Source organism: Urtica dioica, chromosome 8 (assembly GCF_054948205.1).
Source record: "Urtica dioica subsp. dioica isolate 48M chromosome 8, U.dioica_male_clone48M_v1_H2, whole genome shotgun sequence".
Classification (NCBI taxonomy): domain Eukaryota; kingdom Viridiplantae; phylum Streptophyta; class Magnoliopsida; order Rosales; family Urticaceae; genus Urtica; species Urtica dioica.
Window position 1 is genome coordinate 26,255,666 of NC_142763.1, and position 141,679 is coordinate 26,397,344.

Below are 141,679 nucleotides of genomic sequence, written 5' to 3' on the forward strand. Positions count from 1 at the left end.
GGAGTCAAACGAGGGTGTAAGATTTCAACAATTTCTTGATCAACATAGAAGTATCAAAGATAAAGATGCTCACGTAGCCTTGTGTAATGCGTTAATTAATCATTTATGGGAGTTGTATACTAATGGTGCCGAGTAGCGAATATAAACATTTATTGTGTGTTTTATTTTTTCATGTGCGTATTTTTTTCTCTAATTATTTTAAGTATTTAATTTTACCTATGAAATACAATTTTTATGTAATCTTTATTCTATAATGTTATCCAAAAAAATGTTTATTTTTTAGGGTGATTTTTTTAATATTAATTCTGTAGTATTAACATAATATTTAATATAAATATAAATTAATTTGATATTGTTGATATAGAAAAATAATATAATATTTAATAAGATTATTATTGACTTAACAAATTAATAGAGTTAATATGAAATTGATATGAAGTAATATTGGAAAGTATTAAAAGAGAATAATTTTTTGGTGTGAGATTTGATGTTGTGAGTAGAGTGAAAATATTGTAACTGCACCAAATTTAGTGTAAAAGTTAAAGCGATTTGATGTAGTGGGCTGGAGATAATCTTATGAGTTAACACTGAGCTCATTATATATACGACCCTTAACGCTTTAGATTTTCTACCTACAAATAATTTATTATATCTACCTCAATCACTTTTTTTTTTCTTTTTGAGACTTTGTTTTTCCTTTCAATAATAGTATTTAATTTTAAAGAACGTACACGGATATTTTACCCGACTTCTAAAAAGTATTTTATTGATGTCTATTAAATGTATATGCATATTTAATTACAAACAACTACAGGTGATGAACAAAATTCAAAGTTAATAAAAATTGGATACATAGATTTCAAAAGGTTTGAAAGTGATAAATTTATATAAACTTGTTTATTGAAGACAGAATCAAGTACTAATCAAAATGTTGAATACTAATGACATAAATTCGTTAATTTTGTAACAGTGTCCTACTCCAGCAGCAGATACATATCACATCTCCAAACCGTGAGCTAAGGTGATTTTCTAGACATCTGAATGCAAAATATATAGTTACTTAACTTTGTCATAGATGAAAAATGAAATAGGCACTAAGCTATAGTAAATACGCCAATATAACAGCCGAAGAAAGTATTAGCATGTGATGTGATTGTTACCACCTTGAAAATTTATTTTTTTGTTTGTACCAGACAATGAATATGTATGTATATATAATTATATTATATACCTATATCAATGTGTCTGCAACGTAAATCATATATAATTTCATAAATCAAAATAAACTCTTGAATTGAAAACCTTATAATCTCTAGTCACTATTTTTCTCCATCTATAACCTTATTAATAAAATTAGCTTTGAAAATTTTACCCCCAAAACAAGACCAGCTTAAACGGTGATAAATAACATATATAGTACAAATGGACAAAATAATGCGCGGACAGGAAAGCTTTAAGAGTGACTCGGAATTATATGTACGACTCACTGAAGTAAAGAAAAAAGTAAGAAAATAAAAGTAACATAGATTAGAGAAGAATACACATTCGAAAGGCTGTTCTCAGGACTCACTGTGTTTTGCCTTAATCTACTGCCCAAAATTCTAAACAGTAAATCTAGAGCTCGCTGATGATCCAATCCGACCTTGATCTGGCGTTCCATCTATATACCCTTTTCCAAGTGCATCTTCAAATGCCATTTGCTTAATGGTAGTCTGTTGAGTTTTGGGTGTTATTTAACAAATGCTACAGAAAAAGAGGATAAACTGCTTCGTGGAACTGGAATGTTTTATTGAAACGCCTCAAGCGAAGAATATAATTTTTTTTTTTTTTTTTTTTTGCTCAAGGAGAATCTAATGTTCTAATCTTTAGCTAATGAATTTATAATTAAATAACCAGAATTGATACAACAGTTTTATTTTGAACATATAACCGGTATGGCAAAGAAAACAATTACTTTTTTTCTTTCTGAAAAAGCAAGAAACAATTGAAGTGGTATTGCAAACCTTAATAAGTTGCACGCTGAAGAGAGAGGCCATGAATGACATTAAAGCACTGCTGTGGCTTTCACCTCAGAATCTGTCTTTCCCTGTTGAGAATTCACAGAACAATTTATAAAAAATTTATAATTTACTCAGATACTGCTGTTCTGAGCTCGACATAAAAATGCAAGCTTGTGTAAAAAAGTAACAATATTGAATTTAAAATGGGAAGAAAAAAAAGAGGAACTACAGATGGAGCATGTCACAAGGAGTTACCGAACCGAAATACATCAACATTATATTTTTCTTCAGAGATAGATCGAAAGACTTTCTTTAACATACGAGATTTTAGTTCATCAATTTTGCAATGCATGACCGGGAATGTATCACAAAACGAGAACAAACTATGTTGTCAATGGAAAACCTCAGAAGGAGTTTGCCGAATTTTCTTGGTAGGAGTCCTCATCGTGACAAACTCTTCGGAAGCTGTTGGGTGAATACCAATTGTAGCATCGAAGTCTGCCTTTGTCAGACCAGCTTTCACAGCAACTGCGAATCCCTGGAGTTCACGAAATTATGTTATTATCTGATGCGACTCGTATGCGATATCCAAAAAAGATAAATTAACAACAAAAAAGGCAGAGAAACGTCAACCTGGACGATTTCGGGTGAATCATCGCCACACATGTGCAGACCTATAACTTTGTTCGTCTTTGCACACACTATAAGTTTCATGAAGACCCGGTCTGGGAGCCCCGACAGGGTGGCCTTCAATGGCCGGAAGTTTGACGTGAAAATGTCTACGTCGCCATATTGTTGTACAGCCTTAAAAAAAAATTATAATTTTCAATCCAAAGGAAGCTTTAAACTTTTACCCGTTGGCATGTCAACTAATTCCTACCTGTTCTTCAGTTAGACCAACTTGTCCAATTGGTGGCTGTGAGAACACAGCACATGGGATGGCCCTGGATACAAGCAACAAATAATTAGATGCAGAGCTCAAAATAATAAATAAATATTTTTTTTTTTTTTTTTTTTAAAAAAAAAAAAAAGGATGAACAGTAATTTTTAAATGAAGACCACGCACTTAAGATCTTAGGGACGGGGGTATCTGTAATTGAAAGATTTCGCGAGGAAAGGAAACTAAAACATTGCCAATTTGAGTAAAGAATCAGTTCTCTGATATTCACGATAGGCAGTATGGCAAATAATATATATAAAGCCTAGAAGAACCAATCTGTTCCATGATATGTGGGATGCTAATCCCTCTAAACTGGACAACAATAACAAAATCAAGAGATAATAATATCGATTTGTGTTTCTTATCTACAGAAATCACATGAGCACTTATTGCTTGTCACAAAATATCAAACCAATTACAGCGAGACAATTCAAAGATGTGAAGATCGATATATATACCTGTAATCTGGTTTTGTGGGTTCATTAAGAAATATTGTCTTCGCCAACGCGCTTCCCTCCATCAATGCAACTGGGGTGAGATTTACTCTGTCCGTAACGTCTCCTACAGCCCAAATGGAAGGAACGGATGTACGGGAGTATTCATCAACCTGAGAGAACAACATGGTAAAAACGGGTGAACATGTCTATTATGCAAAAAATTCTAGCTTTCAAATATAAAAAATCCGAAACAAAATTATCAAGAAAAAAAGAACTCCCCTTTAAATATAACAAGAGCTATACCTCAATTGCTCCACTCTTGCTCATCGCCACCCCAACGGTCTCTAACCCCAAATTCTGCAGTGGAACAGAAATTCAAATGACATGCACATATTACATAATTTTCACAACAGAACAAAGGCATATATCATGAGGCACTACACACCTTTGTATTGGGCTTACGTCCAGTTGCAAACATAACGTGCGACAAACCATCAACTGTTCCTTTGTTGGTTTTCAGAGATAAGGAACCATCACTGGCTTTAGTGATAGCTTGGGGAGTCTCCTCCGTGTGGAACTCGATTCCTCGAACAGACATTTGCTCTCCGACAAAATCTCTAATCTGCAGAACCGAAGTAACGAATTGGAAATTGGTGATAAATTCCCGACGTATAAGGAATAACAGAATATCATGGACTCGACCTCTTCGTCGAAGCCTCTTAAGACTTTCTGTTGCCGTATAAACACGTGAACCTCACTTCCCAAGCCATTAAAGATGCCAGCAAACTCAACGGCAATGTAGCCACCACCAACAATGGCTATCTTCTTAGGCTTTGTGGATAAATCAAGCGCAGCATCAGAATCTATTGCATATTCGCTGCCCGGAATGTCGAGGATAGATGGTCGACCTCCAACTGCAATTAGTATATTTCTTGCTGAATATACCTTCCCGTCTACATCTATCGTGTGTGGGTCTAATATCTTGTTATCAAAACGAAAAAACGGTATGAGAAACGAGTGGCAGAAAGAACATAGCTTTATATAATATTTTCAAATATAACAACCCAATGCATTGTTAAAGTCCTACCTTTCCACGACCTTCAATCAAAGTCACACCGGCATTGCTCAAGATGTTCTTGTAAATACCAGTGAGGCGTTGCAACTCGGCGTTCTTGTTAGCCATCAAAGTGCTCCAATTGTGCGTTGGTTCACTCTCATACGTCCATCCAAAGCCATGGCTATCTTCAAATTCGTGAGAGTATTTTGAAGCGTAAACAAGTAATTTCTTAGGTACACATCCACGCAGCACACACCTAAATTTCAGGAAAAATGTAAATTAAACACCAATAAATTTTAGAGCATGAATCCAATCATATCTGTACACATATAAATCTTTGACATTTTTTAAACCAATATCAAGCTTTCTACACCGTAAATATTACTAACTTAATCCGGCCTAAAAGTTTCCTCCAGAGGTTTCCAAGAAAACAAGATTCCCGATAATTTATTCTATAAAGAGAAACACAGAAAACCTAATGCTTAATGTACAGGAAAGCCCTTCTATTTCACCGGCATTCAAAATTGGTTTAAACCAGTCGCCATATACAGCTCACCTAAATGCATAAGACTCCTAAACATGTATACGCCTCACGAGATTACACATTTCATAGTATAAACAGTTAAAATAGCTCAAGTTCCAAACAAATAGACATATTAAGAAGATAACTACAATCCTACCTAGCTTGAGTAAACCAAATGAAATACAACAAGTTTTTTTTTTTCTTTTTTTTAGAAAAAGACTTGGTTTTTTTTTTTTTTTTTTTTTTTTTTAATTAAATGCGATTACTAAGAAAGGTGAATAAGAAAACTCCTAAATAACTTCCAGCTGAATGCAAGAAGTTAATCATCACATTTCAATTGCATACAGTATAAGGAAATCTCACTCGCTTAACTGCAGAGAAAGAACCGAAAACCTGCAGAGAAAGAACCGAAACAAACGACGAAGTGAAAAAAATGAGAGTAAATAAGGGCTTACGTTCCACCGACGCCGCCAGTGGAGTCGGAGGAGATTGTGGAGAAGGGAAGCTCGCAGACGGCAGAGGTGGCGCCAAAATTGGCGGCGAAACGGGACGCCCTGACTCCGCCGCTGCCGGCGCCAATGGTGAACAGATCAAAGTCGTACTTCTTTCCAGCGTCGGCGCCGTCGGACTCGCCGGAAGCGACGATGGACGCGGCGCGGCGGTGTTGGAGATGGAAAGAAGCAGAGCCGCGGCGGGGAGTGACGGTGGTTAGGTTGAGCGGAAGAGAGAGAGGGAGGTTCTTGGAGAAGAGTAGGTTTTTGGAGGAAGATAAGGTCGTTGAAAGTTTCGGAGCTGTTAGACAGCTCGCCATCGCCATTTTCTTTTCCACGCTCCTTCTTGATCTTTCAGGGATGGCTTTGTTTGTCTGTTTCTGTAGTTTCAAACGCAATGATTTTTAGTTGTTATGGTTAAGACTCGGGGATTCAAATGATGCTGGAAAAGCAGACGATTTTTAGATTTTCGGTGGATATTGACAAGAGAGCGATGGATTTTTAGAACCTATCAGTGGTAGGGGATTTGTAGTATCCGTGTTGCGAGAGAGCCTTGAAGAAATGAGGATTTCTTTGCTATAGTTTATTTATTTATTTTATTTTAGGAAAAATAATATATACATATATATATATATATATATATATATCTTGTGTTTTAGTGAAATATCGAATTTAACTTTTAATTTTTTTTACGGATGTCAAGTTCATACTCTATGTTTAACTAAAATAACAAATTTATATTCTCAAATGGATAATAGTATCACAAATCTCTCTTTCATTAATGTTAACTCTTATAAAAGAAAAACCGAATCAAATCCAAATCAGTACTCTAACTTCTAAATTCTCAATTTTGAAATAAAAATAATCTTAAATTGAAATTAAATAGTAAAATCATATCTCCTAAGAGATAACTTCATTCCGTGTTTGAATTGCAACTCTGAATCTTGGATTCTCTGTTCGAATTTGTGATTTTGATGACTATCAATTATCAATTTTTACTCATTTACTTATTTATGTGTTCTTCACGATTAAGAGACTGTTGTTTATTTTTTAGTTTTTTAATATATTACATATATGACGCGAATGAATAAAGATAATTAGTGTTTACATATAAATATTATAATCAACGTCAATGAAAAGTCAATAAAAATTCAATAAAAATAATACTCGTGGCACTGTTGTCTATTTCATGATAAAATTTTGTCGTTTTTGTTAAACAAAATGTATGAAATCAGCATTTTTTAAAACCAAAGGTTAAACTCGACATTTCACTAAAACACAAAAAATATATGTATCATTTTCCTTTTATTTTATATGCAAAGGTAGCCGGAACCTATGGTTAAATTCATATGCCACTTCTCGGTGTACCTTCGATTTTACGCGTAACATGCATCGTCAATGTTATCTCGTAATATTTAACTAATTATTGGTATATTTTGTTGTGTGATCATATAACATTGTTGCGGGGTAAAAAAAATGGAAAATTATATAAATAGTCATTTGAAATTAATTAATTAGCAATAAAGCAAAGTAGCTAAAATTATATTGTCAATTCTTTTTACACTAATAATATATTTTTTTTATGATTACTATAATCAATTTATTACTTTTAATATAATTAATTTTAAGTTCAATTTTTTTAAAAATCTGATTATTGCACATTTTGGTTATTTCACTAATTTTAGACAAACTTTTACTATTTTGCAAATCGAATAGTTTAAATTAGCTATTTATCTAAATCATCAAAGAAAAGGTGAGTTAGTCCAACAGGCAATAACCCAATAACTAATCTTTATTTTAAAAAATGGTTTAAATTTAGTTTATTTATAAAAATAGTCTACTTGAATTTAATATTAGATCGAAAATCTTAATACATCCTTGTACTCAAACACAGCCCATCGACCTAATCGATCTCACAAAATTGCTCTGAACCTTAACTTGCTCTCACACCACATGATGCGACCACGCTCCAATCGCTCATCACCATCCCGCTCGTTCGACGACTCTGATGTCCACAAGTCGTAGGATCACCGCCGCGCGTGAAACGTCTCCGATGCAAAACTTATTTGACGCCACCTTTCCTACTCATTTATTCTCCGACACGGCTTTTGATCCATCGCGACGAGAGGTCCAACTCTTCGCCGATACGCCCTCCGTCCCGTTCATCGCTGTTGCCGCTCCATTATGATTCAAACAACTCATCTTATTTTATTAAAAAATTCAAGCAAAAGTTCACGTAAATACACCACTGTCGTCTACGTTGAGTTCATTGTCGTCCACTTCTTCTTTGTCTTCTTATCCTTCTTTTCATCGACCGGTTCTTGGCTCTCGGCATCATATGAGGCCGGTTCGACTGGCCTGGTAGCGTGATAATGGAAAGCAATGCCAGAGACATTTCCAATCCGTTTGCGATCATGTAAGATACCGACTTTTATTTATGTAAATAATAAATAAAAAGTCAACAAAAGGATTTTGAAAGTACTTGAGCGTTGAAAATTTTAGTCCTTGAGAGTTACGGGAATAATATTAAGGAATTTCTCGAAGGAACGAGAAAACAATCGAGAATGGAAAATTAAGAATATTAAGGTTGATAAGGTTTTAAAATATTTTCACGAATTTAAGAAGGATGGTGAACGTGAAAATAAATTCTAACGATCTTAATTAATTTCTACGTTAAAGGAATTCGATAGAAAATTATTGGACTAATTTTCTCGTTATATTTTCCATCTCTCAAGAAAAGAATAAAATTAAAAAGGAATTGTGTGCAACAAGGAAGGACTAAATTGTTATGTTTTCGGACCAATTTGAAATAAAAAGGGGGAAAAGAAGGTCAAATGAGAATTTTTGAAATTTCTTCACTTGTTCCTATCTTCTCCACGTCATTGGTGTCTAGAAACCTCTTCTTAAGTGATGTATATCACTTGGCCGAGAGAATCAGCAGCAACCAGGGAAAAAAAAAAAGAAAAAAAGAAAGGCCGAAAGTAAAAAAAGAAAAGAAGGAGAAAAAGAAGGAGAAGAAGAGAACCGAGAGAGGGAGAGAAAGAGAGGTCGAGCGAGAGAGCGAGAGAGTGAGTGAAGGAGGAGAGTTTGAGGAGGAAGAAGAAGCTTGGCCGACAGCAAGCCACCGAGACCAAATCTCACGCGCGCGCTCGGACCGAGAGGAAGTGAGCCACCGCGAGCACGCCAAGGACGCCGGACCGAGAAAGACGCCGGGAAAAGAGGGAGTGAGCGCTGAGGAGACCCAATTTCATGAAGTAAGGTGAGAATTCGTTCTTGCCCTGTTTTGATTTTGAAGTTAGGGTTGGAATTTGGGGCTTTTCAATTATGAACGTGTTTGATACTCCTTGAATTGGTTTGGTGCTCGAATTGGTGTTTTATTATCCTAAGAACCTTGATTTTGGATTAAATTCTGGGTTTTGGGTGTGTTAGTTGGCCGTGTGGTTGGCTGGAGATTTTGTGATGGTATGTTGAAGTTATTGTTTGATGATTCGAGACTGTTAGTGTTGTGTTGGCTGGAATTGTTAAGCGTTTTGTTGTTGTGTTTTGGATCGAAATGATGTGAAGTTGTTTGTGATGACGATTAGAATCTGAGAAGTGTGTTTATTAGGAATTATGGTTATAGTGTGATATATGTTTTTTTTTTCAGATTTGTTATAGAATTATTAAGTCGTTTTTGTTGCGAGTTTCTCGTCGAGAGTTAGGCTCGGTTTAGGTAGGCTGAACAGCGCTCGGGGCAGCGGCTCAGGACGGCGAGGAGGCTGTCCGAAGATTGGCGGAGGTGCTGCGCGAGCGACAACGAAACGGGGCTGGTCAGCGTGGTTCATCGGCTCGGTTGGAGCGAGCTGTTGGGCCAGGGACGGCAGCGACGCTGTGGCGGCTCTCGGGGGGCTGTTTACGGGAGTCTCTGCCTAATGTTAACGAGTCGAAATTTCCCGAGTTCCGACTCGAGTCTAAGACGTTATTAAGTAGTTTATTTTTCGAGTTAGTTACGAAGTTTTGATTAAGTTGTGCGAGTGCTCGAGTTAGTACGTTATTATTATTATGTTTTATAGTCAAACCCGTTTGATATATGTTGTTAAGAAAAAATAAATTAGTATGTTATCATTATTAAACTCGTTGATTATTCAAATAATTATTTAGTATTCTTATTTACTTAAGTATTAAAAATCGAGTTCGACTATAAGCTCGACTCTTTTAATTTGGAAAAAAAAAGAATATCAACGAGATATGTTTTATTTGCGCACGAAAATAGAAATAAAAGAACAGTTCGACTGCGAACCGAAGGTTCGGTTATTTCATAAACATTTTATTAAATCGAATCCAAGATTATTTATATATGGTTAGATATTTAAAATAAACGACTTGGTTTATTTTAAATGGAAGGTTTTTACGTTATGTACTTCATTTCTCAAATGGTTATAACTTGTCAATAAAAAGAGACAAGTCAAAATTATTTTCTAGAACATATTTGAAAAGTATCGTTTTGAGTTATTTTCATATAACTTCTGTATGCTATAGATAGTTCGTAATAATTTCTTATTACGTTCTTTTCTTCTAGTTTCGACTTCGGGAACCTATTCTAAGCAGTGGGTCTTGCCCAGTCAAAAGAATAGGTGGTCGAATAGTATGTGACGTTTCTTAGCTTAAGTCAGAGAAGTTATATCAAGATCTTATTATCTTTAGGCATCGATTCTTTTCTGCATCTCTGTTATGTTCTCATGTGTTCTTGATTGCTCGTGTTTGAGACGCTCTGAGTAGCGTGACTAGGAGGACGTTTGAATACGTTCCTTTTGAACTTTCTTTCCAGTAGAAGTATGTACGTTAGTATGCCGAGGGATGAGATACTGAGTACGCTCCATGTTCGATCTTTCTCTTCTATAGATAAGTCCAGATTGCTACAAGGATAGCAGCGAGTGTAAGGATATTACGTGGACGAAGCTACGAGAAGTAAAGAAAGGACTCTTTCTGTTGGAAGAGAAGGATTCGGGATTCGAAAGAATCGTATCCAGGTAAGTAGAAACATTTCAACTGTATCACAAAAACAATGTGTTGTGTGTGTTCCTTATATGCTTGCATTTACATGATATGTTGTGTGATGTTTGCATTTATTGCATTTGCATTCATATGCATCTCATCTAAAAATGGAAAAGAGTTTTACAAGAAACGAGGTTTTTCGAAAGAAGGATGTGCGTTGTGGATCGTCCATGAATGGTCAGCTAACTCCTAGGATCGGGGAGCTAGCCACAACTTCGCGAGATAGGATCGGTCTCACGAAGGATCGAGTCATTTGAATAGTTCTGGGAACCTTATGACTTCGAAGAGCTGACCGTATGTAGTACTGGGTACCTTATGGTCACGTCGGACCATTTGAATAGTGCTGGGCACCTTATGGTTGCGACCTCCGGGCTGTATGTCATAGTGCTGGGCACCTTACAGCTGCGGCGTTAGTCATGCATGTATGCGAGAGGACCTGAGTGAACTGTTTACAACACACACCTTGCGCGCAATTAAGAAGAGATTTAAGAAGAAGAAAAGATGAGAAAAACTTGCTTGAGTTTTTAAAGTGAATCATATCATATGCATTGTTTCTGCTTACTGGGCGTTAGCTCATTCGTTTTTGTGATACAGGTGAGGGATGTGATTAAAAGATGTTTATACGGTAGCGGGTTGACTGGCGAGTGCTTCCACGTAGACGAGACTTCGTATATGGGCTATTTTGACCTGATGGGCCTAATAAGAAATTGTTTTGAATGATGTTTTGTGAAAATGATTATGTTTTGTGAAGTCTGTCTAAGACCTAGAGGTCAAGTAGATTGTTTCTTTCACTATGTCGTTTATGCATGTAGACTTTAAGTCAATACGATGGTGTTGTGTGTAGATACGAAAGGTTTGTCACGACGTCGTGTCGTTTATGTTTAAAAAAAAAAATTTCCACGTGTTTTCATTTAAATAAACGACTCGTCGGGGCGTGACAAAAGTTTGGTATCAGAGCCCAGGTCAAAATAAATCGATTCTGTAGACTGTCCATATACGAGTACCGTCGAAGGGAGACGCGCCGTCAACCATGTAAGTTGTTTATGAATCTTGTTTATAGTTTCTTACTCTTATATTAGGTTGATAGCTTGAGTAAGTCTTTAACTCGGGTAATGATAGAAAATCTTCTCGTCTTTCTGTTTAAGATTTCGAGTTAAGATTAGTACCCTTAAGTAAGTCTCGACTGAAGAACTATGATGAAAGATGGGGGAACATAGTCCTGGTAAAGGAGTAGAGACCTTCCCAGCTAATTGAGATCGTGTTAAGCGACTCACTGAAATTGTGGAAAGTTATCTGGAGTGGGACTTGAGACGCGAGGTTGGTGCTCGAGAACCTCTTTGACACCTGATGGCTTAGAGAAAGGTTGCAGAAGTTGAATCCTCCAATATTTGAAAGAGATATGTCGACCTGCTAGTGATAGAAAATCGACTTCAAAGTTTGGAAGGCATGTTCGGCCATGCAGGCGATTTTCTTTCACGTGGTATGATTTTCAAGATTGGTTACTACTTTAAGTTCCCATGAATGGCGGCTAGATTCAAGTACGTGGATTTAGTTTACCTGGTTACCAGTACGGGTAACTAGATTGTTTGACACTTAGTACGGAGGGTCAAACACTTGTTTAGGAGAGTCCGGTCTTCGGCTAGTTCCTAGTTACGAGGAGAGACTCAGTCCGACTGGTGCTAGTACGGGTAGCCAGTCCGTCTGATTCTCAGTACGGAGAGTCAGATTGAAGAAGTCTGATTGGTTACCAGTACGGGTAGCCAATCCATTTAACTCTCAGTATGAGGGGGTTAAATGTTATGACTTGGGGACCTACCTCTTGACAAGTGAGCTAGATGGGACTTACGGTCGTACCACGCACACGAACAAGTAAGAAGGGTGTCAAGGAGATAAGGAAGGAATCATGGATCAAAGATTTTATAAGCATTAATACATGCTTATAGCGTCTCAGTCACATTAGCAGAGTTATATGGGAATTTGGTCGTGCTGAACATGCATGACTACGATGTGATCATAGGAATGGATTGGTTGTCTGAACACTATGCCTTCATAGATTGTAGAAAGAAGATAGTGACGTCTAGTCCACCTAACCAGGAGGAGTTTTCGTTTATCAGGGACACTAATAAATTGAGGATGTCTCTCGTCTCAGCAATGAAGGCGCGTAGGCTGTTGGATGGGGAATGTGTTGGGTTCCTAGCTAGTGTGGTAGACTCCAAAGCTAAACCACAGGTTGATCCAGCGGATGTTCCTGTTGTTAGAGATTTCTTGGGTGTTTTTCCTGAGGAGTTGCCTGGATCACCTCCGGACAGAGAAATCGAGTTCGTTATTGACTTGATTCCCAGAATTGCTTCTATATCCAAAACTCCGTACCGGGTGGCTCCAGTAGAGTTAACGGAACTCAAGGTTCAGTTACAAGAGCTGCTTTACAAAGACTTTATTCGTCCTAGTCTTCCTCCGTGGGGAGCTCCAGTCTTGTTCGTTAAGATGAAAGATGGAATGATGCGGCTATGCATTGACTATAGGGAACTCAATAAGGTTTCACACAAAGCTTTGTGTTCCAGAGGACGACGATTTGAAGAATGATGTGGTGAAATTTATCGAACAATACCTAACTTGTCATCGAATAAAGACGAAACATCAACGACCTGCCGGAACCTTGCAACCACTAAAGATTCCTCAGTGGAAGTGGGAGGAAATCACTATTGGTTTTGTAGTTGGACTTCCGAAGACCAGGGAAGGACACGATGCTATATGGGTTATTGTCGATCGACTCACGAAATCAGCGCATTTTCTTCCTGTTCGGACAACGTACACGATGGATAAGTACGATGAGTTGTACATCAAGGAGATAGTAAGGCTTCATGGTGTGCCATGATCCATTATATCGGACTGAGATTCCCGATTTACCTAGATGTTTTGGAAGAGTCTTCATAGAGCTTTGGAAACAAAGTTGTCTTTTAGTACAGCTTTTCACCCACAGACGGACGTGCAATCAGAAAGGACTATCCAGACCCTAAAAGATATGCTAAGAGCGTGATGGACTTCCAGAAGTCGTGGAATACGTACCTACCTCTGGTAGAATTTGCGTATAATAACAGTTACCATCAACGATCAGCATGGCACCATATGAGGCTTTGTACGGAAGGAAGTGCAAATCTCCAGTCCATTGGGATGAAGTTGGAGAACAAAGGTTTCTTGGACCTGAGCTTGTGCAGAAGATCAGGGAGGCTGTTGAAAGGATTCGAAGTAGAATGTTAACAGCTCAAATTCGTCAAAAGAGTTATGCAGGCAAACGGCGATGGAAACTTGAGTTCAATGTGGGAGATAAGGTTTTTATCAAAGTCTCACCCACGAAAGGTATCATGAGGTTTGGGAAAAAGGGAAAGTTGAGCCAAAGATTCATAGGTCCTTTTGAGATTCTGGAAAGGGTTGGAGAAGTAGCATACATGTTAGCACTTCCTCCGAATCTGTCAGGTGTTCATAACGTGTTTCACGTTTCCATGCTAAAGAAGTATGTGTCAGACGCTTCTCACGTGCTGGAGGAGGAACCTGTTGATCTACAAGTGGATTTGAGTTATGAGGAACTCCCAGTTAAAATCCTCGATAAGAAGGAGAAGGCACTAAGGAATAAGACAATTCAGCTTGTGAAAGTGCTTTGGAGAAATCATTCAAGTGAGGAAGCTAAATGGGAACAAGAAGATGTGATGAAGCTCAAGTATCCCTACCTATTTGAGGAAAGAAATTTCGAGGACGAAATTTTTATAAGGATGAGAGGATGTAAGATACCGACTTTTATTTATGTAAATAATAAATAAAAAGTCAACAAAAGGATTTTGAAAGTACTTGAGCGTTGAAAATTTTAGTCCTTGAGAGTTACGGGAATAATATTAAGGAATTTCTCGAAGGAACGAGAAAACAATCGAGAATGGAAAATTAAGAATATTAAGGTTGATAAGGTTTTAAAATATTTTCACGAATTTAAGAAGGATGGTGAACGTGAAAATAAATTCTAACGATCTTAATTAATTTCTACGTTAAAGGAATTCGATAGAAAATTATTGGACTAATTTTCTCGTTATATTTTCCATCTCTCAAGAAAAGAATAAAATTAAAAAGGAATTGTGTGCAACAAGGAAGGACTAAATTGTTATGTTTTCGGACCAATTTGAAATAAAAAGGGGGAAAAGAAGGTCAAATGAGAATTTTTGAAATTTCTTCACTTGTTCCTATCTTCTCCACGTCATTGGTGTCTAGAAACCTCTTCTTAAGTGATGTATATCACTTGGCCGAGAGAATCAGCAGCAACCAGGGAAAAAAAAAAGAAAAAAAGAAAGGCCGAAAGTAAAAAAAGAAAAGAAGGAGAAAAAGAAGGAGAAGAAGAGAACCGAGAGAGGGAGAGAAAGAGAGGTCGAGCGAGAGAGCGAGAGAGTGAGTGAAGGAGGAGAGTTTGAGGAGGAAGAAGAAGCTTGGCCGACAGCAAGCCACCGAGACCAAATCTCACGCGCGCGCTCGGACCGAGAGGAAGTGAGCCACCGCGAGCACGCCAAGGACGCCGGACCGAGAAAGACGCCGGGAAAAGAGGGAGTGAGCGCTGAGGAGACCCAATTTCATGAAGTAAGGTGAGAATTCGTTCTTGCCCTGTTTTGATTTTGAAGTTAGGGTTGGAATTTGGGGCTTTTCAATTATGAACGTGTTTGATACTCCTTGAATTGGTTTGGTGCTCGAATTGGTGTTTTATTATCCTAAGAACCTTGATTTTGGATTAAATTCTGGGTTTTGGGTGTGTTAGTTGGCCGTGTGGTTGGCTGGAGATTTTGTGATGGTATGTTGAAGTTATTGTTTGATGATTCGAGACTGTTAGTGTTGTGTTGGCTGGAATTGTTAAGCGTTTTGTTGTTGTGTTTTGGATCGAAATGATGTGAAGTTGTTTGTGATGACGATTAGAATCTGAGAAGTGTGTTTATTAGGAATTATGGTTATAGTGTGATATATGTTTTTTTTTTTCAGATTTGTTATAGAATTATTAAGTCGTTTTTGTTGCGAGTTTCTCGTCGAGAGTTAGGCTCGGTTTAGGTAGGCTGAACAGCGCTCGGGGCAGCGGCTCAGGACGGCGAGGAGGCTGTCCGAAGATTGGCGGAGGTGCTGCGCGAGCGACAACGAAACGGGGCTGGTCAGCGTGGTTCATCGGCTCGGTTGGAGCGAGCTGTTGGGCCAGGGACGGCAGCGACGCTGTGGCGGCTCTCGGGGGGCTGTTTACGGGAGTCTCTGCCTAATGTTAACGAGTCGAAATTTCCCGAGTTCCGACTCGAGTCTAAGACGTTATTAAGTAGTTTATTTTTCGAGTTAGTTACGAAGTTTTGATTAAGTTGTGCGAGTGCTCGAGTTAGTACGTTATTATTATTATGTTTTATAGTCAAACCCGTTTGATATATGTTGTTAAGAAAAAATAAATTAGTATGTTATCATTATTAAACTCGTTGATTATTCAAATAATTATTTAGTATTCTTATTTACTTAAGTATTAAAAATCGAGTTCGACTATAAGCTCGACTCTTTTAATTTGGAAAAAAAAAGAATATCAACGAGATATGTTTTATTTGCGCACGAAAATAGAAATAAAAGAACAGTTCGACTGCGAACCGAAGGTTCGGTTATTTCATAAACATTTTATTAAATCGAATCCAAGATTATTTATATATGGTTAGATATTTAAAATAAACGACTTGGTTTATTTTAAATGGAAGGTTTTTACGTTATGTACTTCATTTCTCAAATGGTTATAACTTGTCAATAAAAAGAGACAAGTCAAAATTATTTTCTAGAACATATTTGAAAAGTATCGTTTTGAGTTATTTTCATATAACTTCTGTATGCTATAGATAGTTCGTAATAATTTCTTATTACGTTCTTTTCTTCTAGTTTCGACTTCGGGAACCTATTCTAAGCAGTGGGTCTTGCCCAGTCAAAAGAATAGGTGGTCGAATAGTATGTGACGTTTCTTAGCTTAAGTCAGAGAAGTTATATCAAGATCTTATTATCTTTAGGCATCGATTCTTTTCTGCATCTCTGTTATGTTCTCATGTGTTCTTGATTGCTCGTGTTTGAGACGCTCTGAGTAGCGTGACTAGGAGGACGTTTGAATACGTTCCTTTTGAACTTTCTTTCCAGTAGAAGTATGTACGTTAGTATGCCGAGGGATGAGATACTGAGTACGCTCCATGTTCGATCTTTCTCTTCTATAGATAAGTCCAGATTGCTACAAGGATAGCAGCGAGTGTAAGGATATTACGTGGACGAAGCTACGAGAAGTAAAGAAAGGACTCTTTCTGTTGGAAGAGAAGGATTCGGGATTCGAAAGAATCGTATCCAGGTAAGTAGAAACATTTCAACTGTATCACAAAAACAATGTGTTGTGTGTGTTCCTTATATGCTTGCATTTACATGATATGTTGTGTGATGTTTGCATTTATTGCATTTGCATTCATATGCATCTCATCTAAAAATGGAAAAGAGTTTTACAAGAAACGAGGTTTTTCGAAAGAAGGATGTGCGTTGTGGATCGTCCATGAATGGTCAGCTAACTCCTAGGATCGGGGAGCTAGCCACAACTTCGCGAGATAGGATCGGTCTCACGAAGGATCGAGTCATTTGAATAGTTCTGGGAACCTTATGACTTCGAAGAGCTGACCGTATGTAGTACTGGGTACCTTATGGTCACGTCGGACCATTTGAATAGTGCTGGGCACCTTATGGTTGCGACCTCCGGGCTGTATGTCATAGTGCTGGGCACCTTACAGCTGCGGCGTTAGTCATGCATGTATGCGAGAGGACCTGAGTGAACTGTTTACAACACACACCTTGCGCGCAATTAAGAAGAGATTTAAGAAGAAGAAAAGATGAGAAAAACTTGCTTGAGTTTTTAAAGTGAATCATATCATATGCATTGTTTCTGCTTACTGGGCGTTAGCTCATTCGTTTTTGTGATACAGGTGAGGGATGTGATTAAAAGATGTTTATACGGTAGCGGGTTGACTGGCGAGTGCTTCCACGTAGACGAGACTTCGTATATGGGCTATTTTGACCTGATGGGCCTAATAAGAAATTGTTTTGAATGATGTTTTGTGAAAATGATTATGTTTTGTGAAGTCTGTCTAAGACCTAGAGGTCAAGTAGATTGTTTCTTTCACTATGTCGTTTATGCATGTAGACTTTAAGTCAATACGATGGTGTTGTGTGTAGATACGAAAGGTTTGTCACGACGTCGTGTCGTTTATGTTTAAAAAAAAAAATTTCCACGTGTTTTCATTTAAATAAACGACTCGTCGGGGCGTGACAGATCAAGAATTAGTTTTGTGGTATTCAGTTCAAGTACGAACCCAATTTTGCTCAGGTCAATGAATTTCTCGTGGAATCCTTGCGATTTACCACCACCACCAAATATGTAGTAAATTAATTAACTGGAAGACTAAATTAAATTAACTTTTATCTAACGCCAACTCTCTTTTTTGCACTCTCACGCAATCACAACCACCACCAATAAATTAAATTAACTAAATAGAAAATTAAAATCAATTTCGAAGTAAATTAATCATCTTTTATAACCATGGTTGTTATTAAAAATAGTTTTTCAATATGTTATTAAAGTCAATAAATATGGTCTTTTCATGACATTTATTGTCACAAATGTGGAATAGAGTGTTCTCTGATTAAGAAAAAAGTTAATGTTATGTCACCATTTTTCATAAGTGAAAACGACATTGTTAACAACAAAAAATGGAGAAATGATAAAGTGCATCAACTCATGACCATCGGCCCAATTATGAGGCATAATGATAAAAGTCCGACAACCCACTTTGCGGTCTTTGAAATCCCGACAAGCCACTATGTTAGCCTGTTTGGCATACCATTAATGGATCATTATTATTTAAATTAACAGATTAAATGATTTTATGTGTTTTTGAGCAAAAAATCATTTAAATGGCAACTGTTCATTCTTTTACTTATATTAAATGGGTGAATTAAACTCGTTAAAAATGTCCACATTTAAAATATCTTAGTTATTATGTATTAATCTTTCACGAATATATTATTTGATTATGTATGCAATCATATTAGAAGAAGAAAAAATGTATCAAAATTAAGTGAGCTTCAAGTTAAGTTATATTGATATAATTATAACTAATTTTTTATTTATTTTATTGAAAAAATATAATAAATTATCATAACAATAAAAAAAAATTATAATAAAGTAATAATTATTTTTTTAATATAATATTTGATCATTTAACACCGCTTAGTATATTAAAAATGTAATAAAACATTGTAAATGTTAATTTATAAATCAGATATAATAGTTAAATCAAACTACTGAATTGCAATTTCATATTAGCTAACGTTTGACACAATTTAAACAATATGATTAATATGTATTTCGTGATTTTTTTAATAATATAATAAAATAAAATATATCATCTAAATGATTTTGTAAGTTTTTAATTACAATAATTTTAATTTATAATTCCCACTGATAATAGGATAGTGTAGCTAAATAGCCAAAATACTTTTTACTCAATCTTTTTGAAAGATTTGGCAAAATAATCTTTAACCAAAATTAACTATATAAAATGTACGAATATACTATTTCACATGTTGACTTATGTAAACATAAAAAAATTATGATAACCGTTATTAGTATATTTTTTTTTCTTTTTATTTGATATTGAATTTAATTTATAATGCCATGTTTAGTTTTTTTTTATTACTTTTAATTTGCACTTAAAACATGTATGCAGGAAAAAAATCAAATTGAATAATTGATTATGAATTATACTTGTACAAATTTGAGTAAAATAAAAGCAATTAAGAAAAAATGGATATTTTACAATTTGTAAATTTTAAACGGCTTATTACGAGTAATTTTTCTCAATAACATGAGTTTTAATTTTTACACCACTTACATCTTATGTTGTTTAGATGGTGATAATCGAACGCTAATTTATCAGTTTTCCGTTTGAATGGCTTTTTTTACATAACTTGTTGAACGATATTTTAAATGCACAATTCAAATGGTCAGTTTGAATGTCCAATTTATAATGAAACAGTTTGGATGAAATGATTAGTTCAAATGGTGTGCCAAACAGGTCATGTAGCTTTTGAGAGCCCCACAAACTACCCTACGATTTTCGAGAGTTCGGTGAAACACTCCGCCTTCTTCGAGCGCCCAACAAGCCACTATGCGGCTCATTTTATGTGGATTTCACATTGCCACACGGCCCACGGCAAAAAAAACTTAATTGGTAATTACACACCACTTTCAAAGTAAATTTCGTAAGTTCAATCCCCCACTAGCAGCAAAGCTGCCTTCAAAAAGCAGTATCTCTATTTTAGTTTTTTTGTAAAAAATAAACGAGAAAGATGTTATTTGTGATATAACGTGGTTAGAGGAGATATGTGTCATTTATATTAAGCTAATAGGAGAACTCTGATATTTATGAAAACTGATAAGATAAATCGCGCATTTCGATTAAACACATGCGATACTGTTGATATTTTTCCTATATTATTTCATTTTGAAAATTGAAAATTATATTTAGTAGCGTGTTTTTGTCTTTTTTTTTTATTTACAAAAACGATGTGTGAACGTTTCATATTACTAAATTAACGGATTTTAAATAGGGTCCACTAGGTATATAGCCAACTTAAACGTTTGCTTTTGCAATATAGTCAACGTTTCATAAATCTTAGATAAATATCCATTGTATTTTATTTACGTTTATTTACAAGCGTATGTGTACAAAAATACCCATAAATATCCCAAAAAATTGAACTTATATATGGGTATTTTTGTAAAAATACACTTGTAAATAAAATGCAGTGGCTATTTACCTAAGATTTACGAAACGTTGACTATTTTGCTAAACCCAAACGTTTAAGTTGACTATTTTGCTAATTTTGTGTTTTAAATATTTATGGTCGTTTTTGCCCTTATTTTGTTTATTTCCCAATTACTCTTGCATTTGGCTCTAACCATGATTTCTTGTCTAATAAGCTTGACGTATACAGTATACTAAATCGGGTAAGGTATCATTGCAGTCAAGGATTTAAATGCCGTTTTCGTTGCCATTTCGAACCTCTTGATTTACGGAAAACCGTCATCCCGACGAAAAATCGAAGGAGAAATTCGTATTACATCGTACTCCATCGTATTGTAGAGCCTCGTATCCATTAGAAACTTGGACGAGAGAGATAGAGAGGAGAAAAAAGGGGGGAAATGTGTTTAGAGTATTTTTGTTTATTTTTTTAGATAAAAATTTATTTTTAAATATTTTAAAATTAATGGATCTCTCTCTTTAATTAGTCCACTCCACTTTGTCTTCATATTTTTTATTTTATTTATTTATTTTGCAGTTTCAGCAAGCACTAGGCAGCACGCAAGAATATCACGTATTCACGTCCGAAGAGCCATTTCCTTTTCCCCTCTGATAAGAAAAACTCTCATCTTTATAACAATTACTTCGTCTTCAAATCCCTCGGTCCGTGTGATCATTAATGGCGTCTCCAGCGGAGGAGAAAAAGACCGATGACGAACAGCAGAATTGGGCGGAGCTTCCGCCGGATATCACGGCGTCGATCCTCTCCCGGCTGACGATGGTAGACATCCTGGAGAGTGCTCAGTTCGTGTGCAAGTCGTGGCGCGAGGTCTCGAAGAATCCTCTGCTGTGGAAGAGGATCGAAGTGTGTAGAAATTTTTCCGGCATCAATGCGAACAAGATGTATCGCAACGCCATCGATCGGAGCTGTGGCCAAATAGTGGATGTCAACTTGGAACACTTCGGAGACAACGAGCTTCTCAAGTATATCTGTGACAGGTATTATGGGGAAAAAAAATGTCCAACTTTGAGTCTTCGTGATGCAGTTAAGTGAATAAATTATGTTATAAAAAAAAACCTTCTGCTGCTAGAATAATTAGTAGATAAGTTATGAGTTAGTATAAAAGGGAAATTGTTATGACAAAAAAAAAAAAGATTAAGGAAGAAATTCTGATTGGGAAAGCACGGATCTCTCAATAGTCCGATATCACCTACTGTACTGCGTTCCTTTATATTTCAGAATCAAAATGTTACCTATTTAGTATATAGAGAAATTAGGGGTTTTCAATTATGGAATTAGGGTTTTATATTCTGCAATTAGGTTTACTTACGTAATTAGGATTATGATTTTGGGTCCGGCCCATTAGGTTGTAAACCTAGGTCTATTTAAGAGACTTTAAGTCAATGAAAAATGCAGCCAACAATCAATCACAAAAAATTTAGTGAGAGGGGAGACTAAACTCGGTGAAAGATTGGCAAAGCTCTCATTTCGAGATCAAATGCCGGGTTGTAACACAAAATGCAGACTTTAAAAAAAATGGATGATGTGCAGTTAAGTGAGTGGATTGTATAGATCTATGTTGATAATTGATTTTGACGTATACATCAATCACATCGGTATTGGTTTGAAACAAGTATACATCAATCACGCATCTGACTCATTGTTGTAAACAGATCAAACAAGATCAAACGCCTTCGGATCCACTGGTGTGATGGAATTAACAACGAGAGCTTGATCGAAAACGTTGCAAAACTTCCGTCGTTAGAGAAGCTTGAGTTGGGTCTCTGGTCGTTGCCAACGGAGCTTATCGAAGCCGTGGGGCTTCACTGCCCGAGCCTGGAATCGCTCACCTTGATATCCCTGAATACCTTCGCGGGATTATTCCGCGGAGAGACCGAGCGCCGCACCAACGAAGACATGATTGCTATCGGGAAATGCATTCCCGGGCTGCGAAGCCTCAAGGTGGTAGGGAATTCCATGACTATCGAGGGCTTGGAAGCGATCCTCGATGGCTGTACTGTGCTCGAGTCGCTTGACCTACACAATTGTGCGAACATCCGTGTAAAAGGAGAAGTGTGGGAAAGGTGTACAAAGCGGGTTAAGAAATTATGCCGTTTAACCATGATGGAAAAGCACCTTTTCACTGCTCTTACGAACGAGTATTTGTGCGGCCCCTACGGAGGAGACTCCGACGATGATTACTACTACTAACGGTATGCCTCAGATCTTCTGGTGAATTTCTTATATGAGTTTTTCTCTCGAGTATATGTTGGCATTTCTGTGTATTTCTTGTGGGTTTTGGGACCATGGTCGATACCAGGTTTTGCTTGTTAATTTGTTTTGCTCTTTTTAATTTATAACCTATTTCAAGTTTTACCATCTAGTTGTTTTCTTTCTCGGCTGAATCAGTATTCTACACCGCATTTGAATGCTCTCGACTCGGAATTGGAAATTGAACGGGGTGTAATAGTATGTACTGTTGTATCTCAAATTAACTTTTGTCTGCCTTTGTTTTTGTACAAAATTTTAGTTATAATCTACCCTGCTATAGGGCAAAGTAGTACAATTAAGTTATTTACTCATCTTAGTATTAGAGAGGAGAATTATATACGCCCCTAGTAGAAGAACTACGTTTATTTTCTCCAAAAAAAAAAAAATGCCGTTAGATAAGAGTACCAAGCATTATATACTTGGAACGAGTAAGATCATGCCGGGTCTGAAAAGCCTACATCTCAATGATCTCACATCCCCAAATCAAAATCTGCCAAATGGATATAGTATTAAACCCACATGTAGGATGAAAAAAAGAAAAAAAAAAATCTGTGTTTGGAAATAACGAGCGTTCGTATCAAATAAATTACCACGCACCCTTAGGCTCCGTTTGGAACCCAAAAAATATGAAGGAAATGAAAACAAAATCCCTTCTTTTACCTGCATGAGAGAACCAAATCCCCTTCTATCTTCACATTGAAGACGAACATGAATTTGGTGTGCTGCTTTATTATTTGTAAAGACTCATGACTGTTCATACCAATTATATTCGCTGTTCCTGTTATTTACGAACTCGATACCTATGGATCTTCATTCAGATAACGAGGGCAAATAAAACATGAAACACAAACACATGAAGAAAACAAAGTAGCTTTTACTAAAACACGATCAACACGAATCTCGACCTGGCTTGCAATAACAATGACGACTTTTTATACATTAGCTCGATAAACGTAAGATGCGAAAGGGAAGATCGATACAGTTTCCGATTCGGGTGGTTGCTTCAAAGAGACAACCCCGATTCCTCGTCCTCCTCGAGCGACGAAGTGTAGGTGAAGTAGAGAGCCCAAATTAGACCAAACACGCCGAACAAAATCCATCCAAGCAAGTTGTTGCTTAGCCCGAAAGGAAGCCCAGTCCCTTCGGTGCTCAATCTTTCGTCCACCAAAGCCATCGCCGGCGGGCTCGACATCGTCGCCGCCATCGCAGCTGCCATTAACGACGCGCTCATCCCGACCTTCGACTTCTCTTCCTCGCTGCTCTTTACCTCCATCGAGCACCTCACTTTCCCGCTCTTCGCCATCGGCGAAAACGCTGTTAAAAGGGATTAATTAATCTCTTGGATAGACGATCATGAGTGGTTTTTGATCAGTTCTTACCGAGAATTGGAGAGGATTGGACGGTCATTGACGGCTTGTGGAGAAGAGCCGATCGGATGACTGAGGAGGTCGGAGCGCTCGCGGTGAAGCTTGCCATTTTCGTTTCTCTACGATTGGAGTGAAAATGGTTTCTTTCTTTAGATAATTGAAAGACTGGTTTCGTTGTGTGTGAATGAAATGCACTTGATGTAATAATAAGTGAATTAAATTTTATTTCTCATATATGTCTGGGACCACTTTAGGAAAGTAATATAATTGGTTGGAAATCTTTTCAGGTTGCAACACCCAAGCTGGATAGGGGATCAACCAGCCCCTCATTTGATATCCATATCTGTCGTAACCCAATTAGAAATTTCCACGTGTCACATCATCCAATTGCTTATTTGTGTTGCTCTCAGCTGCTCTCGTAGCCATTCTTTTCTGTTCGATATTTTTGTAATCAAATGCCAGTAGAGAAACCTTACTTGGTCGTAAATTACGTAATTACCAATGAAGTTGGGCATCTGAAACAAAATGCTCCGCAAGTACAACTAATTAGTCTCAATTTATTGCTGTTTCACTGAGCTCTTTTTAAGTACAACGACCATAAGGGAAAACAATGAGTTTGGACTTTACATGAAGAATCAGTGTAGGAAAAAAAAATTGTGTGAACAAATTCTCTCTCAGTTTCCTAAGCAAGAAGAATAAGATATATTTCTGGTTTAAGGGGGGGTTTTACATACTATGATTTACTCGTGAATGTTGCACTGTTGCAAATAAGGGTGAACGTAATTGACGTATTTGCCCCAGTAACCCTTGTACTTCCCGATTGCTAGCTCAAGCCACGGCTTCATGATGCCGTCGTAGTGAATCACCGCGGCTCTCTCGATTTCACCGCGAGCTACGTTGGAGTCGTATCCGAGGCCGAGAACATGCCATCGCCGGTCCAAAGCCTTGGTTTGGTTGTAAAAAGTAGCCCAACCCAAAGGCAAACTTCCGTTCTTCCACAACGCTCTCTCAGAGCCCTGAAAAAATGAGTGCACTCGGTAAATGACATGTCACACTGGAAGATTAGATTAAAAACTTGCTCGGGAATATTTCGTACCAATCGTAAATATTTTATGTAGAGAGGAGTCAATTTGTTTCGTCTCCATTCTTTTAGATCAAATAGATTCATTCCAAAGGCCCAAGTGCACGCATTTGCATCAAACCTCTCTGCCACAAACGGATCCGAGAAGTTGATTAGTGTGTCGATCCGCCGAAACGAAGCTTCGCCTTTGTGGCACGTTTCCACGGCTCCAACAACTTTGCCCTTCAAGTCAATGTTCCACAGTTGACTTAGATCCCTTTGGACCACCACATCGTGGTCGAGGAGCAAAATCTTTTTGAGCTTTGGGTAAAGATCTGGCAAGTAGAAACGAAGGTGGTTGAGTGGGAAAGAGAATCTCGAGTCACTGGCATCTTGCTGAAGGGTCGTCTTGTACTTGGTCAAAAGCCAATCGAAACTATCGATACTCTGGACCTGGATTGTGGCTTGGCCTGGGGGGTTATTCAAGAACCACATCGAGATCGCCGGGAAGTTGAGGGAATCAGTCACCACGTGGAAAACAATTCTCTCGGGGTTCTGCAATATCATTCAAAGAACAATTATACGGCTTTCGTTCATCTATACCTCAAATCCAGAATTAGCAGTTTATATAGTAGCATATAACAAAATAGAAAAATATTATCTTTGCCCAAATGAATGCAGAATGGAAGATTTTGGCAGTAAAGAAGTAATTACCAATGCCGTCGAAACGGCAGAGTTCACAACCACGGAACATGCCAAAATATTGTCGGAAAAGACAGCGTAATGTAGGAGCTTTGGATCGTACAAGTCATGTAGCTTTTGCTCTTTGGGAAGCTGCCTCTCACTGGGCTCCAGGGAAAAGTAGTCTGCAGTGAGGCGCATAGAAAGGCAGTGCAGCCCTTTTGGAGTGGTCCTTGCGACCAGATGGACAAGATACGAGGTTTGCTTCTTCTGCATTCGAACTTGCTCTTCAGCACTGTGAGTCATCGCATGGAGCTTTGTAGCCATTAGAGTGCAATCAGGGTACACTTGGCCGGCTTTAGTCAACGAGGACTCCATATGCTTCATTTTCTGCGAAGCACTGTAGATTTCCCAGGTTTAAGATTGTGAGTGAACTATAGGGAAAATGACAAACGTATCCGTTCGGCTCAGTCAAAAATCACAGTTACTCCTTGCCATTTTCACTATTTAACACATATAAGCATAAGTTTGTTTTGTTGGTTAGATATAAATTAGGTGTTCTTTGTTTGCTGACTTTGGCAAAAGACTGGTCTAACTGTTGGATGTTTGACGTCGCTGATTCACATTCCAAGTAAATTCTTTTTCAGGGACAAAAATATTTCACTGGCCGATTATTTCAAATTTTTAGCACTGAAAAAATACAATAACTAAACCACGATATTTTGTGAAATCACATCAAACCGTGGATAGTTCAAACCATTAATTTTATTCAAAACATTTTTGGTTTGATGATGATTTTCTAGTCTTTTTGCATGTGAGAATGTGCATCCGGATAATATATTTGAATCAACAAAAAATAAAATGCAACTTAGCATAGGGGAAATGTTAAAAAAAAAAAAAAAAAAAATACTAAAAAAAAATATCATAGGGGAAATGTCTGTTATCCCTAGTCTATATAGATGCTACGTATAACAAACTATAGTAGATCTCCATACCCAAACTTGTTAGTGTTACCGAACTTGTTTACTGACCTATGAATTACTTTTCTATTCTTTTAATCATCACTTAAAATTTGATTTTATTTTACTATTTTGTGGATCATCCCCACAAAGCCAAGTATAGAAAAGAAGAAAAAATAGTTTTACCTTCTAGACAAATCCGAATCTTTCGTACGATCACCAACTGCTCGTTCAACCTCTTTAATACGCAGTCTCAACTCTCTAACCAAGTGTGAGTTACTACCTGGTGGTGCAAAATTTAAATATGCTCTAGCTCGTACCAGTTGATCTTTCATCTCCTTAATCTTCTCATCCGTGGCTCTTTGCACGTTTCTCTCTTGCTGAATTATATTAAGATGTCCGACATCTTTTGCCTCACTTTTTTCTTGTTTGTTTACTTCACGAGGCAGGGAACACTCTTCATGTTCATCTCTATGTATTTGAACAAATTGGTCCTACAAATGCAACCGTACAATATCCATTAGAAGGATGTGTAGAATAAAAAAATATGGCCTTTGTTTGTACAACCGTTTCGCACCATCAACATTCACTAGACATCATTATAGAAAAGAGAAGGACCAAGCTGTCAAACTAGCCAACTACGCAACTAAAGAGAAGAGTGTTTTGACATCATGTAACTGATTGAGTTGCAGCTTAAGAAAGAAAGAATAAAGACTAGTTAAGGACATAAAAGACTCTACTCAAGAACTACAAAGAAACTAACTGTTTCTAGCTTTAGCAGTAGAGACGTGGAGCTTTTAGTGCCTGTAAAGTTCAATTACTGCACTCTTATGAGTTGCAATGGTACTAGACCGTGGAATTAGAATAACACTGGTCAATATAATAGACTAAGATCATTATGATAATACTAAAAAATATTTGCCTTCACAAGACAAAACACACTCGTATATCTACTTAAACCTAGAACATTGCCCTTTAATTTTTCTCAACCCGAGAAAGGTCTGGCAACAAACATCAACAGTCAATAAACTAATGATACTTGATGGTAGTGGCCTCTATCTTTTAAAGGAAACGTCTTAAACCCAGAGACCTTGATCTAATTCATGTTTTTTTTTTTCCTTCAGAAAACCAAGAATGGAAAGAAACATACACCATGAATTTATTTTGTGATAAATTTAATTGTGGATCAGATAGAAATTTCCTATGAAGATGAATTCAGACATCGCAGGAATTCGATACACTATCTTTTCAGAAATACAGAGCTCTTACTGAGCAGTTGCACTACAATATAATAAACAATTTAGCCATATGAAACCGTCTTTGCATTAATTTAATAAAAATCATTCTCGCGCATATGGAACTATCTTCTGCAAACCTTTTCTCCTGATATGTATGATTCCGCTCTCTGCTGAAATTGCCCATCTGCTGATGTGCTCTCGCCGGTTTCTGATATTTGAAATGAAATAGATACAAAGTCAACTAAATTGATAAACTGGTAAACTAAACAAAAAAAAATAACGAAGACGAACTGCGATAGTGCCCACCATTTCTACTAGTTCCCAAAACACTTGTCCTGTCCCCATCAATTCCTGAACTTTCCGAATCATGAATATCATTGGTTGAAGAACTATGACCAGCAGAAAAACTTGAATCCTTGTCTTTATAAACAACCAGGCGTGGTTCTTTCAAAGTTTCACCAGTTTCCTGAGCGACAAGATCAGATATAGTTTTAGGAGTGAAAACCGCAAAAGAAGCACAAAATTATCCAACCAGCAACAATCTTTTCATACCTGATGAATGGCATTAAGTCTCAAATCATCTCTTCTGTATTTCTGCACCCCCAAAAAAAAACACCTTCAATCTTAATACTCATCAATCAATGGCACTGGAATTTTTTTTTAAAAAAAAAAAAAAAAAAAAAAAAAAAGGAAGGAAAAAAACGAAAAATGAAAATATTCACTTTCACTCTATTTAGTAGCAGAGCCTCTACCGAAAGGGAGAGATAGAGAGAATAATAGAACGATTTACAAAAGGTATATTCAACAATTTTACACCAAGAGGAACCAAACATAGACCTGATTATGGATATAAGATTCTCAATCATTCATTTTTCTGGATAATAGAGAAATCAAGAAACAGAAACTCATGAGAGAAAGATTCATACGATTGCCGATAAATCTTCCAGAAACTCTTTCCGACCTGACACAGAAGTGACAAAAAAAAAAAAAACCAAAAATCAGTACATACATATATTTATACAACGATGTGTAATACGTATTTCTCCGCATACATATCGAAACATCAAAAAAAATTATCGTACCAACGGAGCTGAGACTCTTGAGCCTGTTCGAGAACAAAACTAACGGAGCTAAAACAGAGATCGAGAGCAGAGAGAGGATCAAAATCCTGTTCCACCGCCTAAACTGCTTCATCAATGATAGCTTTTCGATGTCAGCTCTGCGGCGAGAATAGAATTCGCTCTCGATAGACACATATCATGGATTTCTTCAGATCACACGGAGAAACTCGATGCTTCGAATCCAAGAAACCATGGGGACTAAGAAACACACCGACGGTGAAATTAAAAGGCTAGGGTTAACGTACTACGCGATTTCAGGGAGAAAGATATAGATTATAGATCGATTCATCGTCCATGTTCTGTGTTTTGGAAGGAAGGTTAGTTTGTCTCTACATAAAATGAATAAAATGATTTCAATTATTCAATGAGTATAATTTATTTGTTTTCAATCGAGAATGAATTTTAATTAAATATATATAGTTTTGGTTTTGGGATTGACCTTGAGATTTAGGACTCTGTACTTATATAAGGACACCGTGCGTGGGTTGTTGTGGGATGGACGGTGGATGATCAATCATCACATGATACATTGATAATCACAAGGTGGGAGGGTCTCTATATCAAGGACCGATCATATGTTAAATGTTATATTACTTTCAGAGCAAAAAAAAAAAAAAAAAAAAAAAAATTGTTAAACGTTATGCTTTCCCTTAATTTTTCACGATCTAGCCTCTCTCTCCCTTATTGTCTTTATTTTCTTTTCTGCATTTTCATCAAAAAGAAAAAAATTAAATAAATAATCCTTGATGTTTTGTCTGAATCTGAAGTTGGCATCCAATGTATTTAAATATTCAAGGTTTGAGTTATTCAACTTTATTTATTCATAAATCTAATTATTAAAAACTATTTAACATATTCACAAAGATAAATATGTGATTTATCAACGCTAATAGCAAACTAAATGTTTTAATAAACATCTATGATCTATCCAACCGGAAAAACTTCACCCTGACTATTCTCAATTATTTTTAAAACATATTTATCGATCATGAGAACATCGAGAATGAACTTTCTCCGAAACTCGGGTTAAGAATTTCTCTATATAGTCTAAAGATGGGAATGAAATATCGTCTTTTTTTGAAAAATTTCATCGAAAATTTATTTTTTAATGCTCATTAATTGACAAAATGTATTTTTTCGTAACATCATCATTTTATGTTAGCACTTTACATTTCTTTGTAATCTATGACCATCAACATAACATCTGTCGTCATCCGACCTTTCAAATATTGGTCTTATTATTTTAGTAATTGGTAATTACCAGTAAACATAAACAATTTCTCACTTGAACACAAGTACATGTGTCATTAATATAGTGGCTCTTGGATTTGGGCTTTATTAAGTCATAATATATTGACATTAGGCATGTCACTCTTATAGAGATTGATGATAGATTTCCTTAACTTAGAAAAATTTAACACGACGCAAGCGTATGTATCATCAAGTAGTATCGTGTATGAGCACGGATTATCGATCCTACGAAGACTTGTATTAAGCTTCGATGCAAACGCTTTAGTTTTTCCTTTTGAATTATAAACCAAGTAAATATGGGGGGTTTTGTTTTGATATATAAAAGTAATAACAAGCAAAAGACTAAAAACGATTTAGAAACTTATGAAACAAGCAAGGGACATGACTTCATTAGCTCAATGATTTTGTTGGTAAGAATAAGTAGGGTTAGTAAGAGGAAAACTTAGTCTAAATTCCCCTAAGGTATCCACTAATCTCTCTCGAGTTTTTAGGGATCTAATTGTTTGACGAACTTACACATCTTTGCTTGGGTCCTATTAAAACAAACAATTCCATTACATCCAATATTTCAACCAACTGGTAGTCTTTTTATATATCTAGGTAGATTGTGATGGGACGGGTAGAGCTCGCTCGTTTATTACCTCTCGATTTCAAAAGTCGCCTAGAGATTCACTAATTAGTTAGCTACGCTAATTATAGATAACACACACCCATAATATCCCATAGTTTTTTTTACCCACATGAAGCTCAACTTTATCCTACGGCGATAAACCAACCAACATCAAATTGCTAACTACATCATGCCCCTCTAAAGATTTAGCTACTACAAATCTAATCAAGCAAAACATATGAGCAATAAGTAAAAGAAATAGAACAAGATAATAAGAAGACATGACAATCAATAACAAAGATCAAATCAACTCCATTCAATATCCAAATATCAAAGAAACTTTAAACCCAAGATTCAACTCACAAGAAACCAAGCACAAACATAAAACAAGAGGAATAAAGGAAATGGAGTTCAAGACAATAAAATAAAGCAAAAGAGAAAGGAAAAGAAATAACAAATGGAGTGTTGATAATGAGGATGAAGGAGATGTCAACTTCATTCTTCTTCTTATTCTTCACTCCAAGAACTCAAACTTTCTCTCTCTAAAATAGGTCTAAGCTCTAAACTATGGAGTATTGTGTAATGTATGGATAATGACCGCATTAAGAGTATATGGTACTAAAGTACGTTTTTTTGGAGCTGAGATTAGCTCTAATAAAAGCTCTTTGAAAAATTTGATTTCGTGCTCGTCCATGACGTGTGTGCACCCGTACGTGTCGCGTGTACCGTGTTCATGTCACATCTTCGTAGACACGTCCATCGCGTGAGGTTCAGAGATGAAATGTGACAAGCACACAAAGCGTTCCTGGTCATACATGTCGCGTCTATGTTTGTCTTCCGGGCGCATCGCGCGCAATGACCTGTGCGACGCATGGACTTTAGTTGACTTTCTTCAACTTTGACTTTTGACTTTCGGGGCTATAACTTGCACTACGTAGCTCTGAATCAGCTCGTTTTCGCGCCATAATCTTCTCTCGCTCTCTAATACTTGAAAAGGCACTAAAAACTACCAAATACTATTAAATAGCCTAAGAACAAGCGTTGATTATCGTCTAAAAGATTACGAAAAATGTGAATGAAACGCATTTATTAGAGATCCTCACCGTTGGTCAACTTCGCGGCACAGGCAAGATCCTTGATGGTTTTCGATCCACAACCCGGTGGGATCCTCGGTGCGAGATGAGTCATCGGAGGGACAGGACCCTCGGTTGGCCATGAGTACTCGGTGCGAACCATGAGCCTTCACCACCAAGTGAGGTGATGCGGTCCAAGACCCTTATGCGGGCTAGGCTGGCGGAATTTGAGTTTTTAGTGCACACTAAGTATTTCGAGAAGGCAATATTGCCAAATGGGGCATATAATTTCTCTTCTCCCCCTTTATTTTTTTTAATGCTTTTAACATATGTGTCATATTTGTCATGCCCATTGAAACGAAAACTTATAATCCACGAATATATGTCTCCTATTTTTGTAGTTATATTGTTGGGTATGTATTGTGCGACTTCGCTAGATCCGGTCTAGTTAGCTTAATTTTTCAGCAGGTCTCGAGTCTGATCATGATTCAGACAGTATTCCTCTTAACTCTTTGAGGAAGAATAGACCCCAAGTCCAGAAGACTTCGGCGAAGGAGAAAAAGAAAGTGTTCGGAGTGGGGTGAAAGTGGCGATTGACAAAGATAAGGGAAACGAGTTTTCTCGTGGGAAGGAGTATTTGATATGTCCAGTATTGAAGTTTCGAATTCTATCAATGATGCTGAGCTGGAGTAGATTTCGGAGGAGCTTGGCCCAAACGACCTCAACGAGGGATTTCGTCACCATCGCCCCCTGATATGAAGTCGTATCGCCATCGAAATGACCAAACGCTCATATATTGCCACACCATTGATGAGCTTAATATTGAGCGTAAGAGAACTCGTCGGGAAAAATCCATCACGTCTCCCTAGTTCACATTTTCTCTTTCTCTGATGAAGAACACAGAGATCAACTTCCGACGAGACAAAAACGACGAATTTGGAGATTCTACCACCTTTCGAAAGTGCGCTTGAGGAAAGAATCGTGATGAAGGGTGATTTGGTCCTAAATTAAGTCAATTCGCTGTTTGTGTAATGTTTTGAAATTTACGCTATTTCCGTTATGCTAGAAAACCGCTAGCTTTGTAATTTCCCCTATTAAATTTGACACGTCAAGAAAGCATATGCGTGCGACAAGTGAAAATTAAATTTGACATTACTTGAATGCTACGCTTACGACAGACTTTCTCCTCCGTCAAATATACCAAGTGAGTGTCCGTCGGACCGAAATTACGAAACTGCCCTTAGCCCACGTCACTGGCTTTGTCTTTATGTACAAAACAATTAATATCAGTTTCAAAACCCATTCCCCACCAAAAAAAATTAAAACCGACACACATCACATTCTCACTATCTGCCACCACACGACTCTGTAACAACACTCACACTCTTACACAACTCTATCTCTAAATTCTCTCGCCCATAAAATATCTCTCTCTCTCTCTCTCTCTCTAAACCCCAAATTCTCTGAAATGGCGCGAGAGAGTAGTGTCGGCTTGGTCTCGGTTCCGGCGAAGAAGAAGATGGCGGTTTCTTCGAGCTGGATCTTAATGGACCAGACCGGAAAAGGAACGGTTTTGGATGTTGACAAGCACGCTATTATGCGCCGTGTGAACATTCACGCCAGAGACCTTCGGATTCTCGATCCACTCCTCTCTTATCCTTCTGCAATCTTAGGGAGGGAAAAAGTCATTGTTCTTAATTTGGAGGTCTGTTTTGCAATTATCATTCTCCTCATATACATATACATTGTAACATTGGCATAATTTTTTTTTTTTTTTTTTTTTTATCCAGCATATCAAAGCAATTATCACTGCCGATGAGGTGAGCTCTTTACCAAGCTTTTACTTCAAAAATAATAATAATAATAATAAGTGAAGATTGAGTTTTTGAGTAGGTTTTGCTTAGAGACCCGTTGGATGAGAATGTGTTGCCAACTGTGGAGGAGCTTCAAAGGAGATTGCCTTTACCATCTGCCAGTTTGAAAGGTCAAGCCGATGAAGATGAGAATCCCGCCGAAACTGACGATGGAAATGGTAACGGTCTATGCTTGATCATTAAAAAAAAAATTATATGTTTGAATTTGAAATCGAAGTCTTTCGTGGTGCAGATTTCCCATTTGAATTTCGGGCGTTGGAAGTTGCCTTGGAGGCAATTTGTAGCTTTCTAGACGCCCGGACGAGCGAATTGGAAACCGCAGCTTATCCAGCTTTGGACGAGCTGACCTCCAAGGTGATCATAGAGATTTTTATTTACTAAATTTCATTTTTAATACTTTGCTAATACTACAAACTCGTTAACTGAGCAATCCCTTCAAGAAATTCTGATGATGAACATTGAAATGCAGATTAGCAGCCGTAATTTGGATCGAGTGCGTAAGCTAAAAAGTGCAATGACAAGGTTGACAAATCGGGTTCATAAGGTATTTTAAACGAATTGGTGTATCTCTAGTGACGCAGCTAGAAATCCAGTTAAGAGGGGCTAATATAATGTTTTTTCAAATACTCTATATTTACGAGGCAATAATTTTTTTATTCTACAATTTTCATAAAGGTATAGTTTTAGATGATATTAACTTTCAAACATAGGTTTTTTTTTTTTGTCTTGTTAAATTAATGGTCTTATTATCACCAATTGAGTTTCAATTATATTTAGGAAAAATGGTATGAACTAACCAATCCCAAACTATTGCTTTTGCGAAATAGTCATAGTTTCATTTGTTTGGTAAAATAGCCATCTCTCAAAAACTTTAACCAGATGATTGAATTGGCTTCGTCCTCATCGACGGAATCGGCTTCACTCTCGCCGCCGGGGGAATCGACTTCGTCCTCATCGGCGGAATCGGCTTCGTCCTCCTCGACCACCACTCCCTCCGCGATCTCGCCGCTCTCGCGCCGCCTCCGGTGACGACGTTGCTCGGAGAATCGTCTTCGAAGAAGGCGCCCTAAGACCGTCGAGTCTTCTCCCGCAGCGATCCGGTTTTACCGCCGCCGTCGGAGCGATCGGGAACATCGCGAGCGTCGAGGACGCAAGAATCGCGTCGCCGAAGAAGGAGATGTTTCAGTTCTGCTTCAGATCTTCGATTTCCAGATTGTCATTAAATTTAATCCTGCCTCGATTAATTTTAATCCAGCCGTCATAAACCTTACATTATGTCTTTATAGTTCGTTGAGATTAAATTTAATCCAACTTAGATCAATCTTACTTTGGCTAGTTTGCTTATAGTTGACAAACTATGGCTATTTTGCAAAAGCTTAAGTTCTATTTGGCTATATAATCGCTTGACCCTTATATTTATTTACAATATATTTCAGAAGTCGGTTAAGTCTTTCTTTCGCAGGTAAGAGAAGAGCTGGAACAACTTTTGGATGACGACGATGACATGGCGGATCTTTACTTGTCGAGGAAGTTAGCCATGGCATCTTCCCCTGCAAGCAGCTACACCGGTCCCGATTGGTTCAACAGCACTCCCACCGTGGCCTCCAAGGTATCAAGAACGACTAACCGGACAAGCACTTCGATTGGCCGGGACGAGAATGACGTCGAAGAACTTGAAATGCTTATAGAGGTAAAAACTTCTCTGCATTCACAAATTAATTATAAAAAAAAAACACTCAATTATTGCATTTTTTTTAAATGATTGCAGGCTTACTTTATGCAAATTGACGGAACGCTGAATAAATTGAATACGGTATGTACACATGAGCTTTTTATTCACAGATATCTTATATATATATTTATTTGTTTATTTGACTTTTCTTGTTACAGCTCCGTGAATACATTGACGACACAGAGGATTACATAAACATTCAGGTAAAATACGAGGTCGTGAATATCGGACTTGGTCGGTCTCTGTATGATAGCTTTGTTTGACACATTTTTACGTGGCGTTACAGCTCGATAACCACCGAAACCAGCTGATTCAGGTAGTGCTCTTAAAACATTTGAATGATCGGCGATTAATAATTGCAGTAATGATTTTTTTGATGTTGTTGTGGCAGCTAGAGCTTTTGCTATGTTCAGGGACGGTGTGTTTGTCTGTGTATTCATTGGTTGCTGCAATATTTGGTATGAACATTCCTTATACGTGGAAGGAAGGTCACGCTCACGTCTTTAAATGGGTGGGTAATTAAAACATTAAAATACTCTCCATTAGTACGACTAATTCGAAGACTTTTTTTCATCATCTATTTATCTACAAAGAAGGCATTATCCCACTTATGATAACAAAATGTTATGGAAAAACTATATTTAATGACATTTAGTGACATTTATCTACAAAGAAGGCATTGTTTTTAACGAGAACTATGTTCATAAAAGTGGAATAAAACCTTTTTCATGAAAATCGAAAGAAAATATATGGAATAATCCCAGGATAATTATAAATTTTATATGAACCTTGAAAATTACCATGAGTGCTGTAAAATTTGAAATAATATTTTTTTTTTGCACTATTAACTAATATTATATCAAAAAATAAACATTACACGAAATAGAACTTTGAGAAGCAGCTAGCATGTACACATTCAATCTGCATCATACAATTTTTGTACTTGAATTTTTCAGTTCTGAACTCCTGGTAATATATATATATATATATATATATATATATATATATATATATATATATATATATATTGGTTTATTTGATAGGTGGTCGTCCTCACTGGAATCCTTTGCGCCACAATTCTGATGTCAATAATTTCGTACGCTCGGCATAAAGGTCTTGTAGGATCTTGAATTAGTCTCCTGTACAAGGAAGGATAAATGTACAAAATGATCCACCATACTTTTATACATTTGAAATCTCGTGAACAGTATTTTTTAGACAAAAAAAATTATTGAAACGGGTCCGCAAGTTATCTTTTCAACTGTGTTTTTTTTCATGAAGGGCATGTGTAGGTTTTTTGGGTTTAAATGTGAAAAATTTTAGTGTCTTTGTAAATTAAAGTACGCTTGGTAATAGTTATTTTAAATAATAAGAAATCGAAGTGGTACCGATTTCAGAAACCTAGTGCGGAATATAAAAAGAAATCGCATATATGTTCGCGAATGTAAATGACGAACAATCGTATATATGCGGTTAAACGACAATTATTTTTGCACACGACATCACCGTTGGCTAAATGGTCGTTTGTTCGAAAACGACACACCTATTATAACCGACACGTTGAAGGACGCAACCATTGGAGAGGCAACTGGCATGCCATATGTTAGTAATGAGAATCGTAGGTTTTATGTTAATTTAAAAGCTTGAGTTGTTTGTTTCTTAGCTTAGAAGTTATCTTTTTTATTTTTTTCTTGGGGAAATGGTGACAATAATACTCAATGGTTGGTCAAAATACTACTTATATACTAAAAAAAAAAATTGGCAAAAATACCATGTTACGTTATAGTGGGTCCGTTACTACTCGGACCTTTGAGTTCAAACAGAAATTTTAACGGCAAAGTATTTACGCGTAACTAAATTTGAGACTTTGAGTATTTTCGCCAAAAAAAAAGAATGAGTATATAAGTAGTGGTTTGTCTAAACATTGAATATTTTTACCACCATTTACCATTTCCCCTTCGTCAGACAAAACGACTGTGTTTTGTTTTATTTTCTTTTCCTTAGCATATCAACAAGACGATTGCGTTTCGTTTATGTTGTTGTTTATTTCGGCAACACTGCATATATTAATCCGAGTATTCATTTTGAATATTTAATAAGGAAATAATCAGAAAGAATAATTATTTTTCTTCTTCGTCTTCGCTCATCTTCTTCACCTAGATTCTTGAAGCTCAACCGTGAAAGTTAGCTATAAATTGCTTATAGTAATTTATTTCATTCACATAAATTTTTAATTAGTAACATAGATATAAGGAGTACAATAGTTATTTTACACTTGATTTTAATCAGTGGTATTTACAACGGTAGACTGATTACATATGAGCATTGTTAATCGCGTTTTTGGATTAGCATTCAGAACCGTCCATGGATCGATCTAGGTTCGGACCCTATGACCACACGTAGGTTAGGTGTGGTGAAGTTCTTCTATTCTCGTCGTCATTGCCTTGCCTGAAAGTGGTTTCCGGCTCCTCGTCACTTCGCCAATAGTCGGCATTCGTGTTCTTCACGTTCTTCGTGTTCTTCAACCTGAGAATCAAGAAACATGAACTAGGGGGCGCGAAGGGTTTTCCCCCAACGCGCGCTCCGACGCTCAACATTAGCAGAGGTGGGGGGGTCTCATCTCGTCTCTAGAGGGTAGAGAGAGGAAATATTTCTCTAGTGAGAGAGAGGCGTAGTTTTTCAAGTTAAGAGAGAACTTTTCAAGTTCAGAGAGAATTTATGAGTCGAGAATGACTTCTCTGAGTTTTGAATGACTTACCTTGAGAAAGAGAGAGATGGGGTATTTATAGGATTTTGGCGCTTGTCGCTTGTTGCTTGTTGCTTGGCGCTTGTCGCTTGGCGCTTGTCGCTTGGCGCTTGTCGCTTGTCGCTTGGCGCTTGGCGCTTGTCGCTTTGTGTATGAGCTTGATATGTCAATTTTTGCTATCCGGGTGTTATTTATACCATGTGAAAAAAACGACATAACATTAACCCCCCAGTTTCTTGAGCGACTTGTCGAGCGAGAAATTTAATTTGAATTCCCCGAGAGCTTCGTCGTTGATGTCTTTAGACTGTTTGGTTTTCCATTTGTGATTTAGATACGTATCTTGTAGCGGTACGCCTCGTGGGGCGCGACTTTGCAAAATTTAAGTCCCGTTGGACGTGACCTCGTAAGGCTAACCCAGTGGGGTTGATCCCATAGGATTAAGTCTCATGGGACGTGGCCTCGTAAGGCTAACCCCGTGGGGTTGATCCCGTAGGATTGTGTCCCGTGGGACGTGGCCTCGTAAGGCTAAATCTCGTAGGATTGGGTCCCGTGGGACATGGCCTCGTAAGGCTGACCCCGTGGGGCTGCGTTTCTTAAGACATGGCCTCGTAAGGCTGATCCCGTAGGATTGAGTCTTGTGGGACGTGGCCTCGTAAGGCTAACCCCGTGGGGCTGCGTCTCTTAAGACGTGGCCTCGTAAGGCTGATCGCGTAGGATTGAGTCCTGTGGGACGTGGCCTCGTAAGGCTGACCCCGTGGGGCTGCGTCTCGCAAGACGTGGTCTCGTAAGGTTGATCCCGTAGGAATGAGTCTCGTGGGACGTGGCCTCGTAAGGCTGATCCCGTAGGATTGAGTCCCGTGGGACGTGGCCTCGTAAGGCTAATTATTTCTTAATTCTTTTATTCCTCTGGATGCATAAGTTTGAAAATTATTCAAAAGCAGCAATGTGAGCGGAAAAATATTTTTTCATTGCAAAAAGAGTTTTCGCGGATGCGGATTACAAAAGTCGGACCCTCTTAGGGGTTTAGAAAAATAAAGACAAAGAAAAATTAAAACATTCCCTCGTGGGAGTCGCGAATTCAAATCTCAAAATAGGCGATCTAGGCCTTAGGATCCGGTATATGGCACGGATCTCTAATCTGATGGGTGGCTCTTCAGTTGATGATGTTGAGGAGAGTCGCCGCTCGGTTGTTACGGTCATGTGCTTCTCTGTTGGTAGTCGCGGTTTGTTGGCTTGCGGAGGCTCTGGCGTTGTTGATCATGTCGAGGACGAACTCTTTCAGTTCTCCTTGCTGGATGAGGGCCTCGATTTGCCTTTTCAGATGGAAGCACTCGGAGGGTAAGTGCCCGTGATCCTTGTGGAACTCGCAATACTTTGACCTATCTCTTTTTCCCGGTTCCATCCTCAAAGGTTCGGGGGCTCTGAACTTCTCGCGAGCTAGTACTAAGATTCTTTCAGGCCTCGTGTTCAGCGGAGTGAAATTGGTCTGTTCTTGAAATATGTGCACTAGGCCACGCCTTGGGTCAGTCGGGGAACGACCGTTGGCATAAGCTTTTGCCTTCTTCCTTCGTTGGTCCTCAGATTCGTCCTCATCCCTTCAACGGCTTACGTGGTCATTGACTCTCCGACCGTGAACGAACTCCTCAAGAGTGATGTACTTTCCAGCTCGGGTGGTAAGTTCAGTCATTGTCCTCGGCTCCTTCTTAATCATGGAGTCGAGGAAGCCTCCAAGTTGGAGTCCATCTAAGATCGCCGAAATAGCGTCGTTGTCTTCAAACGTATCGATCTTGTTTGATTCCTCAGTAAATCGCGACAAGTATTCGCGCAGAGGCTCGTTCCTTCTCTGCGTGACGGTGCGGAGATGGTTTTTCCCAAGCTTTCATTCTCTAGAGCCGCTGAAACGAGCAAGAAAGCTTTGTTGTAGCTCTTCAAAGGATTGGATGGTCTCAGGCCTCAACTTGAGAAACCATTGATATGCGGGGCCACTTAGGGTGAGGCAGAACGCATGACACATGATTGCCGGCGAGTGTCTTCTCACCTTCATCCACATCTGGTAATGCTGGATGTGAGGAAGGGGATCAGTCTTCCCGTCATAGGTTGACGTGGACGGGAGGCGAAAGTCATGTGCAAAGTCATCTGCCAGGATTTCAGTAGTGAAAGGTGAGGCGACGTCCTCCATCATTCCGCGGATGTCGGGTGTCAAGGTTTGAGCAGCTCGTAGACCTCGCACTTCATCCCTCAACTCTTGGAAGAGAGTCATCATGTCCGTGTGTCCTCTCTCATTTGACGCTTGGTCGATAGGTGCAATGTGTGGTGGAGTCGGGTTGACCGGGATTGCACCCGTTTCCGCTCGAAGATTTATTGGTTCGAGATGAGGGGGATTCTGTGGAATTTCCCACCGAGCATTGAGTTGTTGTCTTATGTCCTCGTCATGGTGGGGCGCGGGCCTCGGGTCGTGGATGCGCCTTGGTGGTGTGAATCTCCGAGCGTCGCCGCTATCTCCCACGTCTTCTCCGTGGCTTATGCGATCGAAAACGGATGGACTCGAGTGTCTTGTTCTTGCCTCAGAGAATGAGTGAAAGCTTCGCGATGCGGCTTGGTGGTTTCGTGGACTTGGCTCAATCACCATTCGGTGAGCCTCACGCACCTCATGATGTTGGTGACGTTCACGATTAGCTCTCGCCTCCGTGAGGACAATGCGCCTGATGTCACGAATACTCGGGTCGGGGGCGTCGTCGCTAACCTCTTGGCGGGGCTCGAGGTCTTCGTCTTCAGGGTTAGGGTCGTTGTTTGGACCTTGCTCCGAATCTTGTATCTCGGGTCCCAATGGGATATACTCCGGCGCGTCTCGTTCGTCTTGATCATTGAAGATGTCTCCAACGACAGTGCCGCGGCCTCCGATCCTTCCAACAATACCGGCAAGTTGGAAGAGACTTGTCTCAATTCGCTCTATTCGTGCGTCTCGGTCGTCAGGAACAGGCACGAGGTGAGCCTCGTCTCGATGGTTGTTGTTCTCTTGAGCTTGGCGGGCTCGAGCCCGAGTGTTGAGTGCAACGCTTCCCGTCGGGGGGGGGGGGGGGGGGGGGGCGCCGCCCTCGGAGATGGCCAAGTGGTTAGCCATTTGTTGTCGGTGAATTTTGTGGTTTCCGCGGAGGAAGTGAATTTGCCGGTGGAGAACTCGTGGTTGTTTTCGAGTACCCCTCCTTCTAGCGCCAAAATGTCAATCGCGTTTTTGGATTAGCATTCAGAACCGTCCGTAGATCGATCCAGGGTCGGACCCTATGACCGCACGTAGGTTAGGTGTGGTGAAGTTCTTCTATTCTCGTCGTCCTTGCCTTGCCTGAAAGTGGTTTCCGGCTCCTCGTCACTTCGCCAATAATCGGCCTTCGTGTTCTTCACGTTCTTCGTGTTCTTCAACCTGAGAATCAAGAAACATGAACTAGGGGGCGCGGAGGGTTTTCCCCCGACGCGCGCTCCGACGCTCAACATTAGCAGAGGTGGTGGGTCTCATCTCGTCTCTAGAGGGTAGAGAGAGGAAATATTTCTCTAGTGAGAGAGAGACGTAGTTTTTCAAGTTAAGAGAGAACTTTTCAAGTTCAGAGAGAATTTATGAGTCGAGAGTGACTTCTCTGAGTTTTGAATGACTTACCTTGAGAAAGAGAGAGATGGGGTATTTATAGGATTTTGGCGCTTGTCGCTTGTTGCTTGACGCTTGTCGCTTGGCGCTTGTTGCTTATCGTTTGGCGCTTGTCGCTTTGTGTATGAGCTTGATATGTCAATTTTTGCTATCCGGGTGTTATTTATACCATGTGAAAATAACGACATAACAAGCATTGAATCAAACATCATGTATGAATCGTGTTTGTGCGCAGAACAAGAGATTCTCAATATACATCTTTCAATAAAGTGTTTATACTATTATAAAGTACCAAAATTTGACGTGATAAAATACTTTAGATATTTCACTATAAGTTTAATACTGCATATATCATTAGATCTCGCGTGTAACTCTTTGAACGAGAAAATAATTTTAACATAAATCAAATCAATATTTTTTGAAGCATATATTGGCTAGGCAAAATTATTAAAGTCATCGGACGCAAAAGTTGGACCCCTCTCTTTTTAACATGCACAAAATATTTGAAACCATGTTGTCATTGTGAAACTATGTATGGCTGCAAATGCTACACTTTGGACTTAACGATGAGACAAAATAATAAATTTTATTCATTCGTCTTTATTGTTTGTTCTTCGTATCTCCTATACGATTTGTGCATGAGAAAGAGAGAGGAATTCCTTTATGAAAAGAGATTTGGCCAAATGATACTAAAAATTTCACATATTCCTTTATTTTTCAAGTTTTTATAAAGAAAATTTAGATAAAAGGAAAGGAGCCAAAGAGAGATAAAATAGGTCCTCATCTTCGCTAATAGTTTCATTGAAATGCAAAATCACATGTTTCAGTAATTTTTTTAATCTTTACCTTAAAATAATATGTTTTTTTTTTATAAATGCCCTCTTCCAAAATTTCTCATCATGTACGCCCCTCCTGAAATGAAATCTTGGCTTTGTAATCTCTTGCATGCATGCTTACATTGATTGTCTACTCACTCATAAGTTAATAGTTGAGCTCTGACTTAGACACAATAGTATAATACGTGGAGTAAATGTAAAATCGTCACCCCAATTGTATATTCTAATATTTAGCAGCAGCATCAACAAAGATTAAACCCTACAAATAACTAAACAAATATGTTGTTTCACGTCTTATGCGGCATTTTGTATTTTGACAAGACCTTAGAAACCTCCTATTTTGTCTTCCATAAAATATTTGTACACAGGTCTCTGAGAGATTTTGTACCATCTGTGAACCTATTTAATGTCTACTGAAGTCAGTTGATCAAATGTTCATTTTCCTTCTTTAGGGAGAGGTGATGGAAGGACAAAAGAGAAACTAGCTCAAGGATCTTTAATCTACCACCGGAGATATCAAACTTGTTGTACGTTTACATTCCTATTTGATATCAATAGACAAGTAAACCCATTTTGTTTCCGTGATTTTCATGTCGTGTCCCTATGAATAATTGATTTATCGTTGGCTTGTTTACTCATATGTTTGTCGTTATGTGCTTGTGCGTGAATGTCTTGGTCTCTATGGCTTGTTGCAATGTGATTATATGGTTGATCATTAACTTTTGTTGTGTTGCAGGCATAGGCTGACTTGCTAACAAAGTGTTGCAAGTGTCGCACGTCCCGACTATTTATTGAGCGAAATTAGTCGGCCCGTGACAATTGTTCAATAAATTGTGGTACATGCTATATGTGCATCGTTTTCAAAACTTTAGGAACATCATCTTTTTTGTAATATGAAATTTTAAGTCATATGACTTTAGGTTTTGAATTCTTTTGGAGATTCGAATGTATTTGGGTTTTCAACCTCATGCAATTCGAGAAAAAATGTTTTTTTATTCTAACATATACTCGCTAAACTTTTTATTATCGAACTAACTTTTGTTTAGTCATTCACGAAAAATTCTCTTTCTCACGTCGATCATCGTGTGTACAGTTCATCATCATGTTCGAGATGGCATATATTTTTTGTTAAAACCATAACTACAAAGGATTTTTGGATGTTCGTTTATCGGTGAAGGGTGTTCGAGAGGATCATGTGAAAGTTAGAGGATCTCTGATGTTGACAGACAAAAATAGTACAACAATTGTCTCACAAAGAGTACTTGGTTTCTAGCACGCAATCCCAAGAACTCCAAGTTTCTAGGAAAGATTATCTCTAAATACAGACGAATCTAATAAAAGAGTAAATGAGGGTGATGAACGATAAGTGAAACTTCTGGCTTATGCTTGTACATGCAAAATAGTGAATTTTTCGGTCTTTGTAGCGTCCTTACCTATTTATAGTCGTTGGGGTCGAGTATGTGGGGTGATCAGTCCCACATCCCCGACAGTTATTGGATAACCATTCCCATAATGTGCGTAGTGGGTGGTTATATCATCGAGTGGTCGGAATAATTTCGTCGATGTGTGCGTTTTAATTAAATTTTTTATTATTTATTTACACATATTTTTGTGTTTGACTAGTCTTTGACCTATCAGCTTCTCTTCTCTTCTCTCTGAATAGGGTTCGTTCTTGCTTTATGAAAAGATCGTTCTTTAACTTATAGAGTCATCGGACCAATTTGACTCGAACTCGGTGTTAAATTCTTAACGATCTTAGAGCATTTGAGCTCTTACTTGGAATATGCAAATTATATGAGTAAGATCTGATATAAATAGAAAGATTGGAAAAAATATCCACTTTAGAAACAAATATCCACTTTGTATGGAGTTGTAGGTCTAAAATATTATATCATTATTGATTATTGGTGAATTATTTTTTAGCATCGATCAGACCGCTTTTAGAGGTAGGTGTAACTCATTGGTGTGTCATATATTATCTTTGTTTTACTTCATTGATAATTTATTGTGTGTTTTGTGATATAATAATTGGGATTAATTAACATATTATTCTGCATCTCTTGAGCAACTATCATCGTAAGTGTTAGTAATTTCAGATGACCCATGAAGGGGTTGATTTGAGAATTAAAGAAGGATAAATTACATTATTCCCCCCTCAACTATGACACTAATAACGATTCACCCCCTGATATATGAAATCTTACATGACAAACCCTGAAATCCTACATTGTAACGAACACACCCTTCTGTCAAGTTTTATTAACGACTGTCAAGTGTTTAAAGGGTAAATCGGTAATTGTACAATTAAAAAAATTATTACTTTTATTTATAAATCCCCAAAAAGCTTCATCGAATTCTATGGCTTCGGATGATGGAAGATCCGAAAGAGAGGGACGAGAATATAAGGAAGCACATCTACGCCGTGAAGGATCGGTGCGCAAAGACGAAGGAGATGTGGAGTTTGCCTCTCCGTCCGTACGATTTCTGGACTCTCGAGCGACACAACGCTCAGCTCCGATGGGACGCTCAGATCAACCAAGTCGAGGGACGCTCTGAGTATTTATTGGCACAGGCTGACGTGGACGGCGATGGAGCTCTGAATTACGGAGAATTCGTTGCGGTGTCAGTTCATTTGAGAAGAATGGCTAACGATGAGCATCTTCACAAAGCAGCGAGGAAGTCGTCGTTGCCATTATGCACGATGTTGACACAGATAAGGTTAGTGTAATTCCATATATATCTAGACAAAGATTAGACCTTTGATGTGATAAACATTTAGTTTTGTTTTGACACAAATGCTTTGTTTATATAATTGCATTTACTTGGCCTTCAGACATTTGGATTTTTGCTAAATATCTGTATGAGCAATTTTTTTTTTCTTCCCTTTTCTAGGATGGTCGCATAAGTTATGAAGAATTTGCTGCGATGATGAAAGCCGGTACGGATTGGAGAAAAGCATCGAGACAGTATTCACGGGAAAGATTTAACAGCTTGAGCTTGAAGTTGCAGAGGGATGGCTCGCATAAGTTATGAAGAATTTGCTGCGATGATGAAAGCCGGTACGGATTGGAGAAAAGCATCGAGACAGTATTCCCTTTTTTTTTAATAGTGGCGATGATTGGTATGTTATTGGGATTTAAGTGAGGTTTGTATGATAATTTCTCTTAAAAAATAAAATAATTAAGGGTAGTAAAGTAAATTCATAGTCCATCACAATTTCTGTCAAATACTTCTGTTAAATATTTGACAGAAGGTTGAGTTTCGTTACAATGTAGGATTTCAGGGTCTGTCATGTAAGATTTCATATATCAGGGGGTGAATCGTTATTAGTGTCATAGTTGAGGGGGGAATAATGTAATTTATCCATTAAAGAAAAGATAGAGTGATGGGTAAAAAAAAATTAGAGGTTGAAGTAATGTTGTATGTATGCTTAAAAAAAAAAAAAAAAAGTAATGTTTGAATATCAATTTTTTTGTACAATTGGCAACGCGTAGCCATACCAAGAGCTATACACGTGTCGTAGAGATATTTATATAGAATAATAGTAAAAGAAACATTTAAAAAAATAAATAAAAAAAGGTTTATACACGTAGATGACTCGCCATAATAAATCAATGTTCCCAAAGGTGCAACTATAAAACGACTTTGCAAATTAGTATTAACTATTAGGGTAATTGGCGGCAAAAATCCTTAAACTTATACGCTGGATGCAGTTTGGTCCTCGATCTTTTTTTTCGTCGGGTAAAATCCCTAACGTTACATAAGTGTTTCGCCGTTACTCCTCTGTTTACGTGGACGGCTAAGATGAAACATAGTTTCAGAATACACATTTTATGTATTTTTGTCACATAATAAAACAACAAATAAAATTCAAAATTTTAGAAAAAGGCTCGATAATCATTCAAACTTCAAACAAGAGCAAAAAAGTTTCAGAGTCCACAATCCTCCATTGACATCGATGATGGCCGAAGAGCATCAGCGTGACGACGGCGAAGATTTTGAACTCGAAGAGGAGGAGTACGCAGACCAGGACGAGCAAGAAGAGGATTTGACGAACACAAACCGTCCCCAACAATGGTGGTCGTCGGTGAATGAGGCGTGCAACGATGTCGATCATGAAAATGAAGATTCTGAAGGGTTTAGGTCTGAGAGTGAACTTGAAAGCCTCCACAGCGATGACGAAGGAGAGACGAGGATTAAGAAGAGGGAGTTTAACCCACACTCAAACATGGCTGATTTCAAATTCAGGTTAGGTATGCAATTTCCCTCAATTGTACATCTGAGACGTACGCTAAGAGAAGAGTTCATAAAGTTGGACAGGGAATTCGTTTATTACCACAACGATAGTACTAGGTTAAGGGCAAAATGTAAAGGAAAGGGGTGCAAATGGGTAATGTACGCAAAGGTTCTTAACTCGGATAATAGGACAATGAGAATCAATACGTTGATTGATAAGCACGATTGTGGGATAGTATTTGATAATAAGCTGGTCACCAGTACATGGCTTGCCAATCATTTTCTGGATTATTTTCGACTGAACCCTAATCTAGATTATCAGAGCTTCAAGGAATTGAGCGCTGCAGCAAAGTTCACAAATGTGACGAAGTCCATGTTCTACAGAGCCAAGAAGAATGCAAGACGAGTCTTAGAGGGATCTGTGAAAGACCAATACGCTGTTTTGGAAGATTATTGCAAGGTATTGAAGGCTACAAATCCCGGGACCACTGCTCTTCTAAAAACAAATATGGTTAATGGCAAAAGAGTGTTTGAACGGGTCTATATATGCATGACGGCTTGTAAGGAAGGGTTCAATAGGGGATGTAGACCACTGATTGGTTTCGACGGTTGTTTTCTTAAAGGGTATTGCAAGGGAATGCTACTAGCTGCTGTTGGTATTGATCCAAACAATTCACAGTTTCCTATAGCCTATGCAGTAGTTGAGAAAGAGAATACACAAACTTGGACTTGGTTTATGACACTCTTGAGTGAAGATCTTGACATTCATAACCCGAGTGTATTTACACTCATCAGTGATAGGCAAAAAGGATTGGAGAAAGCTGCTACAGACGTGTTCCCAGGAGCTGAAATGCGATTCTGTGTTCGACATCTACATGCAAATTTCAAGAAGGATCACGGTGGATTGCTATTGAAACAAATGTTGTGGGGATGTGGTAGAGCCTCTACAGTTTCCGAGTTCAATAAGAAAATGAGTGAACTTAAACAAGAAGATGTGAAGGCGTATGAGTGGCTGGCGGCGAAAGATCCAAGAGAGTGGATAAAATCTCATTTCAGAGACAATGTCAAGTGTGACATGTTACTTAACAACCTTTGTGAAAGTTTCAACTCATCCATACTACCTGCAAGAGACAAGCCTATTGTCACTCTTTTGGAGAAGATAAGGTTTTTGCTTATGGTTAGATTTGAGGCAAAGAGGCAAGCTGTACAGAAGTGGGTTCAGCCGGTTGGCAAACAAATTTTGAAACTGACAGAGAAGTATAAGAATGTTGCAAGGTTCTGTCAATCAACACTGGCAGGGAATGCAAAGTTTCAGGTTACTTTTATGGGCTCTGAAACGTTTGTGGTAGATTTAAGGGCAAAGACTTGCACTTGCAGGATATTTCACCTATCTGGCATACCATGCCCACACGCATTATCATGTATTTGGTCGTCAGGATTAGATGTCCATGACTTCACTGATGCCTGGTATAAGCGTGAGGCTTATGTGGCTGCGTATAGTGGGGTCATAGAACCAATGACCAGCCCTGATAAATGGCCTGAGCCTGGACTGAACCCTATTCTTCCACCCTCTGAACTAGCACTACCTGGTAGGCCCAAGAAGAAGAGAAACAGGAGTAACGATGAACCAGCTCCAGGTTAGTTGTAGTTATAGTTATATTTATATTTTAGTTCAGTTATGTTGTATTTAAAGTTTATTTCAATTATGGTATGTTTTCTGTTTCTGTAGGTTTTGGTCCTTATGCAGATTATGCTACAAAGCATTCGAGGAAGGGTCAAGTGAACCACTGCAGTAGGTGTGGCCAAGCTGGACATTCACGAGTCAAATGTACCAATCCTCAGTCTGAGAAGGTATGTGTTACTAATATAAATTGAGAAGACGTATGAGATTGACATGTGACTCATATAAAATGTTTGATTGTAGGTGATTGTTAAGAAGAAGAGAGGCAGACCAATTAAAGAAAATCCAGCACCAGAGACTGTTAAGAGAAAGGAGAGAAGGAAGAAACAACAAGCAAAAAACAAGGCTTCTTCATCGCAGCCAAATGTTACATCCGAGACAGTTTTATTTAGGCCATAGTACCAGAATTTAAGTTGCCTTTTGTGCAAGAATATATAGGCCAAATGTATTTTGTGACCACATTACATTTTTTGTTTTACATTTAGGCCATAGTACCTGTATTGAAGTTCCTATTGTCACTGAATTTAAGTTTCTTTTTATTTTAAAGATCAGTATTTTATAGGCCTGTGAAGGATTGTAGTAATTGTTTAAATTCTGTGAGTTTTTCAGGATTGTAATCTGTGCATTTGTGGTAATTATGGTAATTATAATTATAGACCTGCATTTGTGGTCATTATAATCTGTGCAGGATTGTTATCTATGCAGTAGAGTTTTTCATATTCTTCACCCTAGCTCTTGTGGTTTGTTTACATTGTACTCGTGGTAAATTTAGCAAAACCAAACTGCATACAGAGAAGTTCCATACCAGAATCTGTTAATAGAAAATAAACATTGTCATTAATACAAGTCAATACACAAACCAGACATCATAACCAGTCACTACCATTACCAAAACAAGCCGATACTAGTCAATACCATTACCAAAACATTACACGCAGCCAGACATTACCAAAAAAAGCCAATACTAGTCAATACCATTACCAAAACATTACAACCACCCAAACCAGAAAATTACAACTAACACAAACAAAGCCACCATCAGAAACACATTTGCAAATAACACTCTTTTCAGCCAAACCATTCGAACTCGAAGTGAGACTATCTCGCACTCCAGCTTGTTCTTCTTCTTGATTAATCCGGGAATGATTTGCTTGGCTCTAGCGCTAATTTCAGGGTCTTTCCAAAGGAAAAAAGTACACACATCCTCATCCTGAGAATATAAATGAAAATAAATAAAATTAAACCCAACTATAAAACCGAGCACTTAAAACCGAGCACCTCATCCTGAGAACTTATAACACGAACAAATGGATTGATATTTTTCTTACCTTTCCCTTCGCGCATCTATAAAACCGCCTCCCGGGATTCGACGGTGTCCATGACGTCCACTCCACGGCCGGCAGACCACAGTAGCACGAATATCGCCGCATGTTCACCTCGTCCATGTGTTCGACTTCGTGATGTGAAGATGAGCTCGAATTCGTCCCAAATCGAGCTTTGCGAAAACTAGGTTTCATTTTGGGGCTTTTTTTTTCTTCAATCGAATTCCTGCAAATAATAAGAATTCCCATATTTAAATGTATAAAATACATACTGCATTTGATTCTTTTAATTGTGTTGCACACGATTTTGACACGTGGCAAACCGTTAAATGAAACTCCCAAAAGGAGTAACGGCGAAACACTTATGTAACGTTAGGGATTTTACCCTACGAAAAAAAAGATCGAGGACCAAACTGCATCCAGAGGATAAGTTTAAGGATTTTTGCCGCCAATAACCCTAACTATTAAGTAATGAAAAGCGCGCATTTCGTCCCCAAAAACAAGGTTCAGAAAATCACTTCTTTCGTTCTCTCTCTCTCCCTCTCTTCACGCCTTCAATTCCGATACGCAAATTAGGGCAAAGAAAAATCTCCTCTTCCGATTACTCTCTGCAATTCCGTAGCGTATCACACTGTACCGATGTCTTCGACGAGCTTCTCTGCTTCACGCACCGGGACCGCCTTTGCCACGCGCCGCCCTTGGCGCGAGCTCTTTGAGCCTCTCTCCTCGTTTTCCCGGCCAGAAAACGTCGGAGAATCCACCGTGAGGATCAGACGTAACCTAGGTTATTTCCGCGTCTATTACGCCTTGGCAGTACTTCTGATCCTGTTCCTCAGTCTCCTATGGCACCCGATCTCCATGATCGTCTTCCTCGCCGTCTTCGTCGCCTGGTTCTTCCTCTTCTTCTTCCGCGAAGAACCGCTCGTTCTCCTCCGATTCACGATCGACGATCGAGTGGTCCTTCTGGTCCTCGCCGCCGTCACGGTCGTTTCGCTGATTCTCACCGATGTTTGGCTAAACGTGCTCGTCTCGGTCCTGATAGGAGCCGCGATTGTCGTCTTACACGCCGCATTCAGAGGAACAGAGGATTTGTACTCCGACGAGCTGGAATCCGCTGAAGGAGGTTTGCTTTCTGTTGTCGGAAGTCCAATGCGTGGTCGATATTCCAGCGGTTAGTCCTGCTTACGAGTTGAATAATCAGTTGAAATCTTGAACGACTTATATTTCGGATTGGTAGTTTCTACTGTGCTTCTTCTTGCGGTCCAAGAAGCGGTTGAGAGTTGTTTGAAATTCACGAATTTGGGATGTATAGGATTTTGTTCAATCTTTGGTTCAATTTTACGCTTTGTTTTTTACTACTTTTTTTGGAAATGTCTGTAATAAAGAAAAAGACCATCTTTTATTGCCATCGTTTGAAGTTGAGCCCGTCAAACTTCCCCGGTCTCTCGGCCGGCATCACCGTGGGAGGCCCTCGAGCCACACCCATGTTTGGAGCATCTAGGCCCAAACCCGCCATCGGTTGAACGAGACCCGCGGGTCCGTTCCCGGCCGTAGCCGCCATCGAGCCTTGTCCCAAAGCCACAGGGATTTGGCCAACGTTGATCACGTTCGTCGGGGAGTTCACCAAGGAGGGATTGTCATTGACGTTCCCTCCAACATTCACATTCATCGAGTCGTTCACGTTAGACATATTTCTACAAAAGAAATTCAAAAATTAGTAATCTTCAAAACAAATCCGGGAACAAAAATAATGGAAAAAATAAAATATTTTTCCTTCCTTGCAACCTGTCTTAGAAGATAAAAAGCTTCAAGATTGTCAGCAATATTGTATTAATATTGACGAAAAAATAAGACAATTTGCATGGAAGAAAAATACACGTAAAATAATTACAAATAAACCGGCTAAACCTTAGAACCGGAAAACACAAACGGGAAAAATAGTCGAGGACGTTGGACGGTTTCCTTGAAGCTTTTTATCGCCCACCTCAGGTGCAGGATCGCTTGGACGATAGCCTCCCTGGATATAACGACAGTAAGACACACGAAGGCACCACTTAGTGTTAGAAATTGAGTAAAATTAAATAGGTGTTTTAATGAGCTCAATTTAATTTGTTCACTAAAGGACAAAATAGTGTGTTGTTGATTGAGAAAGTGAGTTTGTGAATGAGGAAGTGACGAGCTCGACTGGGGCGAGGTCGTCAGCTCGACTGGGGCGAGGTCGATTGAACGAAATGACAAAGTCATTTCAGTTCGACTGAGGGCGAGGTCGACTGGTCGACCTCCTGGCGAGCTCGACCTCCAGATGAGCTCGGCCTCCTGGCGAGCTCGACCTCCAGGTGAGCTCGACCGCCTTTTCGCGGAAATTCTCGCCAACGGTCGAGCCTCCTCATTTAGCAGTTATTTGTGGTTACCGTTCGAACTAACGGTCACGTCTCTTCAAAACGAACTATCGTTTGGCCAACGATCGTGTCGTTTGAGACTATAACCGTAGTTCGACCGAAACGGTGCGTCTGTTCGTAGTTCGACCGAAACGGTGCGTCTGTTCGCAGTTCGACCGAAACAGTGCGTCTGTTCGCAGTTCGACCGAAACAGTGCGTCTGTTCGCGAAGACCGTTAGTTCGACCGAAACAGTGCGTCTGTTCGTCGAACCTCTTCGCGAACAGGTACGATTGATTATATAATCCGATTTCGGATTCAGTAATCTACACACGTTTTCGAACCAACTTTCTCAATTCCCGAAACACTAATCCAGAAACACAGTTCTTGCTTATTTTCGGATTTTCACTCTGTCTTGATGCAGTCCGAACTAGGCTTGTCTTATCCTGCGGTATTCTTGTACAATAAACCTTAAGACACTTTGGGGTACTCGAAATACTATAAGGAAAGCGTTCCTATGCGTGATTCAAGCCTCGAAGTCTTCAATTTCGAAGAATTATCCAACACTTAGTGTATCAACGGCGAACTCAAACCTGTGTCAGAAACTGTCACCAAGACAAAAGGAATTTTTCGGGGAAGAGAGAAACTCGGGAACAGTGGGAGTATTGGATTCGGTGTGTATTCTGAATGAGAGCTGAAGCCTCTTTATATAGGCAAAGGCTACGTCGGTTTGAAGTTCAAAAATGTCCAGCCTTAAAGGCATTTAACGCAGGCTATTACAACCATTTAACACACCGTTTTTGTATTCAAACTCATGCAAACCGTGCAACGTATCCAGCCTTAATGGCATTAACCCGACCGAGTAAAGGTGGCACATTTAACCTCTCATAACTAAAGGTTTAATTTGGAAGAGAACTTTGCAATAAAAAGAAAGCCCGAGACCGAGACAAAACCCGAAACCCGAGCCGGCCCGGCCCGGCCCGGCTCGGCTCGGCGGCGCGCGTGTGTGTGCGCGCGCGCGAGGGGTTAAGAGATAACCCACCCACACTCTCCTCTCTTGCACTTGCTTGACCACTAAAGAAAGATGATAGTAATTAAACACTACCACAACACACATCCCCAACCAATGTGGGACTCTTGGTTTTCACTTCCACAACACAACAACAATTGTGTTTCTTTAGCCTACTTTGAGCATCAATTCCTCATTCATTTTAGGTCCGATTTTTGCAAACAAATATTCAATTTTATAGCCCTCGTTACGAGGAATCCGAATCACTCGGAATTATTCAATTCCGATGAGTGGAACCCACTCAAATTGTTGCCAAAAATCAGCCATCCACATGTTAATAAATAAAATTTATTAACTTCATTCCAACACCCGGAACGTTAAAAATAAGATGACATGACACGTGTCATCATCATCTGATTATTTTAACTAAATTAAAAAATAAATAATAATTTACAAAATTAAATGAAAATCTCTCTCTCTCTCTCTCATCCTTGAACAAAAACCGACCCAAAATACATATATTCGTACCCAGTATTTAAAATTGAAAATGACATGAAAAGTTAAAAGGATCAAAGCAAGGCAAACGACGTGGTAGCTTCACCGCCACCGAACTCACCTTCAGTACCGACTACGAGGCTCTGATCGGCGTGATCGCCACCCATCCCAACACCGACGTCGCCCTTTGGCGAGTTCCAAACCAGCACTGAGAACATCGCTGCCCATCGGGCTCGGCTGGTGGTTTACAAGCTTTCGTGACGGGGAACAGAGACAATATTGACGAAGACAATTTCAACATTGATTTTGATTTTCTACGACGGTCATTGACGGAGTCGAGTTCAGAGGAAGAGTCTACGGACGAGAATAATATTTGTTTGGTCGTGGAGTTGAATGAAAATGATGTATAAGTTAAGTCAGTGATTGCGTCAATATTGGAGTTGCGTGTGAGAGAGAGAGAGAGAGAGAGAGAGAGAGTGAGAGATAGGGGTTTTTTTTTCAATTTTTTAATATTTGTATTTATTTTTTAATTCAGAAAAATGATGAATATACATGTCATGTCCTCAAATTTAACGTTTCGGGTACTCACGAAAGGACAATTTTTTTTTTTTTTTTTTTTTTTTTTTACTTTTGATACTTTTTCCACAATTTTTAAAGTTTGGAGTATTTTGTCTAAAAAATGTATATTAGTAATATAAAAGGAGAAATTTCATTTTGTAGACCTCAAAATTATCAAAATATCAAGACTAGACTCGTTAATTTAATAATATCTGAAATTGGACTTTTGGACACTTTTCGGACAAAAATGCCCCTAAAAATCCATATGTGTAAAGAGCATCGGATTTCATCGGATTTTTACGGAGATTTTGAGTTGAAGGTCATCGGAAAAATCAGATGAATCTCATCGGAATCCGATGATCTCCGATGAGATTCATCAGATTTTGATTTTGAGTTGAAGGTCATCGGAAAAATCAGATGAATCTCATCGGAATCCGATGATCTCCGATGAGATTCATCAGATTTTGATTTTACCAAGTTTTTTAGAAAACCTAACTCGACCTAAAAGCTTCAAATCTGACTATTTTCATCCAATAATCACTCCAATCATGTATTTATACTACCCAACACCAATAAAACATGAAATAAAGATAAAAATCTTACATTTTCCGTCATTTTAGCTGTGGAACCTTCAAACTCTTGGAGACGCTCGTGGAATTTTGGACAACCTTGAATGCCGGTGGAAGCTCGTCGGAATCAATTGGAGACGTCGGAAATGGTCGAAATTTGGTGGAGCTCTCTTCGAATTTCAGTGGAGCTCGTCGGATTGGGGGTTTGAGAGAGAGAGAGAGAGATATGAAGAGGATTTGAAATGAAAGAAGAAAATGAGTTTTTTGGATTTTCAAGGGTATTTTTTTTTTATCCGAAAAATGTCCAAAAGTCTAATTTCGGATATTATTAAACTAATAAGTCTTAGTTTGGATATTTTAATAAGTAATGTCTACAAAACGAGATGTGCATCTTAGCAGCTCTATTTATTGAGCTAACGAATGGCAATTTCGATATTTCTGGTAAACTGCGAGGTCAGTTAGTTGAACGAAACAAAGACAACCTTGCTGCTGCTACCTTTCTTTCTTACCATCCAAGCGAAAACAATACAGCAACCAACAATCTAAATCAAAGATCGTGTTACTAATCTCTCTCTCTCTCTCTCTCTCTCTCTCTCGAAAGTCGAAATAAACAAATTAAATCAAAGATTGTCTTACTAATCTCTCTCTCTCTCTCTCTCTCTCTCTCTCTCTTATTTTCCTCTGCAACAGAAAACACCTTTGAAACCCGAAACCCTAATCGAGCTTTCTCTTCCTCGATTCGGGTCTCTCTTTCTCTGATTTCTCTCTCATAGGGTTTGCGAGCGTCGATGGGACAGCAGTCTCTGATCTACAGCTTCGTGGCTCGCGGGACCGTAATCCTCGCCGAGTTCACGGAGTTCTCCGGAAACTTCACGAGTATAGCTTCGCAGTGTCTCCAGAAACTTCCAGCGACCAATAACAAGTTTACTTACAACTGCGATGGTCACACCTTCAACTACCTCGTCGACGATGGATTCAGTAATTCTCTCTTCTCTCCGATCTTTTAGGATACCCGTTCTATTATCCAAGAATATTTGTGTTTTCCGATCTCCGATTTGTTTTGACTCTTTTTTTTTTTATGTGGAAACAAAGAGATCATTTCACTGTGGCTTGTTTTCGTAATGTATTTCTTGATTCTCGCGGTTTTGTTGTTTTTCAGTAGACTTGTTTTGTATAAGAAAACTACAATCGGAATGTGCGAATTTTCAGTTTATTGGTTTCGTCCGGTTACAATAAGGGAATAAATTAGTGACATACATGACTTTGCTCTTGTTTGGTGGCAAATGTTAGTGTTGAATTAACGCAAGTTACTGGTGAAGTGAAGTCCTGAATTCAGTCAGAAATTGGGTTTTATCCAGTGAATTATGCTTGTTACTGTTCAAATTGCTTTTCATTTCTGGACTTCACTTGCTGTTCTTGGTTGCCTTTTTTGTAACTTACGCTTGTTAATAAGTTTTCCAAAAATGATCTGTGTATAATTACCTAAAATTCCTACTCTCAGTATAGGTTTAACTTCTAGTTGGTTGTTTGCACAGTTGAAATAGCTCTTTCCGTGTATGACTCAAATTGAATGTGATGTTATATTTACCAAATATGCAACTGATAACCCGCCACTTTTAATTTATGTATTTCTTCACACAAAAAAGGATATTTAATTCAGGACAAGGAGTAATAATTTAGTTATTTGCAGCTCTGTTATACCTTAGATTTAGATAATATACTGGTGCTAAGTGATTAAAAATACGTTTTCCTTGTTGTCCTTCGCCTGATTCTGCTGCTCATTTTTTCCTTCCCCGTTTTAAGACCTCAGTACATTATGTCTTGTAAGTTTGAGCTGGATAATTAATAAACGATGTTTCAACTTACTGTGTTGTCGCTGTGGAGGCAATTGGTCGACAAATTCCAATTGCATTTCTCGAGCGAATCAAAGAGGATTTTGCCAAGAGATACGGTGGAGGAAAAGCCGCAACAGCTGTTGCTAATGGTCTCTGAACAAGGAATTTGGGTTAGTTCCGAATCCCTCACGATATCCTTGAATCCCGAAAATTCCCCAAATCGATTTTTATTTCCATGAAGTAAAAAAATTTCAACCTCGAGTTTTAGATTTTTCTTACTGTAGTTCATGTGCAATTATACAGCACACTAATGCCAGTTTGGCTAACATTACTGTAGGCCTAAACTAAGGGAGCATATGCAATACTTTGTGGATCATCCTGATGAGATCAACAAACTTGCTAAAGTAAAGGCTCAGGTCTCAGAAGTTAAAGGAGTCATGATGGAGAACATTGAGAAGGTAAGGCACTATTGTCAGCTTATTTTCTATAAAGCTAAACATAAAACGAAGTAACATTCTATTGGTTTTTTTTTTTTTTTTACATTCTTTTATTTCCTTATGTTCAATGTTATGGGTTTGTTTTTATGATTTTGTGGCCTCGCTCTGTTGTTTTTTGAGTAAACTGTATATAAATCGTATAGACGCGATATCAGACTCTATAAGCCATCTTTCAATTCTGTGCCGGTCCTTGATCGCGGAGAAAAGATCGAACTTTTGGTTGATAAAACAGAAAATCTTCGCTCTCAGGTCAGCTTCTGGTTAAGGTTTTGCTGTTATTGATGAGTAAAATTGACCAAAACCAAGTTTTCACAACTCGAAGCAGTGCAGGATTTTTTTTTATTGCATTTTAAATGAGTTTTTAATATCTTCACATTCCATAATTTTTATTTATTTATTGCATTTCCTTTAAAATTTATTGCCCCTGAACTACGTACCTTTACCCATGTCTTAGATGTAAGGAGATATTTGGCCTAGATTGCATCAGAACTGCCTATCAGATTAAACTGGCGGCTAAGTAATTGTCCAAAGATGTTCTGAACATTTTAAAATTTATAAATATGATCTGTGTTATCGATTTAATTTTCATCAGACTCCCAGTACTTGCATGCCTTAATCTCTAATCTAAAGGATCATCATGAATGTGGAAATCTGTAGGCACAAGATTTCAGGCAGCAAGGAACACAGATGAGGAGGAAGATGTGGTTGCAGAACATGAAGAGTAAGCTAATCGTTTTGGCCATCTTGATTGCCCTCATTCTCATCATCGTCCTATCGGTTTGCGGGGGCTTTAACTGTTGATGATCGCTCCGAACCCGTCTTTTGTGCACAATGATTTTTGTCTCCTATTGATATATAGAGTCATGCATTGTAAGACTTGTATAGTTTGTGCTCAGATTTCGTTGTTTTCTAGTTTCTTTTTTTAGTGTGTGGAAGGCATGTTTTCGCGTCTCTCTTGTCCCAAGTCTTTACCCCAAAGAAGGTTTGAAACAAATGGAAAAATGAAACGTAGTGTGTGATTTGTTCCACATTTCAGTAGTGTCTTTTCTTTAATTTTGTTCCGCCATTTGTGTTTTCTAGTTATCTGGTTTTTTACAATATCATGCCTCCCATTCTTTTTTATGAGACCCTCGTTATGTCTTAACGAGCTCCACTCGGTCGGAGCCGGGACCGTTCTCGCCAACGACACCGCCAACCAGACGTTTTGCATGGCCAAGGCCGGCTCCGACAAGAAGATGCCTTAGGCCGTGTTGGACTGGGCTTGTGGGCCCGGGAAAGTGGGTTGCTCGCTCAATAAAAGGTTGACTTCCACTGCCGGGGTTCGAACCCGGAATCTCAATAATCGTTTGTGATTAACCATGCGCTACAGCGGATCTTTTAATCAAACTAATGAACTTATTAATATATCTATAACATTGTAAAGGTATTTTAATATGAAAGTGGTTTTTTCCCCCCTTATTTGTGTTAAAAGACAATTGTTTTTGCCGATATTTGTTGTCTCAATTGATGAATGTAGATATAATTCTTCATCTTCTGAAAAGAAAAGCCCTCTCTGCAATTAGATCACTTGCACAATTGGAAAATATAAGAGTAGCTAATGTCTTCTGTATGTCAAAATTTTGGGACCAAGGTGTATTAGTTTTTTGCTAATGTGATCCTGACATTTCCGTTACAAGTTCATGTTTGTGGTTTGCCGTATTTTTTAGCTTACATTATTCTAAAGCTGTCTTACTATGATTGTCCAAAAACTAACTATTTCCCCTACTCTTCAAATGTTGACGTTTGGAATCTTGAACATATAATAAATGGTAGGTCATCGATTAAAATAATTTATCTTTATCTAACCTTGATTTGGATAGGATTATCGATTTATGGCCATAATTTTGGTCGTGGATTCTTGCAGTCCCCACTTAAGTTTTGGATTAGCAACCAAGTCAAACGTGATCTCTCAATAAACGTTACTTGCTTAATCTCGTCGGGGTTCGAGTATGGTTGTGATACACTCCGGAATAATTTATAGAATAGACTTAATTAGTTTATGGGCCTATATAATGAAATATATTTCCTCTCTAACTCTCTCTTTACCTCTTCCACTTCCCTTTCCTCATATTTATAGTGCTCACCTGATAGGCGAAGATTGTATCAAGTTGAGCCTTATATGACTGAGACATTGAGTTTTTTTTGTCCTTTAGCTCAAATAATTGAGCCAAAATTGAGGTAAAAAGATGAAGGTAAAAAGCAAACACTTGTTACAAATTCTAAGATATCATACAAAGGAGTTGTCGTTATATATAGTGTTCATTTTAATTCAGCTTATTTGGTCGATTTTTGTCCGGTCGAGTTGGTGTCGATAATAATGTTGAAAATTTGAGCAATAGCTAACGAAAATCTTTGACCGATTAAATATATGCGGTAAACCAAAAAAAAAAAAGTAAAAAAATTGCTAGGTGAAGACCTAAAAAACGATATATTTAAATGCTTGGTTTCAAGATAAATTTCCCTTTGTTTTTTCCGAGGCCCCTTAATTTGTAGTAAAAAAAATGAAGGGGGAATTACAAAAGTAACTATTTTTAAGTGTAATATTTTAAAATTAATGTCTATTTTAAATGCTTTAAAAAAAATTAACTATTAAATTATTATTTTTATTTAAATTAAACTGTAAATAATAAATAAAATTAAGCAGAGCCAAAATTGTACACAAATATTTTTAAAAATATTATAAAATAAAATTAAAAGTCGGTTTACAACTTAAAAACAAATAGTAAAGCTTTTAAATATGTTAGTTTTGTGATAAATTGCTACCAAAACTATTTCCACGAAAACGACACCGAGTTCCAATATTTTCAAGCTTCAAACTATATTCGTGTATACATTTGTAAAATAGGTAAAAAAGTAAAATTAAAACTGGTTCGAGAGAGAGAGAGAATCGGTTTCTGAATCTCGCTAAGATTTCCGTGCCAAACTGCTCCCCCGGCTACGACAACTCCGACGCCTCCGGCGCTGCACGCCACCCAGGCATCGAACGAGAGAGGGCGCACCACTAGGTTCACGCCGGCCGCTACGCAGGTCAGGAACGACGAGTTGACCAACATGGTCAACGTGCTAAGGGAGGAAGTCCGAGAGCTGCGAGTGGCGCATACAAGAACCCCCTTGGTGAGAAGCATGATTGAGGGCGTGACTTTGTCATTCGCGGCACACGTGCTCGCTGACTACACTGGGGGAAGCTTCCGCCCGCCCGTCATACCGCTCTACGACGGAAGCACATACCCTCTTTACCACATTCACCAGTACCAGACCAACATGAGGATGGCGGGACAATCCCCGTCAACAATGTGTCAGGCATTCTGCATCACCCTCACCGGTACCACGTTCGAGTGGTTCCAAAGGCTCGGACGAGGGTCCGTGCAATCATTCGAAGACCTCCGGGAGAGGTTCCTCACTTGCTTCTCTGCCTCATTGATCCAGAGAAAGGAAAAATCATACATCCTAACGATCAAACAGTGCGGCTCCGAGACGCTCCAACACTACCTTAATCGGTTCATCGAGGAGTCCAACAAGGTGGACGATTACGAGGATGGCGACGCTGTCTACGCCTTCATTGATGGCCTACGAACCGGCGACCTTTTGACGTCGCTGGTAAAGCAGCGACCTGCTACGATGACGGAGCTCATATCACAAGCCACCCAGGATATCTCCATCGAGGAGTACTACAAGTGTCGGAGAATCCGCGAGAGGGGAAACCGGCGTAAGGACGAGGATGAGGTCGATGTCGACTAGCGAAGAAAGAAGAGCCGGAGCCCCAACACCGCGGTCTCGAACGTCCGACCCCCGCCAAGACAGAGACCCCTACTAGTCGAGAAGTTCCAGAGGAACACCGACTTCACACCACTCAAAACGACACCGGATCGAATTCTGGCCTTGCACCTAGGAAATGTTCACCGAGCCCCGACCCTTGGCGAAGGACCCCTCGAAACGCAACAAGAACAAGTACTGCCATTTCCACAAAGATCACGGTCACCTCACCGCCGAATGCATCGAGCTCAGGAGGCAGATCGAAAATCACATCCAGAATGGCGAGCTGAAGGAGTTCGTGATGGCCATGGTCGTCAATCCGGACCCCGTGCCGAGGAGGCAGGTTCCCCAAAACGACAGGCGGCAGGAACGTGGGAAAGAAGTTGTCGCGGGTGGAAGCAACAACAACGACACCCGAGGCAACGTGGCCAACGCCCCACTCAACTTGGTGACCACTATATTTGGAGGGCCAGAAACTGGGGATACCGCGCACGAGCGAAAAAACTATGCGCGGGCGGCGGCCGGAGAGGGCCTATCCCACCATATCAATCTCACCCAGAGCACTTGCCCGGCCACGCCGTTCGAAACGATCTACTTCATCGAATAGGAAGCCCGCCGAGTGATGCATCCGCACAACGACGCCATCATTGTCAAAGCGCAGATAGCAAACAATATGGTGAAGAGGATTCTCATTGACAACGGGAGCTCGGCCGACATCCTGTTCAAGACTGCCCTTGACCGGATAGACCTTGGAGAAATCCGCCCGACCCCAGTCAAGACCCCGCTCTTCGGGTTTGCAGGAGAGTGCATTTACACGGAAGGTTCCATAAGCCTCCCAATCACATTTGGACAGGAGGGGGGAGCCCAGGTCACGCGCCTGGTGGATTTCCTAATTGTGGATCGACCTTTTGCTCACAATGTCATCATAGGGCGACCGACGCTCAACAGACTCCGCGCAGTCACCTCAACATACCACCTCCTCATGAAATTCCCGACACCGAAAGGAGTAGGGGTGATGCGAGGAAGCCAAGCCGACTCCAGGGCATGCCACGTCCAGGGGTCCCGCATCAGGAAAGGCAACGCCATGGTAGGGGTCATATGTCAGGCCGGAGATGACCTCCCAGGCGAGATCAACAAGGCGCAAGAACTCGAGGACCTGGACCCACGAGAAGAAGCCGACACCAAGAAAGTAGAGGCGTCTAGCGATCTCGTGCCTGTGATACTCGACAATGCCAACCCCGAACAGGTCGTCATGATCGGAGCGCACCTGCCGGCCGAATTAAAAGACCAACTCAAAGCATTCCTCCGAGAACACAAAGACGTTTTCACATGGATGCACGCGGACATGCCGGGATCGACCCATAGATCATCTCTCATCGGCTCAACGTGCTCCTCGGAGAGAATGGGAAAATCCAGAAGAGAAGGTCGTTCAACCCAGAAAGATACCTCGCGATCAGCGAGGAAGTGGAGAAGTTAATCACCGCCAAGTTCGTCCGCGAGGCCAAATTCCCGAGCTGGATCTCCAATGTGGTCATGGTGAAGAAGTCGAACGGAAAATGGCGAATCTGCATTAACTACACCGACATCATCCTATTGGTATATCTCTCCTATATTATAAGTACATATCGTTATTTACTGTTCATCTTATTTTGTCCAATCAAATTGATGATTCACTTTAGAATCAGGCCGGAATGGAATAGAATGGAATCAAATATATTGTTTGGTTTACTTAATTAAATAGTAATCATCATTCTATGTAATCATCATTCATCCATTTTAAGTGAATCCCCATTACTTCAGTAGGTGAGATGAATCACTCATTCCATCGGTAACAATTTAATATCCCAAAATTGCCCCACTCATATTTTTCAAACAAAACATCAGACGAAGGAAAACCAAAAAAAAAAAAAAAAACCTAATCCTCCATCGCTTCGTCGCCGCCGTGACGGACTCTTGTGGAGAAACCCGAAACCCTCCTACACCCACACGTCACTTCGTCGCCGCCGTTCCTAATCCTTCAGTACAATAAGTTTATTTTGTATTTTTGTATATCTATTTCTTCCTATGAGTACAGCTTGTGTTTTTCATTCTCAGATGACCCGAGATCCACGTTTTGAGTCTTTATGTGGTAATCTCGATAACGATGGGTAAGTCATTGTGTTTTTTTTTTTTCGGATATGTTTAGATTTGATCCGGTTAGGTTTCGTCTCAAAAGTTTGTTCTTGTAACTCGTATTTTCAGGTTTAGGAAGAGATACAATTTTTTTTACGCAGAGACTCTTCCTGCTGAAAAACAGGTGAATAATATTTTTAATAAAATGAAGAAGATGAGAAATGAGGGTATTTTGGTAAAATTTCATTCATTCCATTCTAAAGTTTTGGGATTAGGAAAAACAAACCAAATAGATGAAAAGTATTTAGCATTCCATTACTATTACCGTTCTTATTCCCATTCACATTCCATTCTCACTTTTATTTTCTACCAAACATGCCCTTATTTCTTCTTCTCCATTCTTCCTCACCGCCTCTCTCCCTTACCTCACCTCACCGCTGTCTTTCTCTTCCTCTCTCTCTCACCGACTCTCGGCCCTTCTCTCCTGAACAACGCCACCACCCTTTCCCCCTCTTCCTCTCCTTCGTCCTCTCTTCCTCTCTCCCGCGCGAGCGCCGACCCCGACTGCGCGCGTGCCTCTGCCGACTGCGCGACCAGCGACCGTGCGCCGCCATCTCTCCCTCTCGCCTGTTGTCTCTCTGTCCTCGCGCTCAAACGACGCTTCCGAAGAATCTCGGTCGCCCGATTCCGTTGTCTTCGTCATCGGCTTCCAGACTTTTAGGTTTGTAAATTAGGGGTTTTATAATTTTTATTTCTAAGGTTTGATATTGGCATCTGATTTGGGGAATTCCGAAATCGTGGTTGTTTGGATTTGCGTAGGCATACATAAAAGCATAGTGTTCACTATCAAAGTAATCCATGTGTCTTCTTAGTGTTGAATTGGCAAATATAGTATAGCATTTACACCACCACAACTACACCCCTTATTTATCCAATTTTCTTGATACAATTCCATAAGCAGAGCGCAACGAAATAGAGAAAAATATCGCCCAGGAAGAGAGAGAGAGAGAGAGAGGCAGCTGTAGAGGAAGACAGAGAGACAGCGAGAAAGAAAAAACGAGAACTAAGGAAGCGAGGAATTGAACACGATGAGGTGATTGAGAAGATTCTAACCGCGAAGTCGCAAAGAAAAGAGGTAGTCTCAAATTTCAGAATTATATATTTAGGGTTGTGATTTTGATTCTGAGGTTGAGTCTTGGCCAATGATTATTTTCTTTGTAGCTGTTTGGTTAATCGTAGTTGCTGATTAACTTTGTTTTCCTGGATTCGCTATTACTTCTATTTCGAATATTTTTTTATATTACTGATAAAATCAACATATTATATGTGTTTGTTGAAGAACAAAATATTAAACTGAAATTAAAAATAAAAACAACTATTACTGGATATTTGATTTAGCTGTTTTTTCATGGTTTTATAGTTTGCTGGTATCTTCGAATTTTCAAATTAAACTTTATTATTGTTTTACTGCAGAGTACTAGGTTCCTATGCGTAATATATGTGCTCAATTCAAAGAATTCAGCTTCAAATGCCAGAAATCGAAATATAAAGTGCGCCATTTGTTTTTTGATCGTATTTCAGATACTTCTATGGCCTGTTTATGCAGGGAATTGGCAAAAGATTTTTTGGTTGCTGGTACTGCCTCAGAGTCTCTTTATGGTGCCTGTGAGGCAATATTCAAGACTGACATGGTACTTTTCATAAAAAAAAAGTTTTGTTTTTCATCAGTATAAATATTACTCATGTAGCTATTAAATTTACAAACTTAATATTTCTTGCTCAACAACTTGTACTTGAAAAGCAGATGATGCGCTTGTTTTATATTGAGGTTGATAAGAAAGCTGATGTTTAATACTCAAGAGTCAAGACTAAAAAAAGCCTTATAAACTATGGTAATAAGACTTGGTGGGAGATGAAAAAAGACTGCGTTAGGGTCAAAGTAAATCCTTAAATAAGCAATTTGTTTTAATGAAGGCCATTCTCCGATTTTGACTCTTCTTCCTCTCTTTCACAGGTTTTGATTTTCTTGCTTGATTTTGCTTCTTCGCCCCCCACGGCTCATTCGCCGCGACTCGGACTCGGCCTGGAGATCGCCATCACCGGAAGCGATGGTGATAGCTGCATCGAAGTCGTCATCGGTGATGTCGATCGACAGATAGGTCAGCCTCGCGCGGCGTTGCCGGATCAAGTTCCGCCGGGAATCGGTCTTCGATATGTACACTTCTTTCGCAGTCTCTCTCGCCTCCGGCAATCTCAAGCTCGATCCTTTCCACCACCTACATCGCTCAGGATTTTCATTTCCTCAAGGCCTTCGCCCAAGCGTGAGTCTTTTTTTTGTCTTCTGATTTGTTCAGTTATTTAATATGGCTTTGATTCATGGCCTGTTACCAGCGTTGTCTGATTTGTCTGAATCAGAGGGCTTTTCCTCGTCTAAGAGTTGAAAATTTTGTATGTAAAGGGTATAGGTTAAGCCTATATTGTAATTTTTGGCATCGCTATTAACTGAATGTGTAGGTTTTGCATTTAACTTGATCCTTATAAAAGAAGTAGGGGTAGTGGATATAAGATTACCATGAAATTTTGGTTAGACGAGATATCATTCTTAAAAGAAATTATAATTTTGTCTAGGTAGATTTTATTTTTTCCGTTATTGTTAAGGTTGCCGGAAAAACAAAACCTTAGGTAATCTTTATTAGCTGGGTGTCTTGGGTTCAATTTTCTTTTTCTTTTTTTGCTTATCTATTTAGTTTACTGCTGTAGCGGACAAAGAGTTAGCTGATATGTGATTCTAAATATTAGGCTTTCATATTTGTTAGGAAATTATTTTAGATAAATATATGAATTGGACTGTTTTACTCCTTAAACTTTATATTTGTTTCTTTTAGTTTTATGCATGAACTCACAGTTTTTCTCTGTAATGCTGGATATTGAGTTTGTATGATTTTAAAATACGTATTCCTTGTGGTTAAACATATTCACTTCAAATTCAATTTGGCGTATATCTCGATCAATAGTTATTCGTGTGGATTCAAGATTAGGTTAAGAAATTGTCAGTTTCTTCCATAGATGTTGCTGATTTAGGGGATTTTTTTAGGACAAATATAGGCCCTTTTTATTTGGCGATTATCCCTCTCTCGTTGCTCTCTTATATTTTTTAATTATATTATCAGAGTTGATCATCATAGACCATTTTTATTATTATTTTGAAATCGTTGAATTTCAGTTCCAGTGCGCTAATTTTTTATGGTCTGTAAGTGGAAGCTTCATAAGCTATATTTAGTGTTAATTGTTCAGTGCTTAATTGGACATGACTTTTAAGCTAAGCTTTAAGACTGGACATGACTTATTGTTAATAAATGGCTGAACAATCTGGAGATATCAAGAGAATAGACCTGATCGCACGATGGTACTTGAAGAAACATGTGCAAGTTTTAAGAGTTCGTTCTCATGATATTTAATGGCGTGTTCATGGTTATGATTTCTTCTTCTTCTGATTGTGCGGAGTAAGTAATGGTTTGTACAAATTATGTATATGTTTACTTTGTGCAACTATATGTATGTTTAGCTTTTTCTTCTTTTTCTTTCCTTTGGTCTTAATGTGATCGAGACAGACGTTTTATGGAACATTCACGAGCCAAGTCGAGGCCATGTTAATTTAAAATTTTACAATGAAACATGATTAGCACTCTGTTTTTTTTTCTCCCTGAAATAGAAATGCCTTTTTTATGCTTCTCTTCGATAATCGTGCTCTTCTTCCAGTATGATTTCAAAGGAAACAAAGATCTGTTCGGTTCGTCAAGGCCATGGGTGAGGCTGGTATGTATGTGCATTTACGGTTCGGTCCTTATGTTTGTGCTGAGTGGAGCTATGGGTTAGTAATGTATTAAATTCTCTCACTGTTTTTCAGTTTGGGTTAATTAGAATTTAGAAGATATATCTATCGTTGTTTTGATTCAAATTATGTCAACATTGGTTTCCATGTGTAGCTGCATTTCATCCCTGAAGTCGAGCTTCGAACTGATAACGGTCCTTAGAAGGTTAGAAGGTCAGGTTCTCATATTTTTCTTCTTCCAATTGTCTTTCACTTGTTTGATTCTTTGCTATGTCTAAAACTAAGCTATACATTTTTTTTTTTTTTTTTTTATCTATTTTCAGGCTGAATGAAGCGATTCACCGGTAAGATAATCAGCCTGGTGAAGCAAGAGAAGCTCTACGCTTCACAGGGCGGACCCATTATCTTTTCTCAAGTTTGATTAATTTTTTATTTAGAATTTTTTAATCATTGAGAACGAGTATGGAAACACTGCGGAGCCGTACGGGGCTTCAGGGAAATCGTACATCAGATGGTTGGCGGGTACGGCTTTGGCTATGGACACTGGAGTTCCGTGGGTCATGTGCCAGCAAGAAGACACTCCCGATCCCTCTGTGAGACCGTTTTCTCCAATGAATTACATCGATCTCTACACTCTTTTTTCCTTTTTTTTATAATTATTCTAACGAGTGACTTGTTGCAGATCAACACTTGCAATGGATTTTACTGCAATCTGTACAGCCCGAACTCGTACAACAAACCCAAAATGTGGATCGAGAATTGGGTTTGATGGTACTTTTTTTTAAATTCTTTTTCATGTAACCTAGGTCCCTGTTCGTATTTATAAGTCATTTGATGAGTTATTTTTTCCTTCTTCCAGGTTTCTTGCTTTTGGCGGATCATTGCCTTCCAGGCCTACGGAAGATGTTGCTTCCAGGTACTAATGAATTCTAGATTTTCACAAAATACACGACCAATTAAAACAATAGCTGAGATTTTGATCTCCGGAACCCTAGAAGACTGACCTTTGCTGAGAGATTCCGGAGAGGGCTCGATGGTCTGGAGAGTGAAGGGGACGAAGGCGAGTCGTGGAAGCCAAAAGGGGTCTCGGATCTCGTCCATGACCTCGGGAACGGAGACGAACTTGTCGGCGCATCGACCTCGGGTTCGACGTCGGGGCTGGTTGACTCTTGAGGATGTTGGACCAGCAAGGTTTTGGGACTTCTTCATCCGCCATTGTTGTAGGTAAGAGATAGAGAAAGACAGAGCGCGAAGTTTTGTTAATATCTAAAATTCTGAAACCGTAATAACTGGATGAATGGTTTGTTCGTTGATTCGGTTTCGATGTCGTTTTTCGTAATCTCTTTCAATTGTTTGAAAAACGACATGTATTATCTATCCCCTTCTCCCCCACGTGCGAAGCACGTTTCCCCTCTAGTATACATATATATATATGTTTACTTCATTTTCTTTTTATATGTTATGGATTCTCGTAAATCGAATTTCTTCTTCTCAATGTTGGAACCTCGTGGTCGTTATGTTATTCCTATAGCGAATTGTGGCTAGCTACACTGTTGTGTTGTTTATACAAAATAGCCTGCTGTGAATGCACTTTCGTAGTTGAGTCTAATGTAAGATTCATTATGCTGAAATCTACACATTTTGACTGGTTATAGGACGAACTTATGTATGGTTTTTTTTTTTTTATATATATATATAAACAGTACATTAGTTTATTAAGTGGATGCACTGTTACGAATCTTCTATACGATTGCCCTGGATTAGCAGCTTGGTAAATCACGGACAATGAAAGTTATAGCTTTGTCCGTGGATTTCTAGTTCTAGGGTATTGAAATGTCATAATTGAGATTAATAGTTTGTTGCCCTGCGTTAATAAGGTCGGTTCTTTACGGTGGTCTCCGCTTAGGATTGTACGAACCCTCAAAGTACGCTTGTAATCAGGCTTTCGGATCCACCAACATCTTCGTCAAGATCGCTTCTGGTTTGTTTTCCGGTGCCATCGCAACTGCTTTGACCAACCCAATCGAGGTTTTGAAGGTCAGACGTAAATTATAATAAGCAATCTTATTTACTCATGAATGTCTTGTTTCGATTTCCTCGTTTCTCACAACTGAATGCATTCTCATCTTTTTACCAGGTTCGGTTACAGATGAGTTCGAACTCGAGCAGAGGAGGAGCGGGTGAGGAATTGAGGTGAATCGCGTCTCAGGAGGGAATGAAGGCTCTGTGGAAAGGAGTCGGGCCTGCCATGGCCAGAGCTTCTGCGCTGACGGCATCGCAGTTGGCGACATATGACGAAACCAAGCGGGTCAAGTTCTAAGCCAACGCTACTTTTCTTCACTTTGAGTATCCCAGGAAAGTAATTTCCAAATCGTTCGGTCCAATATTTAGTTGGTCACTGGAAAGAATTTCTGGTCTATTATGCATTTTTTTAAATTTTTTATTTTATTTTAATATTTGTCCCAAAACCTTTGCTTTTGCAGATTCTTGTGAGATGGGCATCACTTGAGGAAGGGTTTCATCTTCATCTTGCGTATGACATCTCAACCCACTTTCATTTTCTTCCGATGTTTTAATGTTCTCTATATTTACTGACTTTGTAGTTGGTGCTTTTTTTATAATTGTCGTTTAGAATGGTTTTAAAGATAACTGGAATAGTAATAATGATAATAATCAAGTAAAAGTTTGCGATAAAGATGGTCTCCTAGAGCATGTCAACATGATGTTGAAAAATGTGTTACTTCCAAATGTATGAAAAACAGATCATAAACTTTTAGATTCATTAAATTTCAGGCTAAAACAAGTTGTTTGTGGTTAAAATATAAACTTTGTCTGGCCTAGAGAGAGAGAGAGAAGGAAAAACCAGCCTAATAAACGGACTAAAATGCTTTTTCCTTGCATTAATTCTTGTGTATTTATTTTCATAACCTAAAACTTTTTTTTATTATTAATTATTATGTTGGTGAATGTGTTTACCACTTAGCTAACTTTTTATACATTTGGGGTCATTATTTTGCTTTTGATGAAGTTCAAGTTTGGTTGCTGGTGGAATCAGCACCTTGATAACAGCTCCCATGGACATGATCAAAACCCGCCTCATGTTGCAACGAGTATCTAAAACGGTTGGCAACTACCGAAATGGATTTCATTGTGCATGTAAGGTAACCGTCAAATGTTCATTTTTTTATATTATTATTATTCTTCTTCTTCCTTTCAAGGTTTTAATTGTTGACCTACAGCAACTAGACAAAGAGCAGTGTCTGTCTCTTATACTTTTCACATTCAAATTTATGTCTGTTAAGTTGGCTTGGTGATATCGGGACCCAGATTTACTAGTCGGCAGTTTTAAAATTTAGCGAACACATTTCTTAACTCTTGAACTTGACAAAGTATGTGTGTGCATGTTTTTTTCCAGGTAGTCCGTACAGAAGGACCTAAAGCCTTTATAAAGGGTGAGTTTCCTCGGTCATGCCATGCTTCTTTTCACCTTTCATTCGTTTCAGTGTTGAGAAAATAGCATTACGTTTAACTTGGAAGTGTTATTTTCTCGGATATTTATTTGTTTCAAATCTTTTATGAGGGGCTTTGCAATTTTTGCACGGTTAGGTCCGCAAACAACAATAACTTTTATACTCTGCGAGAAGCTACGCGAGCTCGCTGGATTACGAGCGATATAGCAAGATTTCCATCGCCTCTGATATTTGGTTTCTCTCCGACACTCTGATTGATCTTATAGTATAGCGGTGAGTTTCTTCAGATCAGCATAAATTACCACCATATTCATATTTTTTTTCTTCTCTGTTTTTCAACTTCTCCAATGCTATTTGTTGGATATACTATTCCTTGGGGTCCCAATTATTTGATATTTTTATATTGAGCTTTTGCCCTAGATTCTGGCTGTCCAAAATAAATTATTTGATTATGAATCCCCTTCTACTTTTGCATTGATGATATTATTATTATTATCATGACGATGCAACTGTTTTGTTACCCCTTATAGTAAATGAAAAAAGGTTCTTATCTTTTTTCCTGATTACTTCTTCTGTGAAAGTTACCTTCGCTTTGAAAAGTGTGGGTTTGTTTATTTATTTATTAGGACTACAAAAGGGCTTGGTTGAGTTAGCTGAGCTGGAAGCTTGTTAAAGCCACGACACGTAATCAAATTTGTCACTTGGGTAAACCTAATATTTCGTTGACTTGTGTTAGGACTTGATCAAAAACTTAAAGCTTCTGATAGGCATTGCATGTTTATGAGTACGACCAGTTCTAGTCTTTGTCAGCGTACCAAAAAAACTCGTGTGTTCTAAAATCTTATCTATGCCGGGATATCTTCTCTCGATCTCAACCTCTAAAAACACTCGATCTCAACCTCTAAAAACAACGGTTAGCATTAAAAACAAGAACGTTCACACGACTCCGAAACAGCCTAACTATGTCTAACCTAGGAATGTATCCCGGTAAATTAATCCTTGTCCACGACTAACATAATCTCTTCCGAGCATTAAGCAATCCTAATATCATGAACACGGTATCTAATCGAATTCAAGCATTACACACAGAATTAAAATAAACAAACATGATAGAGCATATGAATATTAATTTGACATGAATTGTTTATGGTTTTAGACAAAGATTTCTATCCACGATTTTATGATTATAAGGTTTTGTGGCTTTCTCAATGATAACCTAATGCTAATATTTACTCCTTGTTTCATGTGCTTCTCTACCTGGAACGATTACTAACTTGCTGCATGTTGCATATGAATTTCTAATTTTCTTAATTTAGACTTGATATGTTGAGTTGACATTGCCATTTGTGCTGTGAATATCTTGGAGTCTCGTAGAGTCTTCCGTAAATGAAACTAAACACCGTTTAAATATAAGGGATTAATCTGTCTTAATGATCAATCTCGTAGACATTATTGTGAAATAGAGCTGGAAATATACACGTAACATATGTAAATTTGCTTCTTAGATAACGTTCTAATTTTTTTTTACAAAGCTTGTTCATAAAGCTGTCCGCTGCCGAGCCCGTTGCCGCCTCTGTTCTACTCTTCCTAAAGTTACTCGTTGCCGGTAAGTTTTTTTTTTAATAAAAAATTATCTGTTTAAATATTTGTTTTAGTGTAGGATTGAAAATCTTATTGTGAAATAGAGCTGGAAATATACACATCTATGTATGTAATTTATAAGTTTGATGATTTTGACTACAAGAATATCTAGCTACTAAGTTTGATGATTTTGACTCGACCATGGTTTCATCTACACGAGCAATGAAGGAAGTGGTGATCAAAGAAATGAGAACTCCAACGGCATACCAGGTCAAGAGCGTTAGTAAATCGTGGATGTCGGATTCAACTTTAATATTTCATTTATCTTATATATTTTTTGCAGTAGAGATTTGGATATATTTGGATTGTTTTTTATTCCTAGTTTTTCATGAATATTGTTTTGACGATTATGCATGATTTTATTATAAATTTATTTACGAATTTATAGGTACGAAAGCTATTCTAATGAAGCTTATTTTAGATTCTTATGTACTCTGATTTTTTTAGAAACTGAAAAATTAGTCTTGTATACATAAATGCTTGTCTTAGAAGCATTATATTTAGAGCTAAAAATTAGTCTCCAAAGCATCATGACGAGACTAAATAAACAGTAACAGATGCCACTGTATTGGAGAGTGAAAATCAGTATCGAAAGCTCTACATCAAAGACAAAGCAAGAAATGGAACAGTGACTAAACATCGGTCCCTAAATTATGTTATCTGAGACTAAAATTCAATCTAGAAATTAGTTTATCCGAGACTAAAAATTCGTTTTAAAAGGCTTACAATCAGTCACGTTATCCGAGACTAACAATCACGTTATTCGGGACTAACAGTCAGTCTGAAAAAGGCTTATTAGTGACTAAATACGAGTTCTCGGCCGACCTTATTAAGGACTGAAAAATGTGGTATCTGAGACTAGTTCTTTGTCATGAATATTGCGGCATATCCGAGACTGACTTTTAGTCTTTGATAGTAGCATCCGCCACTAGGTATCCGAGACTAGCCTAGGAGACTGAAAATCAGTCTCGGATACTCATCCGAGACTGTTTGTCAGGTATCGGAGACTAAATAATTAGTCTCTGATACCCTGTTTTCTTGTAGTGCCCCCTCATAACGACGGCCCCCCTCATAACGACGGCCTCCTCCCTCATAATGACGGCCTCCCTCATAACGACGGCCTCCCCTGTCTATTAACTATAAATCAATTTTGTCCATGGAAACAGTAAATCAACATATTATTTACCAAAATAAAGAAAATTCAAGCCAACCCATCTTTTTATGTCACAGAAAAATATAATATCACATTTAAACAATATAAACCTTGTTGCCTTTGTGTATTCTAAAAAAAAACTAAATAACAGCCACTACTCTAATGCATGGAAAAGATAAGCACCAAAGACTAGTCAGAGTGTCCTTTTTGGTTGAAACTCTTGACCAAGCCTTCTTTTGGGTCAGGGTAAGCTTTAATTTTCATGGCTCGCATTAAGTTGCTTTCATTTTCATATTATCCATCATCAAGATTGAAGAGAGCCAATAGTCCAGAATATTAATTTTTGGCGTATAATAAGGTTCGTGGTTTGCAAAGCCAAGAAACTGCTTTCTGGAATCAATTTCCATAGGGAATCATTGTTTTGTTTCAGGCACAGAGCTGCTAGTACCTTTCAGATCCCACCACAACAATGATTGAGTAGTTCTTGTTTTTTAAGATGAGAGTTTGAGAAGCCAGCATATTCGATATAGTCTTGTGACGTGGCATCGACGTGTAAATCATCGAGCGTACGTGGATTATGAAGAGCGGGAAATTAATGGATTGGGTTAGTGATGTGGACGTCCAAAAATTCGTATATAACAAAAAAAAGTGCCGGACGAAAAGGGTATATCTAATTATACAGATTATCTCCAATGGATGCAACTAAAATAACTTTATTGTTTATTTGGCAATACCATGTCATTTTCATTTTTGTATATTAATATTATGAGTTGTAATGATTATGGCAAAGTAACCAATTCTGACAGCAATGCCAACTATTTTTTAATATATAAAATACTAAACACATTAATGTTTTGAATAGAGTGAGAACCACTTTTAGCAACTTTTGACGCTATCACCAATTTTTATGTAAGATACCACAAATGTTGATGTGGATAAAAATAAATAAACAATACTATTTTTTATGATGTGTGAAACAACGTTGCTTGCATTGGAGATGCTCTAACTGGACATATGTGAAAGGCGGTGAGTTTAGACATTAGACACGCGATATTAGTAAGACCACAAATTATTATTGTTGTATTGAGAATTTTGGCGGATATAAAGAACTTCTTGATAATTGATCTATTTTAATGATTTATTATTAGCCCGAGGATGAGAAAGACATCGGCGTTACACGAAATTAAGTGTGGTCAATGATAATTAGTACGTATTATATATTTATAAATATCTCGAAGTATGTCATTATTCAAAATGAAGAACGTCTTGATTTCACATAATATGAATAATCTCTTCTTCATGTAGAGGTACTATCAGTGTGTAAGAATATTGGGTCTCGTGTGTAACACACGTGTGAAGTCAAGTTTTGTCGTTCTCAAATGAGATGAAGTTAGGAACTTTTTCCAAGGAGGTTAAATATAAATTTGTAACATCGGAGATTATTAATAATTACTTTTTTTAATATAATTCAATTTCTATATCATACATCATATCATCAATTACATTGAACATTTAAGCACAAATTATAAAATCAAATATTCAAACGTCAATAATACGTTTTTTAGGATTAAACCCTTGTCCTTTCGCAGAGGTCACTTCACATGCAGAAGGTCTTGTCACCCAAGCTAAGCCCTTGGGGATAATATCTATTATTATTATCCAGTGAAAAAGATCGATTAAAAATTTATTATTGAAGTTATAAGTTGTAACTATTTTTAAAATAAATTATGGGGTCATTATTCTTTAGAATAAGTAAGGGAATTTGAGGTTAATATATATATATATATATATATATATATATATATATATATTTTTTTTTTAATTCGAAACCATTACATCCTCAAGTTGTAACATCAGAATTTGAGGTTAATATATAATTTTTTTTAACTCGAAACCATTACATCCTCAAGTTGTAACATCAATGTTGTAAATCAACAATGCAACATTAAAACATTTGACATATATTATGATATAAAAAATTTGTATGTTTTTCTTAAAGGGAATTTGCTGCCGGTATGGGATTGAACCCATAACTCATATTTTAAAGGTGGTGTGAAATTTACTAATAGATCAAACAAGGTATCACACAAATTTTCTTTGTTAATAAGCAAGATTTATTGTAATAGTTTATTTCATTCAAAGGTTCGTTATAATTAATTAATAGAATTAATTTGATTTCAAGAAAAATAATTCAGAATAGATAGAAAAATTAAATTTTAAATAATAAATATATAGACATAAAAAAAATTAATAAACGAAAAGCTAGATATATGACTCATTTATACCACTTACGTTGACATTTTAATCTGATTATCTAATTATTAAGAAATATATATATAATAATTATCTAATTACGTTTGAGTTTTGCCTATATATCTTTAATATCAAGATAACTGAGCTATAATTTTAAGGGACGGTCTATATTGAATTACTTAGAATAGACTTTCTGAAATAAATAAAATAACAATATACACTACTACAAATGTTGGATTATACAACCCACTTTCTATAACGCTTATGACAAGCGTTGTAGAAACTATGGATTCTACAACGCTTATGACAAGCGTTGTAGAAACTTGGTGTTTCTACAACGCTTATGGATAAGCGTTGTAGGAACGTCTCGCCGCGGCGAGACAGTTTCTTAAAAAACTGCTTGGCGAAGACATATTTTCGCCGCAGTAAAAGACAGTTTCTTAAAAAAGCGTTGTAGGAACGTCTCGCCGCGGCGAAGACATATTTTCGCCGCAGCGAGGTTTTTTAGGTTTTCACTATAAAAGGCCGTTTTCAGTTTTTTTTCTCATTTTTTCCAATGCTCACACACGAGACAACCATTTTCGGCCGCATCTTTCCAGTTTTTCTCTTCCAAAATCCCTCGCCACGTCCTCGCCGCCCAAAAATCTCGCCGTCGCCTTGTCCTCGCCGCCAACTCTCTCTCGCCTTGTCCTCGCCGCCATTTTTCTCTCGCCGACTCCTCGCCGTGCTTCCTCTAGCGCCTCTCTCTCTCTCTCTTGCCGCCTCATTGTAAGGTATGATTTTAAAAGTTTTTTAAGGTGGTTTATTGATTTAATTTCGTGTTGTTGATATGGATTTCTTGTTGTTTACCCGAATTGCATATAGGTGGTTTATTGATTTAATTTCGTGTTGTTGATATGGATTTCTACAAATCCGCAACAGCATAGTTGGTCATGATTGGTGGAGGTACTGTGTTGTACCCGAGTTCGATTCGAACGTCAACTTCGTGTACGAATTCTACGCAAACTTGCCGGACTCCCAAGGTGATGTTGTGACGGTCCGTGGGAAACAGGTCGATATGAGTATCGAAGCTATCAACGATCTTCTTGGGACCCCAGATGTGCCTTTCGAGAACGAGGGCTATCGAGAATGGCTAAGAAGTTGCAGCCATCAGGAGATGTCGCGGGTGTTGTGCATTCCGGGAGAGGATTGGGTCACTGAAAAAGGAAAAAAGGGTACTCAAGCGTGACCAACTCACCAGGATCGCTAAAGCGTGGATTTACTTTGTTTGCGCTCGTCTCTATCTGATCAAGCACTTCACCACTCTCGACGAGGATCGTATCCAGGTGTTGTTCTGCATTGTTAAAGGCCTTTCCATTAACGTCGGTCGATTCATCTATAATTGGATGAAGAAACTCGACTATACTAATGAACGACACGGTTTGCCATATCCGTCGATCATTACCGGCCTTTGTACAAATGCGGGGGTACCACGCTCGAAAAGGGATACGATCAACAGTCCAATGGGGCCTATTACGGATTCCATTATCGAGCGGTACAAGATTAGGGAGGATCCACAAGCGGAGGAAGCGGAGGAAGAGGGGGAAGAGAGGGAAGCGGAGCCACTATTGCGCTTACCAGCACCTCCGGTAATCGACCCCGCCACCATCGACTACATTGCTCATTGCTCTAACTATCTCGTCGACGGGTTCCAACACACGCAACAGTACATGCACCAACAAGCGGAGTATGGCGCCTCTCACATCAACCAATTGAACGATCTCTACTCTCGGTGGGACATCAACCAAGAGAATCAGGTGTTATTTCCTCCATATCCTCAGTACTCCGACTATCCGTACCCACTACCACAGTGGCCACCGCATATGGCACCTCCTCAATATCCGGCGAACCCACCACCACCACCACCACCGAATGACGAGTAAATTTCAAGAACCAACAACAACGACTCTTCCATATAAATTTCAAACTCTTTTTAAATTTAAGTTTCAGTTTAAGACGCGCTTGGTTTGTTTATGTTTATGACTAGATTACTGTGTTTTATTTGTGTGTTTTTAGACTTCAGTCATTGTTTGAGACTCGTTTGCTGTGTTTTATTTCATATATGTTTGAAACTTGATGTTATATGTTTAAGACTAGTTTGGTTTGTTTTATTGATTGTCGAAATTTTAATTGAATGATCATTTGTAGTTGGAGAACAGGTAAAATATTGGAAAAAAGTGAATGATTAGGTGGTAGAGTGCTTCTTCGCCGCGGCTAGGTACATTTCTCGCCGCGGCACCGTATAGTCCCCGCCGCGGCGAGTGCTCTATGCCGCGGCTAAAATATTACTTCGCCGCGGCGAGGTTTTGATTTTTTTCATACCGAGAGTCTGTGTTTTTTAAGAACTTGTCTCGCCGTGGCGAGGTGATATTCCCGTCGCGGCGAACTGACCTCGCCGCGGCATGGACTATACGTTGCCGCGGCGAGGTTTCTACAACGCTTGTTTAAGCGTTGTAGAAAGCTTCTCGCTGCGGCAGGATTTGTATTCTGCCGCGGCGAGTGTTTTGATTTTTTTATACCGAGAGTCTGTGTTTTTTAAGAACTTGTCTCGTCGCGGCGAGGTGATATTTCCGCCGCGGCGAACTAACCTCGCCGCGGCATGGACTATACGTTGCCGCGGCGAGGTTTCTACAACGCTTGTTTAAGCGTTGTAGAAATCTTCTCGCCGCGGCAGGATTTGTATTCTGCCGCGGCGAGGTTTTGATTTTTTTATACCGAGAGTCTGGGGTTTTTAAGAACTTGTCTCGCCGCGGCGAGGTGATATTCCCGCCGCGGCGAACTAACCTCGCCGCGGCATGGACTATACGATGCCGCGGCGAGGTTTCTACAACGCTTGTTTAAGCGTTGTAGAAAGCTTCTCGCCGCGGCAGGATTTGTATACTGCCGCGGCGAAATTATCCTGCCGCGGCGAGAGTTATACTCAGCCGCGGCGATGTCGGAGAAATGTAATTTTAATGTAAATGACATTGTATAGAGAAATTTTGAATGAAAAATAACGTTTTCCACAGGAGAATAACATAAAATCCAAAATGAAAATACATTATCTAAATGTTCAATATCAAATAAAAATAGGATCTATATCCTTACGAAGTAGATGTGAAACATTGTCATCATCAAAATCATCCATCTCTTGATCAATTGGCGGTAATCCTGATGTGAACGGAGGAATGCTAGACATGTCTTCGTCTTCTTCTTCGTTACCGTTTCTCGCTTTCATATGAACCACTAACGATAACTCAGGATTTGCTGGATCCGAAACATAAAACACTTGACTTGCTTGCGAAGCCAAAATAAATGAATCATTCTCGTAGCCAATCCGTCTAAAGTCGACAATTGTAACTCCTTCATTATCAACTTTAACGTGATTATTGTCTGCCCATTTGCACTTGAATAATGCGACTCGCAATCCGCAATAATCAAGTTCCCAAATATCTTCAATGTATCCGTAATACTTCATAAAAGCATGTTTTGGATTCTTATCTTTTGCCGACGAAACATGTAAAGCTTCGGCAAACAATGTAACACCACTATTTTGTACGGGATGCTTGTTGTCTCGTTCTCTTGTGTAAAATGTAAAACCATTAACAGACCAAGCAGTGTACCTTGTAACCATTGAGGAAGGCCCGCCAGATAGTTTACTCAACGTAGATGAATGTCCTGCCTCTTTAAATAAGCGTTTTCCAAGCCAGTTTTGAAACAAACGGTTGTGCTCTTCTTGCAACCGTTTTTCATTTCTACCCTTCTTTGGATTATTCACTCTCAACTCATTCAAATGAATATCCACAAATGGCGTGACCTCGGAAACGTTGTGTAGCACATGGAGACTTGCTTGCTCCCATTCTTTTCGGTTGACGATCGAATAAGTACCTATAATGAAACAAATACTTAAAAACAATGTTCATATATAATTTAAATAAACAAATAAAGTGTTAAAAAAATACCTGTAGATAGAGCTTTTGAATCAAAATTGGTATTCTTGGGTAACCCAATTTCGTCTATTTTAGCTAAATACTCAGAACAAAACTCAACCGACTCTTCTGCTATGTAATTTTCAACTATGCTTCCTTCCGGCCTATTGTAGTTCTTCACGTAGCTTTTCAACACTTTCATATAACGTTCGATTGGATACATCCACCGTAAAAACACGGGCCCTCCTAATTTCACTTCACGTACCAAGTGGACGGTTAAGTGGATCATTATGTCGAAAAACGAAGGTGGAAAGATCTTTTCGAGCAAGCACAGAGTTTTCACCAATTCTGACTGCATTAAATCCAACCGAGTTGGATCGATGACCTTCGAGCAAATCGAGTTAAAGAATACACATATCTTTGATATTGCAAACCTCACATCTTTTGGCACAATTCCTCGCAAAGCAAGAGGCAACATTTGTTGTAGCAGCACATGACAGTCGTGCGTCTTCATTCTAATAAGTCTCAAATCTTTCAAAGACACGAACCTCTTATAGTTTGACGAATGACCTTCGGGGACTTTAATAGAAGCAAACCAGTTGCACAATTTCTTTTTCTCCTTTCGATCTAGAGTGTACTTTGCCGGTGGTAATTTTGTTTTTTTCCCACCCCCTCCTCGGGATGCAAAATGCTTCTAATATTAATCTCTTTGAGATCCAATCGAGATTTTATTCCGTCTTTCGATTTATTTGGATCATCAAGAAGTGTACCAATAAGCGATTCGCAAACATTTTTCTCGATGTGCATAACATCCAGACAATGCCGGACGTAGTGTGTCTTCCAATAAGGAAGGTCGTAGAAAATCGATTTCTTCTTCCAAGGATTCTCTTTGAACGATTCTTTAGTACTAGCACTCCGCTTTCTTTTCCCAAGCACTTCATTGACGTTTTTAACCATCTCATAGACATCTTCACCAGACAAAATTCTAGGAGGGGGTCGTTCTTCTGAATTTCCATCAAATACTTGTTTCAATCTTCTATACGAGTGATCTCTTGGTAAGAATCTTCTATGACCCAGAAAAACAGTTTTCTTACCATGCTTCAAACGGATGGAAGATGTGTCTTTCATGCAAATCGGACAACCAATAGAGAATTTCACAGAGTATCCTGACAAGTTTCCATAGGCCGGAAAATCGTTAATAGTCCACATTAACATTGCCCTTAAGTTGAACGAATCTCCACGGTAAGCGTCTTTAACTTCCATCCCTTTCTCCCATAACATCTTCAAATCATCGACCAACGGTGCCAAATAGACATCAATATCATTTCCTGGTTGATTCGGTCCTGAAATCAAAAGCGTTAACATCAAGAACTTTCTCTTCATACATAGCTTTGGAGGGAGATTGTAGTTCACAAGTATAACCGGCCAAACACTGTATTTACTGCTCATCATGCTGAACGGGTTCATTCCATCAGAAGCTAGACCACGGCGCAAATTTCGAGTATCAACACTGAAATCCTTATACTCTAAATCGAATGATTTCCATTGTGCAGCATCAGCAGGATGTCTCAACATACCATCATCGATACGCTTTTCGGAGTGCCAAACCATGTTCTTCGCGTGTTTGACACTATTAAACATTCGACGAAAGCGCGGCATTGGAGGAATGTACCATAGCGACTGAAATATATTTAACGAAAATCAATAATAAAGAATGAATATGAGCTACATGTATTTCCTAATCAAGTGATGAAAATGTATGTACCTTAACTGGAACTCCTTTAACCCCGTTACATGGAATTTTACCCTTCTTCCACCGTGACTCTTTGCACGTCGGACATTCATCTAGATCTTCATACTCGTGTCTATATAAAACACAATCATTTGGGCACGCATGGAATTTCTCGTACTTCATGCCTAATGTACCCAAAGTCTTCTTTGCTTCATACATACTTAAAGGTACTTTATTGTCTTTCGGAAATGCTTCTTTCAGTGTTTCCAACAATAGAGTAAAACTAGTGTTTGTCCAACCCCCCCACGCCTTCAAATGAAATAATGTAACTAAAAATGACAACTTCGAATAGCTTGTACACCCTTCATATAATGGTGTCTCCGCATCATTCATCATGGACTCAAACAATTTCGGTCGCTCAACAAAATCGTCCTCCAAATCATTCACCATTCTGCACATATCATCAATATCATCTTCAACATCATCCTCATTTTCCGTAGAACGAAAAACCTCACCATGGTAGAACCATCTTTGATACGAGGTCATTATTCCATATGCAAACAAATTGGTCCGAACGACATCAATCGAAAACTGTCTATGATTTCCACATTTAATACAAGGACAACGAATAGATTTCACATCTACCATGTTCTCTCTAGCAAAATCACAAAACTCATCTACACCTTTCCGATATATCTCATTCAATCTATTCTCCCACATCCACTTTCTCATCTTCATAGAAAAACCCTAATTATACAAAAAATTGCCCATTCTAATTAGTAAACTATCAAGAGAACAACAATTAGAACAAGTTAAAGAAGAACTTACAAGATTTGAATGTGTAGATGAGACTAGTAAACGAGGACGCTCTAGAATGAGTAGGAAAGGTACTGGAAATATTTTTTCGAGTGAGGTTATGAGAGAGTTCAAAGTGAAAAAGACCAGAAATGATAATTTATATCACCAGTCTCGTGTCACTCGCCGCGGCGACATTTCTACTTCGCCGCGGCGAGAATATTCTACAACACTTCCATAAGCGTTGTAGAATGTCCTCGCCGCGGCAAAAATATGCGTTCGCCGCGGCGACAAAATCCCGCCGCGGCGAGGTACAAATCTCGCTGCGGCAGGAGTCCTGCGCCGCGGCGGGAACACGTCGTCGCCGCGGCAAAAATCTTACCGAGAGCACCATGTTCCAGACATATAGTCTCGCCGCGACATCATACATTTTACGCCGCGGCGAATGTATTCCTCGCCGCGGCGAGGATTCTACAACGCTTGTTTAAGCGTTGTAGAAAGGGGTCGCAGCGGCGAAAATTGTATACTGCCGCGGCGAGGACATCTAGGGTTACCTTGCTGCGGCGATGACACATTTTCGCCGCGGCGAGAATTTTCTGGGTAACTGTCGCTGCAGCGAGAATTTGGTTTCGCCGCGGCGAGGCTCCTACAATGCTTATTTTAAGCGTTCTAGAAGCAGCTCGCTGCGGCGAGAAATATACATCGCCGCGGCGAGCTCCTACAACGCTTAAGCGTTGTAGGAGCGTTTTAAAATCTGAAAATTTCAAAATTTTTAACTACCCGCCCATTTCATATTCTATACTTAGCGCTTTTTTTCAATTTTCCCTCATTCTCATTCCTTATTCTACTTCATTTCTTCTCATCTCTCTCTCCACTACTCATCTCTCTCTCTCCGCCACTCTCTTGCCACCACTCTCTCTCTCTCGGCCCCTCTTTCTTCTCGCCGTCGCTCAACTCATCTCTTATTCTTCTTCTCTCTCTACTCCTCTTTCTCGCCGTCGCTCTCTCTCCGCCCCTCTCTCTACTCGCCGTCGATCTCTCTCCGGCCACCATCCTCTCTTCTCGCCGCCCCTCTCTCTCCGGCCTCATACTCTCTTTTTCCCGCCCCTCTCTCCCCGGTCCTCACCCTCACTCATTGCCTCCGCCTTGACCCCGCCCAGCCTCCACCTCGCCCCAGCCCCGCCTCCACATCGCCCAGCCCGGCCTCCACCTCGCCCAGCCCCGCCTCCACCTCGCCCAGCCCCGCCTCCACATCGCCCAGCCCTGCCTCCACCTCGCCCAGCCCCGCCTCCACCTCGCCTCTCTCTCGCCACGTCCTCGCCTTCACCGGGTATGTTATTTCCCAACTTGTTTTGAATTTAATTTGATTTATGTTATTATTTAGTTAGAATTTGGTATTTATTTGAAGTTAGGAAGAATTTGTATTGGATTTTAGTATATTGGATTTGAATTCGTTGTATTTGAGTTTGATATTGATTTGAAGTTGTATTTAAGTTGGAATCGGATTGGATTTTGAGTTAGAAATTGAGATTATGTTTTGAATTTTGTTTATTAGATTCAATGTCGTCCACTACTACTAGTTCTAGCGATAGTGGTAAAAGAAAAATTAGAAGACAACTAGCACTAAATTCCGATGAAAAAGGAAAAAGAAGAAACACTCTTATGAGTCGGGTTAATAAGGCCAAAACTCTAGGTAAAAAAATTCCGGTACAATTTGATGAAAAGGGACAACCAATTGGTAAGGAGGGTGATGAGTTGTCGAGTTACTTTGGCGTGCTAGCTAGAGAATACGTTCCACTTTCGATGCGCGATTGAAGATCTAAAGAGAATAATCAAATTAAAGAACGGATTTGGAACGAAATGTTAGAAGGATTTACGATTCCTATTGAACAAAAGCACGACTGCCTTATGAGAGTCGGAGAAGCGGAAAGGTTATTTTGTCATGAGCTATACAACGATCTACTCAAAGATATCAACGATCCAATCGCCTTAAAGAGACCGGTTTGTGTTTTGAAATTCTACACAAGTGTCACCGAAGAAGATTGGATAGCATTTGTTGAGTATAGACGATCCGAAGTGTTCAAACAAACATCGGAACATGGGAAAGCAAATACCGGAAAAAGTGTGTACAAATCTCGAACGGGCCGAAATGGATATCGAAAGCTTGATCAAGAAAAGGTTAGGTTCATTTATTTTTTTTAGTTATTCCAAATTTGCCATTGTTTATTAATTATTGTATAATTACTTCTTACTAGCACGAAGAAACGGGGGAATGGCCTACGAAAGAGGAACTTTGGAGTGACTCGCGAATGAAAGACGTAGATAACTACAAGGATGAGAAAGACAAACTAATGGCAGAAAAAATTGTAAGTACTTTACATTTGTTATAACAATTAATCTTGTAATTTTATTTGAAAATAATTTTGTGTAGAAAACGTTATCACAACAAGCAACGCAAGGGACATTGGTGCCGGAATCGGGAAAGAGCATTTTGCAAGAAGCTTTGGGAACGTCGCGAGTTTGCGGTCAATCCAAACACACTTCGCGTTTCAAGTACTTTGTTCCTCCAATGCCGAACGAAGAATTAATTAGGATGCGTCGGGAGATGAGCGAGTTGAAATCTTTGGTGATGAAAGCCTTCGGTGGAAATGGTAGCATTAATGTCGGAGATGCTAATATCGAGTCGCCTAGTGTCGAGCGTGTGGAAGAGAATCTCAAGGACAAGGTTGTTGATGATGAAGAGATGGCAAACGTTGAAGAACACGTTAATGACGCGGTCTCTTTAGGTATGTTCATTTTTTTTTATCTATAAAGCTAAATATTTTGGTATTAAGATATTGATATATATTCGTGATTTGCTTAGAACACGACGATGTTGGCGATCGTCCGAAGATCGATCCTAACATCGTTGATGATTGTCCGAAGATCGATCATGTCGTTGTGGAAAAACCAAATAGTGTTCGTGCTAGTTGCTCTTTGAATCCAACCACGCCGGTGACACCGAGTTCGGATGAAAGCGTCGAGTGTCTTCTTTTCATTGATGATGTTGTGAAAGGAGACACAATTCATGTTGCAAATGGGTGAGCGTACATGAATGGAGACGTAGTTCATTTCTCACCTTTGGAGGAAGGAAATTTACGCGTGGCCGTTTTGGGGGTTTTGATTAAAAAAACAAATAGAAGCTCAAACCATTGAAGATGCTATAGGCGGGTTTGTCTCGTGGCCGAAGAGACTCATAGAAATGGACACGGGAATAGAGAGTCGCGGTCCGGTTGTCAAACAACTCTCAAAGCTCGGTTTTGACAGTGAAGCTAGCATCGATGATGCTAAGAAGATTTCGTACAAGGTGATTAATCCCAAGTATCGATTGCTCGCTCAACATGCCAACAAAGTAATGTTACCGGAAGGGGATATGATTATGGTCAATGTTAGTCCAAGTCTCGCGGCTATCCCGATTCCGGTGTCATTTGAAGACGTTTCCGATTTTTTGCAATACTTGGAAATTGGCGCGGGGAGCATAACGGTTTATATGGAGTAAGAGTTTTCTTTATATGCGTTTTTTAATATCAATATTCAATATTTAGTGTTTTGATCAACTAAATATTTGTTTGTCATAGCTATCTACGCTCGAGGCTAGAAAAGGCGAAGAAGACTCGAAATTATTGTTTTATAAATCCGAGCTTAAGTTCGTACATCGAAAATGACGACGAGGAGGCTTATTTGTCAAAACGAGTCAAGGACGTTGGAAACGTGGTACGACATTGCACATTTGGTGAACTTGTTTTGATGCCGTATAACAAAGGTGCGCATTGGATGCTCGTTGTCCTCGACCTTTGGAGAAATAGCGCTATGTTCTTTGACCCGTTGAGAAATAAAATCCCAATCGATTTAAATCGATTGATAAAAAGGTAATATTTTGATTTCTTAAATAATTTTTATTATAAATCGTTCTAGATGTTTTTTCTCTTATAATCTACGTGTTATATAGGGTTCTTGTTGATTTCAAGCTCGAGCATCAAAACGCCCATAGTAACGGGCAATCAACGTACATCAAGGCTTGGGACGCTCCGAGACAAACGGGAAACACGGAATGCGGGTATTTTGTGATTTCTTATATGCGTGATATAGTCGTAGGAGGTGTAGGAAAATTAGAAAATAAGAAATCCTATACAAAGGAGGATTTAGAGAGAGTTAGGGAAGAATGGGTAAGTTATGTACAAACATTTATTAACTGTGATGATTAGCTAGTTTTTTTTTTATTGAATTATGGATTGGTTGTAGATGTATATATTAGATTTTGAATGTTTTGAAGATGAGGATATTATTTTTGGTATTGAAGATTATTTTCAGGTGCTGGTATATCGTGTAAAAACAGATTTTGGATTGAAAAAAAATACTCTCGCCGCGGCGAATTATACTTCTCGCCGCGGCAAGTAATTCAAGCCGCGGCGAGAAATATTATTCGCCGCGGCGAGAAAAGATACCGAGAGCAGGCAAATTAGAAATTTTAGTCTCGCCGCGGCGAGATTTTTTCTTCGCCGCGACGAGTTTTTTTAAAAAAATTCACCACCTTCCTACAACGCATAATTATCCGTTGTAGAATCATGTCGCCGCGGCTAAGATTTGACGTCGCCGCGGCGAAATTCCCGCCGCGGCGACGTGTAATATTCGCCGCGGCGAGTTGATTCTACAACGGATATAATATCCGTTGTATAAAAATCTCTCCGCGGCGAAAATTATATGTCGCCGCGGCGGGGATTTTTTAATTATTTAGAAATTTCACAATGGATGTATACCGTTGTAGGAGGTTCCACAACGCTTAGATATCCGTTGTAGAAAGTTGGATTCTACAACGGATATTTAAGCGTTGTAGAAACCTCTTGGATTCTACAACGGATATTGAAGCGTTGTAGAAACCCCTTGGATTCTACAACGGATATTTAAGCGTTGTAGAAGCTTCTACAACGCAAGATTCTTCAACGCTTGACAAGCGTTGTAGAATCATTCCACAACGGTTTTTAAGCGTGGTAGAATCCTTGTTTTGTAGTAGTGTCGCCAATAATGACTTGAAGAGAAACTTCTATCAGACTCATCTTTAGGAAATCTCATATCAATGTTTCTTTTAGGACCTTTTTCAACAAGAAAATCGATGAGACTTTGATTTATTTGCTTCCAATTCGCCGGATCATCCTCGTCAAAACAAATGGGACCTATTTCATTATCGTGTTCTTCATTTGGGGTCTTATTCTCGTTCTCATTCTCATTCTCGTTCGCGTTCTCGTTCTCGTTCTCGTTCTCGTTTTGACTAGTTTGTTCGTTCTCGTTCTCGTTTTGACTAGTTTGTTCGTTCTCAATCCCGACTTCAACTCTTGTTTCATCCGTAACCACATCTTTTTTAAATACTTATCGAGAGAACCAATTTGACTCTTGTGTAAAACTTTTTTTTCTCTTTTTCTTTTCTTTTTTTCTGCACCCGACTTGTATTTTCTAATTGAACTCATTAAATTAACTACTGAAAACAATTTAAAATAAGTTCATAAATATATAAGATGCAAAAAAAAATATATTACATCCAAATTAGTTGTTGTAGCCAACCAAATATGCTCACACGCAAAAAGCATAACTATTGCTTGATATTTACAGTCTGTACTAATATTAGAGACTTGCATTACAGCCAAATACCTGATGCTCACACGCAAAAAACATAAAAAAAAATTGCTTGGTATGTTCAAACTCCCAATTTGCTCCCTGTATCAATATTAGAGACTTGTATTAATATCAGAGACTTGTATTAATATTAGAGACTTGCATTACAGCCAAATACATGTAGCCAATTGCATTCCTGGATACAATTTACTCCCAAATACGAATATAAAAAGTCAAACGAAGTTTACCAATTTTCTCAAACGAATATATACCGAAGTTTACCGATTAAACTCAACCTCAAATACCTAATTCTAATTGCTTGCTCAAACTCAGCGGAAAATCAAACCAGGGAATCAAACTCAGCGGAAAATCAAACCAGGGGATCAATTATCAAACTCACCGGTATCAATATCATACACGGACTCTTCCTGCTTCCAGTCAAACTCAAATAAAATCAAATACCTACTAACCTAACTAATTGCTTGTTCAAATTAACTCAGCGGAACGATGAGACAATTGCGATAAGTGAAGAAAGAGTACTTAGATTAGATCAAAGTGCTACATAAAAAAAAAAACCCTGTAGACACGCAGGGTAAATTCAACAAGAGAGAAAGAAATCCCTAATTCTCAAATCTCAAGATCAAGTAAAAATTTGGGGAAAATTTTCTAATTCCTCACGGCTCACCTTGATTCGCAGGAGGACGTTTGGGTCGCGCGGAGGAGATGGCGGCGCAGAGGACGTTTGGGTCGCGCGGAGGCGGAGGAGTCGTTCTTTGGGTCGCCGAGGCGGAGGAGAAGCTCTTCGCAGGTGGCTCTTCGTTTGGGTCGCGCGGAGGAGATGGCGCAGAGGGCGTTTGGGTCGCGCGGAGGCGGAGGAGTCGGTCGTTTGGGTCGCCGAGGCGGAGGAGAAGCTCTCGCAGGTGGCTCTTCGTTTGGGTCGCGTGACTCGCGTCTTTAGGTTAGGCAGAAGAGAAAATAGCCTCGTTCATTAAATAGGAAAAAAAAAATTTGGGGGCCCTTCCAAATCCGGGGCCCTAGGCTTGGGCCTAGCCCGCCTTAGCCCAGGGCCGGCCCTGGCGACATGACTACTCTTTGGAGGACTTGTTGATGAGAGACTTGTCTAGTTCTTTGTCCCCACGGATCGCGAGTTGGAGATGCATGTGTTAGCAATATTACAATTAATATTGATAGAAATAAAAGACAAAAGTAAGGAAAATAAAATTTAGAACGTAAACTGGAAATGATAATAAAAAATAAAAAAAGAGGTCGGCAAGGAAAATGAAGATTTTATAAAGTCTGGATTTTGTTTATTTATTTTAAAGAAAATAAGATAGTGGATTAGGAATAGGTCAATAGAGTAATACACACTATTTAACATGACCCCATTGACCTATTCCTAATCCATTCTAAAGATTTTATAAAGTCTGGATTTTGTTTATATATTTATTTTAAAGAAAATAAGATAGGGGATTAGGAATAGGTCAATAGGGTCATGTTAAATAGTGTATATATATATATATATATATATATATCTTAATAACAATCCATAGCTTCTAGACTCTCTGGGGTATAACCCTCCCCCAGTAGTACCTCCTCGACCCGTTCAAAGGTTACCCTCTGATGGAACGTTTAATCAGGGGAAACCAAGAATTGAATGTATATTAGAGACTAGAAAATAGTATATATCATAATATGAAGGCAGATGGAAAGGTTTTAAACCCTATACTATGTCGCCTAGATTGTTCATGGTACTCTTTATAGATAATAGATATTGTTCCGATGCTGGTATTAAACTCTTTATAGATTGTTCGTGGTGAATATTATATATATATATATATATATATATATATATATATATACACTAGTCTGAAACACGTGATTCGCACGTGGTGTTTGTAGTTGTAATCAGTAAATAATTAAAATTTGTATGATTTAATTTACCAAGTTTTTCTTCAATGCATGAGGTTATAAATGAATAGTAAGATATCAAATATTTCAACCATACATAATACTTAGGGAGTTTAATTTTTTAGAGACTCTTATAATAATTGCAAACATTTTAAAGAAATATATAGTCAATGACATACTTTGAAAAAAAAATTTGACATAAATAAATAAAAAGCCAAAAGTTTGGTATCTTGATAGATAAATAAAAGTAATGAAAAATTAACAAACCAAAAAGTTTAAAAGTAGCTTAGGAAAACATGTTTTACTCAAAGTAACGGAAACGCCCTATGCGCATATGATTTTTGACATCATAAATAATAATTTTACGTAAAATTTATCTCTTGAAATATATAAATTTGGCACGAACCCTTAAAAATATATAAAAAAGATATATATAAAAAAGATATATATATATATATATATATAATTGATGAGGTAAAAAATTAATTATCAATGAAATATTGAGAGACATAAAGAAAGAAATCAAAGATAATCAAAACATAAATGCATAGTTCTCAATGTCGATAAAAAATATACTTTACAATACAACCAACTTTTACATATTTTTTTTCATTGTCTAAACTCCAAATAAGCTAAGGAAAGGAAAGAATCGACACGAGCCGAATCAAAACAACAAAAGAACAATCAACAAAGCAAAACGAATAACATGTAAAATAAACTAGAGGTGCTTGACAGAAGTGAGAAGAGAGTACGGTAGGCAAGTAGAATCACGATCGTTTGCTTGACAGATCAATTGACGAGTGAGCACGGTATCGTGTAGAATCACGATTCATTGCTGGACAGAAGCTGCATAAAATAAAGAAAAAATTACGTACATCTAATTCATCGCATTCATCATCTCTTTGAGTGTGCGATTCTTTCTTTCGGCAACGCCGTTTGATTGAGGAGAATAAGGAGGAGTGACTTCGTGAATAATACCATGTTGTGCACAAAATGCCCCAAAAGGCTCTATATATTCTCCTCCTCGGTCACTTCGGACCTTTTTAATTTTCTTATTAAGTAGATTCTCAACTTCTAATATGAACATGGTAAATTTCTCAATTGCCTCATCTTTGCTCTTAAGCAAGTAAACGTAACAATATTTTGTACAGTCGTCAATAAAAATCACAAAATATTTATTACCACCTCTTGTTGGCATGAACTTTAAATCACATAAATCGGTATGGATTAAGTCAAGAGGTTCGTTATTTCTTTCAACGTTATGGAAAGATGTTCTCGTTAATTTTGCGTCAACACAAATTTCACATTTATGTTTTGAGTCAATATTAAACTTTGGAATGCAATCCAAGTTAATTAACTTTCTCAACGTGTCATAATTCACATGACCTAGTCTACCATGCCATAAATTAGATGACTCAATCATATAAGCGGAAGAATTATTCTTATTAATTTCATTGGCCTTGATGGCAATTACATTCATCTTGAACATCCCATTCTTAATATAGCCTTTGCCCGCATACATCCCATTCTTAGATAGTACAACTTTTTGAGACTCTAAAACCATTCTAAACCCATGGTTGCACAGCACAGTTCCAGAGATGAGATTCTTCCTTATATCGAGCACATAGAGCACGTTCGTGAGCTTTAACTCTTTCCCAGATGTCATCTTCAGAAGGACGTCGCCTTTTCCCTTGACGTCAGAGGTGGCAGAGTTTCCCATGAACAACTTCTCTCCATCTTCCATCGGCTCGAAGGTGGAGAAGGAGTTTCTATCAGAGCATATGTGGCGGGTTGCTCCAGAATCCAGCCACCATTCCTTGGGGTTCGAGTCCACCATGTTCACCTCGGAGACCACAGCGACGAGGAGTTCATCATCGCCCTCCACGACATTGGCCTCCTTCTTCTTCTTTGGCTTCCTACAATCGGTAGCACGGTGACCTTCTTTGTTACAGTTGAAGCATTTCCCAACGAATTTTTGTTGATGCTTCTTCTTCTTGAACGTCCCTCCTTTTGGCCCAAGCTTGTGGGCGGGTTTCTTTCCCCTCGAGCTCTCGCCATGTTCAATGACGTTGGCCTTCTTGGAGTGGATCTTGAACCTCTTGTCGGAGCCACGGTTGTCTTCTTCAATTCGGAGACGGATAACCAAGTCTTCAAAACTCATCTCCTTTCGCTTGTGCTTGAGATAGTTTTTGAAATCCTTCCACCCCGCGGGTAGTTTCTCGATGGCAGAGGCAACTTAGAATGACTCGCTAATGGTCATCCCCTCGACATGAATCTCGTGGATGATAAGTTGCAGCTCTTGGACTTGACTCACCACGGTCTTTGAATCCACCATTTGAAAATTGAGGAAGCGGCCCACGATATACTTCTTAGATCCCGTGTCTTCGGTTTTGTATTTCTGATGCAGTGATTCCCAAAGCTCTTTGGAGGAGCGTTTGGAGCTATACACATTGTACAGCGAGTCGTTGAGACTATTCATCACGGAATTCCGACACAAGTAGTCGGAATCCTTCCATGCGCTAAACGCCATTAGCACATCACGATCGGTTTCGTCCTCGCGAGGAGTCGGTGGATCTTCGGTCATGAACCGTGCAAGACCGAGCGTTGTCAAGTAGAACAACATCTTTTGTTGCCAACGTTTGAAGTTCAACCCCGTGAACTTCTCGGGCTTCTCGGCCGGTATGACGGCGGGCATGCGTGCCACAGAACCGCTTGAACCGTTCATGGCCATCGAAGCCATTGGTTGGACAAGACCCGCAGGTCCGTTCCCGGCCGTAGCCGCCATAGAGTCTTGACCCAAGGTCACAGGAATTTGACCAAACATCATGGTCGTCGGGGTGTTCACCACGGAGGGATTCTCGGTGAGGCTCCCATCACCAGTCACATTCGTCGTGTCGTTAGCGTTAGTCATTTTTTTTCCTACAAAAGAAACCAACACTTATTAATAACGAATAAAACCAAATCCGAAAAAAAATATTCTGGAAAAACTTTTCTTCCTCGCAGGCTGCCTTAAAAAAAAAAAACTTCAAGATTGTTAGCAATATTATAAATAATATTGATAGAAAATACAAGACACATGCAAGGAAAATTTAAATAGAAAATAAACCGGAAATGGAAACAGGAAAAAACAAGGAAAGGTCGAGGCCCGTTTGACGGTTTCCTTGAAGCTTTTATCGCCCTCCCACGGGTGCTGGATTTCGTGAGCGAAAGCCTCCCAGGATACAACGACTTCAAGACGAGCAATGCACCACAAGACTCGGCTTCGGCGAACTAGAACCAGAGGTCAGAAGCTATCACCAGACTACAAAACAAAAACAATTTCAAAGAGAGGGAGAGAGGAGTGTTCTCCGTGTGTTCAGAATGAGAGACCCGAAGGCCTTTTATAGCCGAGCAAGCAGAGTAGGTTCCGAATTTGAACCATCTAAAACGTTCAGCCATAAACTCCAATTAATACATTAATTACTGCTCACTAACTCTGCAGGTTTTGAACGTGAGCAGCCTTGGAAGCTCGCTAAAAAACGTCTCCATTAAGTCTCCTTTATTCTCCAGAATAAAGGCACGTAATGCATTAATCCCATGCATAATAAATTATGGAATTAAAAGAGATCGTAAGTGAACTTTGCAATAAAAAGTTAAGGATAAGCCCAAAGAGCCCAAGGCCCAAGCCCGAGACATTCCCGAAATCCGAAACCCGGGCCGGCTCGGCTCGGCGGCGCGCGTGAGGGGTTAAGAGATAACCCACACACACTCTCCTCTCTTGCACTTGCTTGACCACTAAAGAGAGAGGATGGTATATAAACACCACAACAACACACTTACCCAACCCATGTGGGACTCTTGCAATTCACTTCATTTACACATGACTAATGTGTTTTTTAAGCATACTCTGAGCATCAATTTCTCATTCATTATAGTAATGATTTTTGCAAATAAATAATCAATCTTATACCCGACGCAACGAGGAATAAGAATACGCAAGAATCAACAAATTCCGATGAGTGGACCCCACTCATATTAGTCACAAATCATCCATTTGCTTGTAAATAAAGCTCATTATTTACAATTCTTCCAACACGTTAGCTGGGTATTGAGCTAAAACATCTGTGTTTTTGCAACAACACATATACCCACTCGTCGATTTTTTTTTTCCCATTTTTTTTCTTTTTTTTTCCTCAACATTCAATTCAAAGAACCTAGGAACGCGACGAAGACACACGCAAAAGCAAAATTATGAATTTATGGAGACAACTTTATAGTTTTAGAATGAAGTAATAATTTTCAGAAACTTCCGTTTTGTGTATGGTAATATTAGGATAGGGAAACCATGGTCTTTATTAACTGATTCTTCTGCTAGTTATATATGGTCTTTACTTTTTTCTTCCTTATTATATTTGCAATATTGGCATATATGCATAACAATTACTTTTTTCTTAATTCCGTTTTTTAAAAAAAAGGAAATGCATGCAAGCAATTACTTTCAGAAAATTCCGTGTTGTTTATGGTTATTTTAAAAGAAAGGAAACTTTGGTCTTTAATTGATTCTTTCTTAAATGCTAGTTATATATGGTGTTTGCTTTTTTTTTTCTTTCTTTCTTATTATATTTGCAATATTGTCATAAATGTATAACAGCATAATAAATTAATAAAATCTCGTCATCCATTGAGTTGTCTGTAAACTCTTTCTCAAACTTCGCCCTCATTCCAATTGATTCAGTTATAGTTATTACATGAAAGTTTTCTTAAGATAAATTCTTCCAATTGATTCACACCGGCATCTGCCCAATTTATGATATTATAAACGAGCATATATATATATATATATATATATATATATATATATATGTATATATATCAGGCAACTGTTAATAAGATATTATCAGGCAAAATGTATACAGTCCCACTGTATCTCAATGCTATAACTAACCAACATATGACATAAAATTATAACAAAATGCACAATCATAATCATCATCTTAACAGCGACATGACTACTCTTTGGAGGACTTGTTGATGAGAGACTTGTCTAGTTCTTTGTCCCCACGGATCGCGAGTTGGAGATGCATGTGTTAGCAATATTACAATTAATATTGATAGAAATAAAAGACAAAAGTAAGGAAAATAAAATTTAGAACATAAACTGGAAATGAAAATAAAAAATAAAAAAGAGGTCGGCAAGGAAAATGAAGATTTTATAAAGTCTGGATTTTGTTTATTTATTTTAAAGAAAATAAGATAGTGGATTAGGAATAGGCCAATAGAGTAATACACACTATTTAACATGACACTATTGACCTATTCCTAATACATTCTAAAGATTTTATAAAGTCTGGATTTTGTTTATTTATTTTAAAGAAAATAAGATAGGGGATTAGGAATAGGTCAATAGGGTCATGTTAAATAGTGTATATATATATATATATATATATATATATATACACTAGTCTGAAACACGTGATTCGCACGTGGTGTTTGTAGTTGTAATCAGTAAATAATTAAAATTTGTATGATTTAATTTACCAAATTTTTCTTCAATGCATGAGGTTATAAATGAATATTAAGATATCAAATATTTCAACCATACATAATAATTAGGGAGTTTAATTTTTTAGAGACTCTTATAATAATTGCAAACATTTTAAAGAAATATATAGTCAATGACATACTTTTAAAAAAAAAAAAAAATTGACATAAGTAAATAAAAAGCCAAAAGTTTGGTATCTTGATAGATAAATAGAAGTAATGAAAAATTAACAAACCAAAAAGTTTAAAAGTAGCTTAGGAAAACATGTTTTACTTAAAGTAACGGAAACGCGCTATGCGCATATGATTTTTGACATCATAAATAATAATTTTACGTAAAATTTATCTCTTGAAATATATAAATTTGGCACGAACCCTTAAAAAATATAAAAAAGATATATATATATATATATATATATATATATATATATATAGTTGATGAGGTAAAAAATTAATTATCAATGAAATATTGAGAGACATAAAGAAAGAAATCAAAGATAATTAAAACATAAATGCATAGTTCTCATTGTCGATCTAAAATATACTTTAAAATACAACCAACTATTACATTTTTTTTTTCCATTGTCTAAACTCCAAATAAGCTAAGGAAAGGAAAGAATCGACACGAGCCGAATCCAAACAACAAAAGAACAATCAACAAAGCAAAACGAATAACATGTAAAATAAACTAGAGGTGCTTGACAGAAGTGTACGAGAGAGCACGGTAGGCAAGTAGAATCACGATCGTTTGACAGATCAATTGACGAGTAACACGCTATCGTGTAGAATCACGATTCATTGCTGGACAGAAGCTGCATAAAACAAAGAAAAAATTACGTACACAAAATCAGCAAGTGGCGATCGGAACCAATAATCAGCACATAGTGTAGATGGTTGTACAATAACACTGACCGTTGGATTTTTATCCTCTACACCATTTTTTTCCTAGAAGAAATTAAATAACATAAAATGAAGAGAAAATAAAAAATAAAAAACTGGGAAAAACCAAAGCAAGATACAACCTAAATCGTACTAGATCAGTCTTGAGAGAGAAAGGTCAGAGAAAGATAACTAAATAACCCCAAGGGGTTGGTCTAGTGGTAAGGGAGATTCTTGAATCCTCGTCTGTCCCTGGAACGCAACAATAGGAACCGCTGGGGTAGTCTCCCGGTCAATAATGCCAGGACCTCGTTGATTATAGTAGGGTTTAACTCGGACACCATGGTTATTAAAAAAAAAAAAAAAAAAATACAGCTGTTTTGTTAAACCCAAATCCCCCAGCAAGAATAAAGGAATTCATCCTCTACGCCAATTGACCTAATTCGCTGCTAACCTCTCTTTCAAAGATTGCAGTATCAGGCCAACACAGAATTGAACCATAAGATTCAACACAAAGTCAAATTTCAATTTTGAGCACGGTTCAAACGAAGTCATACCAAATTTGGTTTTTCAACTAAATATTTTGTATCAGAGAATCACAAACCCAGGACAATATCGTGTCCAATGTTGACAACAAAACACAAAATTCACGGCCGTAATAACTACATCGCTAATTGCAAAAAAAGAAAATTGACCTGAAAAACGAGGAAATTGCGAGCCTTGACGAGGATACGCGCGATACTCGCTAGCGCCGGCGCTTGTGAGGCATAGGCAGAGGGAGAGTGAAGGTCATTGACTTGATGATGATGAGGTTGATGATTTGTTGCGCTAATTTCCTCCGATGCCACCGGATTATACCTAATTAAACAGGTTTCAAAATGTCAGAAGCACATTACATAAAATTTAAACGCACAACTAAGTGATTTGATAAACATAAAATGATTACCCTATTTGCAAAGAAGGGTTTGTGTCAAGAGGCTGGAACATCAAGCCTTGAGAGTGAGCGTGGTGAGAGCCGAACGACATGTCTTGCTCATGATCATTCTGATGACTCATTTCCCATGATTGTCGGAAGTTCATATTCCTAGCGCCGATCTCGTCCAGCTGATAATCATAAACTTATGTTACGTTGCATAATTTTCTTTTCAATTGAGATATCTAAACAAGCTGGCATGTTGTAAAGACATTTAGCTTTAAGGTTTGTTTGGTACCCGTGAGAAAAAAAAAATGAGAATTTATTGGATTTTTCTTGTGGTGCTTGGATTAGGAAAAAATTAGGGATGGCAACGGGTACGGGTAAGGCCGGGTACACCTATTCCGTTACCCGTACCCGTTATAATTTTTTACCCGTTATCCGGACCCGTTTACCCGAATTTTGAGACGGGCCGGGTAACGGGGATACCCGCCGGGTAAGCGGATTAAAAATATTAGACCCGTTACCCGTTTACCCGGTTTAAAAAAATGGTAGCGGGTCGGGTAGACCCGCTTACCCGTTTATAAAATAAAAATCTCTCAACAAAATAAAGTTTAAAAATAATAAAATTTAGGTGAAAAATATTAAAGTGCTATATGAAAGATTGGTTGTAGTCTATATGAAAGAACCAACTTTTTTTTTTATTCTTATGTATAAAAACAATGTTTAAAATATATCATCTAATTAGGTAAACATATGATTTATTATATTTTTAAATATTTAAAAGTTAACGGGTCGGGTCCCGGGTAACCGGGTACGGGATGGCTATTCCGTTACCCGTACCCGGACCCGTTAAAACCTTAACGGGTATTACCCGTTTACCCGTTTACCCAAAAAGAACGGGTATTACCCGACCCGAATAAATCGGGTAACGGGCCGGAACGCGGGTAACGGGTCAAATTGCCATCCCTAGAAAAAATATAGAGTAAAATAAATATTTGAGATAAAACTGAAAAGAAAATGTATAAGTACAATCGATATTTCAATTTTCGTAGACAACGAGAGGAATATAAAAATCCAAGAAAAACCACACAAGTGAAGGCTACACTACACGTCTCTATGTTCTCACTATCTTCTTTCTCTCTTCAAAGTTCAAAAACAATAGATAATTTTGATTTTTCCTCCTAGTCTCCTTCAAATTTAATTTTCTTCAAATAAGGAACTTTTGGGCCGGGATCATTTTTTTATTAATATATTTTGCTTTATTATATAGACGGTACCTTCATTGATAAGGCTCTGTTGGCTTCTATTAACGTATGTTCCTGCATTTGATCAGTTATACGACAATCAAATATGTCAAATATACAAAGGAGTTTAAATGCTCAGTATAATATATATATATATATATATATAGGTACTGAAAAAGATAAAGGGTTATGTCAATGTAAAAGCATACTCTGCTCTGTAGATCACTACGCTGGTCAAGCATAAATTGGGTCTGCAAAATGGATTAAAATATTTGATTTATTAAATATTCTAAACTTTGATCTAATATATTTGCAAAACCATCAAATGTAATCAAAATATAAAACAAAGCGCTCACACACATACAAACATATAATAATAAAAATATAAAAAATGCATGCATGTACACATACATATACTGTGTGTATGTGTATATATATATACAGTTTAGTTGGTTACCCTGGTTGACCTAACTTGCTTGGGAGAGGTCTCAAGTTGACGCTCAATCTGTTCAAGTTCCTTTGTATTTAGAGGACCCAAGTCTTCCCCAAGGAGGTTTCTACAGTGACGCCACATATGTCAAGAAAACTCAGATATACATGAATCGGCGACAAAATTGCCCAAAAAAAAATTAAATCAATAATCAAATATTCTTACAGACTGCTGCATAATTTATTAACGTAATATATATTTATATAAATAATTACCTCTGAGTTCGTTGATGGGACTCAAATCTACCTTTCAGTTTCAAGTATTCCCTGTAGCTACTCTGCTATACAGTACACACATCACGTCAAGAAACGACCCCATATCTAATAATATATACATTTAATATATTAATGTGTGTGTATATATATATTATATATATATATATATCATTTGCAAGAAGAACAATATATATTTTAAAAAATGACCTCGAGTTCTTTGCCAGGTCGACTGACTTCCACAGCGCCATAACTGCACTTTTGGTACCGTTCCAGGGTTTTGAGCATGCTATACACATACATACAAACACCAAATATATTATACCACATTTCAAGTCTTATATATGCAAATTACTTCAAAGTAATGTCTCCAGTTCTTATGATATTTAAAGTCTGTAACTTGCTTCAAAAACCATGTTTTAATTGTATTAATTTCTGTATAGCTGTTTTAGCGCAAGGCTCAGTCAGTATAATAATGATATAAAAAAATCAATATTCTCTATATGTTAAAATTAAACTGTGTTTGAGCTAAAGCATAAAGCGAGAACGTGACTGACGAACAACGGAAAGATTTCATCAGAAGTGACAAGACGGGATTCAGAAGAGTGTGAGATCTAATGAAAACTTGCTGTAATTAATGGTAATATTAAGCTATGGACCGTAAGTCTAAAATTAGACACTACAGTGAATAACAATATCTTAAAGTGTAAATAATAAGTACAGGTCAAATGTCAATCATGATGCAAGGCCTTCAGTTTTTGTTCACAGGTTCATTGATCTTTTTAGGTATCCGAGAGAGTCTTCTCTGCGTATTACAATTGCATGTGCAAAGATAAATACTAATTTAAATTTTTTTAAACCAAGAAGTTATAATGGAGTAAAGTTTATCTTTCCAGTCAAAATAGATACTACGGATTACAGCTTTGTGTACATATACAAGTGCCTGTTTTATGTGACTATGTAAAATATAGATATATATATATATGTATCATAAACTATATATCTTAAATAAAATAATTAATTATTAACATTTTTATCCAACAATATAGTTAAAATAAAATTAAAAAGGGCCTGGTTATTCTACTCAAAATCAAGCTGGAGAAATATTATCTATCAAAATCCAGAATCTCGAGGTTAAGGGAAAATTTCAAGATGGGTGTATATTTATATAGACAAAAAAGAAACACTCACTTTTCCACAGATCTATTGCTAAAGTGATGATCCCAAAACGAAACATAAGGTCACCAAAAACACAGGAAAAAAGCTAGTTTGTTTATTATAAGATCTAATCAAAACATATATACACAAACATGAACTATTAATTATTATTAAAAAAAAAGCCTTAAATTAAAAGCGATATAAATTTCATATATTCCACACATACATACACAAAACAAAAAAAAACAAAAAAAAGGGTTAAAGGAGTGTTTTAAAATGTTAGATAAATTCAGATCAAAAAAATTACGGCAATAAAAATACATACAAAAAATTCCATTAAATTTCAAATATTCCACAAATAAAAAGCTAGTTCAAGGAGTGTGTTGAAATGTAAAACAAGGTGAGATCAAGCAACAGATTAGAGCAATATATATAAATCTAACTAGATCTCGGAGGTACAATGTCTATATATGCTAAAAAGAATAGTTTTCCGACGCACATATAGATATGTATATATATATATATATATGCGTGTGTGTGTGTGTAGAGGATGTATATAGTATATTTACCTATTGCTGCTACAAAACTCGTAGAGCTTTCCACGGTTAGAGAAGACGATGAGAGCAACCTCGGCTTCGCAGAGAACAGAAAGCTCATAGGCTTTCTTGAGAAGACCATTCCTTCTCTTCGCAAACGTCACTTGTCTGTTTATCTTGTTCTCTATTCTCTTCAGCTCTACTCTTCCTCTTCCCATTTTCTTTCTTTTTTTTTTTTTTGAAAACATTCCCATTTTCTTTCTCTAAATCTATTTAATTCTAACTTCTCTTTTCGTCTATGTTTTCTCACCAAATCTCCGATCCACAACTTTTCTCTTTCCTTCTTATTCTATATATCACATAATAATAAAACATTAATTTCTCGATCAAACCAAAGGAATTAGTACTAAAACTATCATTTGTTGCTCTCTCCTTTGAGTTTTGGGTTACCTCGTGAGTCTTCTTTTCTGCTTCAGAACCAAACTTGTATCCAAATCCGTGAATAGCAACACAAAGTTGGATTCGAAGTTGAAACCCTAGCTCAGAGAGAGAGAGAGAGAGAGAGAGAGAGAGAGAGAGATAATTGGTTTCATGTAAACCCTCTTTCCTTATAGTAACCTTCTTGTCACTCTTTTAACGTCAAAGAAAAAAGTACTAAGACCACGCGTGTTAACAGCGCGTGCTTGACCGCGCGAGATATTTTTATGGTCATTTCGCCAACTGGTCCCACGTGTTCATTTATTATTGGACTTCCCTTTCGCTGGGTCAAGGTAATTCGTTGCCGTGACCACTATGCCCTTGCGAAGATGAATTGCCTAACCGTGCAAAACTTTGGTAGCGGAATTCGGTTTTAATGTTTTCAGATTTATGATTTAATCTATTGTGAGCTATTGTACTTGTTTTTTCTATTACATACATATATGATGTAATTACAGTACAGTTTTATGGGAAAAAGGTCAGAAAAAAGTGGGATTGAATCAAATATTTCACCAAGAGGAAAAAAATAAAATAAAAAGTAAGAATTATAAACTACCAGGGACTGCATCATAAATTTATAGATTATGATGTTATGCATATCTTAAAACAAAAATGATATGTGTCTATATTTTGAACGTATCATAACCTAAATAAGCTTGAGATGAAAGAGTATATTCCAAATGAAGGCGTAACGACAAGTCAAACTTGTTTGCATACATATTATATGTATACTAACTTATATATACAAATTATAGTACATTTGTGAGAGGGCGAGAAGTAAACTATATATATTCAAATATTACATACATGGAAAACTGACTTCATTTCATGATTCATTGACACGAAGGTACATCGTTTCGAGATCACGAGGAACTGAAAAAAAATACTCCACTATAACTATTTAAATTAGTATTTTCCTAATGAATTTGCTTTAATGGGATCACTGTAATAAAGTAAGTGGATCCTTAATAAATTATCCCACGTATGATTTTTGACCATTTATTCGAAGTGCACTCAAGTTAAAATTGTAGGAAATTCAAAAAAAAAAATTAAATTTTTTGCCATAGTTTCAATTATGCTAAATAGTAATTTATAAAATATATAAAGGGTTAGGTTAAAGATATGTTCATCGATAGTAATTAACCAGTAGGGTTGGATTAGATTTCACTTTTGAATCTGATCTATAATATCTAGTGATTTTCACTTCTTTAACACTCTCTCTCTCTCTCTCTCTCTATATTTTTTTGTCTTATTGTTACCAGCTTTCTCTTACCTAATTATATTTAAAGTAGAAAATGTTTGGATTTGACCAAACAAGCTATTAGTAATACAGCGATATGGTGTGGGAGATTTGGATAGATATTCTGGTGAGCTTTATGGCCTAATTTTGTGTAGCTTTATATAAATCAGAGGGTCTTTTCTACTAACCCTAGCTCTAGTTTATTAGTCGCTCAATATGGTCTGATGAAATTTTCATTACAGTACCAAAAAAAATTATGTAGCACATAATATGCGACTCTTTAAATCTGCTCCACAATTGCTAAAAATAACATAAATATATCGTATATATACAATTTTTATAATATATTTTTATATTGACTAGATTTTTACTTATTTTCTTTTGACTGGAATCGTACCTCTTGTTAATTGGCTGGATATAACTGTTTAGAAATAAAAAGATTTTATGTATACTTTAAATATTTATTTTCAAAGTATGTTAAAACCTAGATTAAGTATTTATAATCGATCTAGTGTTATACAATTTCTTACAATAACAAAATCAAAGCTGCATATTAGTACATTGGATTCCAAGCCTAATTTTATATTAAATTAAGTAATTACAAATAACACGTGTGCTTCTATGAAGATCAATTTAACTTGCTTCCAATGGCTTTTCCACTTATGGTTTTAGCACGTCTGAACTTATATCAATGGAATTATCACATTTTTTATTGCAATTTACACGCTCAAAAAATGTGTAAATTGCGATAAAAAATGTTATCACTCCATCGAGACAAGGTACAATATGCTAGAATCGTAGGATATATAAATGTTATTTTTAGGATTTGTACAATTATTTTTAGGATTTGTACAATAGATATGAAGGATCACATATTATGAGTTACAATATGTTACAGCCATAAGTAAAAATAATAATAATAGTAGTTATTATTATTATAATTAAATATTGTCAAAGTAATAAAAAAAAAGGTAACGTGTGTGTGTGTTACGCATTATTTGGTAAGGTAAACATATATCAAATATTATCGAAATCATAATTTATTAATCTAAAAAATATAAGATACGATTATATAATGGAAAGAGCATTGGTAAGATAGTCGGGGATTTTTTTTATTATTATTTGGTAGGTTTTATAGCGATGTAAGACCCTAATAAATTACATCAATGCCCCCTCAACTATGTCACTCGTAACGTTTCACCCCCTCTAATATGAAACCGTACACCAGAGACCTTGAAATCCTACAGCGTAACGAACAACCTCCTTCTGTCAAATTCTACTTGACGGTGTGAAATTATTAAGGGTAAAAAAGTATTTTTTTGTAAGTATACATTAAAAAAAGTGAAAATAAAAAATGATACCAGCTTTTTTTTTTTATCAAATAAACCAAAGTCATCCAAATAAGCACGAACTCCATGGACGAGACACCACCGATTTTTTTTTTCCAATCCCCCTGCCTATGTTTAATAGAATTTAAACATTTGTTTTTTTTTTAACTGTTGCAATCCAAATTTACTTAAATAACTTTGAAGAGTCCATAATTTATAATTCAAAATTAGCTCCATGGGAGTATATTGGTGATTCGGTGGGACTACTTGGGTCTCTTTCTTCATCGCCAAATTCGGCTTTACCTGGTAAAATATTTATTTCTATTTGTGCCACTTCTGCAAATTTGGCACGAAGCTCGGAACTCGTTGCCGATTCATTTGCGTCGAAGCTGTTTGAATTGCTCGACATGCTCTTCTTGCTCGCGTTCTTATGGTTGTCTTCGCCGCGAGGCTGCTGCGAAGGTTGAGGCTCACGCTCGCCACAGAAGCGTCGTCGTGGGAATCGCTGCTTTTCAGTGGTTTCTCGTCCATGGAGTTTGTGCAGAGAAAGTGTTCGACGAAATGTCTTAGAGAAAGATACCAACTTTTTTGGGTGTTAAAAACAGATGTGGGATGGTACAGGTTGGTCGTGGAACGAGGCGGTCAAAGAGCTAGAGTCGCGGGAGCCAAGTAAATAATTAGGAAGGGTTACATTTAGAGTTAGACTGTGAAAACTTTGTTAAAAAATCGCTCGTGTTTTAGTTTTGAGTCCATTTTTTTCTTCTTCTTGATTCTCTTTATTAACCCCTATGTCCCTGAAAATACAGCTTATAAGGAAAAAAAAAAAAGAAAAAAAAACTCAGATGGAGAGAGAGAGATTGTCATAAAATAAATAAATAAATAAATAAGTAAGGGTATTTAGGTAAATTTATTGTCCAACACAGAAGTTACTCTTAAATGTTACTCCACGTAAGCATAAAATCTGTTAAATATTTAACAGACACTACTACAAAATACCCTTTTAGAGTCGCTCAAAAAGCGACGCGTTATATTTTGGGCGTCGCTTTTTGAGCGACGCATATGTTAGTGACGCCCAAAGGTTTGGGCGTCGCTTATGACCGAGCGACGCTCCACGTAAGCGCCACGTTGGATTGGCGGGTTTTTTTAATTGAGCATCGCTCTTTTTATTTGTGACGCTTAATAACCTGGAGTCGCTCAATTTTTAAGCGACTCCAGACTGGCGTCGCTCAAAAACTGAGCGACGCCAGCCTGGAGTCGCTCAAAAATTGAGCGACGCCAGGCTTTTAGAGTCGCTCAATTTTTTAGCGACTCCAGGCTGTTTGGAGTCGCTCAAAAATTGAGCGACTCCAAAAATATTTTTTTTAATATTTAAAAAATAAAAATAATCTCAGAATCTCTACATCATATTCAAAATTAAGAACCCCCAATTTCAAACATTCATAAACCCTAAATTTAAAATCTCGTCCAAAATTCATGAGAAACTCAAACAAATGCTTTCAATTCACAATTCCAAGCGCAAATCAATACTATTCGGTTACTAATCCATATCAAATCCACTTCAATTTTACAAATCCCAACCAGAAATCAAAATTCTCAATCTAAGAGCAAAACCCTAGATTTCCAAAAATCCAACTCGAGTTTGATTTTCTCACCAAATCTCTGTGAGATTCCGACTCCCCGTTTTGTGTGTTCTCTCTCTCTCCCGGTGATTCTTTCTCGAGCCGGCACCTTGATGGCTCGCGGCGTTCTTGCTTCTCGGAATAGCATGATGAAGAAGATCAAAATGGACGGCGGTAAATAACAACAAATGTACATCCTTCACACCGAAATCAATAAAAAAAACCTAAGAATCTTTACCCATAACATCATGAAATAAAAAAAATAAAAACAAAAAAACCTAAAAAAACCCTAAAACTAATCTCTTACCCGTGCGTCACGACTGAAAACGTTCACCAAAACCACGACGCCGGCCGGAGTAAAGTGCTAAAGATGTGTAATGGTGGTGGAGGTGGTCGGTGGAGATGTGTAATGGTGGTGGAGGTGGATTTCAATGGAGGATTTTGGGGTTTTCGGAGAGAAAATGTCGAAGAAGAAGATGAAGTGATAACTGTTGTGCGAAATCTCGAGACTTATGCATTTTAAAAAAAAGGGGAGGGGGCGTCGCTCGCTTTTTGAGCGACGCCACGTCACTGGCGTATTTTTTAAATATTAAAAAAAAAAATTTCTGGAGTCGCTCAAAAATTGAGCGACTCCAGGTTGGAGTCACTCAAAAATTGAGCGACTCCAGAAATCTTTTTTTTTTTTAATATTTCATGACTCCAGGTTGGAGTCGCTCAAAAATTGAGCGACTCCAGAAATCTTTTTTTTTTTAATATTTCATGGGGCGTCGCTCGTTTTTTGAGCGACGCCACGTCACGTGGATCTGGCGTCGCTCAGTGAGCTGGCGTCGCTCAAAAACCGAGCGACGCCCAATGACTCCAGGCCTGGCGTCGCTCAAAAAGCGAGCGACGCCTCACGTCGCTTGCTTTTTGAGCGACGCCAGGCCACGTGGCCCAATCAAATTAAAATACCTTAATTTTAATCTTTTCCACGTCAAACGAGCTCCAAAAAATACTGTTATGCGTCGCTCAAAAATGTATGCGACGCAAATATAGCGACTTCTAATAGGTATTTTGTAGTAGTGAGAAGGAGATGTTCGTTACGCTGTAGGATTTCAGGGTCTCTGGTGTACGGTTTCATATTAGAGGGGGTGAAACGTTACAAGTGACATAGTTGAGGGGGCATTGATGTAATTTATCCTTAATTTTTTGGGGAGCGTTGAATATATTTCTAGTTAAATAATTTGTAAGTGTAGAATTCCGGGGATTAGGAGTTGACGTGTTGGTCAAGCTTCCTTGTTTTTAGGAGTTGTTAGCCGAGTTAGCTTAGGAAATAAGTTACAACCGGATCCTAGTTTATAGCTGATAAGGTTGTTGTTAGTTCAGCTATTTTTACTCTTCTAATTCATGTATTTAAGCACAAGTAATTAATGAGAATGATCATCGAGTTAGCCTCACAAACACTAGCCCTTTCTTCATGGTATCAGAGCAGTGTTAAACCTCGATCCAGAAATGACTAAATACGGTCAATCACACGCCCTAGCATCATCATCTGAAACCCCTTCCATAGCCGATCAAAATCCTTACACCATCACTAGCCATAAGCTCAATGACCAAAACTACCTTCAATGGTCCCAGTCAGTCCAAATGTTCATCTGTGGTCGCAGCAGAGACGATTACCTCACCGGAGAAGCCAAAGCTCCAAAGGCAGATGATCCAAAATTCAAAATTTGGAAGCCTGAGAATAACAGGGTCATGTCATGGCTAGTAAACTCTATGATGCCAGAGATCAGTGAGAATTTCCTACTCTACTCCACTGCATCTGAAATTTGGGAGGCTGTACGTGTCACATTTTCAGATTCAGAAAACACATCAGAGCTGTTTGAGACAGAAAATCTCCGTCATGATGCAAAGCAAGGAGATGCCTCAGTCACTCAATACTTCAGCACACTAACAAGACTATGGCAGAGAATTGATGTCTATGATCAACACAAGTGGAGTTGCCCTGGAGACTCCCTTCTCTATGCTAAAATCTTGGAAACTAAACGTGTGTTCAAGCTCTTATCAGGTCTCAACAAGGAACTAGACGAGGTCAGAGGGAAAATCTTGAGTATCAAGCCACTGCCAACCATCAGAGAAGCATTCTCAATGGTCAGACATGAAGAGAGCCGGAGAAATCTTATGATGACTTCACAGCTCACCTCAGCCTCGACAAGCCCTCATGATAGCTCGGCCTTGGTAGGACATGAAGAATCCCAAGCCTTTGCTGTCAAGACACCCTGCAACAAAACAAAGAAAGGAAGACCCTACTGTGATCACTGCAAGAAGCCGGGACACACACGTGAGACGTGCTGGGAGATCCATGGGAAGCCAGCAAACTGGAAGCCATCAAGATACTTAAAGGACCCGGAGACACAAGCCAATTCAGCATCCTCAAGCCCCTTCAGTCTTGAGCAACTTGAGATGCTCACATGCCTCATCAAAAAAGCCAGCCAACAAGGTGACTCGCCTACAACTGGTCTGATGGCTCAAAGAGGTACAATACTTGAGGCCATTCAAGCCTTAACAGCATACCATGTGACTACTAATCTCTCAATTGTGTGGATCATGGACTCTGGGGCATCAGATCACATGTCTAGCAATGTCCACCTATTCTCCAATTATACTCCATGTAATGAGAATTTGTATGTCACAATAGCCGATGGATCAAAGGCTTTGGTAGCTGGGATTAGTTCAGTAAAAATCACCAATCAACTCACATTGAGTTATGTTTTACATGTACCTAAGTTACACTGCAATTTACTATCTGTGTATAAGGTAAATAAGGACTCATATTGCCTAACTATCTTTGATGATGTGTCTTGTGAAATTCAAGAAAAGAAATCCGGGATGACGATTGGCAGTGCTGAAATGTGTGGTGGCCTCTACCTCATCAAGACAAGCACTGAAACCAACAAGATTGCCTCAGCTTCAATCCTCAAAAATGAGTCAGCTTTCTCTCAAGCAGATAGAAACATTATGTTGCATCACTATCGCTTAGGCCACCCTAATTTCATGTACCTCAAGAAAATGTTTCCCAAATTATTCATCAATAAAGATACAAATTTGTTTCAGTGTGATGTGTGTCAATTATCAAAGCATACTCGTAGTACTTATATCCCTAAGCAATATGTTCCATCAAAACCTTTTTCTGTTATACATAGTGACATTTGGGGTCCTTCAAGAGTGAAAAATCTAAATGGTGCTAGGTGGTTTCTAACCCTCATTGATGATCACACTAGAATAATTTGGGTATACCTTATGAAAGACAAATCTGAGGCTAGCTCAATCATCATCCAGTTTCACAAGATGATCAAAAACCAGTTCACCACAGACATTCAAATCATACATTCAGATAATGCCAAAGATTATTTCAATGCACAACTCAACACTTACTGTCAGTCTCAAGGCATCATTCACCTTAGCTCATGTGTCCAAACACCTCAACAAAATGGCATTGCTGAGAGAAAAAACAGACACCTATTAGAAGTAGCTAGGTCCCTTATGTTTACCTCACATGTACCAAAATACCTCTGGGGAGAAGCCATTCTAACTGCCACATACCTCATCAATAGGATGCCCTCAAGAGTCCTAGGATTCAAATCACCATGTGAGAAACTGAGAGAATCCTTTCCAACAACTAGGCTCATATCCACTATCTCACCTAAGGTCTTTGGATGCTCTGTCTTTGTACACACATATGATCACAGCAAATTGGACCCTAGGTCCATCAAATGTATCTTTATTGGCTATTCTTCCACTCAAAAGGGATACAAATGCTACTCACCTCAAAACAAGAAAACCTATATGTCACCTTCCATGAAACCTCACCATACTATGACTCATCTGAAAGACTCATAGAAACCCTAAGCACACCACTCCAACACACTCAGTCCATGCCTACTACCATAAACATCATAGACACCATACCAGATCCACAACAAGAGCCTCACCTCACAGATGAATCCCACCAAGATCAAATACCACAACAGACACACACACTCCAGCACTCCCATGAGACATCACCTGATGAATCCTTAATCAACATCATAGATGAATCAGATCAATGTAACATTAGTCCTGAAAGACCTGCAAATAGTACTATTGACAGTGAAACAGGTCTTGATCTTCCTATTGCCTTGAGAAAGCCATCAAGAGCATGTGGTCCATACCAGATAGAAGACTTCATCTACTATGGGAATCTCTCCACCAAGTATCAAGCATTCCTGACTCAACTGGATCAAGTCACCACACGAGATACAATTGAAGAAGCAATGTCAATCCCTGAATGGAGAAAAGCTGCAATGGATGAGATAGAAGCCCTAGAGAAAAACAAGACCTGGAGCATTGAGGAACTACCAAGAGGAAAGATAATAGTGGGGTGTCGATGGCTGTTCACAGTTAAATACAAGTCAGATGGCTCAATTGAAAGGTACAAAGCTCGACTTGTAGCCAAGGGATATACTCAGTCCTATGGAATTGACTACCAAGAGACATTTGATCCTGTTGCTAAACTAAATACAATCAGGATCATTATGTCCATTGCATCAAACTTGGATTGGCCATTGTATCAGTTAGACGTCAAAAATGCCTTTCTGAATGGCACTCTAGAGGAAGAGGTCTTTATGGACTTGCCCCCGAGATTTGAAGGTGATCATGAAAGCAAGGTCTGTCACCTCCACAAGTCCATCTATGGCCTCAAACAGAGTCCACGAGCCTGGTTTGGACGCTTCACAAGAGTCCTCCAGTTCAGACAAAGCCTTGCAGACCACACCTTGTTCACCAAGCATTCAGCTCAGGGAAAATGTACCATCCTCAGTGTTTATGTGGATGATATAATTCTCACAGGTGATGATGAAGAAGAGATCATGAAGGTCAAACAGGTTCTGGCTACTGAGTTTGAAGTCAAAGACCTCGGAGAGTTGAGATATTTCCTAGGCATGGAAGTAGTAAGGTCCAAGATTGGAATATCAGTGTCCCAGAGGAAGTACACACTGGATCTACTCAAAGACACAGGAATGCTGGGGTGCAAACCTGCTGATACTCCAATGGATTCAACTGTGAAGCTACTAAAGAGCAGCACTGAGAAGAGAGTGGACAAGGGTCAATACCAAAGACTTGTTGGGAAACTTATCTATCTGGCTCACACAAGACCAGATATAAGTTTCTCAGTAAGCCTGGTGAGCTGCTTCATGAATGACCCTTCAGAGATTCACATGGAAGCTGTAATGAGAATCCTCAGATATCTCAAGGCTACACCAGGAATGGGATTGATGTTCAAGAAACAAGCAAGCCGTGAGATCCAAGTCTTCAGCGATGCAGATTGGGCAGACTCAAAGACTGACTCGAGATCCACCTCAGGCATGTGCTCATTTGTCTGGGGAAACCTGGTTACTTGGAGGAGCAAGAAGCAGTCAGTTGTATCCAGAAGTAGTGCTGAGTCTGAGCTGAGATCTTTAGCTCATGGAGTGTGTGAAGGAATCTGGCTAAAGAAGCTGCTCGAGGACTTGAAGATCAAGATAGATGGTCTAGTGAAGATATTGTGTGACAACAAGTCAACAATAAGTATGGCTAAAGACCCTGTCCAACATGACAAGACAAAACATGTTGAAATTGATCGCCATTTTCTGAGTGAGAAGATTGAAGAGATGTGATCTCCATGCTATATGTAACTTCTGCAGATCAAGCTGCTGACATATTTACCAAGCCATTGTCACGTCAACTCTTCACCAACAATTGTTCCAAGCTCGCCTTAATTGACATCCACCAGCGAGCTTGAGGGGGAGTGTAGAATTCCGGGGATTAGGAGTTGACGTGTTGGTCAAGCTTCCTTGTTTTTAGGAGTTGTTAGCCGAGTTAGCTTAGGAAATAAGTTACAACCGGATCCTAGTTTATAGCTGATAAGGTTGTTAGTTCAGCTATTTTTACTCTTCTAATTCATGTATTTAAGCACAAGTAATTCATGAGAATGATCATCGAGTTTCCCTCACAAACACTAGCCCTTTCTTCAGTAAGTATTTTAAAGAGTTTTACAGTTTCTAGCTAATTTGTTTACAAATGTCAAACGTATCAATATGATAATTTTTAAAGTCTCGGACTGTTATATAGCTAGCTTCCATTATTGTGTTTTTCTTTAGGAGAAGACAGTGAGAGATCAGAACAACATGCTTGAAAAACAGGTTTAATGTTTTGAAAAACAAGTATAATTATTAATATGATCATATAATGTATCAACATGCTTGTTAACCGGTATTTTAATTTATGTATCTCAGATTACAAATTAGATTTTTTAACTGTGGTAAAAACATATACTATATAGACAATCAAAATTAAAGGTAACACTTAAATGTAGAAAGAGAGACTGATGGAGGAAATTTTGTACTGAAAGTTTATAATTTTGTGGTATTATGTATACTATAATAAAAAAAACTATTCTTTTGGATTAATTAACAATAGATCAAGGAAAAGGAGAAAAACGTTGAGCAGATGCAATGGGAGACACAAACCCATGTGACAAATTCCTCCTTTATGATTCCTCCGACTCCAATTAATTCCTGCTTGAATATGGGGTAAGTAAATATATATATATATATATATGTATATATATATATACCACACACGCACACACATATCATCCTTACCCTGAAATATCTTATATAAGTTGCTCTAGCTAAAATTCCAAATAACTTGTAATTATATCAAACTTGTCAAATGGCGTATCATTTGTATATTTAGAAATGTATGGTAATAATTGAATATATAACTAGTCACCTAAGAGTTGTTGGCCAGTGCTAATGTTATGCCTTAGTAAAAAAATGTTGGCGTTAAGTTCAAGTCCCTAGAAAGTAACCATTTAGCAGTTGTCAAGTTTACCAAAGGTTGTGAGGCATGAACGAGACCTATATGGCTAAACTAAGCCCTATTTTTAAAGTATATATTACAGCTAGTCAAAGACAATTTTTTGTTGAATAATATTAATGATATTCTTTTTTTTTTAGTTGAATATTAATGATATTCAGTAGTATATAATCATTTAATAAGATATTGTATTGTAGACAAAATGACAACACTTTGGCATCTGCCTATTACTCTTTTCGAAACTTGACAATTTACCCTATACATGGTAATAGTATATAGCACTTACACTTTTATTGTTTTTATAAATGTACTAGGGAAAACTTCATAACGTTTATTTAAATACTGTAATTATTATTTATTGCTCATTTACTAACTACATAATTCCAAGTTATATGATAATAATATTTTTATAAAATTTATTATTTTTTTTATTTTTAAATCTATGTCAGACCTTTTGGAGGGGCTATATCATTATTTTTAATGATACTATTACTATTATTACAATTTGTTGCAGCCGAATGTACAATAGCAACGACGAAACCCCAGAGGCTGAAAGGAGAAGCGATCTAGACCTAATCCTCGAACCACTCTATTCGTGCCACCTTGGATGCTTTGCAGGTTCAAATATGTAATATAAAAATCAAAGAGTTTCTGTTCAAGTCTATATATATATATATATATATATATATATATATATATATATATATATCGCTGAGTGTGATTTTTTTGGTTTTGTTTTTGGGAAAATGTTGGAGTCCTATATTGGCCTGCCATTCTTCTATGTCTAGTTAATGTAATAAAACTAAGTAAAGAACCTTTATATGCCATGTGATGATGACATGAGAGATACATTAAAAAGAACTCATGCTATGAAATTATGAGTTTCGTAACTTTTTTTTATTTGTTATATGGTCAAGAATAGCATGAATGTAATGTTATTTGTTTGTTTTTTTCTTTCTTGTTTATTCAATCATAGATACGCATTAGTTTAAGGTAAATATATTTTAAAATTTGATCTTCAAAAAACCATGTCAATGTAGTTTAGAATTTAGGCAGGCCCGCCCAGTAGAGATGAAAGAATAATTTTCAATAATGAATATATAGATATTCCTGAGCTAGGTTTAGTGTTTTTTGTGTGTGTGTGTGTGTGTGTGTGTGTGTGTGTTGAAAACTTGTATGCTGTAGATATTGAAACATATGAGTGGGTCTTATATACAATCTACTCGTTGTAAACACAAGGACATCCATATTTAAGTATATGTATAGTATAGCTATAGGCTATAGCCAATCTGTGTGAAACCCGAAAATAGTCATTAATAATTTTATATACATGAAAATGTTGTTGTACATCTCATTTAATGAAAAAAAAAATGTTCTTCAAAAAAAAAAAAAATGGCTTTAGGTATATAAATATTCCTATATAATCTTAAACTTGGTGATCTGTTCCACCCCAATATATATATATAACAAAAACAAAACAACCTTAAATTATTTTTGCCGTTTTGTAGAGGGGCTAGTGTAGCCTAACTTGTCCTGAGAGACTCGTTTGTATATTTTAGCTAAGTTTTCTGACGGACTCGAGATGTTGTGTATATTTTGGGCCTTAATTATCATTAAGCTTATTAATCTCTAAGCCTACAAATAAAGCCGTCGGCCAAGCTGACTCTAAGATTATTTTAGCCTTAAAAGCGAATTTATTTAGACCTACTTAATGTGATCGGGCTTAAAATATATTTATGTTTGAAACCTAAACGTTTGTTTGACCTCCTTAAAGCTGGTCAAGTGAACTTTATGAGATGTTGTGCGACCCTATTTTTTATAGGAAAAATTATATAAAATAGCCATATAAAATTATAATGATTAGCAAAATAATCAAAATTTCAACTTTTCAGTAAAGTAGCTAAATTTATATTTTCAAATTTTTTTTTTACAATAAAGATTAAAAAATTTTACGATTATTATAAACAATTTATCACTTTCAAAAAAATTATTGCACATTTTGGCTATTTCACTAAATTAAGATAAAATTTGGCTATTTTGCAAATTTATAACTTTAAATTGGCTATTTAGCTACATCACCCTATTTAATATTATTGATACCACTCAAAAATTAGAAAAAATAATTCATATTATTAAAAATGGTATGAGATTTTTGTCTCGATACCATTTAAGAGGTGAGACGGGGTTGAGATCCTCATTGAGTCATATTCAATGCCGTTTCATTGTATTTTTAAGTTGTATTTGTATATTTTTTTTTTACTTATTTAAGTTAATTTGAAATGAAGTAATTAATAATAAAGTGAAAGAAAATTAAAATATGAGACTCTTGCAACCATAAATATCTATTGTTATCCATGTGTCTCAAGCACTTGAAATGGTTCGTTGGGCCCTCGGAAAGTCTCCGGGTCAGCCCAGATAAACCACACGGCACAGAGGGATCGTCGGGCCTCCGAACAGCCGGTGACCGTCCAGGCGCCAACCCCTCGGCCTTTGGGATGACCGGCCGTGCCGACCTATGTTGGGTAGTGTTGTGATGGATTTTTCCTCACCCGAAAAAACATTAAGGCCCAACCCAAAAATAAAGAAAGCACGGCGAGTACAGCCCAAGGAACAAGGTGGGAAGACACGTGGCCAAGTTCGCTCACGTCACGTGTCCATAAGTGTTGAACCAAAAAATGGCTTAACATTTCGGCGCTAGAAGGAGGGGATCCCGAGAACAACCACGTACGGGCTCTCCATCAGCAAAAACATTCCTTTCTTAGGTACCAAGAACTCCCGCTACATCAAGAAGTCAACATGTCGAACCGCGCAACCGTCTCCGAGAGTGGCGCTCCCCGGCGAACAGAGAGCGTGGCGCTCCACACGCGAGCGGCCAGGAAGCATCCCCGGCGGGCGCAGGTCCATCGACGGGCGCAGTACCGACGGCCGACCCGAGCGCCGCCAATGCGGCGAACCCCGCCGGGTCGGTATTCATCGAGCGAGACGACCGGATGGAATGCCTCGAGAACAGTCTATTCTTGCTGGCGAGTGAATTCGCAATAGACAGGGGGGAGCGGGCCATGAGGCGTCACGCCCGGGAGAGAAGCGGACGGGGGCGAGATGTCTACTCGGGGAGTCACGAAAAAGACGGTCAGGACGACGCGCCCGATCCGAGCATACAAGACATCGAACACAACCACCAAGAGGAGCGACGGACGGCCCACGAGCAGGTACCGCAGCGCTCGGAGACTCGCCGCGACGAGGGGCAAAGAGACCCACGAGCGCAGCCTCGCGCCACCTTACCCCAGGCGTCCTGCTCTGCAGCCGGAGCAGGGACCGAGTCGCGAAGGTCCGCCTTCGAACGTCTAGGATTGGGGGAGGAAGTCGCCGACAGTGGGGACGCGAGGAGGTTCTCACCGCCGCGACGCGCCAGGGCGTCTAGAGCCAAACGTGGACTTGAGGCGCCACCTCAATGCAAGATGGGAGATCCCTAGGCGCCAGCCTGCCCCGGAGACCCATGAGCCGCATGAGGTTGCTCCCCCGGCTACGACGACTCCGACGCCTCCGGCGCCGCACGCCACCCAGGCATCGAATGAGAGAGGGCGCACCACTAGGGTCGCGTCGGCCGCTACGCAGGTCAGGAACGACGAGTTGACCAACATGGTCAACGTGCTAAGGGAGGAAGTCCGAGAGCTGCGAGCGGCGCAGACAAGAACCCCCTTGGTGAGAAGCATGATCGAGGGCGTGGCTTTGCCATTCGCGGTACACGTGCTCGCTGACGACCCCCCTTTCCCATTTCGTAAAAGAGGCCTCGCCCGAACCTCTATTTCCATTTCGTAAAAGAGGCCTCGCCCGACCCCCCTTTCCCATTTCGTAAAAGAGGCCTCGCCCGACCCCCCTTTCCCATTTCATAAAAGAGGCATCGCCCGACCCCCCTTTCCCATTTCGTAAAAGAGGCCTCGCCCGAACCCCTAATTCCATCTCGTAAAGGGGGCCTCGCCCGAACCCCCTATTTCCATTTCGTAAAAGGGTCCTCGCCCGAACCCCCTCATTCCCATTTTCATAAAGTGCGCCTCGCCCGACCCCCTTTACTCCTACAGTACTCCTGCCCTAACTCTCACCACCTCACTATAAATATCCGAGACAAACACTTATCAAGGGCTTGCTTTTTCTCTCTCTAACCAGACTCTCTCAAAACCCCTATTCAACTATTTCTCTCACTAAAAACACCTTTGAGACCGAAATCAAGAACAAAGAGAATCAAAGCCACTCCACTCATATATTTTCACACAAAAACGAGGAACGATCTCCTTCCATTCTCTCTAGAGTGGGAGAGATAGGTTCACTCTCTCTCAAAACCCGAGGCTCCCGAGCCAAATTATATTCCCTCTACGATCGTGTCCAAGAGCTTGAGAAACCAATTCTCTCATTCTTCTTTCAATAAGAGGAATATCCCATTACAAATCTCACAGATTCGAAGATACGTGGCCAAGTCCTCTCACGTCACGTGTCCATAAGTGTTGAACCAAAAAATGGCTTAACATTTCGGCGCTAGAAGGAGGGGATCCCGTGAACAACCACGTATGGGCTCTCCATCAGCAAAAACATTCCTTTCTTAGGTACCAAGGAACTCCCGCTACATCAAAAAGTCAACATGTCGAACCGCCCAGCCGTCTCCGAGAGTGGCGCTCCCCGGCGAACAGAGAGTGTGGCGCTCCACACGCGAGCGCCCAGAAAGCCCCCCCGGCGGGCGCAGGTCCATCGACGGGCGCAGTACCGACGGCCGACCCGAGCGCCGCCAATGCGGCGAACCCCGCCGGGTCGGTATTCATCGAGCGAGACGACAGGATGGAACGCCTCGAGAACAGTCTATTCTTGCTGGCGAGTGAATTCGCAATAGACAGTGGGGAGCGGGCCATGAGGCGTCACGCCTGTGAGAGAAGCGGACGGGGGCGAGATGTCTACTCGGGGAGTCACGAAAAAGACGGTCAGGACAACGCGCCCTATCCGAGCATACAAGACATCGGACACAACCACCAAGAGGAGCGACGGACGGCCCACGAGCAGGTACCACAGCGCTCGGAGACTCGCCGCGACGAGGGGCAAAGAGACCCACGAGCGTAGCCTCGCGCCCCCTTACCCCAGGCGTCCTGCTCTGCAGCCGGAGCAGGGACCGAGTCGCGAAGGTCCGCCTTCGAACGTCTAGGATTGGGGGAGGAAGTCGCCGACAGTGGGGACGCGAGGAGATTCTCACTGCCGCGACGCGCCAGGTCGCCAGGGCGTGTAGAGCCAAACGTGGACTTGAGGCGCCACCTCAATGCAAGATGGGAGATCCCTAGGCGCCAGCCTGCCCCGGAGACCCATGAGCCGCATGAGGTTGCTCCCCCGGCTACGACAACTCCGACGCCTCCGGCGCTGCACGTCACCCAGGCATCGAACGAGAGAGGGCGCACCACTAGGTTCACGCCGGCCGCTACGCAGGTCAGGAACGACGAGTTGACCAACATGGTCAACGTGCTAAGGGAGGAAGTCCGAGAGCTGCGAGCGGCGCATACAAGAACCCCCTTGGTGAGAAGCATGATTGAGGGCGTGACTTTGTCATTCGCGGCACACGTACTCGCTGACTACACTGGGGGAAGCTTCCGCCCGCCCGTCATGCCGCTCTACGACGGAAGCACAGACCCTCTTTACCACATTCACCAGTACCAGACCAACATGAGGATGGCGGGACAATCCCCGTCAACAATGTGTCAGGCATTCTGCATCACCCTCACCGGTACCAAGTTCGAGTGGTTCCAAAGGCTCGGACGAGGGTCCGTGCAATCATTCGAAGACCTCCGGGAGAGGTTCCTCACTTGCTTCTCCGCCTCACTGATCCAGAGAAAGGAAAAATCATACATCCTAACGATCAAACAGTGCGGCTCCGAGACGCTCCAACACTACCTTAATCGGTTCATCGAGGAGTCCAACAAGGTGGACGATTACGAGGATGGCGACGCTGTCTACGCCTTCATTGATGGCCTACGAACCGGCGACCTTTTGACGTCGCTGGTAAAGCAGCGACCTGCTACGATGACAGAGCTCATATCACAAGCCACCCAGGATATCTCCATCGAGGAGTACTACAAGTGTCGGAGAATCCGCGAGAGGGGAAACCGGCGTAAGGACGAGGATGAGGTCGACGACGACTAGCGAAGAAAGAAGAGCCGGAGCCCCAACACCGCGGTCTCGAACGTCCGACCCCCGCCAAGACAGAGACCCCTACTAGTCGAGAAGTTCCAGAGGAACACCGACTTCACACCACTCAAAACGACACCGGATCGAATTCTGGCCTTGCACCTAGGAAATGTTCACCGAGCCCCGACCCTTGGCGAAGGACCCCTCGAAACGCAACAAGAACAAGTACTGCCATTTCCACAAAGATCACGGTCACCTCACCGCCGAATGCATCGAGCTCAGGAGGCAGATCGAAAATCACATCCAGAATGGCGAGCTGAAGGAGTTCGTGATGGCCATGGTCGTCAATCCGGACCCCCGTGCCGAGGAGGCAGGTTCCCCAAAACGACAGGCGGCAGGAACGTGGGAAAGAAGTTGTCGCGGGTGGAAGCAACAACAACGACACCCGAGGCAACGTGGCCAACGCCCCACTCAACTTGGTGACCACTATATTTGGAGGGCCAGAAACGGGGGATACCGCGCACGAGCGAAAAAACTATGCTCGGGCGGCGGCCGGAGAGGGCCTATCCCACCATATCAATCTCACCCAGAGCACTTGCCCGGCCACGCCGTTCGAAACGATCTACTTCACCGAATAGGAAGCCCGCCGGGTGATGCATCCGCACAACGACGCCATCATTGTCAAAGCGCAGATAGCAAACAATATGGTGAAGAGGATTCTCATTGACAACGGGAGCTCGGCCGACATCCTGTTCAAGACTGCCCTTGACCGGATAGACCTTGGAGAAATCCGCCCGACCCCAGTCAAGACCCCGCTCTTCGGGTTTGCAGGAGAGTGCATTTACACGGAAGGTTCCATAAGCCTCCCAATCACATTTGGACAGGAGGGGGGAGCCCAGGTCACGCGCCTGGTGGATTTCCTAATTGTGGATCGACCTTTTGCTCACAATGTCATCATAGGGCGACCGACGCTCAACAGACTCCGCGCAGTCACCTCAACATACCACCTCTTCATGAAATTCCCGACACCGAAAGGAGTAGGGGTGATGCGAGGAAGCCAAGCCGACTCCAGGGCATGCCACGTCCAGGGGTCCCGCATCAGGAAAGGCAACGCCATGGTAGGGGTCATATGTCAGGTCGGAGATGACCTCCCAGGCGAGATCAACAAGGCGCAAGAACTCGAGGACCTGGACCCACGAGAAGAAGCCGACACCAAGAAAGTAGAGGCGTCTAGCGATCTCGTGCCTGTGATACTCGACAATGCCAACCCCGAACAGGTCGTCATGATCGGAGCGCACCTGCCGGCCGAATTAAAAGACCAACTCAAAGCATTCCTCCGAGAACACAAAGACGTTTTCACATGGATGCACGCGGACATGCCGGGATCGACCCATAGATCATCTCTCATCGGCTCAACGTGCTCCTCGGAGAGAAGGGGAAAATCCAGAAGAGAAGGTCGTTCAACCCAAAAAGATACCTCGCGATCAGCGAGGAAGTGGAGAAGTTAATCACCGCCAAGTTCGTCCGCGAGGCCAAATTCCCGAGCTGGATCTCCAATGTGGTCATGGTGAAGAAGTCGAACGGAAAATGGCGAATCTGCATTGACTACACCGACATCATCCTATTGGTATATCTCTCCTATATTATAAGTACATATCGTTATTTACTGTTCATCTTATTTTGTCCAATCAAATTGATGATTCACTTTAGAATCAGGCCGGAATGGAATGGAATGGAATCAAATATATTGTTTGGTTTACTTAATTAAATAGTAATCATCATTCTATGTAATCATCATTCATCCATTTTAAGTGAATCCCCATTACTTCAGTAGGTGAGATGAATCACTCATTCCATCGGTAACAATTTAATATCCCAAAATTGCCCCACTCATATTTTTCAAACAAAACATCAGACGAAGGAAAACCAAAAAAAAAAAAAAAAACCTAATCCTCCGTCGCTTCGTCGCCGCCGTGACGGACTCTTGTGGAGAAACCCGAAACCCTCCTACACCCACACGTCACTTCGTCGCCGCCGTTCCTAATCCTTCAGTACAATAAGTTTATTTTGTATTTTTGTATATCTATTTCTTCCTATGAGTACAGCTTGTGTTTTTCATTCTCAGATGACCCGAGATCTACGTTTTGAGTCTTTATGTGGTAATCTCGATAACGATGGGTAAGTCATTGTGTTTTTTTTTTTCGGATATGTTTAGATTTGATCCGGTTAGGTTTCGTCTCAAAAGTTTGTTCTTGTAACTCGTATTTTCAGGTTTAGGAAGAGATACAATTTTTTTTACGCAGAGACTCTTCCTGCTGAAAAACAGGTGAATAATATTTTCAAAAAATTGGCCAGATAAGCCTTAAAAACAGTGGCAATTGTGTTTTAGCCAACGTTTGGTTAATTTTTTGTAAATGGCCATTGCGCCTACGTGGCAAGAAATTAACTGTTTTTTTGTTACTGAATTGCCCTTATTAATTGCGCATTCATTTTTAAATTGAGGCAGTTTTAATTTGAAATTTGAAATGTATTAAATGGTTTTTATTTTCGGAATAAACTTTTTTTGGAAAGCAGTTATTGCATTTTAGTTATGTTGGACGTGTGTTTTGGGCTGTATATATCGGCATTAATGGTAATGATTCACTGAAATTCTGGACGTGTAAATGGAAATTTTCATGTTAATTGATTTGTCAGCTTATTTACAATACAAATAACCTGTAAATAAATTTTATATTTATTGTCCATTAACATCAATTTACATTTACAGAATCAGTTTACAATTTACATCGCGAGGAAGAGCGGAGCGAGAGCAGCGATCTTGTGTGCCGATCTGGTGCGCTCGATCTGGTGCGCTCGATCTTGTGTGCCAATCTGGTGCGCTCGGCCTCGGAATGGTTCCGGCGCCGTTCCTCACGTTCGAGACCAAAGGCCACAGATCCGCCGTGATCCAGGACGTTCCGATCTCGAAGCCAATGTCTAGGGCTCAGATCCGAAAGCTCCAATCCAGGTCTAAAATTAAAAATCATCGGATAATAATCATAATTAAAATTAAGAAGAAGAAATTATAAAAAAAAAAAGAACACTACATTTTTTTGTTGTTGCTGTGGAATCATGGATTGTGGATCAGCAGCGAGCGGAGAGTGAGAGGAGGTCTTTGCGGTGCCAAGAGAGGACGAGCGAAGCCGGCTGCAGAGACGAGGCTGCGCCAGGGCGCGAGGGGGCGGCGGGAGGCGGCGCCGAGGACGAGGCAGCGCTCGATCTTCTGGGCGGCGTCGGGGCCGGCGTTGACGGCGTCCAGCGACTCCAGCAGCGTGGAGTAGGAAAGATTTGCAGAGACAGAAACGTTTGCAGAGGAAGATTGTGCGAATGTCATTAATGACCGAGTTTATTATGTTCCTCGATTAAAAAGGGACAGTTATTATCAATATCCCGAATTAATTGTTTTTTTTTTTCATTTACGTTTTGGGCGGGAACAGGTAAGGGGTTATATGGTACATTTAAGCGTGTAAATAAATTAGATTGGCCATTTACACAAAATTAACCAAATGGTGGCCAAATCCAAATTGGTTATAATTAATGTGGCCATTTAGCTATATAACCCTAATATTTTTAATAAAATGAAGAAGATGAGAAATGAGGGTATTTTGGTAAAATTTCATTCATTCCATTCTAAAGTTTTGGGATTAGGAAAAACAAACCAAATAGATGAAAAGTATTTAGCATTCCATTACTATTACCGTTCTTATTCCCATTCACATTCCATTCTCACTTTTATTTTCTACCAAACATGCCCTTATTTCTTCTTCTCCATTCTTCCTCACCGCCTCTCTCCCTTACCTCACCTCACCGCTGTCTTTCTCTTCCTCTCTCTCTCACCGACTCTCGGCCCTTCTCTCCTGAACAACGCCACCACCCTTTCCCCCTCTTCCTCTCCTTCGTCCTCTCTTCCTCTCTCCCGCGCGAGCGCCGACCCCGACTGCGCGCGTGCCTCTGCCGACTGCGCGACCAGCGACCGTGCGCCGCCATCTCTCCCTCTCGCCTGTTGTCTCTCTGTCCTCGCGCTCAAACGACGCTTCCGAAGAATCTCGGTCGCCCGATTCCGTTGTCTTCGTCATCGGCTTCCAGACTTTTAGGTTTGTAAATTAGGGGTTTTATAATTTTTATTTCTAAGGTTTGATATTGGCATCTGATTTGGGGAATTCCGAAATCGTGGTTGTTTGGATTTGCGTAGGCATACATAAAAGCATAGTGTTCACTATCAAAGTAATCCATGTGTCTTCTTAGTGTTGAATTGGCAAATATAGTATAGCATTTACACCACCACAACTACACCCCTTATTTATCCAATTTTCTTGATACAATTCCATAAGCAGAGCGCAACGAAATAGAGAAAAATATCGCCCAGGAAGAGAGAGAGAGAGAGAGAGGCAGCTGTAGAGGAAGACAGAGAGACAGCGAGAAAGAAAAAACGAGAACTAAGGAAGCGAGGAATTGAACACGATGAGGTGATTGAGAAGATTCTAACCGCGAAGTCGCAAAGAAAAGAGGTAGTCTCAAATTTCAGAATTATATATTTAGGGTTGTGATTTTGATTCTGAGGTTGAGTCTTGGCCAATGATTATTTTCTTTGTAGCTGTTTGGTTAATCGTAGTTGCTGATTAACTTTGTTTTCCTGGATTCGCTATTACTTCTATTTCGAATATTTTTTTATATTACTGATAAAATCAACATATTATATGTGTTTGTTGAAGAACAAAATATTAAACTGAAATTAAAAATAAAAACAACTATTACTGGATATTTGATTTAGCTGTTTTTTCATGGTTTTATAGTTTGCTGGTATCTTCGAATTTTCAAATTAAACTTTATTATTGTTTTACTGCAGAGTACTAGGTTCCTATGCGTAATATATGTGCTCAATTCAAAGAATTCAGCTTCAAATGCCAGAAATCGAAATATAAAGTGCGCCATTTGTTTTTTGATCGTATTTCAGATACTTCTATGGCCTGTTTATGCAGGGAATTGGCAAAAGATTTTTTGGTTGCTGGTACTGCCTCAGAGTCTCTTTATGGTGCCTGTGAGGCAATATTCAAGACTGACATGGTACTTTTCATAAAAAAAAAGTTTTGTTTTTCATCAGTATAAATATTACTCATGTAGCTATTAAATTTACAAACTTAATATTTCTTGCTCAACAACTTGTACTTGAAAAGCAGATGATGCGCTTGTTTTATATTGAGGTTGATAAGAAAGCTGATGTTTAATACTCAAGAGTCAAGACTAAAAAAAGCCTTATAAACTATGGTAATAAGACTTGGTGGGAGATGAAAAAAGACTGCGTTAGGGTCAAAGTAAATCCTTAAATAAGCAATTTGTTTTAATGAAGGCCATTCTCCGATTTTGACTCTTCTTCCTCTCTTTCACAGGTTTTGATTTTCTTGCTTGATTTTGCTTCTTCGCCCCCCACGGCTCATTCGCCGCGACTCGGACTCGGCCTGGAGATCGCCATCACCGGAAGCGATGGTGATAGCTGCATCGAAGTCGTCATCGGTGATGTCGATCGACAGATAGGTCAGCCTCGCGCGGCGTTGCCGGATCAAGTTCCGCCGGGAATCGGTCTTCGATATGTACACTTCTTTCGCAGTCTCTCTCGCCTCCGGCAATCTCAAGCTCGATCCTTTCCACCACCTACATCGCTCAGGATTTTCATTTCCTCAAGGCCTTCGCCCAAGCGTGAGTCTTTTTTTTGTCTTCTGATTTGTTCAGTTATTTAATATGGCTTTGATTCATGGCCTGTTACCAGCGTTGTCTGATTTGTCTGAATCAGAGGGCTTTTCCTCGTCTAAGAGTTGAAAATTTTGTATGTAAAGGGTATAGGTTAAGCCTATATTGTAATTTTTGGCATCGCTATTAACTGAATGTGTAGGTTTTGCATTTAACTTGATCCTTATAAAAGAAGTAGGGGTAGTGGATATAAGATTACCATGAAATTTTGGTTAGACGAGATATCATTCTTAAAAGAAATTATAATTTTGTCTAGGTAGATTTTATTTTTTCCGTTATTGTTAAGGTTGCCGGAAAAACAAAACCTTAGGTAATCTTTATTAGCTGGGTGTCTTGGGTTCAATTTTCTTTTTCTTTTTTTGCTTATCTATTTAGTTTACTGCTGTAGCGGACAAAGAGTTAGCTGATATGTGATTCTAAATATTAGGCTTTCATATTTGTTAGGAAATTATTTTAGATAAATATATGAATTGGACTGTTTTACTCCTTAAACTTTATATTTGTTTCTTTTAGTTTTATGCATGAACTCACAGTTTTTCTCTGTAATGCTGGATATTGAGTTTGTATGATTTTAAAATACGTATTCCTTGTGGTTAAACATATTCACTTCAAATTCAATTTGGCGTATATCTCGATCAATAGTTATTCGTGTGGATTCAAGATTAGGTTAAGAAATTGTCAGTTTCTTCCATAGATGTTGCTGATTTAGGGGATTTTTTTAGGACAAATATAGGCCCTTTTTATTTGGCGATTATCCCTCTCTCGTTGCTCTCTTATATTTTTTAATTATATTATCAGAGTTGATCATCATAGACCATTTTTATTATTATTTTGAAATCGTTGAATTTCAGTTCCAGTGCGCTAATTTTTTATGGTCTGTAAGTGGAAGCTTCATAAGCTATATTTAGTGTTAATTGTTCAGTGCTTAATTGGACATGACTTTTAAGCTAAGCTTTAAGACTGGACATGACTTATTGTTAATAAATGGCTGAACAATCTGGAGATATCAAGAGAATAGACCTGATCGCACGATGGTACTTGAAGAAACATGTGCAAGTTTTAAGAGTTCGTTCTCATGATATTTAATGGCGTGTTCATGGTTATGATTTCTTCTTCTTCTGATTGTGCGGAGTAAGTAATGGTTTGTACAAATTATGTATATGTTTACTTTGTGCAACTATATGTATGTTTAGCTTTTTCTTCTTTTTCTTTCCTTTGGTCTTAATGTGATCGAGACAGACGTTTTATGGAACATTCACGAGCCAAGTCGAGGCCATGTTAATTTAAAATTTTACAATGAAACATGATTAGCACTCTGTTTTTTTTTCTCCCTGAAATAGAAATGCCTTTTTTATGCTTCTCTTCGATAATCGTGCTCTTCTTCCAGTATGATTTCAAAGGAAACAAAGATCTGTTCGGTTCGTCAAGGCCATGGGTGAGGCTGGTATGTATGTGCATTTACGGTTCGGTCCTTATGTTTGTGCTGAGTGGAGCTATGGGTTAGTAATGTATTAAATTCTCTCACTGTTTTTCAGTTTGGGTTAATTAGAATTTAGAAGATATATCTATCGTTGTTTTGATTCAAATTATGTCAACATTGGTTTCCATGTGTAGCTGCATTTCATCCCTGAAGTCGAGCTTCGAACTGATAACGGTCCTTAGAAGGTTAGAAGGTCAGGTTCTCATATTTTTCTTCTTCCAATTGTCTTTCACTTGTTTGATTCTTTGCTATGTCTAAAACTAAGCTATACATTTTTTTTTTTTTTTTTTTTATCTATTTTCAGGCTGAATGAAGCGATTCACCGGTAAGATAATCAGCCTGGTGAAGCAAGAGAAGCTCTACGCTTCACAGGGCGGACCCATTATCTTTTCTCAAGTTTGATTCATTTTTTATTTAGAATTTTTTAATCATTGAGAACGAGTATGGAAACACTGCGGAGCCGTACGGGGCTTCAGGGAAATCGTACATCAGATGGTTGGCGGGTACGGCTTTGGCTATGGACACTGGAGTTCCGTGGGTCATGTGCCAGCAAGAAGACACTCCCGATCCCACTGTGAGACCGTTTTCTCCAATGAATTACATCGATCTCTACACTCTTTTTTCCTTTTTTTTATAATTATTCTAACGAGTGACTTGTTGCAGATCAACACTTGCAATGGATTTTACTGCAATCTGTACAGCCCGAACTCGTACAACAAACCCAAAATGTGGATCGAGAATTGGGTTTGATGGTACTTTTTTTTTAAATTCTTTTTTATGTAACCTAGGTCCCTGTTCGTATTTATAAGTCATTTGATGAGTTATTTTTTCCTTCTTCCAGGTTTCTTGCTTTTGGCGGATCATTGCCTTCCAGGCCTACGGAAGATGTTGCTTCCAGGTACTAATGAATTCTAGATTTTCACAAAATACACGACCAATTAAAACAATAGCTGAGATTTTGATCTCCGGAACCCTAGAAGACTGACCTTTGCTGAGAGATTCCGGCGAGGGCTCGATGGTCTGGAGAGTGAAGGGGACGAAGGCGAGTCGTGGAAGCCAAAAGGGGTCTCGGATCTCGTCCATGACCTCGGGAACGGAGACGAACTTGTCGGCGCATCGACCTCGGGTTCGACGTCGGGGCTGGTTGACTCTTGAGGATGTTGGACCAGCAAGGTTTTGGGACTTCTTCATCCGCCATTGTTGTAGGTAAGAGATAGAGAAAGACAGAGCGCGAAGTTTTGTTAATATCTAAAATTCTGAAACCGTAATAACTGGATGAATGGTTTGTTCGTTGATTCGGTTTCGATGTCGTTTTTCGTAATCTCTTTCAATTGTTTGAAAAACGACATGTATTATCTATCCCCTTCTCCCCCACGTGCGAAGCACGTTTCCCCTCTAGTATACATATATATATATGTTTACTTCATTTTCTTTTTATATGTTATGGATTCTCGTAAATCGAATTTCTTCTTCTCAATGTTGGAACCTCGTGGTCGTTATGTTATTCCTATAGCGAATTGTGGCTAGCTACACTGTTGTGTTGTTTATACAAAATAGCCTGCTGTGAATGCACTTTCGTAGTTGAGTCTAATGTAAGATTCATTATGCTGAAATCTACACATTTTGACTGGTTATAGGACGAACTTATGTATGGTTTTTTTTTTTTATATATATATATAAACAGTACATTAGTTTATTAAGTGGATGCACTGTTACGAATCTTCTATACGATTGCCCTGGATTAGCAGCTTGGTAAATCACGGACAATGAAAGTTATAGCTTTGTCCGTGGATTTCTAGTTCTAGGGTATTGAAATGTCATAATTGAGATTAATAGTTTGTTGCCCTGCGTTAATAAGGTCGATCGGTTCTTTACGGTGGTCTCCGCTTAGGATTGTACGAACCCTCAAAGTACGCTTGTAATCAGGCTTTCGGATCCACCAACATCTTCGTCAAGATCGCTTCTGGTTTGTTTTCCGGTGCCATCGCAACTGCTTTGACCAACCCAATCGAGGTTTTGAAGGTCAGACGTAAATTATAATAAGCAATCTTATTTACTCATGAATGTCTTGTTTCGATTTCCTCGTTTCTCACAACTGAATGCATTCTCATCTTTTTACCAGGTTCGGTTACAGATGAGTTCGAACTCGAGCAGAGGAGGAGCGGGTGAGGAATTGAGGTGAATCGCGTCTCAGGAGGGAATGAAGGCTCTGTGGAAAGGAGTCGGGCCTGCCATGGCCAGAGCTTCTGCGCTGACGGCATCGCAGTTGGCGACATATGACGAAACCAAGCGGGTCAAGTTCTAAGCCAACGCTACTTTTCTTCACTTTGAGTATCCCAGGAAAGTAATTTCCAAATCGTTCGGTCCAATATTTAGTTGGTCACTGGAAAGAATTTCTGGTCTATTATGCATTTTTTTAAATTTTTTATTTTATTTTAATATTTGTCCCAAAACCTTTGCTTTTGCAGATTCTTGTGAGATGGGCATCACTCGAGGAAGGGTTTCATCTTCATCTTGCGTATGACATCTCAACCCACTTTCATTTTCTTCCGATGTTTTAATGTTCTCTATATTTACTGACTTTGTAGTTGGTGCTTTTTTTATAATTGTCGTTTAGAATGGTTTTAAAGATAACTGGAATAGTAATAATGATAATAATCAAGTAAAAGTTTGCGATAAAGATGGTCTCCTAGAGCATGTCAACATGATGTTGAAAAATGTGTTACTTCCAAATGTATGAAAAACAGATCATAAACTTTTAGATTCATTAAATTTCAGGCTAAAACAAGTTGTTTGTGGTTAAAATATAAACTTTGTCTGGCCTAGAGAGAGAGAGAGAAGGAAAAACCAGCCTAATAAACGGACTAAAATGCTTTTTCCTTGCATTAATTCTTGTGTATTTATTTTCATAACCTAAAACTTTTTTTTATTATTAATTATTATGTTGGTGAATGTGTTTACCACTTAGCTAACTTTTTATACATTTGGGGTCATTATTTTGCTTTTGATGAAGTTCAAGTTTGGTTGCTGGTGGAATCAGCACCTTGATAACAGCTCCCATGGACATGATCAAAACCCGCCTCATGTTGCAACGAGTATCTAAAACGGTTGGCAACTACCGAAATGGATTTCATTGTGCATGTAAGGTAACCGTCAAATGTTCATTTTTTTATATTATTATTATTCTTCTTCTTCCTTTCAAGGTTTTAATTGTTGACCTACAGCAACTAGACAAAGAGCAGTGTCTGTCTCTTATACTTTTCACATTCAAATTTATGTCTGTTAAGTTGGCTTGGTGATATCGGGACCCAGATTTACTAGTCGGCAGTTTTAAAATTTAGCGAACACATTTCTTAACTCTTGAACTTGACAAAGTATGTGTGTGCATGTTTTTTTCCAGGTAGTCCGTACAGAAGGACCTAAAGCCTTTATAAAGGGTGAGTTTCCTCGGTCATGCCATGCTTCTTTTCACCTTTCATTCGTTTCAGTGTTGAGAAAATAGCATTACGTTTAACTTGGAAGTGTTATTTTCTCGGATATTTATTTGTTTCAAATCTTTTATGAGGGGCTTTGCAATTTTTGCACGGTTAGGTCCGCAAACAACAATAACTTTTATACTCTGCGAGAAGCTACGCGAGCTCGCTGGATTACGAGCGATATAGCAAGATTTCCATCGCCTCTGATATTTGGTTTCTCTCCGACACTCTGATTGATCTTATAGTATAGCGGTGAGTTTCTTCAGATCAGCATAAATTACCACCATATTCATATTTTTTTTCTTCTCTGTTTTTCAACTTCTCCAATGCTATTTGTTGGATATACTATTCCTTGGGGTCCCAATTATTTGATATTTTTATATTGAGCTTTTGCCCTAGATTCTGGCTGTCCAAAATAAATTATTTGATTATGAATCCCCTTCTACTTTTGCATTGATGATATTATTATTATTATCATGACGATGCAACTGTTTTGTTACCCCTTATAGTAAATGAAAAAAGGTTCTTATCTTTTTTCCTGATTACTTCTTCTGTGAAAGTTACCTTCGCTTTGAAAAGTGTGGGTTTGTTTATTTATTTATTAGGACTACAAAAGGGCTTGGTCGAGTTAGCTGAGCTGGAAGCTTGTTAAAGCCACGACACGTAATCAAATTTGTCACTTGGGTAAACCTAATATTTCGTTGACTTGTGTTAGGACTTGATCAAAAACTTAAAGCTTCTGATAGGCATTGCATGTTTATGAGTACGACCAGTTCTAGTCTTTGTCAGCGTACCAAAAAAACTCGTGTGTTCTAAAATCTTATCTATGCCGGGATATCTTCTCTCGATCTCAACCTCTAAAAACACTCGATCTCAACCTCTAAAAACAACGGTTAGCATTAAAAACAAGAACGTTCACACGACTCCGAAACAGCCTAACTATGTCTAACCTAGGAATGTATCCCGGTAAATTAATCCTTGTCCACGACTAACATAATCTCTTCCGAGCATTAAGCAATCCTAATATCATGAACACGGTATCTAATCGAATTCAAGCATTACACACAGAATTAAAATAAACAAACATGATAGAGCATATGAATATTAATTTGACATGAATTGTTTATGGTTTTAGACAAAGATTTCTATCCACGATTTTATGATTATAAGGTTTTGTGGCTTTCTCAATGATAACCTAATGCTAATATTTACTCCTTGTTTCATGTGCTTCTCTACCTGGAACGATTACTAACTTGCTGCATGTTGCATATGAATTTCTAATTTTCTTAATTTAGACTTGATATGTTGAGTTGACATTGCCATTTGTGCTGTGAATATCTTGGAGTCTCGTAGAGTCTTCCGTAAATGAAACTAAACACCGTTTAAATATAAGGGATTAATCTGTCTTAATGATCAATCTCGTAGACATTATTGTGAAATAGAGCTGGAAATATACACGTAACATATGTAAATTTGCTTCTTAGATAACGTTCTAATTTTTTTTTACAAAGCTTGTTCATAAAGCTGTCCGCTGCCGAGCCCGTTGCCGCCTCTGTTCTACTCTTCCTAAAGTTACTCGTTGCCGGTAAGTTTTTTTTTTAATAAAAAATTATCTGTTTAAATATTTGTTTTAGTGTAGGATTGAAAATCTTATTGTGAAATAGAGCTGGAAATATACACATCTATGTATGTAATTTATAAGTTTGATGATTTTGACTACAAGAATATCTAGCTACTAAGTTTGATGATTTTGACTCGACCATGGTTTCATCTACACGAGCAATGAAGGAAGTGGTGATCAAAGAAATGAGAACTCCAACGGCATACCAGGTCAAGAGCGTTAGTAAATCGTGGATGTCGGATTCAACTTTAATATTTCATTTATCTTATATATTTTTTGCAGTAGAGATTTGGATATATTTGGATTGTTTTTTATTCTTAGTTTTTCATGAATATTGTTTTGACGATTATGCATGATTTTATTATAAATTTATTTACGAATTTATAGGTACGAAAGCTATTCTAATGAAGCTTATTTTAGATTCTTATGTACTCTGATTTTTTTAGAAACTGAAAAATTAGTCTTGTATACATAAATGCTTGTCTTAGAAGCATTATATTTAGAGCTAAAAATTAGTCTCCAAAGCATCATGACGAGACTAAATAAACAGTAACAGATGCCACTGTATTGGAGAGTGAAAATCAGTATCGAAAGCTCTACATCAAAGACAAAGCAAGAAATGGAACAGTGACTAAACATCGGTCCCTAAATTATGTTATCTGAGACTAAAATTCAATCTAGAAATTAGTTTATCCGAGACTAAAAATTCGTTTTAAAAGGTTTACAATCAGTCACGTTATCCGAGACTAACAATCACGTTATTCGGGACTAACAGTCAGTCTGAAAAAGGCTTATTAGTGACTAAATACGAGTTCTCGGCCGACCTTATTAAGGACTGAAAAATGTGGTATCTGAGACTAGTTCTTTGTCATGAATATTGCGGCATATCCGAGACTGACTTTTAGTCTTTGATAGTAGCATCCGCCACTAGGTATCCGAGACTAGCCTAGGAGACTGAAAATCAGTCTCGGATACTCATCCGAGACTGTTTGTCAGGTATCGGAGACTAAATAATTAGTCTCTGATACCCTGTTTTCTTGTAGTGCCCCCTCATAACGACGGCCTCCTCCCTCATAATGACGGCCTCCCTCATAACGACGGCCTCCCCTGTCTATTAACTATAAATCAATTTTGTCCATGGAAACAGTAAATCAACATATTATTTACCAAAATAAAGAAAATTCAAGCCAACCCATCTTTTTATGTCACAGAAAAATATAATATCACATTTAAACAATATAAACCTTGTTGCCTTTGTGTATTCTAAAAAAAAACTAAATAACAGCCACTACTCTAATGCATGGAAAAGATAAGCACCAAAGACTAGTCAGAGTGTCCTTTTTGGTTGAAACTCTTGACCAAGCCTTCTTTTGGGTCAGGGTAAGCTTTAATTTTCATGGCTCGCATTAAGTTGCTTTCATTTTCATATTATCCATCATCAAGATTGAAGAGAGCCAATAGTCCAGAATATTAATTTTTGGCGTATAATAAGGTTCGTGGTTTGCAAAGCCAAGAAACTGCTTTCTGGAATCAATTTCCATAGGGAATCATTGTTTTGTTTCAGGCACAGAGCTGCTAGTACCTTTCAGATCCCACCACAACAATGATTGAGTAGTTCTTGTTTTTTAAGATGAGAGTTTGAGAAGCCAGCATATTCGATATAGTCTTGTGACGTGGCATCGACGTGTAAATCATCGAGCGTACGTGGATTATGAAGAGCGGGAAATTAATGGATTGGGTTAGTGATGTGGACGTCCAAAAATTCGTATATAACAAAAAAAAGTGCCGGACGAAAAGGGTATATCTAATTATACAGATTATCTCCAATGGATGCAACTAAAATAACTTTATTGTTTATTTGGCAATACCATGTCATTTTCATTTTTGTATATTAATATTATGAGTTGTAATGATTATGGCAAAGTAACCAATTCTGACAGCAATGCCAACTATTTTTTAATATATAAAATACTAAACACATTAATGTTTTGAATAGAGTGAGAACCACTTTTAGCAACTTTTGACGCTATCACCAATTTTTATGTAAGATACCACAAATGTTGATGTGGATAAAAATAAATAAACAATACTATTTTTTATGATGTGTGAAACAACGTTGCTTGCATTGGAGATGCTCTAACTGGACATATGTGAAAGGCGGTGAGTTTAGACATTAGACACGCGATATTAGTAAGACCACAAATTATTATTGTTGTATTGAGAATTTTGGCGGATATAAAGAACTTCTTGATAATTGATCTATTTTAATGATTTATTATTAGCCCGAGGATGAGAAAGACATCGGCGTTACACGAAATTAAGTGTGGTCAATGATAATTAGTACGTATTATATATTTATAAATATCTCGAAGTATGTCATTATTCAAAATGAAGAACGTCTTGATTTCACATAATATGAATAATCTCTTCTTCATGTAGAGGTACTATCAGTGTGTAAGAATATTGGGTCTCGTGTGTAACACACGTGTGAAGTCAAGTTTTGTCGTTCTCAAATGAGATGAAGTTAGGAACTTTTTCCAAGGAGGTTAAATATAAATTTGTAACATCGGAGATTATTAATAATTACTTTTTTTAATATAATTCAATTTCTATATCATACATCATATCATCAATTACATTGAACATTTAAGCACAAATTATAAAATCAAATATTCAAACGTCAATAATACGTTTTTTAGGATTAAACCCTTGTCCTTTCGCAGAGGTCACTTCACATGCAGAAGGTCTTGTCACCCAAGCTAAGCCCTTGGGGATAATATCTATTATTATTATCCAGTGAAAAAGATCGATTAAAAATTTATTATTGAAGTTATAAGTTGTAACTATTTTTAAAATAAATTATGGGGTCATTATTCTTTAGAATAAGTAAGGGAATTTGAGGTTAATATATATATATATATATATATATATATATATATATTTTTTTTTTTTTTTTAATTCGAAACCATTACATCCTCAAGTTGTAACATCAGAATTTGAGGTTAATATATAATTTTTTTTAACTCGAAACCATTACATCCTCAAGTTGTAACATCAATGTTGTAAATCAACAATGCAACATTAAAACATTTGACATATATTATGATATAAAAAATTTGTATGTTTTTCTTAAAGGGAATTTGCTGCCGGTATGGGATTGAACCCATAACTCATATTTTAAAGGTGGTGTGAAATTTACTAATAGATCAAACAAGGTATCACACAAATTTTCTTTGTTAATAAGCAAGATTTATTGTAATAGTTTATTTCATTCAAAGGTTCGTTATAATTAATTAATAGAATTAATTTGATTTCAAGAAAAATAATTCAGAATAGATAGAAAAATTAAATTTTAAATAATAAATATATAGACATAAAAAAAATTAATAAACGAAAAGCTAGATATATGACTCATTTATACCACTTACGTTGACATTTTAATCTGATTATCTAATTATTAAGAAATATATATAATAATTATCTAAATTTTAAGGGACGGTCTATATTGAATTACTTAGAATAGACTTTCTGAAATAAATAAAATAACAATATACACTACTACAAATGTTGGATTATACAACCCACTTTCTATAACGCTTATGACAAGCGTTGTAGAAACTATGGATTCTACAACGCTTATGACAAGCGTTGTAGAAACTTGGTGTTTCTACAACGCTTATGGATAAGCGTTGTAGGAACGTCTCGCCGCGGCGAGACAGTTTCTTAAAAAACTGCTTGGCGAAGACATATTTTCGCCGCAGTAAAAGACAGTTTCTTAAAAAAGCGTTGTAGGAACGTCTCGCCGCGGCGAAGACATATTTTCGCCGCAGCGAGGTTTTTTAGGTTTTCACTATAAAAGGCCGTTTTCAGTTTTTTTTCTCATTTTTTCCAATGCTCACACACGAGACAACCATTTTCGGCCGCATCTTTCCAGTTTTTCTCTTCCAAAATCCCTCGCCACGTCCTCGCCGCCCAAAAATCTCGCCGTCGCCTTGTCCTCGCCGCCAACTCTCTCTCGCCTTGTCCTCGCCGCCATTTTTCTCTCGCCGACTCCTCGCCGTGCTTCCTCTAGCGCCTCTCTCTCTCTCTCTCTTGCCGCCTCATTGTAAGGTATGATTTTAAAAGTTTTTTAAGGTGGTTTATTGATTTAATTTCGTGTTGTTGATATGGATTTCTTGTTGTTTACCCGAATTGCATATAGGTGGTTTATTGATTTAATTTCGTGTTGTTGATATGGATTTCTACAAATCCGCAACAGCATAGTTGGTCATGATTGGTGGAGGTACTGTGTTGTACCCGAGTTCGATTCGAACGTCAACTTCGTGTACGAATTCTACGCAAACTTGCCGGACTCCCAAGGTGATGTTGTGACGGTCCGTGGGAAACCGGTCGATATGAGTATCGAAGCTATCAACGATCTTCTTGGGACCCCAGATGTGCCTTTCGAGAACGAGGGCTATCGAGAATGGCTAAGAAGTTGCAGCCATCAGGAGATGTCGCGGGTGTTGTGCATTCCGGGAGAGGATTGGGTCACTGAAAAAGGAAAAAAGGGTACTCAAGCGTGACCAACTCACCAGGATCGCTAAAGCGTGGATTTACTTTGTTTGCGCTCGTCTCTATCTGATCAAGCACTTCACCACTCTCGACGAGGATCGTATCCAGGTGTTGTTCTGCATTGTTAAAGGCCTTTCCATTAACGTCGGTCGATTCATCTATAATTGGATGAAGAAACTCGACTATACTAATGAACGACACGGTTTGCCATATCCGTCGATCATTACCGGCCTTTGTACAAATGCGGGGGTACCACGCTCGAAAAGGGATACGATCAACAGTCCAATGGGGCCTATTACGGATTCCATTATCGAGCGGTACAAGATTAGGGAGGATCCACAAGCGGAGGAAGCGGAGGAAGAGGGGGAAGAGAGGGAAGCGGAGCCACTATTGCGCTTACCAGCACCTCCGGTAATCGACCCCGCCACCATCGACTACATTGCTCATTGCTCTAACTATCTCGTCGACGGGTTCCAACACACGCAACAGTACATGCACCAACAAGCGGAGTATGGCGCCTCTCACATCAACCAATTGAACGATCTCTACTCTCGGTGGGACATCAACCAAGAGAATCAGGTGTTATTTCCTCCATATCCTCAGTACTCCGACTATCCGTACCCACTACCACAGTGGCCACCGCATATGGCACCTCCTCAATATCCGGCGAACCCACCACCACCACCACCACCGAATGACGAGTAAATTTCAAGAACCAACAACAACGACTCTTCCATATAAATTTCAAACTCTTTTTAAATTTAAGTTTCAGTTTAAGACGCGCTTGGTTTGTTTATGTTTATGACTAGATTACTGTGTTTTATTTGTGTGTTTTTAGACTTCAGTCATTGTTTGAGACTCGTTTGCTGTGTTTTATTTCATATATGTTTGAAACTTGATGTTATATGTTTAAGACTAGTTTGGTTTGTTTTATTGATTGTCGAAATTTTAATTGAATGATCATTTGTAGTTGGAGAACAGGTAAAATATTGGAAAAAAGTGAATGATTAGGTGGTAGAGTGCTTCTTCGCCGCGGCTAGGTACATTTCTCGCCGCGGCACCGTATAGTCCCCGCCGCGGCGAGTGCTCTATGCCGCGGCTAAAATATTACTTCGCCGCGGCGAGGTTTTGATTTTTTTCATACCGAGAGTCTGTGTTTTTTAAGAACTTGTCTCGCCGCGGCGAGGTGATATTCCCGTCGCGGCGAACTGACCTCGCCGCGGCATGGACTATACGTTGCCGCGGCGAGGTTTCTACAACGCTTGTTTAAGCGTTGTAGAAAGCTTCTCGCTGCGGCAGGATTTGTATTCTGCCGCGGCGAGTGTTTTGATTTTTTTATACCGAGAGTCTGTGTTTTTTAAGAACTTGTCTCGTCGCGGCGAGGTGATATTCCCGCCGCGGCGAACTAACCTCGCCGCGGCATGGACTATACGTTGCCGCGGCGAGGTTTCTACAACGCTTGTTTAAGCGTTGTAGAAATCTTCTCGCCGCGGCAGGATTTGTATTCTGCCGCGGCGAGGTTTTGATTTTTTTATACCGAGAGTCTGGGGTTTTTAAGAACTTGTCTCGCCGCGGCGAGGTGATATTCCCGCCGCGGCGAACTAACCTCGCCGCGGCATGGACTATACGATGCCGCGGCGAGGTTTCTACAACGCTTGTTTAAGCGTTGTAGAAAGCTTCTCGCCGCGGCAGGATTTGTATACTGCCGCGGCGAAATTATCCTGCCGCGGCGAGAGTTATACTCAGCCGCGGCGATGTCGGAGAAATGTAATTTTAATGTAAATGACATTGTATAGAGAAATTTTGAATGAAAAATAACGTTTTCCACAGGAGAATAACATAAAATCCAAAATGAAAATACATTATCTAAATGTTCAATATCAAATAAAAATAGGATCTATATCCTTACGAAGTAGATGTGAAACATTGTCATCATCAAAATCATCCATCTCTTGATCAATTGGCGGTAATCCTGATGTGAACGGAGGAATGCTAGACATGTCTTCGTCTTCTTCTTCGTTACCGTTTCTCGCTTTCATATGAACCACTAACGATAACTCAGGATTTGCTGGATCCGAAACATAAAACACTTGACTTGCTTGCGAAGCCAAAATAAATGAATCATTCTCGTAGCCAATCCGTCTAAAGTCGACAATTGTAACTCCTTCATTATCAACTTTAACGTGATTATTGTCTGCCCATTTGCACTTGAATGATGCGACTCGCAATCCGCAATAATCAAGTTCCCAAATATCTTCAATGTATCCGTAATACTTCATAAAAGCATGTTTTGGATTCTTATCTTTTGCCGACGAAACATGTAAAGCTTCGGCAAACAATGTAACACCACTATTTTGTACGGGATGCTTGTTGTCTCGTTCTCTTGTGTAAAATGTAAAACCATTAACAGACCAAGCAGTGTACCTTGTAACCATTGAGGAAGGCCCGCCAGATAGTTTACTCAACGTAGATGAATGTCCTGCCTCTTTAAATAAGCGTTTTCCAAGCCAGTTTTGAAACAAACGGTTGTGCTCTTCTTGCAACCGTTTTTCATTTCTACCCTTCTTTGGATTATTCACTCTCAACTCATTCAAATGAATATCCACAAATGGCGTGACCTCGGAAACGTTGTGTAGCACATGGAGACTTGCTTGCTCCCATTCTTTTCGGTTGACGATCGAATAAGTACCTATAATGAAACAAATACTTAAAAACAATGTTCATATATAATTTAAATAAACAAATAAAGTGTTAAAAAAATACCTGTAGATAGAGCTTTTGAATCAAAATTGGTATTCTTGGGTAACCCAATTTCGTCTATTTTAGCTAAATACTCAGAACAAAACTCAACCGACTCTTCTGCTATGTAATTTTCAACTATGCTTCCTTCCGGCCTATTGTAGTTCTTCACGTAGCTTTTCAACACTTTCATATAACGTTCGATTGGATACATCCACCGTAAAAACACGGGCCCTCCTAATTTCACTTCACGTACCAAGTGGACGGTTAAGTGGATCATTATGTCGAAAAACGAAGGTGGAAAGATCTTTTCGAGCAAGCACAGAGTTTTCACCAATTCTGACTGCATTAAATCCAACCGAGTTGGATCGATGACCTTCGAGCAAATCGAGTTAAAGAATACACATATCTTTGATATTGCAAACCTCACATCTTTTGGCACAATTCCTCGCAAAGCAAGAGGCAACATTTGTTGTAGCAGCACATGACAGTCGTGCGTCTTCATTCTAATAAGTCTCAAATCTTTCAAAGACACGAACCTCTTATAGTTTGACGAATGACCTTCGGGGACTTTAATAGAAGCAAACCAGTTGCACAATTTCTTTTTCTCCTTTCGATCTAGAGTGTACTTTGCCGGTGGTAATTTTGTTTTTTTCCCACCCCCTCCTCGGGATGCAAAATGCTTCTAATATTAATCTCTTTGAGATCCAATCGAGATTTTATTCCGTCTTTCGATTTATTTGGATCATCAAGAAGTGTACCAATAAGCGATTCGCAAACATTTTTCTCGATGTGCATAACATCCAGACAATGCCGGACGTAGTGTGTCTTCCAATAAGGAAGGTCGTAGAAAATCGATTTCTTCTTCCAAGGATTCTCTTTGAACGATTCTTTAGTACTAGCACTCCGCTTTCTTTTCCCAAGCACTTCATTGACGTTTTTAACCATCTCATAGACATCTTCACCAGACAAAATTCTAGGAGGGGGTCGTTCTTCTGAATTTCCATCAAATACTTGTTTCAATCTTCTATACGAGTGATCTCTTGGTAAGAATCTTCTATGACCCAGAAAAACAGTTTTCTTACCATGCTTCAAACGGATGGAAGATGTGTCTTTCATGCAAATCGGACAACCAATAGAGAATTTCACAGAGTATCCTGACAAGTTTCCATAGGCCGGAAAATCGTTAATAGTCCACATTAACATTGCCCTTAAGTTGAACGAATCTCCACGGTAAGCGTCTTTAACTTCCATCCCTTTCTCCCATAACATCTTCAAATCATCGACCAACGGTGCCAAATAGACATCAATATCATTTCCTGGTTGATTCGGTCCTGAAATCAAAAGCGTTAACATCAAGAACTTTCTCTTCATACATAGCTTTGGAGGGAGATTGTAGTTCACAAGTATAACCGGCCAAACACTGTATTTACTGCTCATCATGCTGAACGGGTTCATTCCATCAGAAGCTAGACCAAGGCGCAAATTTCGAGTATCAACACTGAAATCCTTATACTCTAAATCGAATGATTTCCATTGTGCAGCATCAGCAGGATGTCTCAACATACCATCATCGATACGCTTTTCGGAGTGCCAAACCATGTTCTTCGCGTGTTTGACACTATTAAACATTCGACGAAAGCGCGGCATTGGAGGAATGTACCATAGCGACTGAAATATATTTAACGAAAATCAATAATAAAGAATGAATATGAGCTACATGTATTTCCTAATCAAGTGATGAAAATGTATGTACCTTAACTGGAACTCCTTTAACCCCGTTACATGGAATTTTACCCTTCTTCCACCGTGACTCTTTGCACGTCGGACATTCATCTAGATCTTCATACTCGTGTCTATATAAAACACAATCATTTGGGCACGCATGGAATTTCTCGTACTTCATGCCTAATGTACCCAAAGTCTTCTTTGCTTCATACATACTTAAAGGTACTTTATTGTCTTTCGGAAATGCTTCTTTCAGTGTTTCCAACAATAGAGTAAAACTAGTGTTTGTCCAACCCCCCCACGCCTTCAAATGAAATAATGTAACTAAAAATGACAACTTCGAATAGCTTGTACACCCTTCATATAATGGTGTCTCCGCATCATTCATCATGGACTCAAACAATTTCGGTCGCTCAACAAAATCGTCCTCCAAATCATTCACCATTCTGCACATATCATCAATATCATCTTCAACATCATCCTCATTTTCCGTAGAACGAAAAACCTCACCATGGTAGAACCATCTTTGATACGAGGTCATTATTCCATATGCAAACAAATTGGTCCGAACGACATCAATCGAAAACTGTCTATGATTTCCACATTTAATACAAGGACAACGAATAGATTTCACATCTACCATGTTCTCTCTAGCAAAATCACAAAACTCATCTACACCTTTCCGATATATCTCATTCAATCTATTCTCCCACATCCACTTTCTCATCTTCATAGAAAAACCCTAATTATACAAAAAATTGCCCATTCTAATTAGTAAACTATCAAGAGAACAACAATTAGAACAAGTTAAAGAAGAACTTACAAGATTTGAATGTGTAGATGAGACTAGTAAACGAGGACGCTCTAGAATGAGTAGGAAAGGTACTGGAAATATTTTTTCGAGTGAGGTTATGAGAGAGTTCAAAGTGAAAAAGACCAGAAATGATAATTTATATCACCAGTCTCGTGTCACTCGCCGCGGCGACATTTCTACTTCGCCGCGGCGAGAATATTCTACAACACTTTCATAAGCGTTGTAGAATGTCCTCGCCGCGGCAAAAATATGCGTTCGCCGCGGCGACAAAATCCCGCCGCGGCGAGGTACAAATCTCGCCGCGGCAGGAGTCCTGCGCCGCGGCGGGAACACGTCGTCGCCGCGGCAAAAATCTTACCGAGAGCACCATGTTCCAGACATATAGTCTCGCCGCGACATCATACATTTTACGCCGCGGCGAATGTATTCCTCGCCGCGGCGAGGATTCTACAACGCTTTTTTAAGCGTTGTAGAAAGGGGTCGCAGCGGCGAAAATTGTATACTGCCGCGGCGAGGACATCTAGGGTTACCTTGCTGCGGCGATGACACATTTTCGCCGCGGCGAGAATTTTCTGGGTAACTGTCGCTGCAGCGAGAATTTGGTTTCGCCGCGGCGAGGCTCCTACAATGCTTATTTTAAGCGTTCTAGAAGCAGCTCGCTGCGGTGAGAAATATACATCGCCGCGGCGAGCTCCTACAACGCTTAAGCGTTGTAGGAGCGTTTTAAAATCTGAAAATTTCAAAATTTTTAACTACCCGCCCATTTCATATTCTATACTTAGCGTTTTTTTTCAATTTTCCCTCATTCTCATTCCTTATTCTACTTCATTTCTTCTCATCTCTCTCTCCACTACTCATCTCTCTCTCTCCGCCACTCTCTTGCCACCACTCTCTCTCTCTCGGCCCCTCTTTCTTCTCGCCGTCGCTCAACTCCTCTCTTATTCTTCTTCTCTCTCTACTCCTCTTTCTCGCCGTCGCTCTCTCTCCGCCCCTCTCTCTACTCGCCGTCGATCTCTCTCCGGCCACCATCCTCTCTTCTCGCCGCCCCTCTCTCTCCGGCCTCATACTCTCTTTTTCCCGCCCCTCTCTCCCCGGTCCTCACCCTCACTCATTGCCTCCGCCTTGACCCCGCCCAGCCTCCACCTCGCCCCAGCCCCGCCTCCAC

General features: G+C 38.8%; 10 protein-coding genes, 5 long non-coding RNA genes and 3 pseudogenes across 32 annotated transcripts; 14 read left to right on the plus strand and 4 right to left on the minus strand.

Annotated features, from left to right (window-relative positions):
• Nucleotides 1-1,246: 1,246 nt before the first annotated feature.
• On the minus strand, nt 1,247-6,004 carry GR (glutathione reductase). 3 transcript variants are annotated; one of them, XR_016300670.1, is made up of 12 exons: nt 5,413-6,004; nt 4,465-4,690; nt 4,080-4,358; nt 3,823-3,999; nt 3,681-3,734; nt 3,399-3,547; nt 2,881-2,944; nt 2,634-2,804; nt 2,404-2,538; nt 2,004-2,086; nt 1,571-1,712; nt 1,247-1,486 (listed from the first exon to the last, which is right to left on the minus strand). XR_016300670.1 is itself a non-coding variant. In XM_089622964.1 (11 exons), exons 1-10 carry the CDS (start codon nt 5,772-5,774, stop codon nt 2,045-2,047), a joined length of 1,659 nt encoding a protein of 552 aa, XP_089479090.1. In that variant the 5' UTR covers nt 5,775-6,004; the 3' UTR covers nt 1,247-1,712; nt 2,004-2,044. The 3 variants fall into 3 exon arrangements, 2 of the variants coding, with proteins under 2 accessions (XP_089479090.1, XP_089479091.1); XM_089622964.1 differs by having other exon boundaries at nt 1,247-1,712; XM_089622965.1 differs by having other exon boundaries at nt 1,247-1,743.
• Nucleotides 6,005-8,079: 2,075 nt separating this feature from the next.
• On the plus strand, nt 8,080-11,218 carry LOC149388697 (uncharacterized). Its single transcript, XR_016300460.1, has 3 exons — nt 8,080-8,707; nt 10,330-10,457; nt 11,077-11,218. It is a non-coding gene; the product is annotated as an uncharacterized LOC149388697 (long non-coding RNA).
• Nucleotides 11,219-13,844: 2,626 nt separating this feature from the next.
• LOC149388698 (uncharacterized) lies at nt 13,845-14,419 on the plus strand. Its single transcript, XM_089622492.1, has 2 exons — nt 13,845-14,259; nt 14,346-14,419. Exons 1-2 carry the CDS (start codon nt 13,845-13,847, stop codon nt 14,417-14,419), a joined length of 489 nt encoding a protein of 162 aa, XP_089478618.1.
• Nucleotides 14,420-14,796: 377 nt separating this feature from the next.
• Nucleotides 14,797-17,817, plus strand: LOC149388699 (uncharacterized). The gene is made up of 3 exons (XR_016300474.1): nt 14,797-15,101; nt 16,725-16,852; nt 17,472-17,817. It is a non-coding gene; the product is annotated as an uncharacterized LOC149388699 (long non-coding RNA).
• Nucleotides 17,818-20,935: 3,118 nt separating this feature from the next.
• LOC149388700 (putative F-box/LRR-repeat protein 9) lies at nt 20,936-22,731 on the plus strand. Its single transcript, XM_089624786.1, has 2 exons — nt 20,936-21,350; nt 22,026-22,731. Exons 1-2 carry the CDS (start codon nt 21,031-21,033, stop codon nt 22,561-22,563), a joined length of 858 nt encoding a protein of 285 aa, XP_089480912.1. The 5' UTR covers nt 20,936-21,030; the 3' UTR covers nt 22,564-22,731.
• Nucleotides 22,732-23,477: 746 nt separating this feature from the next.
• On the minus strand, nt 23,478-24,244 carry PSBW (photosystem II reaction center W). The gene is made up of 2 exons (XM_089624787.1): nt 24,003-24,244; nt 23,478-23,937 (listed from the first exon to the last, which is right to left on the minus strand). The coding sequence occupies exons 1-2, from the start codon at nt 24,097-24,099 to the stop codon at nt 23,627-23,629; spliced, it is 408 nt and encodes a 135-aa protein (XP_089480913.1). The 5' UTR covers nt 24,100-24,244; the 3' UTR covers nt 23,478-23,626.
• Nucleotides 24,245-24,527: 283 nt separating this feature from the next.
• Nucleotides 24,528-29,423, minus strand: LOC149388702 (putative galacturonosyltransferase 6). The gene is made up of 9 exons (XM_089624785.1): nt 29,011-29,423; nt 28,855-28,889; nt 28,481-28,522; nt 28,235-28,394; nt 28,066-28,136; nt 26,877-27,184; nt 25,765-26,131; nt 25,087-25,605; nt 24,528-25,006 (listed from the first exon to the last, which is right to left on the minus strand). Exons 1-9 carry the CDS (start codon nt 29,120-29,122, stop codon nt 24,731-24,733), a joined length of 1,890 nt encoding a protein of 629 aa, XP_089480911.1. The 5' UTR covers nt 29,123-29,423; the 3' UTR covers nt 24,528-24,730.
• A 3,927-nt stretch (nt 29,424-33,350) lies between these two features.
• LOC149388703 (magnesium transporter MRS2-I-like) lies at nt 33,351-36,873 on the plus strand. 2 transcript variants are annotated; one of them, XM_089624004.1, is made up of 11 exons: nt 33,356-33,688; nt 33,774-33,803; nt 33,877-34,015; nt 34,090-34,211; nt 34,327-34,401; nt 35,320-35,547; nt 35,626-35,670; nt 35,748-35,792; nt 35,876-35,905; nt 35,981-36,100; nt 36,633-36,873. In XM_089624004.1, exons 1-11 carry the CDS (start codon nt 33,452-33,454, stop codon nt 36,717-36,719), a joined length of 1,158 nt encoding a protein of 385 aa, XP_089480130.1. In that variant the 5' UTR covers nt 33,356-33,451; the 3' UTR covers nt 36,720-36,873. The 2 variants fall into 2 exon arrangements, with proteins under 2 accessions (XP_089480131.1, XP_089480130.1); XM_089624005.1 differs by lacking the exon at nt 35,626-35,670 and having other exon boundaries at nt 33,351-33,688.
• Nucleotides 36,874-45,174: 8,301 nt separating this feature from the next.
• On the plus strand, nt 45,175-45,830 carry LOC149388704 (calcium-dependent protein kinase 13-like). The gene is made up of 2 exons (XM_089624310.1): nt 45,175-45,526; nt 45,701-45,830. The coding sequence occupies exons 1-2, from the start codon at nt 45,177-45,179 to the stop codon at nt 45,711-45,713; spliced, it is 363 nt and encodes a 120-aa protein (XP_089480436.1). The 5' UTR covers nt 45,175-45,176; the 3' UTR covers nt 45,714-45,830.
• Nucleotides 45,831-46,769: 939 nt separating this feature from the next.
• On the plus strand, nt 46,770-49,124 carry LOC149388705 (uncharacterized). The gene is made up of 3 exons (XM_089622493.1): nt 46,770-48,681; nt 48,792-48,895; nt 48,984-49,124. The coding sequence occupies exons 1-3, from the start codon at nt 46,770-46,772 to the stop codon at nt 49,122-49,124; spliced, it is 2,157 nt and encodes a 718-aa protein (XP_089478619.1).
• Nucleotides 49,125-50,519: 1,395 nt separating this feature from the next.
• LOC149388706 (PRA1 family protein F3 pseudogene) lies at nt 50,520-51,420 on the plus strand (annotated as a pseudogene).
• Nucleotides 51,421-55,665: 4,245 nt separating this feature from the next.
• Nucleotides 55,666-58,823, plus strand: LOC149388707 (vesicle-associated membrane protein 722-like; annotated as a pseudogene). Its single transcript, XR_016301068.1, has 5 exons — nt 55,666-56,032; nt 56,889-57,059; nt 57,227-57,347; nt 57,552-57,635; nt 58,044-58,823. The product of XR_016301068.1 is annotated as a vesicle-associated membrane protein 722-like (transcript).
• A 5,541-nt stretch (nt 58,824-64,364) lies between these two features.
• On the plus strand, nt 64,365-67,703 carry LOC149388708 (uncharacterized). 2 transcript variants are annotated; one of them, XR_016301069.1, is made up of 6 exons: nt 64,365-64,425; nt 64,897-64,981; nt 65,305-65,611; nt 67,050-67,161; nt 67,277-67,335; nt 67,446-67,703. It is a non-coding gene; the product is annotated as an uncharacterized LOC149388708 (long non-coding RNA). The 2 variants fall into 2 exon arrangements; XR_016301070.1 differs by having other exon boundaries at nt 67,063-67,161.
• Nucleotides 67,704-67,810: 107 nt separating this feature from the next.
• LOC149388709 (uncharacterized) lies at nt 67,811-68,141 on the plus strand. Of its 2 annotated transcripts, none has more exons than XR_016301072.1 (3): nt 67,811-67,893; nt 67,982-68,038; nt 68,121-68,141. It is a non-coding gene; the product is annotated as an uncharacterized LOC149388709 (long non-coding RNA). The 2 variants fall into 2 exon arrangements; XR_016301071.1 differs by having other exon boundaries at nt 68,118-68,138.
• Nucleotides 68,142-68,154: 13 nt separating this feature from the next.
• On the plus strand, nt 68,155-71,133 carry LOC149388710 (mitochondrial uncoupling protein 2-like; annotated as a pseudogene).
• A 24,842-nt stretch (nt 71,134-95,975) lies between these two features.
• On the minus strand, nt 95,976-100,844 carry LOC149388711 (agamous-like MADS-box protein MADS2). The gene is made up of 9 exons (XM_089622494.1): nt 100,656-100,844; nt 99,139-99,217; nt 98,932-98,993; nt 98,684-98,783; nt 98,436-98,477; nt 98,260-98,301; nt 97,013-97,170; nt 96,762-96,924; nt 95,976-95,999 (listed from the first exon to the last, which is right to left on the minus strand). The coding sequence occupies exons 1-9, from the start codon at nt 100,838-100,840 to the stop codon at nt 95,976-95,978; spliced, it is 855 nt and encodes a 284-aa protein (XP_089478620.1). The 5' UTR covers nt 100,841-100,844.
• A 21,272-nt stretch (nt 100,845-122,116) lies between these two features.
• Nucleotides 122,117-129,578, plus strand: LOC149388712 (uncharacterized). 12 transcript variants are annotated; one of them, XM_089623400.1, is made up of 15 exons: nt 122,117-122,451; nt 122,550-122,865; nt 123,312-123,421; nt 123,745-124,051; nt 125,503-125,601; nt 125,717-125,767; nt 125,887-126,156; nt 126,246-126,334; nt 126,424-126,480; nt 126,560-126,788; nt 127,474-127,604; nt 127,705-127,926; nt 128,596-128,728; nt 128,983-129,019; nt 129,148-129,578. In XM_089623400.1, the coding sequence occupies exons 3-6, from the start codon at nt 123,320-123,322 to the stop codon at nt 125,731-125,733; spliced, it is 525 nt and encodes a 174-aa protein (XP_089479526.1). In that variant the 5' UTR covers nt 122,117-122,451; nt 122,550-122,865; nt 123,312-123,319; the 3' UTR covers nt 125,734-125,767; nt 125,887-126,156; nt 126,246-126,334; nt 126,424-126,480; nt 126,560-126,788; nt 127,474-127,604; nt 127,705-127,926; nt 128,596-128,728; nt 128,983-129,019; nt 129,148-129,578. The 12 variants fall into 12 exon arrangements, with proteins under 12 accessions (XP_089479526.1, XP_089479535.1, XP_089479536.1 ...); XM_089623409.1 differs by having other exon boundaries at nt 122,692-122,865; nt 125,490-125,601; XM_089623410.1 differs by having other exon boundaries at nt 122,692-122,865; nt 125,490-125,546.
• A 622-nt stretch (nt 129,579-130,200) lies between these two features.
• LOC149388713 (uncharacterized) lies at nt 130,201-131,098 on the plus strand. Its single transcript, XR_016300848.1, has 2 exons — nt 130,201-130,643; nt 130,847-131,098. It is a non-coding gene; the product is annotated as an uncharacterized LOC149388713 (long non-coding RNA).
• The last annotated feature ends 10,581 nt before the right edge of the window (nt 131,099-141,679 follow it).

What these genes read in the sequence shown, in the direction of transcription:
- PSBW (XM_089624787.1), bottom strand. Translation starts at nt 24,099, where the DNA reads ATGGCAAGCTTCACCGCGAGCGCTCCGACCTCCTCAGTCATCCGATCG. An exon ending in CCAATCCTCTCCAATTCTCG is followed by an intron (nt 23,938 to 24,002) that starts GTAAGAACTGAT and finishes CCCTTTTAACAG; the next exon opens with CGTTTTCGCCGATGGCGAAG.
- LOC149388698 (XM_089622492.1), top strand. Translation starts at nt 13,845, where the DNA reads ATGAGGTTTGGGAAAAAGGGAAAGTTGAGCCAAAGATTCATAGGTCCT. An exon ending in TTTTATAAGGATGAGAGGAT is followed by an intron (nt 14,260 to 14,345) that starts GTAAGATACCGA and finishes TGAAAATTTTAG; the next exon opens with TCCTTGAGAGTTACGGGAAT.
- LOC149388703 (XM_089624004.1), top strand. Translation starts at nt 33,452, where the DNA reads ATGGCGCGAGAGAGTAGTGTCGGCTTGGTCTCGGTTCCGGCGAAGAAG. An exon ending in CGCTGAATAAATTGAATACG is followed by an intron (nt 35,671 to 35,747) that starts GTATGTACACAT and finishes TTCTTGTTACAG; the next exon opens with CTCCGTGAATACATTGACGA. An exon ending in ACGCTCACGTCTTTAAATGG is followed by an intron (nt 36,101 to 36,632) that starts GTGGGTAATTAA and finishes TTTATTTGATAG; the next exon opens with GTGGTCGTCCTCACTGGAAT.
- LOC149388702 (XM_089624785.1), bottom strand. Translation starts at nt 29,122, where the DNA reads ATGAAGCAGTTTAGGCGGTGGAACAGGATTTTGATCCTCTCTCTGCTC. An exon ending in CATACATATCAGGAGAAAAG is followed by an intron (nt 27,185 to 28,065) that starts GTTTGCAGAAGA and finishes TTGCATTTGTAG; the next exon opens with GACCAATTTGTTCAAATACA. An exon ending in ACATAAAATATTTACGATTG is followed by an intron (nt 25,007 to 25,086) that starts GTACGAAATATT and finishes TCATTTTTTCAG; the next exon opens with GGCTCTGAGAGAGCGTTGTG.
- LOC149388712 (XM_089623400.1), top strand. Translation starts at nt 123,320, where the DNA reads ATGGCCTGTTTATGCAGGGAATTGGCAAAAGATTTTTTGGTTGCTGGT. An exon ending in CAATATTCAAGACTGACATG is followed by an intron (nt 123,422 to 123,744) that starts GTACTTTTCATA and finishes TCTCTTTCACAG; the next exon opens with GTTTTGATTTTCTTGCTTGA. An exon ending in CTCAAGGCCTTCGCCCAAGC is followed by an intron (nt 124,052 to 125,502) that starts GTGAGTCTTTTT and finishes ATGATTTCAAAG; the next exon opens with GAAACAAAGATCTGTTCGGT.
- LOC149388711 (XM_089622494.1), bottom strand. Translation starts at nt 100,840, where the DNA reads ATGGGAAGAGGAAGAGTAGAGCTGAAGAGAATAGAGAACAAGATAAAC. An exon ending in GACCTGGCAAAGAACTCGAG is followed by an intron (nt 98,994 to 99,138) that starts GTCATTTTTTAA and finishes ACTGTATAGCAG; the next exon opens with AGTAGCTACAGGGAATACTT. An exon ending in AACCCTTCTTTGCAAATAGG is followed by an intron (nt 96,925 to 97,012) that starts GTAATCATTTTA and finishes CTGTTTAATTAG; the next exon opens with GTATAATCCGGTGGCATCGG.
- GR (XM_089622964.1), bottom strand. Translation starts at nt 5,774, where the DNA reads ATGGCGATGGCGAGCTGTCTAACAGCTCCGAAACTTTCAACGACCTTA. An exon ending in TGATTGAAGGTCGTGGAAAG is followed by an intron (nt 4,359 to 4,464) that starts GTAGGACTTTAA and finishes TTTGATAACAAG; the next exon opens with ATATTAGACCCACACACGAT. An exon ending in GCAAGAGTGGAGCAATTGAG is followed by an intron (nt 3,548 to 3,680) that starts GTATAGCTCTTG and finishes TTGTTCTCTCAG; the next exon opens with GTTGATGAATACTCCCGTAC.
- LOC149388705 (XM_089622493.1), top strand. Translation starts at nt 46,770, where the DNA reads ATGGCCGAAGAGCATCAGCGTGACGACGGCGAAGATTTTGAACTCGAA. An exon ending in TAACGATGAACCAGCTCCAG is followed by an intron (nt 48,682 to 48,791) that starts GTTAGTTGTAGT and finishes GTCCTTATGCAG; the next exon opens with ATTATGCTACAAAGCATTCG. An exon ending in CCAATCCTCAGTCTGAGAAG is followed by an intron (nt 48,896 to 48,983) that starts GTATGTGTTACT and finishes ATTGTTAAGAAG; the next exon opens with AAGAGAGGCAGACCAATTAA.
- LOC149388704 (XM_089624310.1), top strand. Translation starts at nt 45,177, where the DNA reads ATGATGGAAGATCCGAAAGAGAGGGACGAGAATATAAGGAAGCACATC.
- LOC149388700 (XM_089624786.1), top strand. Translation starts at nt 21,031, where the DNA reads ATGGCGTCTCCAGCGGAGGAGAAAAAGACCGATGACGAACAGCAGAAT. An exon ending in CTCAAGTATATCTGTGACAG is followed by an intron (nt 21,351 to 22,025) that starts GTATTATGGGGA and finishes TGTTGTAAACAG; the next exon opens with ATCAAACAAGATCAAACGCC.